At 41.6% G+C, this 140,219-nt stretch overlaps 19 protein-coding genes and 1 pseudogene across 23 annotated transcripts; 13 read left to right on the top strand and 7 right to left on the bottom strand.

Moving 5' to 3' along the window:
• Positions 1–1,109: 1,109 nt before the first annotated feature.
• LOC130490756 (olfactory receptor 2D2-like) lies at positions 1,110–2,051 on the top strand. Its single transcript, XM_056864561.1, has one exon. It carries the CDS (start codon positions 1,110–1,112, stop codon positions 2,049–2,051), a length of 942 nt encoding a protein of 313 aa, XP_056720539.1.
• A 7,447-nt stretch (positions 2,052–9,498) lies between these two features.
• On the top strand, positions 9,499–17,741 carry LOC130490755 (vomeronasal type-2 receptor 26-like). Its single transcript, XM_056864560.1, has 4 exons — positions 9,499–9,789; positions 12,846–13,058; positions 15,646–15,772; positions 16,840–17,741. The coding sequence occupies exons 1-4, from the start codon at positions 9,499–9,501 to the stop codon at positions 17,739–17,741; spliced, it is 1,533 nt and encodes a 510-aa protein (XP_056720538.1).
• A 948-nt stretch (positions 17,742–18,689) lies between these two features.
• Positions 18,690–19,643, bottom strand: LOC130489984 (olfactory receptor 10A7-like). The gene has a single exon (XM_056863774.1). It carries the CDS (start codon positions 19,641–19,643, stop codon positions 18,690–18,692), a length of 954 nt encoding a protein of 317 aa, XP_056719752.1.
• Positions 19,644–27,874: 8,231 nt separating this feature from the next.
• LOC130489983 (olfactory receptor 10A7-like) lies at positions 27,875–28,828 on the bottom strand. Its single transcript, XM_056863773.1, has one exon. The coding sequence runs from the start codon at positions 28,826–28,828 to the stop codon at positions 27,875–27,877; it is 954 nt and encodes a 317-aa protein (XP_056719751.1).
• Positions 28,829–36,361: 7,533 nt separating this feature from the next.
• LOC130489982 (olfactory receptor 10A7-like) lies at positions 36,362–37,315 on the top strand. Its single transcript, XM_056863772.1, has one exon. The coding sequence runs from the start codon at positions 36,362–36,364 to the stop codon at positions 37,313–37,315; it is 954 nt and encodes a 317-aa protein (XP_056719750.1).
• A 4,915-nt stretch (positions 37,316–42,230) lies between these two features.
• Positions 42,231–43,187, top strand: LOC130490754 (olfactory receptor 10A7-like). Its single transcript, XM_056864559.1, has one exon. The coding sequence runs from the start codon at positions 42,312–42,314 to the stop codon at positions 43,185–43,187; it is 876 nt and encodes a 291-aa protein (XP_056720537.1). The 5' UTR covers positions 42,231–42,311.
• A 9,212-nt stretch (positions 43,188–52,399) lies between these two features.
• Positions 52,400–53,335, top strand: LOC130490752 (olfactory receptor 10C1-like). The gene has a single exon (XM_056864558.1). It carries the CDS (start codon positions 52,403–52,405, stop codon positions 53,333–53,335), a length of 933 nt encoding a protein of 310 aa, XP_056720536.1. The 5' UTR covers positions 52,400–52,402.
• A 3,857-nt stretch (positions 53,336–57,192) lies between these two features.
• On the bottom strand, positions 57,193–58,134 carry LOC130490751 (olfactory receptor 10C1-like). The gene has a single exon (XM_056864557.1). The coding sequence runs from the start codon at positions 58,132–58,134 to the stop codon at positions 57,193–57,195; it is 942 nt and encodes a 313-aa protein (XP_056720535.1).
• Positions 58,135–66,630: 8,496 nt separating this feature from the next.
• On the top strand, positions 66,631–67,566 carry LOC130490750 (olfactory receptor 10A2-like). The gene has a single exon (XM_056864556.1). The coding sequence runs from the start codon at positions 66,631–66,633 to the stop codon at positions 67,564–67,566; it is 936 nt and encodes a 311-aa protein (XP_056720534.1).
• Positions 67,567–72,716: 5,150 nt separating this feature from the next.
• Positions 72,717–73,653, top strand: LOC130490749 (olfactory receptor 10A2-like; annotated as a pseudogene).
• A 4,826-nt stretch (positions 73,654–78,479) lies between these two features.
• LOC130490748 (vomeronasal type-2 receptor 26-like) lies at positions 78,480–84,366 on the top strand. Its single transcript, XM_056864555.1, has 4 exons — positions 78,480–79,274; positions 80,270–80,497; positions 82,034–82,163; positions 83,465–84,366. The coding sequence occupies exons 1-4, from the start codon at positions 78,480–78,482 to the stop codon at positions 84,364–84,366; spliced, it is 2,055 nt and encodes a 684-aa protein (XP_056720533.1).
• A 2,600-nt stretch (positions 84,367–86,966) lies between these two features.
• LOC130489989 (olfactory receptor 10C1-like) lies at positions 86,967–87,902 on the top strand. The gene has a single exon (XM_056863778.1). It carries the CDS (start codon positions 86,970–86,972, stop codon positions 87,900–87,902), a length of 933 nt encoding a protein of 310 aa, XP_056719756.1. The 5' UTR covers positions 86,967–86,969.
• A 5,524-nt stretch (positions 87,903–93,426) lies between these two features.
• LOC130490747 (olfactory receptor 6M1-like) lies at positions 93,427–94,389 on the top strand. Its single transcript, XM_056864554.1, has one exon. The coding sequence runs from the start codon at positions 93,517–93,519 to the stop codon at positions 94,387–94,389; it is 873 nt and encodes a 290-aa protein (XP_056720532.1). The 5' UTR covers positions 93,427–93,516.
• Positions 94,390–98,454: 4,065 nt separating this feature from the next.
• On the bottom strand, positions 98,455–102,761 carry LOC130489981 (olfactory receptor 10A4-like). 5 transcript variants are annotated; one of them, XM_056863771.1, is made up of 2 exons: positions 102,739–102,761; positions 98,455–99,376 (listed from the first exon to the last, which is right to left on the bottom strand). In XM_056863771.1, exons 1-2 carry the CDS (start codon positions 102,759–102,761, stop codon positions 98,455–98,457), a joined length of 945 nt encoding a protein of 314 aa, XP_056719749.1. The 5 variants fall into 5 exon arrangements, with proteins under 5 accessions (XP_056719749.1, XP_056719748.1, XP_056719746.1 ...); XM_056863770.1 differs by lacking the exon at positions 102,739–102,761 and adding an exon at positions 102,256–102,267 and having other exon boundaries at positions 98,455–99,387; XM_056863768.1 differs by lacking the exon at positions 102,739–102,761 and adding an exon at positions 100,482–100,493 and having other exon boundaries at positions 98,455–99,387.
• Positions 102,762–106,360: 3,599 nt separating this feature from the next.
• LOC130490746 (olfactory receptor 10A2-like) lies at positions 106,361–107,332 on the bottom strand. The gene has a single exon (XM_056864553.1). It carries the CDS (start codon positions 107,330–107,332, stop codon positions 106,361–106,363), a length of 972 nt encoding a protein of 323 aa, XP_056720531.1.
• A 3,934-nt stretch (positions 107,333–111,266) lies between these two features.
• On the bottom strand, positions 111,267–112,199 carry LOC130489597 (olfactory receptor 10A5-like). Its single transcript, XM_056863358.1, has one exon. The coding sequence runs from the start codon at positions 112,197–112,199 to the stop codon at positions 111,267–111,269; it is 933 nt and encodes a 310-aa protein (XP_056719336.1).
• A 6,251-nt stretch (positions 112,200–118,450) lies between these two features.
• Positions 118,451–119,371, bottom strand: LOC130489558 (olfactory receptor 5A2-like). The gene has a single exon (XM_056863312.1). It carries the CDS (start codon positions 119,366–119,368, stop codon positions 118,451–118,453), a length of 918 nt encoding a protein of 305 aa, XP_056719290.1. The 5' UTR covers positions 119,369–119,371.
• A 5,800-nt stretch (positions 119,372–125,171) lies between these two features.
• LOC130489425 (olfactory receptor 5V1-like) lies at positions 125,172–126,104 on the top strand. Its single transcript, XM_056863146.1, has one exon. It carries the CDS (start codon positions 125,175–125,177, stop codon positions 126,102–126,104), a length of 930 nt encoding a protein of 309 aa, XP_056719124.1. The 5' UTR covers positions 125,172–125,174.
• A 3,633-nt stretch (positions 126,105–129,737) lies between these two features.
• LOC130490745 (olfactory receptor 6Y1-like) lies at positions 129,738–130,691 on the top strand. The gene has a single exon (XM_056864551.1). The coding sequence runs from the start codon at positions 129,738–129,740 to the stop codon at positions 130,689–130,691; it is 954 nt and encodes a 317-aa protein (XP_056720529.1).
• A 6,057-nt stretch (positions 130,692–136,748) lies between these two features.
• Positions 136,749–137,717, top strand: LOC130490744 (olfactory receptor 6B1-like). Its single transcript, XM_056864550.1, has one exon. It carries the CDS (start codon positions 136,818–136,820, stop codon positions 137,715–137,717), a length of 900 nt encoding a protein of 299 aa, XP_056720528.1. The 5' UTR covers positions 136,749–136,817.
• Positions 137,718–140,219: the final 2,502 nt, after the last annotated feature.

Raw genomic sequence — 140,219 nt, 5'->3', positions numbered from 1 at the left:
AGTTTTAAAAGCCATTTCTGTTTGCCCTTCAAAGAACCCAAATAATAATTACTAACTGTATGAGCACATGACTTAGAACATGCCAAGTGTAGTTGTTTGGATTTCAACTGATATCTTCTATTGCTTTGACAGAATTGAATTTTGCTTGGTTTTCCGATTATCTCCTTATATTATATTAGGAAATCTGGGTTATGATGATTGGCAATGAGAATCATGAAAGGGAGAGTGGAATTGTAGACTTCTTTCAGTAGCAACAGTTCAAGAAGTGACATTCCCCTCTTTCTATAAGATAAAATGGAATAATTACAAGGAAAATTTATATTGGTAAGAGCTGATCCTATGAGTCCCTATTCTAAAAAGCCAGTAATTAGAACCATGGGAAGCCAGCGGTATTCTAATGTGATGGGTGTTGATGCAACCATGTTTGTGCAGGAGTTGACCATGGTCAGTGGACTGCTGCATACACATGCATCATCTCTGATATGTTGACAGATGCCACTATTGTAAGATTCAAGGCACCAGTGATATATGACACTGTTGTACCCACTGACTTCGAGCCATACAACCCAACACAGTGTGGGTCAACACATATATGAGATAGCATCTTCCGATAACGCCAGTTGGTAATCAATACTAATAGTGTTTCTCTGTTCGAGTGGGTTATGTGTTAACATAGCAATTAGATTAGTGATTATAGGTATGGGTGGGATGAGATGATCAAAGGAGTTGGTCAGCAAAAGATGGCTCTGCTTTGGATTAATGTCATAAATCACAGGTCTGTTCCCATTGATGCATTTTCAATTGCAGCAAATGAATTGGACTATCTACAAATACTTCAATGACTCACCAGTGGCAACTCCCATGATTGGAGCTACAGAAAAATCACACCACCCTGACAGAGACAATTGGCCCCTGGAACCTGTAGGATAACAGCTCTGGGAAAGCTTGGTTCCCATTAAATGGGTCTCCATGGGTGACATTAAGAGTGTTTCACATGGAACTTTTCTCATGTTGTGTGATCTAGTCCATTATACGTGAAACAGTATCTGTATTGATCTTTGTTGTTGTTGTTTCCCCCCCCCCCCATCCGTAGAGTACTAGTAGAAATCATGGGAGAAGACAACGAGACTCTTCCCCCCGGGGAATTTATCTTGACAAGACTCTCAGACAATCCTGAGAAACGTGTCATACTTTTTGTGGTGTTTCTGATGGTCTATATGACAGCCGTGTTAGGTAATTTGCTCATTTTGTCATTGTTCCTAGCAGCCTCTCACCTTCACACCCCCATGTATTTCTTCCTCTTCAATTTCTCCATCCTAGAAGTCAGCTACACCTCATGTGTCGTGCCCCAGATGTTGGCACACCTCCTTGTCGAGAGGACCACTATTTCATTCAACAGATGTGCTGCACAGCTGTACCTCTTTCTGTCTTTTGGAATCACAGAATGTTTGCTGCTCACTGTCATGTCATATGATCGCTATGTGGCCATTTGCAATCCGCTCCATTACAACCTCACCATGACCAAGCAGGTGTGTACAACCATGGCCGTTGCTTCCTGGGTTGGAGGCTTCCTCTTTTCTAGTATGAATTCAGTGGCTACCTTGATGTTGTCTTTTTGTGGCCACAGAGAGATAGATCATTTCTTCTGTGAAATGCCAGCCATGGTGAGGATAGCTTGTGCAGGGATGCACCAAGCACAAATTGTGGTATCCATCAGCTGTGTACTTACTCTGGTCTTCCCTCTGCTTCTCATATTTTTTTCTTACGCACGGATTCTCCACACTGTACTTGGCAGTCATAGCAGCGTGGGAAGACACAAGGCCTTCTCCACATGCTCTTCGCACTTGGCCGTGGTCGCACTGTTCTTTGGAACAGTCCTTTCCATGTACCTAAGACCCCATTCCAGCTCCTCAATGGGGCAAAACAAAATTACGTCTGTGTTTTACATTGTTATCACACCGGCACTGAACCCCATGATATACACTCTGAGGAATAAGGAAGTAATACGTGCCTTAAAGAAAGTTAGGTGTAGGGGCAGAGAAGTGAGCTAGATGTTCAATGGTAACTTAGATTCTGCTCCAGAGTTGCTGGTCATAAATGTTGAACATTAATCAAACCATGAATGAATTGTTCTGTAGTTGCCTTTCTGAAGGAGCCCTGTGGCTCAGAGTGATAAGCTGCAGTACCATAGTCAAAAGCTTTGCTCACAACCTGAGTTCGATCCCAAAAGAAGTCGGTTTCATGTAGTAGGCTCAAAGTTGACTCAGCCTTCCATCCTTCCTAGGTTGATAAAATGAGTACCCAGCTTGCTGAGAATAAAGCGTAGATGACTGGGGAAGGCAAAGGCAAACCACTCTGTAAACATAGTCTGCCTAGTAAATGTCAGAATGTGACGTCACCCGATGGGTCAGTAATAACTTGGTGCTTGCACCAGGGAAAACCTTCACCTTTATTTGCCTTTCTACTGACAGGACTTTCTCTGTTCAAGATGCAAAGGGAAATGTAATGGGAGTACAATTTATTACATTATAAAACAAAGAAATATGCATCACATACATATTTTGAGACAGGTATTTGCTGTTTAAATGATTTGTAATGTAATGCTATGAACTACACCTACTCTAAAAATTCAGCATAAGAATAAAAATAATCCTGAACCATCTAGCACCTCAAATGAGCCCCATGAAACCATTCTCAGAATAGAAGCAGGCTGCAAAAATGAGTTTAAAAGATCATCCCCTTAATTAAAATGTGGGTAGAAATAAATATTTAACCTCAACTGGAAGGGCATTCCACTAGTGAGGTACCACCACTGACAAATTCCTGACTTTGGTCACCACTCCCTCATCTCTGATAATGGGGGGGGGTAAGGAAGCAGAGCTTGAGGAGAAGATCTGAATGACTGAATGTACTGTTTCTGCAGTCCAGTACTCTACTCAAAACCTTCATGATTCGTTTTTTAATTGTCATCACTCTAGCAGTAAACCCTTTCTTATAGTGAGAAAAGTTATTTCTGGAAAATAAAATGTCTTTTGTATATAATTTCTTAAAGTCCCTGCCCTGCTCACTGATAGCTTCTGCCTCTTTAGTCCTGCCATACATTTCTCCTCCTTCTAAAGAATATTGGCCTGGCCACTGTCTTCATTATCATAGCTTACTGCCTTTTCTGTCCCTTGGCACTGTATGAGTTTGTCATGACCTATCTTCATTTTAGGTAGCAAACACAAATAAAACTCTTCTCTGAGGACTGGTTCCAGCATTGTGTGTACTGCTTAACTATACCTGTTGGCTAGAAGAAACCAGAAAGTTTCCCAACAATAACATAAATTAAGATAGAAATTATGGTTAAAAATTATGATATGGCTGACACATATTGCTCAGTTCTCCTCCTTACCACAGCCTCCATCTCAAATAGCTTTTGTCCATAAAGGTCTCATAACCCCCTTTATTTGAAATCCAAAGAGGATTACTTGTTCCTTTTTCACCAGCAGAAAAGCTGGTGGTATCCCATAGTTTGCTCCCATAGTTCTGTATTATTGTGGGAAGGGTGGACAATTCACTTGAGCAAAAAAGGGGATAAGAGGGATGTGTGATCTGAAAGCATCAAACTTGGCTGCCATACTTGTGCCTTCTGTCCAGGTGCCCACCTATTACAGAAGGGCTGCCCCCTATACAACCATCTTGCAAGGGATTCTCCTTGCATTCCGCATAAAAGTGTAATTTTGTCAGAACATTAAGCTTGTACGCTCAGTCTACATATTGACTAAGTGGTGGTACATGACCCAACCTTTTACATACAACCTTCCTTAGAAACAATTTTGGTGGGATCTTGCAAAAATAGCTTTTGTAGTTACACAAACAAAGTATAGCATCAAGCAGTTGTGGAAATTAAATGGAAATTGGTGGTTTCAGCTGTAGTGCACTACTTTTGGCCACTGATACCTAGCCTTAAAGGAGCTTTAGGCTGATGAAATAAGCCAAAAATGTACATTCTAAAAAAATGAAATGGGTTTGACTGTATTTGAAAATTTGAAAGGTCACACTCATTGTTGGATCTGAAAAGTTTGCTTAACTCTCCCAACTCTCTGCTAGCTGTGGTGAAAAGTGCCATCAAGTCATAGCTGATTTATGGCAACCGTGAAGGGTTTTCAAGACAAGAGGCTGTTGGAGATGATTTGCCATTGAGAGAGTTCTTTGAGAACTGTGACTGGTTCAAGGTCCCCCAGCAGGCTTCATGTGGAGAAGTGGGGAATCAAACCCAGTTCTCCAGATTGGAGTCCACCGCTCTTAACCACTACACCACACTGGCTCTGCTAGCTGTATCCTGACCTAATTAGAGGATCAGTCCTTTCCCAAGGCTGGTTGAGTTCTCTCACTCCTTTGCGAATGAGAACTTTAACTGATCCTCATGACAATGACACTTCTTGAAAGTCCTGATCTCCTCCTAATGTTCTGCAAGAAACTGGACATCCCTCCTCTTGACCTCCATCCTGCAATCAAAAGAAGAAAAGGTCATGCCATACTCTGATACTGTGGTCAAGTGGGAAATTAATTCCTCACACAGTCCACATGACAATGTCTCTTTTGTTCAGTACTTGGAAGGTGGAATGGGAACAAACTTTCCCCCTTGTTGCCTTAACTGTGGAGCAGAGATTAGACTTAGATCAGTGTGGTTTTTTCCCCAAGTTGTAGAGACCGAGAAGATAAAACATCAGGGAAATGGTTTTCTGCTCTGCAATTAACAAAATTATTGTCATTATTTTTTTCCCTGTGTAGGGAAAATAACCCCCTGGCTAAAGTCTACACTAATTTCTACGTTGATAGTACAAAAGCTGAGGTTTGTTTCATAGAAGAGCTGGGTTCAGTCAGGCAATCCCTTGAATAGTCTTTTAGGTGGGATATCCTCATTCACAGATTCTTTTGTGTCATTCCTTGCTGAAGTGTGCTACATTCTGGCAAGGTACCTGCTGTGGGGGTACTTCTACCTGGAAGCCTAGGTCACAATTCAGATGGGCAGCTATGGTCTGGGTAGGCATGTGTTTGCACCCAGGGGGCTGTTCATCCTACTGCTGTTGCTGCTGCTGTTCTTTCCTCTTGTATGTCAGGAAATGAGCTACAATTGTAGCATGGTGGTGGGCAAACCAAACAACATATATAGATTAGGAGATGTGATACTTGGTGGAGTCCTGTCTTTAATACATCCTAAATTTGAATGGTTGGAATTTAAACAACGTCCAAATTGGTTTCATGTCCACTTTGGGTAAGTTGCTATTTCTTATTTGGAAGCAGTACAGTCATTTGCTAGAAGATGGTTTGGGGAAGGCAGAATATTTGGTTAAGATTGGTTAAGATGTGGTTAAGATTTCCTTAGTAGATCAAATTAAGATCTTGGGCTTTCTTTAGGACTCAACCATGCCAAGAGATTTTTCAATTACTTCAAGCTCATGTTGGCCTATTAATTAGACTATGCCTGCCAACCTAGTTATTCTTAACTTCACTACTGTGACATGCTGATTGGACTATTGTAATGCCTTCTATGTGAGACGGCCTTTGAAGACATCTCAGAAGCTTCAATGAATTCAAAATATAGCTGTAATGAGTGTTAAGGGCTCATGAACCCCACTAGTATACGAACTGACAACTAATCATAGACCTGATCTTATTAATCATAGTGAAAATCTGGAATACACAATTTAAAATCTGTAAAAAATTCAGAAACGTTTGGCTCTATATTTGTAAAATGGGTACACAGAATGTCCCACAGAAGGTGGGATATAAATTTTGTTTATGTGTGTGTGTGTGTGTGTTTTAGAGGGTTTTTTTGTCCAGCCCATTATGTATCATTCTGTTTTGGATTCCCTCACTGATTTGATACCACATTTGGCTGTTTTACTTACATTTTGTGTATCCTGCGTGGTGCAGAGAGTCAGCATGGTGTAGTGGTTAAAAGCAGTGATTTGGAGCATTAGACTCTCATCTGGAGAACTGGGTTTGATTCCCCACTCCTCCACATGACTGGAGGACTCTAATCTGGTAAACCGGGTTGGTTTCCCCACTCCTAGACATGAAGCCAGCTGGGTGACCTTAGTCTAATCACAGCTCTTAGATCTCTCTCATTGCCACCTACCTCACAGGGTGTCTGTTGTGAAGAAAGGAAGGGAAGGTGATTGTAAATGGTAGAGAAAGTCAGCATATAAAAACCAACTCTTCTTCTTCTATCCTTTCCTAGGGAATATAAATCATTCATTTTTAATATGAAGTGTTGAATGCAAAATATTTAATGTTTGGTTGTTCAAGGTAAAAAATTGATATTTCTTGCATTAAAGTTACATGTCTGTATTAAACACACAAAGCTGGCTTATACTGAGTAGATGACTGGTCTGTTAAGGTCAATATAGTCTACACTGGTAAGCAACACCTTTCCAGTGTCTCAGGTAGAGGTCTTGGTCGTCACATGTTTCTTGACCCTTTTAGCTGGAGATGCTAGGCATTGAACTTAGTGGCATCCTCATGCAAAGCACTTGCTCTACCCCTGAGCCAAGGACTCTCCCTCCTTTCCAAAATATGAAAGGTGCACAATTGCCACAAAAAAATGATAGAAGGGGGAAAAGGCTTTGGGAAGAAAGATGGACAGGACAAAATTCAGACAAGGGGCAAAGAGATCTTAGAATAAATGTAATCTATGGACAGTGAATCAGTTTTCAATGGTTATTATCATAGAAAGAGAAGAATCATTGGAATAGGTTGTACAAACTTGTTCATGGCCTTTCCAGGTGCCTGTTCCTCCAAATTCAGGTCATCTGGTCAAATGTTCTTTTGTAATGTGATTGAAAGAAGGTCATTAGAAAAAAACATCAACAGGGTTTTATCCTACCACTCTACTCACCTAGATGTGGAAATGTTCTGTTGTGTAAGGTACCATCTTTTCACTCCACATTGCCCCATTTCTCTGCGTACTATAGTCCCCATCCCACAGAGCTTTTGTCTATAACAGTGCAATATAACTTTTTGGCATGACCAAGGGGACCACTCTTCCCTTTCTCTCCATCAGAAAAGCTGAAAGGATCCAAATTATTTTGAATCATGTGGCTTAGTTGGTTGCTGGGGACTCCCTTCGGACTACCTGGAGATGGGGACTTTTTGCCTGCTCCTTGTTGTTCATTAGGCTAGTGTTTGTCTGCTAAGGCCATAACTGGGGTTGGCAGGAATCATGCAGGTTGCCACATTTTCTGATATGTTATGTGGTGAGCTTCTTGAGACCTCTGCAGATGAAGTATTGGCTTGTGCAGTCAGGTTTGTTGGGAACTGGGCAGAATCAACTGAGCCCTTTGTTGCTTGGACAGCATATGTGGGTTAGTAGATGGGGCTTGATGCCTCTTGGCACAGTTTGGAGATGCAGTCTGAGGTAAGCCAATAGTTATGACGTCCAGGTTTGGGCCAGGGTAGATCTGGACACAACACTGGTGTTTATCAAAGGTTACTTGTTACAGCACCAACAGTTAACGTGCATGTGTAAAGTGCTGTCAAGTCACAGCCGACTTATGGCAACCCTGGTATTTCTTGGTGATCTTCCATCGAAATAATAACCCTGCTTAGCTTCCAAGATTTGATGAAATCAGGCTATATCATGCTGCCTTCCCTCCCAACACTTAAAGTAGCTGATGCTTTCTTAACAATTTAATGCAGGGATGGGCAACCTCAGGCCCGGGGGCCGTATGCAGCCCCCGAGGACATTTTTTGTGGCCCTTGGGAGCTCCGGGGCCCTGCCGCGGAGGCGGGGTGCAGGGCAGCCCTCCCCGAGGGCGTTCCTGGGGCTGCGGCTTACAGGGGCGCTGCGGCGCCCGTTGGACCTCCTCTTGCCGACTGTCGGCTGTTGGTCGGCAAGAGGAGAGGGGGAGGGATGCTTCCCCCAAGGCTGCCCCCTACAGCCACAGTGTGCAGGAACACCACAGCACATTGTAAGCCCCTCTCGCTGCCTGTTGGCTGTTGAGCAGCGAGGGGGGGGGGGGAAGAGGCCAGCGGCTCCCGGCAGCAGAGCATTCATGCGGGAGCCGATCGAGCTTTTTTTGGGGGGGGCTTTTGTGGACTCTGGGGGAAGAGGGTATGGAGACTGGGGTCCGGTCGCACGGGGCTCTGTGTGCCGCCGTGTGTGTGTTGGGGCAGGGAGGCTGGGGCCTGGTCGCACGGGGCCAGCGTGTGCAGGTGTGTGTGTGTGTGTGTGTGTGAAGGCTTTTCTCTCTTTTCTTCCTCTTTTTCTGTCACTCTTTCTCCTTTCTCGCCCTCTTTTTCTCTTTCTTTGTCTCCCTCCGTCCTTTTTCTTTCTTTCCCTCCATCATTTTCTTTCTTTCTCCCCCGCTCTCCATTTCTTTCTCCCTTTCTCTCTCCCTCCCTTTTCCTCTTTCTCTGTTTTCCTTCCTCCCTTGCCGATCAACTGTGGGCTGCGCCCCCCTTGCACCTCGTTTGCTCGGGCCCACCACTGGCTGCCCTCCTGCCTGGGAGGGGAGAGTGGGGGCACCCTGCAGGCCTTCTCTGTGTGGCCTCCCCTGGGGTTGCCAACCTCCAGGTGGTGGCTGGAGACCTGGCAACCCTAGCCTCTCCCCCCACCAATAGATCTACACCTGGTATGGCACCTGAATGATTTCATAAATGTGCAAATGGCCCTTGGCAGGAAAAAGGTTCCTCACCCCTGATTTAATGGCATAGATCAGCCAAGTATAAACACTTCATTTAATCCTTACATTAATGTTTGCTCCCTCCATTTAAGGGGCAAGAGTAAATTCTCATTCAGACAGTATTACATACGTACATCAGTGCTGTCAAAGTGCAACTGACTTGTAGCGACCCCAGCAAGGGCCTTTTGAGGACAGTGAGAAGCAGAGGTGGTTTATCATTGCCTTCCTCTGCAGCGTCTTCCTTGGTGGTCTCCCATTCAAGTTCTGACCCTGCACATCTTCTGCGATCTGACAAGATTGGGCTATCATGCTGCCTCCCTGCCCACATCAAGTATTATTTATATATAAATCTTATGGATATCTACTGCAATGATCTTCCATGGATATCTGCGAGACTTGTACTTGCTTAACTTTTCCTGGGATATGGATTATAGTTTTCATATTCAATCCCACTTCTCATACACAGGTACAATCCCTATACCCTGTTCTGAGTCATACTACTCTTTCCTATTGTAAATGTCACTTTCTTATTTTTGTAGGAATGATTGGTTGAGAATCCTTAGAACTGGTGTTGCTAGATATAATACAGAAATATTAGATGGTACCCAGCAAGCTTTTCTGATGGTAAAAAAGGAAGTAGGAGTCCCCTTTGACCAAAAAAGAGAGGCTCTGCTGAGGTTCATAGCACCTGCAAGCATAAAAGCCCTGTGACATGGTCACTGTAATAAGGAAGGGAATTTTGTGAAAAACAATGAAAAAGCCATCTGGATGCAGCCCATTATCTTTGGCAAAGGTTTTTAAGTCTCTGTATCTACTTTATTGCAGCATGGCACCTAAAAATTACCAGCAAGCACTGGTCTTGATATTTGCCATTGATGAGATTAATAAAAATCCTAGACTCTTGCCCAATGTCACCTTGGGATTCAACATCTATGACAACCAATTTAATGCAAGGAACACTTATGAGACCATTCTGGATATGTTGTTCATGCACCAACAGGGATCACTCAATTTCAAATGTCACAGGAATACAGATGTGTTGTCAGTCATTGGGGGGTACAGTGTTCAGACCATTGTCCAGATGGCCACTATCCTTAGCATCTACAAGATTCCACAGGTATGTTCATATGTATTCAGAGATGAATGGATTATTCTTGCCGTTTAGGTGTTGAATAACGTGATCAAATACACATAACTTGAATAATGAAGCAGAGAGTGCAGGAAAGCCTCACATTCCTGTTAACATACTGAGAAATGTATCTCAAGATGATGGTTGAGTGAATGGGATGAATTCTGCCAAACACTTCTACAAATGGATGGGAGGATGAGTTTCTCTGGTTCCCTTTCCTGTTGCAGACCTCTGATTCACCCCTCATGTTGGTCCTGGTGTCTGCTGGGATAAAGGTTTTGGAAAGGTCAGAGGGGCAGCAGTGCGAGGATACTAGGAGAGAAACTCCATTCCAATCCTGTAAGATCTCAGAAGCTAAGCAGGGTCAACCCTGGTTAATATTGGATGGGAGCCCACCAAAGAAGTCTAGGACTGCTATGCAGTGGCAGGCAATAGCAAACTACCTCTGTTTGATTCCTGCCATAAAAACCCTATGGGGTCACCATCAGTTGGCTGTGATTTGGGGGCACAAAAGAAATTGGAAATGCCTTCTGGTCGCAAATGCAATCAGTCAGGTGCAGACCACTGTGCACACCTTTGACTAATGTGAGGGTGGTTTGGGAGTGGGGGAGAATGAAGCTATATCAACATGGAAAGTTGAGATCTGTTCTACCTCTCCCCGAAAGTCGAGATCTGTTCTACCTCTCCCAATGTAAAGTTGACAAACTATGTATTGGAGCAGCAGAGCTCTACAGAATATAAATAACTGGGAGATTGTGTATATGTTTTTGTATATGGGAAACAGTTACAGAGAATTAAAAAAATGGCAGTGATCTACAGGAAAATAAAATGGCAGTGGTGGTAAATGGGATAATCCCTTTCAATAAGCTTGGTGCCATTTTGATTTTTGATTTTTTATTTTTAAAGCATTTTTTCTATTGTCGAAAGAGTAATTAAAATAATATAGGTTTCCTGAATATTTTTACAAAGCACTCAATCATCTCGCCTCACATGAAATGTTTTGTTTCTTGGATGTCACGGTTACAGATTTTCAGAATGATTAAATTCGGATAAATAAACCAGGTCAGCTAGATTCTACAGCAGACCAGCTTGGCTACCCTCCTGAAATGGGTAGCCATGTTGGTCTGCTGTAGAATCTATATTATATAGAATCTGTATGTATATTTAGAATCTGAAATTATATAGACTTCAGCATACTCCCCTGAATTTATATAGATTGAGAAGGATGGCATATATAGAATGATGAGTATTGTTGTCCTGGATGGGAGTGGGGGGGGGGCTCTTCCAAATCAATCAATTAAACACTTTGTATGTACAAAGTATGGAAGCTCAGTGAAACATTGTGTGTGCTATTAAACAAAAGAGTATAGTCTTACCTATTTCTGTAAGCTGAAGTCCTCGATCAATCGTAGTCATTGTGGTTAGAAAGTAACTGGAAATGGAAATCCTGTGTTCAGAATGTTTTGAAATATAATCCAAAATCAAAGGTTGGGGACACTGTATTTCTAGAGAATGGCATTCCGGAAAGCTGCAGTTCTTTTTCCACTCTCCAATAAGCTACATTCTCCCCATTAGATCACTTCTAGTATATATGAGACTACACAAAGTAAGAAAATGGAATACCCTTTCTTGTACCGGATGGCACCCAAGGAGGCTTTGCTGCACATGGGAATTGTGCATCTGCTCCTGCATTTCAGATGGACATGGGTCGGCTTCATTGCCTCTGATGATGATGATGGAGAAAGTTTTGTTCAGACCTTGACAGAACTGCTTGCCGAGAATAGAATTTGTGTGGCATTTTTACAGAGAACCGCAGCAGTAGACTTAACATCTCTCTCTACTTACAAGAAAAATATTCAAATGCTTTTTTCAGCTTTCTCTTCAACTTTAGCCAATGTGATTATTGTCAGTGGGGACTCTCGGACTCTACTACCTTTAGTTGTTGTATTAGAAATATTTGAATTTTCCTATAAATACCACATAGGGAAAGTTTGGATCATAACACCACAGTGGGATTTCATTAACACGATCGGCAGGGAGGGCTTCTGTACCAAAACCTTCAATGGCACCTTGGCTTTCTCAGTCCACTCAAATACAGTGCCAGGGTTCTCAGACTTCCTCAAGACAATAAACTCTGATAAGTCACTGATGAATTTTCTTTGTTTATTCTGGAAAATTGTATTTAAGTGCTGTGTGGTTGATGGAAATACAAAAAACTGTCAAAGCTGTACAGGACAGGAGGAGCTGGAGAGCCTGCCTAGATATACATTTGAGATTGATACGAGCAGTCAGAGCTATAGTATCTACAATGCTGTTTATGCTATAGCGTATATATTACACAAATACTTCTCCAGACACAGAAGCATGCTGGATAGAGGCCTAAATCAGTTGATTGTTCAGCCATGGCAGGTAAATCAGCACCGTAATGAAATTCTTGATGTGTCTGGAACTGTGTCAGAAAGCTGAAAACATATTACAGATTTGGAAGGGGCTGTTGCTCAGTGGAAGTGCCTTTGCTTTGCATGCAGAATGCTCCAGGTTCAATTCCCAGCATCTCCAGTTAAAAGAACCCAGTAGTAGGTGATGTGAAAGACCTCTGCCCAAGACCCTGGAAAGCCTCCGCCAGTCTGAGCAAAGAATATGAACCAATGGTCTGACTCATTATAATAGAATAATCATAGAGTTGGAAGGGACCACCAGGGTCATCTAGTCCAACCCCCTGTACAATGCAGGAAATTCACAACTACCTCCCCCCCACACCCCCAGTGACCCCTACTCCATCCCCAGAAGATGGCCAAGATGCTGTCCTTCTAAGGCAGCTTCCTGTGGATTGGTCACACATGGAAACGCTTTGAAATCTTAAAAGCATCACCAAACAAACATATTGGACCCAGGTGCACACATATGCTCTATGGTAATAAACAAATAGGAAGATGGGGGAATCTCTTATTCATGTGCACTTCAGGTCTGTAGAAATGTTTGTAGAAGACACTGAGAGAACAGGGTCCATTCTATAAACTTTGTTGCAATCTTTTCCAATGTAGCTCCACTCCTATCTAAAAAACACCCATTTTAACAACAGTGCTGCGGAAGAAGTCCTATTTGAAAACGGGGAGTTGTTGACTGGGTACCATATTGTTAACTGGATCACCTTCCCCAATCAATCCTTCCTTCAAGTCCATGTTGGAAAGATGTCTCCAAGCCAAGAGTTCACTATCAATGACGATTCCATTGTGTGGAATGACAGATTTCAGCAGGTAGGAATAAAATGCCTATCTTGTAAGTCACAACTGAAGGACATTTGCAACTGTCCAGACACTGTAGCACAACTTCAGGGGAAATTCAGAATCCATAAGTGAGGTGCCACAAAAGAAAATGACCTTTGTGTCTCTTGAACTCACCAGCATGGGGAACCTGGAAGACAAATGGGGGCTCACAACACAATGGTGCTGATTGTTTTGGTCTTGCTACTAACATATCCCAGAAATTCACCCATCTGTGACACTAGGGTTTATGATAACCAGAAACAAGAGGTGAGATGCTTACACAGGTAAGCAGGTGAATCTTACTCCTTTCCTGTGATCGGAAAGGGTCTATCTCTCTGTTGCACTCTACTCCACCTTAATTCTAAGTGCACACATTGATATTGGTAAAGTATTGGAGAAGAACAATGTTGATGCGATTACTACGTGGCCAGCGTTGCCTTGGAAAACACTGGGATATTTTGAGGGTGGTTCCTGGGAAGGGTTGTGCTTGGGGAGGGTGTGACATCCCTTCTGAATGATGCCCTAGGAATCTCCCCTACTCACTATGATAAAGACCATAGAGGCATGTAGAAATTCCTAGAGCATCACTATGGAGACCATTTTCCAGCCATTGTTTCTCCCACTCCTCAATATCTGAGAGGAAGGGGATTGGGTCCAAGGATGGGGGTTTGCCCACTGTGGGCAGGCAAATGGTAAGCCTAGTGAGGTGGTATAGAGTTGTTCTGTGCAATGTTTTATTGGTGTACACATGTTATAATGAGTTCATTGGGCTACAAAAGGAGTCTTCCCTCAATGTTCACTAGAGAATGTTTCCTTCTGTTGGATGAAGTTTCCTCACTACACAAAGGAGTCAGTTGCTCGAATCCTTTGTAAATATAACTTTTTGAGATGATTATATACTCATCATGAAAGCCAGATTGGTTTAGCTGTTAATAGTGTCAGACTAGGATCTGGGAGACCCAGTTTCAAATCCCCCCTCTGCCATGGAAGCTTGCTGGTTTACCTTAGGCTAGTCAGACACTCTTAGCCTAACACACAGGGTTGTTGAGAGGATTAAACAGAAGAGGGGAGAATGATGCAAGCTGCTTTGGATGCCCATTATTTCAAAGTTTGCACATTTTATTTGTTTCTTTTTAATTTTGAAATTTTTCATTCTGTATATCTGAACCTCTGCTTACAAATCTGCGGTAATGAGGTCTCAACTGTGGACTGGGCTAATTTGCTAGATTTTAAGACAACTTCAGACTCCCTGGTTTTATTTTGCTTCTTTGTTGTCTAAATCAAGACAACGAGCCTTACTATCATCCCATTTTGTTTACTTATTTTATCCCTATTCATTACATGCTTTCCAATCAGTGGAGTCCTAAGGTGAATTACATCCTTCTAAGTCCATTGATGTCAATGGATTTCAGAGGTGTAACACTAGTTAGGATTGAGCTAAATGATATAATGTTGAAAAAATCAATATTAAAAATATTTATATATATTTGAATATATATAAATGCAATATACATTGAATGTAAAAATTGTGCAGCATTGTGTATACAGTGTGTTGGACCTATCCAACCAATTATTTCAGTTTTCCCCAGTTCTGTTTTTGTCAGTTAAGGGGGCAATCCTAAGCAAGTCTACTGAAACATAAGTATCATGTTATTCAGTGGGGTTTTCTCCTAGCAAAGTATTCTTAAGATTGCAATCTATGTCACACCCTTCTGAATACCTGGGCAGTCCCCCAACTAGAGACATGGCCTTGCCTGTACATGGCCTTGATTTACTGTATTTGCCCCGTGGCACAGAGCGGTATGCTGCAGTACTGCAATCAAAGCTCTGCTCACAACCTGAGTTTGATCCCAATGGAAGTCGGCTTTAGGTAGCTAGCTCAAAGCTGACACAGCCTTCCATCCTTCCATAATCGGTAAAATGAGAACCCAGCTTGCTGGGGGTAAAGTGTGGACAACTGAGAAAGGAAATGGCAAACCACCCCATAAACATAGTCTGCCTAGTAAAGGTCATTATGTGAAGTTACCTCATGGGTCAGTAATGACCCAGTGCTTGCACAGAGGACTACCTGTACCTTTACCTTTTTACACACTTCCTGCTTTCTCAGAGCTCTTTCTGAGCAGACTCTTGTAGAAGGGATTTTAAAATGATACTTTGGTTTCTCCCCCCATTCCATTCCATTAAAAGATTTCCTTTCTGTGAAATGCTTTTAAATGCTTTAAACACAGCACTTGGGTTTCCATGGGGGGGGGGGGGTGAGCTGGACATTTTTTCACAGTAAGCACTACAGCCAGTTACTAAGCAGAGTTTTCAAGGGGCAGGGACAGGCCAGGAGCTGGTGATTGTTCTGGTGCATACCTTTTTTAGCATTCACTACAGAAAAGTGTGGGGTGAGCAACCTTCAAGCCCAGGTAAAACTCCCATTCATAAACAGCCTACACAAAACCTTAATATTTCATGAATGAAAGGATGGGGGGAGGAAATGAGAGTGGGAAACATTTTTGGGGTATGCCAGCTAATCTTTCAGATAGTTTTGAGTAATCCCCGGCTACAAACCTTTCAATTTCATTGTGATTAGGTGCTGCCCCGTTCTGTATGTGTTGAAAGCTGCCATCTTGGCTACAGCAAGACAGTTCTTCAGGGAAAAGAGGTTTGTTGCTATGGTTGTGATCGATGCCCAGAAGATATGATTTCTTTTCAGATGGGTGAGTCATGGTACATATTTTGCTTTGGATATATGCTCAAACTCACACTTTAATAGTGCAATCCTAAACAGACTTCAAAGGACTTAGAAGGATGTAAGCGTGCTTAGGACTACATGGCAGATCTCTCATTAGATGGTGCTCTATCCTCTGAAGAATGAAAGCTATAATGGGCAGCAATCATTAATTGATGAAAATCACAAGAGAAGTTTAGGGCTCTCCTCAATTCTGTAGAAATGAGACCAGCCACTGAAGGGCTGTCCCACATATCCTGATATGCTAAAATAATACGCTAAAATTTTATCTGCTCTCTCAACCACCTTCACAATACAATTGGCGCAAACAAGTTAAAGCATATTCTGCTTTCACTGATAATATATTATTTAGTTTTTATATAGCGTTCTGCAGTTCCCAATAAAGATTTGGTGTGGGAGATATCACATATTTGCTTAACTGATTTTTCAGCCTATCTTTTAAAGTTACTTCTTCCATTTCTCAAGTTTCTTCTTAGAAGCATATGCAATGATTGTTCCTCATGTAAAAGTTTTACAAGCATCTCATTCAATAGCAGAAGAACAAGATGTTCCTCGATTACTATTAACATCACCCATTATTTGATATTTAAAATCTAATCAATAAGAAGAGAAACAATAAACACCATAAACCAGGTGGTCTAAAAGATGTATATGCCAATCTCTATGTTAGCTTGTGGTCATTACCTCTTAAGTAAGGTTGCCAACCTTCTGGTACTAGCTGGAGATCCCCTGCTATTACAACTGATTTCCAGTTTATAGAGATCATTTCACCAGGAAAAAATGGCCGCTTTGACAATTGGCCTCTAGGGCACTGAAGTCCCTCCCCTCCCCAAACCCCGCCTTCCTCAGGCTCTGCCCCGAAAATCTCCTTATATTTCCCACCCTGGAGCTGGCAACCATACTCTTAAGTCATTATTTGTGTTCAGCAAAAGTAATTCTATATTTTCTAGCATGAAACCTGCAGTTTATCATGTCCACATGAAGTAGACTGCATGCTATGAAATGAATTACTGACCCTGTATTTGTTTCTTTCAGATGAAGATCATTGTGACAAGTGTCCAGAAGATCAGTATTCAAATATGAACCGAGATCAATGTATCTCAAAGATCCATATCTTCCTAACCTATGCAGAACCTATAGGGCTCGTTTTGGTCTCCCTTGCTATTTTCTTTGTTGTAATCACAGGACTGGTCATATATACCTTTCTAAGGAACTGGCATACTCCTCTTGTCAGAGCCAACAACCGGAACCTCACCTGTATTCTTCTCAGCTCCATCTTGCTTTGCTACCTTTCTTCCCTGCTATTCATTGGGAAGCCTAGAAAGATGACCTGCCTTCTCCGGCAAATCTCTTTTGGCATTATTTTCAGTGTTTCAGTGTCTTGTATGTTGGCGAAAACAATCATGGTGGTCTTGGCCTTCATAGCTACAAAGCCAGGTGACAGGATGAGGAAATGGCTGGGGATGAAAGTAGCACAATCCATTGTTTTCTCTTGTTCCCTTGTCCAAGTGGGGATCTGTACTGCATGGCTTTTGACCTCTCCTCCTTTCCCAGATGTTGACATGCACTCACAGGCTAGGCAAATCATAATAGGATGCAACGAAGGGTCTATCTCCCTATTCTACTGTACACTGGGCTACACTGGCTTTCTGGCCATCATTAGTTTTACTGTAGCGTTCTTAGCCAGAAAACTGCCTGACACTTTCAATGAAGCTAAGTTCATTACCTTCAGCATGCTGGTGTTTTGCAGTGTTTGGATCTCCTTTATTCCTGCTTACCTGAGCACCAAGGGAAAAAACGCGGTGGCGATGGAAGTCTTTGCCATCTTGGCCTCCAACACTGGAATACTGGCTTGCATCTTTCTCCCCAAATGCTACATTCTGATTCTAAGACCTGACTTGAATTCCAGGAAGCATCTCACAGAGAACAGGAATTAATCTTGTTTCTAAGAGTTTTTTTTCTAAGACAGTCAGCATGGTGTAGTGGTTAAGAGTGGCAGACGTCTGCTGGGGGATCTTGGGCTAGTCACAGTTCTCTCTGAACTCTCTCAGCACCACCTAACTCACAATTTCCAAGTTCTGAAAAAAACTAAACATGTGTTAACACAAGAATTTGTTAAAAACTGTAGATGGGGTCCAGCCAGCTTTTCTGCTAAATCTCACTCAATTATTCTCCTTCCTAATGCCCACATTTTATAATGCATTTGTCCATGTTTGGACCATAATCCTGAGTGTAGGCTTTTTGGATGTCTAAAGGGGATTCTTCCTGCCTTTTTTATCATTGCAAAATGTGTTTGGCTCTCACCCTGTTAACATCAGTTAAATCATGCTAAGTATAACAGGAATTAAACCTAGGTAACTGTATACCACAGTGGGGGACCACTGGTCTATTGCTACAAAAAACTAAGGCAGAGAAAGGGTTCTTTGGGGTATAGGGTTGGATCCAGCCAATGCTTTCACTCTTTCTCATCTAACACCCCTCTTTTCTACATCCCCTGTCCTACATGAATTTTATGCATGCAGATCCAATAATCTACAGCATAACCTTTCTTGGTGGTCCTCCCGGATTCACCAGTGGAAAATCTGGTTGGATCCAACCCAAAGTCTGCTGCAACAATCCTAAACACACAACATATGACCTACGTATTCATCATTCAGAAGAAACATTCCTTTATTTTTCTTTTTGTAAAGTAGCATAATCCCACTAATCTACTTTAGACATTATTTATGTTTCAGAAAAATGCAGCATACAAAATAATTAGGTTTGAAATTATTATAAGATCTATTTCTTTTGGTGAAAGAACAGTACATATCCTTTAGTGATAAGTAGGTGCAAATGTCACCTTACCTATTTTGATTCTCACACTGTATGCTCAAGTTCTTTAATCATCCAAAAGCTTTTTTCTCCCAAATTCTTTTAAAGGCACCTTTAACTTCTGTATTCCGCAAACTGTATATGATAGGATTCAGTATTGGGCTAAAGATTGTGTAGAAAAGAGACAGATATTTATCAGTGTTAGGTGAATAAGTTGAATTGGGTTTCAAGTACATAATGCATCCAGAACCATAGAATAAGATCACCACAATGAGGTGTGAGGAGCAAGTAGAGAAGGTCTTTTTCCGGCCCTCAGCAGAAGAAATTCCTAAAATGGTGGCAATGATACCAGCATAAGACATTAAGATCAAGAGGAATGGAAAAGTTATAAATATCATAGCTACTACAAACACAGCAATTTCAGTCCTGGAAGTATCTCCACAAGCCAATTTCAGCAATGGGGGAATGTCACAAAAGAAGTGGTTAATCTCATTGGAGCCACAAAAGGACATAGTAAACACCATACTGGTGTGACCAAAGGACATTAAAAAGCCACTTAACCAAGATGCCGCAGCTAGACCCATGCACACCTTCCTGTTCATGAAGACATGGTAGTGCAGAGGCTTACAAATGGCAACATAGCGATCGTAGGCCATTGAGGCTAAGAGGAAACACTCTGAGCCCCCAAGAAAGAATGTAAAATAGGTCTGAACAGCACATCCTAGGAAGGAGATGGCCTTGTTCCCAGACAGAAGGTTCTTGAGCATCTTGGGGACATTGACTGAAGTGTAACAGATCTCCAAGAAAGACAGGCTTCTTAGGAAGAAATACATGGGAGTGTGAAGGGCAGGATCAACCAGCGTGAGGAGAATGATGAGAAGATTTCCTGCTAGAATGATGATATAGATCACTAGAAAAATAGAAAATAATATGCATTGCAAAGTGGGCTCATCAGAAAGACCAAGGAGGATGAATTCAAACAGTGCTGTACTATTCCACAGAAGATTTTCTTTCTTAGCAAACATCCTGGAAAATAAAAGGAAGTACACATAAATCTATGAATGAAAGAGACAACAATAGTATGTAAAGGGTTGGATCACACAATGGTATGAATTCTACCACTGAAACTAAGTGGCTGTATAGCTATAAGCATCCTGGATAAGATAAGAAGCCATCTAAGAAGTATACCTATACCCAATTTTTTAAAAAAAGGAATATATAACACATGCACATCTATAATCTATGCTGATATCCATGAGGACAACCATCCATACATCCATCTGTACATGCAGATACACATGCATACATACAGGACTGGATTGGACTATGGTGCTTACTTCTGCCTTGTAGTACAGATAACTATTTCAGTGAAAAGAGGTGGAAAAACAAAATAAAACCCCTAAGAACAAACAAGCTTGTGTACCAGTGAACCAAGTGATCTAAGGCCTGCAATATTAGGTTAGAGGTCATGATTCTTTTCTGGTACATGGAATTTTCCATATATACCCTAAAATACTATATGAAGCTAACTGTAGGATCTAGCACTTTTTCATGTGCTGTTAAATCCAATTGATTCCTAGGGCAGATATTAGCACCTGCTTAAAACTGAATCCAATGCACCTCTCAGACTTGGATCTTTGGTATTCAAGTATTGTCATTAAAATGCAACAACCTTGCCAAATAATCCTGCTCTGAAATGGCTTAGTTAGCATTAGTAATAACTTCTAGAAATTTGCTTAGTCTACTCCTTCAGAATACTAACCAACTTTTTTTCAAATGAGATAACTTTGTACTTACTGGAACCTCTAATATTCACACACAGTCAGCCTGTTCTGCCTCTGATTCATCAGCAGCACAAGTGGTTTCTTAGTCACATTCCTACAGAAGGCAGTGATCTTGATTCTGAGTCCTTTCTGTTCACCAGGCACAACTGACCTGATTTATGCTCCTGGACGATCTCCTCTGGGAACTTCTGCTACAAGCAGATCACAAAGTTAAATTGGCTGAGTGAACAGATGCTTTACTATCATTTTCCTCAGGGTTTTATTTTTTGGGGGGGGCACTGTGACCTACAGAGGGAGGAATGGAGAGAGCCCTCTTATGATCCTCTGGATCCAACCTATTTTTAAAATATAGGCAATTAAAAAAAACTCTTTAGTTGGGCCATTATAGGAGAAGCATTTCCTCTTCTTATGCACAGGAAGTATTGTCTCTTCTGGTGATTCCATTGCTGAATTGATGGATTAACCATCTAGAATCCATGTGATTAACCTGTCAATTTCTCATTGAGGGAACACCTGTAGACTGACCAGGAAAAATCTGGCAATCACTGATCAGGACCATTTAGGGAGGATAAGGGGGCAATTCAAGCTACATGTATCTTTGGGATCATCTCTGATAATTATGAGATTTACCAGTATTCACAATGTGTGTGTGTTAAGTGCCGTCAAGTTGCTTCCGACTCATGGCGACCCAATGAATGAAAGTCCTCCAAAAAGTCCTAACTTTGACAGCCTTGCTCAGATCTTGCAAATTGAAGGCTGTGGGTTCCTTTATTGAGTCAGTCCATCTCTTGTTGGTTCTTCCTCTTTTCCTGCTGCCCTCAGCTTTTCCTACCATGACTGTCTTTTCCAGTGACTCTTGTCGTCTCATGTGTGTGTGTGTGTGTGTGTGTGTTAAGTGCCGTCAAGTCGCTTCCGACTCATGGCGACCCTATGAATGAAAGTCCTCCAAAATGTCCTATCTTTGACAGCCTTGCTCAGATCTTGCAAATTGAAGGCTGTGGTTTCCTTTATTGAGTCAATCCATATCTTGTTGGGTCTTCCTCTTTTCCTGCTGCCCTCAACTTTTCCTATCATGATGGTCTTTTCCAGTGACTCTTGTCGTCTCATGAAGTGACCAAAATACGACAGCCTCAGTTTAGTCATTTTAGCTTCTAGGGTCAGTTCAGGCTTGATTTGATCTATAACCCACTGATTTGTTTTTTTGGCAGTCCACAGAATCCATAACACTCTCCTCCAACACCACATTTCAAAGGAATCTATTTTCTTCCTATCAGCTTTCTTCACTGTCCAGCTTTCACACCCATACATAGTAACAGGGAATATGATGGCATGAATTAATCTAGTCTTGGTGGCCAGAGTCACATCCTTACACTTCAAAATCTTTTCTAGCTCCTTCATGGCTGCCCTTCCCAGTCTCAATCTCCTTCTAATTTCTTGGCTGCAGTCTCCCTTTTGGTTGATGGTGGAGCCAAGGAATAGAAAGTCTTGAACAATTTCAATTTCCTCATTGTCAACCTTAAAGTTGTGTAATTCTCCTGTAGTCATTACTTTTGTTTTCTTGATGTTCAGCTGTAGTCCTGCTTTGGCACTTTCTCTTTTAACTTTCATCAATAGTTGTTTCAAATCTTCATTATTTTCTGCCAATAATGTAGTGTCATCAGCATATCTCAAATTATTAATGTTCCTCCCTCCAATTTTCACTCCACCTTCATCGTCTCATGACGTGACCAAAATACGATAGCCTCAGTTCAGTCATTTTAGCTTCTAGGGTCAGTTCCGGCTTGATTTGATCTATAACCCACTGATTTGTTTTTTTGGCAGTCCACGGAATCCGTAACACTCTCCTCCAACACCACATTTCAAAAGAATCTATTTTCTTCCTATCAGCTTTCTTCACCTTCCAGCTTTCACACCCATGCATAGTAATAGGGAATACAATGGCATGAATTAATCTAGTCTTGGTGGCCAGTGACACATCCTTACACTTCAAAATATTTTCTAGCTCCTTCATGGCCACCCTTCCCAGTCTCAATCTTCTTCTGATTTCTTGGCTGTAGTCTCCCTTTTGGTTGATGGTGGAGCCAAGGAATAGAAAGTCTTCAACAATTTCAATTTCCTCATTGTCAACCTTAAAGTTGTGTAATTCTCCTGTAGTCATTACTTTTGTTTTCTTGATGTTCAGCTGTAGTCCTGCTTTGGCACTTTCTCTTTTAACTTTCAGCAGTAGTCGTTTCAAATCTTCACTATTTTCTGCCAATAATGTAGTGTCATCAGCATATCTCAAATTATTAATGTTCCTCCCTCCAATTTTCACTCCACCTTCATCTAAATCTAATCCTGCTTTCCTAAGTATATGTTCTGCATATAGATTGAAGAGATAGGGAGATAAAATACATCCTTATCTGACACCTTTGCCAATTGGAAACCATTCCGTTTCTCCATATTCTGTTCTAACTGTGGCCTCTTGTCCAGAGTACAGGTTGCGCATCAAAACGATCAGATGTAGTGGCACACCCATTTCCTTTAAAACCAGCCATAGCTTTTCATGATCCACACAGTCAAAAGCTTTGCTGTAATCTATGAAACACAAGCTGATTTTCTTCTGAAATCCTCTCGTATGTTCGTAACCAGCGAATATTGGCAATATATCTAGTGCCTCTTCCTTTTCTGAAACCAGCTTGAACATCAGGCATTTCTCGTTCCATATATGGTAACAACCTTTGCTGTAAGATTTTGAGCATCACTTTACTTGTGTGAGAAAATTAATGTGATGGTCCGATAGTTGCTGCAATCTTTGATGTCTCCTTTCTTGGGAATTGGAATGTAAATGGATTGTTTCCAGTCTGTGGGCCATTGTTTTTTTTTCCATATCTGTTGGCATATTCTTGTCAAGATTTTGATGGACTCCGTTTCTGTGGCTTGGAATAGCTCTATTGATATCCCATCTGCTCCTGGTGATTTGTTTCTCCCGATTGCTCTCAATGCAGTTTTCACTTCACTTTCTAAAATTGTAGGTTCTTCTTCAAAAGATTCTTCTTGGAAATAATCTTTTATCCTTTCATCTCTTCTGTATAGTTCTTCAATGTATTGTTCCCACCTTTTCTTTATTTTGTCCTGTTCAGTTAATGTATTTCCATGCTGATCTTTCAGCATGCCTAACTGTGCTTTAAATTTCCCTTTGATTTCTTGGATCTTGTGGAACAGATCTCCTGTTCTTCCTTTTTTGTTGTTCTCTTCTATTTCTTTATACTGGTTATTATAATAGGTCTCTGTCTCTACATGCGAGTCGCTGGAACGTTGCACTTAGACTTTTGATTCTATTTCTGTCACCTTCTACTTTTGCTTCTTGTCTATCTCTGGCAATTTTAAGCATTTCCTCAGACATCCATTGAGGTTTTTCTTTTCTTTTAGCTACATGAATAGTCTTTGCACATTCTTCCTTGATATCTCTAGTTTCCACCCATAGTTCTTCAGGTTTACATTCACTTGAAGTCAGTAATGCAAATCTGTTCCTTACATGGTCTTTAAACTCTTCCAGAATATTGCTTAGATTGTATTTTGGTGCTATGAAAGTTTTGGTGTTTTTCTTAAGCTTTATCTTGATTTTCGATATTAACAATTCATGATCTCTACCGCAGTCAGCTCCTGGTCTTGTTTTGGCTGAGAGAATAGAGCTTCTCCATTTTCTGCTTCCAATTATATAATCTATTTGATTTCTGTACTGGCTGTCTGGTGATGTCCATGTATACAATCGTCTATTTGGTTGCCTGAAATATGTGTTTGCAATTAACATATTGTTGTCTTCACAGAATTCTACGAGGCATTCTCCTGCTTCATTCCATGCTCCTAGCCCAAATCTGCCAACAACATTTGATTCTGCTTTGTTTCCTACTTTTGCATTCCAATCACGTATGATTATCAGCATATCTTGTTTAGGTGTGTGATCAATTTATTCCTGAACACTGACATAAAAACTTTCAATTTCTTCCTCATCCACATCTGTAGTTGGGGCATAAACTTGAATGATGCTTATGTTGATAGGCTTTCCCTGAATTCTGATTGATATTATTCCGTCAGACTTTGCATTACCAGCTCCTGACTGCCTTTGCTACAACTTGCCTCACTATTAAAGCAACTCCGTTTCTTCTCTTTTTGTCATTCCATGAATAAAACACTTTGTAATTTTCTGATTGAAAATGTCCTAATCCAGTCCACTTTAATTCACTTACTCCCAGGACTGAAATGTCCATTCGTTCCATTTCTTGTTTAACAATTTCAAGCTTACCCTGATTCATGCTTCTCACATTCCATGTTCCTATTATATGCGTCGAACAGCTTCGGACTTTTGCATCTATTCAGGTCAACCACTGAACGTCCTTTCGGCTTTAGTCCAATCGCATCATTAAGAACAGCGCTACTCGTACTTGTTTTTTGCTCTACCCCAGTAGCAAATTGAGTGCCATCCGACCTGGGGGTCCCATCTTCCAGCATTATATATTTTTTTCATTTTGGATTTTCTCATCATAGGGTTTTCAAGGTAAAGGTGGGTCAGAAGTGTTTTACCAGTGCCTTCTTCTGCACAGTACTAACCAGGGTTAGCCGTAGTGGCACTGCCGTTGTATACGAAAGATTCTCTGCTAGTGTCACCTTCCACTACTGCTGCTGCCCAGTAGCTAACCTTCAGGGATTCCTCTGCCCCCATCCCCATTGGAACTGCCTGTTCTCTTCTGCGGATGTGGCCACTGATCCCTTAAGGGGGTGGATGCATCTTCGTCTGGTGTCTCAGCTGTGACCATTCCATCTTGAGTGACTCTGCTAGGAGTTTAGTCTCTTGATAGAGTTTAGACCCCTTACGGTATTGCTCTCTGCTTCCCTGACACACACAAACCCCCTCACCACGTTAAGGTGTGCATCCAGAAGGGGAGTATTCACAATACACATTCTTAAATTAACCTTCTATTAGTTTTTATCATCCCATATTTATGTAATCTGTCAGGGTTGTTGTCACTATGAGCTCCCTGGAGGACTTGAGCTCTGAGCATGGAACCCAGAGCTTATTTCTGACCGCTGGGATCAACTCCACTGGGTACCCTGAATTCTAGTACTTTCCCCCTTTCCCAAAAATACTAGAATCTGGGGACACCCATTTCCGTTGATGGGGAATAGATTCAGGATAGATAATAGGAAATCTTTCTTTATTCAGCAAGTGGTTAAGATGAGGAATTTGCTACCGGGGGATATAGTGATGGCCATAGGAATACATGGCCTTAAAAGGAGATTAGATAGATTCATGGAAGATAGGTCTATCAGCAGCTGCTAGCCATGGTGCCTAAAGACAACCTCCATACAAAGGAAGCAAAATTCTGAATACCAGTACCAAGAAACAACTTCAGGGGAAGGCCTCAGTCTCTATGCCATGTAACTGTCCCTACTAACTGGTTGGCCATGGTGTGAGAAAGGATGCTGACTAGATGGACTAGATGGTGTACTTAGGGTTGCCAGTTCTGGATTGGGAAATACCTGGCAATTTTGGGGGTAGAGCCTGAGGAGGGAGGGTTTTGTAGAGGGGAGGGACTTCAATGCTCTAGAGTCCAATTGCCAAAATGGCCATTTTCTCCAGGGGAATTGATCCTTGTCTCCTGGAGTTCTCCTGTAACAGTGAGTGATCTCCAGCCACCACCTGGAGGCTGGCAACCCTAGGTGTGCTCTAGCAGGGCTTATGTATATATTTACCTGGGGCAGACCTGGAGAGAACATGAGGACAACGTAATGCACGCTAAGGCTCTTAAGAAGCTATGGCCATCTGGGCAATCATAGTGAGGTGGTAAAGATTGGAAGTGAGGGGTAGGGTTGACATTGAATTTGTCCAGTTCAGATGCCTCACCTTCCGTTGAGCCTCCTGCAGAATTCAGGCCCAGTCAAACCAGCCTCACTGTGCTGCAACTCATCCTTGATGCCATTCTCTTCCCTTTACCCACCTACATTACCTTGGGTGAGGTGGAGACAAAGAGGGTTTGCAGCAAACCATGCTTTATTCTCCTTCACCAACTCCATGAGAATCTTCTTTTCAATGTAAATGATTGGCCAGGCAAATCTTACAATAACTTGGCCTAATATACATTGGAAAATGTCCTGTTTACAATTAAGTATTGACAAAGTATTAGCCAAGAGATCCCCGGAAGTGACGCAAGTGTTTCCTTTGGTATATGCTGATATAGAAATATGAATAATGAGTTGAACAAATTATCTGGATGCTCATTATTGGAAAGGATTCTGAATACAAAACTGGACCCATGTTTTACCGTCAACTCACCAGCTACCCTCCAATCAAGATGTTCGCTGCTTCTTGGTTAGTCTTCAAGGTACCCAAGAGTTTCTTTGATATTTTGGCTGCAGCAGACTAACACAGGTAGCTTTCTGGAATTAGTCTAAACAGATTCTCCCCATAACCACTGAGCTGTGATTGAAAGACATATCCTTTGCAAAAATATGAGGATCATCTATTTACTGTAGCACAATTAATCATCATAAATGAGCGGGTCTACACAGTGCTGCTGTCTTCCTAGAAGTTCCTTTTTAGAAGCAAACAAAACAGTTTAAATGGGTACATTGGTGTGAAGAGCAGGTAAAGAAGGTCTTTTTCTGGTCCTCAGCTGGGGGGGGGAATCCCCAGAATAGTGGGAGTTAAGATCTACCTCCCCTATTGGTTGTATGCATCCTCTCAGAATGGTCAGATTCACACTTTGATCTCTGTGGGTGGGTTCCAGCCAGCTTTCCCACTTAATCTCATCCAGGGTTCCCCATCAAACATGACGTTTGTCCATGCAGAACACATAAACCCCAGCATAGCCTTTGGGAGTGGTTAAAGGGGATCACTCCTGTATTTTTCACCTGCAGAAAAGTTACTTGGATCTCACTTTAATTCAGCAAATGCTTGTGTACATTAAACTCTTGTTAATTCAATAGGAATAGAACCCAGATAAGAGTGTGCCACAATGTGGTATATTGGCATAGTGTTATTAAAAACTGCTGCAGAGAAAGGAACACAACCCAGGACACAAATTCTGAACACACAAAACCTGACCTATCTATTTGAAGCTTGAAAGAAACATTCTTTAAATGTGTCTTGTTTCAAAGCATATTCATGCTAATAAATTTACTCTTTTCTAGACATTCTTTATGTTTCAGAGTAATACAGATACAAAAGAAAAGAAAAAGAAAAGAGGAGGAGGAGGAGGAAGAAGAAGAAGAAGAGTTGGGTTTTACATGCTGGTTTTCTCTACCTTTTAAGGAGAATCAAACTGGCTTACCATCTCCTTGCTTTCCTCTCCCCACAACAGACACCTTGTGAGGCAGGCGAGAAAGGGATGTTAGATCTATCTCACTTGGTGAAATGAATTTGTCCATTAGCAAAAGTAGGCACAAATTTGCCTTTCCTATTCTGGATATTACCATTTGACCATGCTCTTCAATCATCCAAAAGCTTTTCTCTCCCAAATTCTCCTAAGAGCTCCTTTGACATCTTTATTCCGAAAGCTGTATATGATAGGATTCAGTACGGGACCAACAATTGTGTAGAAGAGAGACAGATACTTGTCACTATTGGGTGAGTAAGTGGAATTGGGCTTCAAGTAGATAATACAAGCTGAACCATAGAATAAAGTAACCACAATGAGGTGCGAAGAGCAGGTGGAGAAAGTCTTTTTCCGGCCTTCAGCAGAAGAAATCCCCAGAATGGTGACAATAATACCAACATAAGACATTAAGATCAGGAGAAAAGGAAGAGTCACAAAAACCATAGCCACCACAAACACAGCAATTTCAGTCCTGGACGTGTCCCCACAAGCCAATTTTAGTAATGGGGGGATGTCACAAAAGAAGTGGTTAATCTCATTGGAGCCACAAAAGGACATGGTAAATACCATACTGGTGTGGCCAAAGGACATAAAAAAGCCACTTAACCAAGATGCCACAGCTAGACCCATGCACGCCTTCCTGTTCATGAGAACATGGTAGTGTAGAGGCTTGCAAATGGCAACATAGCGATCGTAGGCCATTGAGGCCAGGAGGAAACACTCTGAGCCACCAAGAAAGAATGCAAAATAAGTCTGTAGAGCACATCCTAGGAAAGAGATGGATTTATCCCCAAACAGAAGATCCTCAAGCATCTTGGGTATATTGACTGAGGTGTAACAGATCTCCAAGAAGGACAGGTTTCTCAGGAAGAAATACATGGGTGTGTGTAGGGCAGGATCAACCAATGTGAGGAGAATGATGAGAAAGTTTCCTGTCAGAATGATGATATAGATCACTAGAAAAATAGAAAATAATATGCTTTGCAAGTTGGGCTCATCAGAAAGACCAAGGAGGATGAATTCAACCGGTGCTGTGCTATTCTGTAGAATATTTTCTTCCTTAGTTAACATCCTGGAAAATAAAAGGAAATACATTATGAATCTAAGCAGTAAGAAGTTAACAACAGTATGTAAAGCGCTGGATCAAACCAACCTTCCTGAGGATAAAAAAGGAGCCCTTTGACATGTGAGATTGGGGATGTAGTTAGGAGAACTGGGTAAGTTAAAGTGAAAATATTGACTGGCTCCAAACCTTAAGATGATAAATAGACTGTTTTGTACTACTTGGATTCCAGGCCCAAACAATGGTCTGGAGGCATAAGATGCAGTTCTACTGCGGAAGGCATTTGTTGTTCAAACAAACTAAAGTTTGGTACAATCTTACCAACTGGCCTAAGGCCTCAAATATTAGCCCAAGACTATCTTCTGGTACATGAGAATTTTCATATACACCCCAAAGCACTATATGAATGCTAAATATAGGATCTAGTACTTCTTACTGTGCAGTTGTCCCAGTGAGTCCTAGGGTAGGTATTAGGACTGGTTAAACTCTTAAACTGAATCTGATGCACCTTTCAAATATGGAACTTTGGTATTCTAGTATTGTCATTAAAATGCAACAACCTTGCCAAATAATCCTGCTCTAAAAAATGGCTTACCATGCAATCCTATGCAGATTTTCTCCAGTCTATGCTAATTGAAATGAATGGGCTTAGACTGGTGTAACTATCTTTAGGATTGCACTGTTGGTTATCATTGGTAATAATTCTCTTAGTCTGCTCCTTCAGGAGGAAGGAAGGTAGCATTGTATAGCCTGATCTCATCAGATCTTGGAAGTTAAGCAGGGTAGGTACTTGGAAGGGCGACCTCCAAGCAAGACTCTGCAGAGGAAGGCTATGGCAAACCATCTCTGCTTAATCACTTGTCATGAACACCCCTTGCTGGGGTCGCCATAAGTCGGCTTCAACTTGACTTTACACATGCACACTTTTTCAGAATACTAATCAAAGATTTCAAATAAGACACATTTGTACTTACTGGAGCCTCTAATGTTCACACAGTCTGCCCCCTCTGCTACTGATTCATCAGCTGCACTAATGGTTTCTTAGTCACATTCATATAGAAGGAAGTGATCTTTATTCTAAGTCCTGTCTGTTCACTAGGAACAACTGACATGGTTTATGCTCCTGAGTGATCTCCTCTGGGAACTTCTGCTGCAAGCAGATCACAAAGTTGAACTGGCTGAGTGAACAGATACTTTACCATCATTTCCCACATTGTTTTGAGGGGCGCTGTGGCCTGCAGAGGGAGGAATGGAGGTAGCCCTCTGGTACTTTGGATCCAACCCATTTTTAAAAATACAGTTAATTATAAAAACTCCAGTCATCAAGGGCCATCACAGGAGAAGCATTTCTTCTTATACACAATATGGTCTCTTTTGGTGATTCCATTGATTAATTGATTGATAAACCATCTCAAATCCATGTGATTAACCGATTAATTTATCTAACAATACCATTAATCATTGGGGGAACATATACATAAAGGTAGACCTGACCAGGAAAAAAGCAGGGTACCACTGGTCAGGACCACTTAGGGTGGATAAGAGGGCAATCATATTTCTTCCTGCCCTTCAAGATATATGTGTTTAATCTTTGAGATCATCTCTGATTATTATGAGATATAAAGGTAACCACAAGATAAGTTTTTAAAACAACCTGATTTTTTATCATCCCATACTTCTGTAATCTGTCAGGGTTGCTGTCACTTTGGGATCCTCGGAGGAAGGGCAAGAAAAACAACAACCATTTACTAGATACCTCGACCATATCTAGTATCTGCACATGCTCTGTTCTTTTAAGTGGGTCTCCATATCAAATAAATTTGGTCTTGGGTGTTACCATACCAAAACGTGTGAGAGGTGGGGGAGCCCCACTCCCTTACCAAAATAATGGTGAAGATAATGGAGAAAGACTCATAACCTTTTGAAGGGACTGGAAATAAAAGGAAGAAACTTACTGCCTTTGAGGTCTCTCTGAGACTTAGCCCAGAAATGTTGACTCTCCTTCTTGCAAAGGAGATGACCACAAATCTTAATCTTTCTCTTTCAGCTCACCTCTTTCAACCTTAGTCTGTAGAAAAACATGCAGAGACTTGCACCCATGTGAGACCATGGGTCTTGCCATTCCAGGTCTACCACCAGCATGCAGTCTGAGGAAGGGTTTCATCAGTCTGCAAGGGGTCGCCCAATACTTGGATCTGTGACCTATGCCACACCAGCGCTCCAGCTGCTGTAATCAATAAAGCTGTGGCTTGTTATGTCTCAACTTGGTTGTTGTATGCATGCCTCCTTGCAGTGGGAGAAAAATGGGGGGATGGGCCATGATCACTGGTGCTGACACTCATGATATCACTGCAGCAATGGTGTAGCATAGAGTTTTGCCTGAGTGCTGTTTCTACTGATGTAATGACATAACTTCCAGTTGCACCAGAAGTTATGTTATTCTTTTCCCTGCCTCTCATTTACCTTCCCAGGGTGGGGATTTACCCACCCCAAAACCCATGTCCAGCTGCTGAGGAATTAAGGATTAAGAATAAAAATGGCCTCTATATAGCAATGCTCTAGGAATTTTCCCTAGTCTGTATGGTAAAGGCCATGGAGACTGGGGAAAGCAGTCTAGAGTGTCACCTGGAAGTGACATCACATTTTCCTCATAAACCAACCCCCAGAATCTTCCACCATTTGCTGAGGCAGTGTGGATGGCAAAGAGATTTCAGACAGTGGTAGTGGGCAATATACAAACCAATGGCAAAATACCCATTCTTGGATTTACTCCCAATGAGACAAGAGCAACAAAAACACATTATTTTAAGGGTTTATTATGATTATGTTTGCATCCCATAATAATGCAAAATGTTCCAGAAGATTAATCACATACACCTTAAAGCATGGAAGACAGTATGAATGGCCTTTTATTTTTCCCCAAAGGCCATGAGTATTGGTGCTCTGGTTCCTTCTAGGGCTGTCAAAAAAAAAAAAAATTCGGTACAGTTCGGATTCGGCCGAATTTGGCCCTTGTGGGTTCGGTACGTGCCGAAGTCCGAACTCCCCCACTTCGGATCCGTTCAATTCGGCGGGAATTCAAAGTTCGGAAAAAAAATTCGGCCGAATAAAGCCATTAAAAACACAACCGCGCCTTTCCGCGGCTCTGGGGGCGGCATTTTTGGGCTTAGAGGTCCCAAACTTTCAGCAGAGCTTCAAAGGACGTATATTGAAAGACTCCCCGAGTTTTGTAAAGATTGGGTCGGGGGGGGCTGAGATATGGGCCCTGAAAGGGGTCCCCCCCACCCTTAATGTGTATCTCTCAGCAGAGCTTGCCGCCCATGCACAAAGCTCCCAGCCCCGACAAACAGCTGATGAGAGCAAGGGCGGGGCAGGTGTTAAGAACTTTGCAAAGCAACACAACTGAAAAGCAACACCTTTGCAAACATGCAAAGGGCGGGGCAGGTGTGAAGAATTTTGCAAAACAATACAACTGCAAAGCAACACAAGCACTCAATGCAATACCTTTGCAACAGTGCAAAGCAACACCTGACACCTGGGAGTTTGCAAACCATGGAAAGGGACAGAGGCAGCTAGCTATGCATAATGAGCAGGAGGGGGTGGAATTTCTCCTTTTGCATTGGACTTGGGACCAGGCAGATGCATTCTTTAAGTCACCATTTGAAAACCAGTTTTGAGCAAGCATCAAAATAACCTAACTGATCTTATGAATGAGGAAAAACCTGAAGAATAAAAATGAAGCCCCCTCTCAAACCAGGGAGAGAGAGACTGGAGGGGGAACACACACCCCAGGCAGAACCGGCAAAAGCCCCCTTTGGCTCCCCCCCCCACCCACAGAAACTGCTCCCTCCCCACACACACACACAGACTCTGCTTTCCCCCCCCACACACACAGAAAAGTAAAATTATAGATTAAAGCCCCCAAAGGGGTCTTACTGTGGCTGTCTTCTGTTCCAGCAGGAGGGGCTGGGAGGCTGGGTAATCCAATATGATTCCATTTGTATCCAATATAAGATCCATATGTATTCATCTCTCCAGGGTGATCCATTCATCCCAATAGGGAAAAGGGGAAAGCCCATATCTCGGGGGGCCCTGACCCAATGTTTACAAAACTTGGGTGGTCTCTTAAAAAGCCTTGACTGAAGCTCCGCTGAAAGTCTGGGGTCGGCACACCCAAAAATGCGCCCCCTGCAGCCACAGAAAGAGAAAAGGGGGGGAGCCGATATTTCAGCCCCCACTGAACCCATCTTTACAAAACTTGGGTGGTCTCTTAAGAGGGATTCTCTGAAGCTATGAGAAAAGTTTGGGGGCTGCACCCCCAAAAAAGCGCCCCCTGCAGCCACGAAAATGGAAAAGGGGGGAGAGGAAAAAGGGGTGGAGCCCATATCTCGGAACCCCCTGACCCAATGTTTACAAAACTTGGGGGGTATCTTAAGAAGCCTTGTCTGATGCTCCGCTGAAAGTTTGGGGTCGGCACACCCAAAAATGCGCCCTCTGCAGCCATGGAAAGAAAAAGGGGGGGAGCCCATATCTCGGGACCCCCTGACCCAATGTTTACAAAACTTGGGTGGTCTCTTAAGAAAACCTGTCTGAATATCCCCTGAAAGTTTGGGGTCTATACCCCAAAAAATGTGCCCCCTGCAGCCACGGAAAGGAGCGAATGTGCACAAGCACCCCCTCACACACACATGAGGATTTCCCTCTCTCTCTCTCTTTCCCCGGCCGGCCGCACATCAGCTGATTCCTCCAGTACTCAATCCTGACTGATTGGCCAGAAGAAGACCCAGCTTGGCCACCGATTGGCCGGGGGAGGAGAATGCTGCTTACTGAAGGTTATGCTGCTTACTGACGGCCCCGAATTGGCCGAATTTATTCGCGAACTCCCGAACTCGCTGAATTCGGCCCCCCCGGTTGCCCGCCAGTTTTGAGTTCGGTTCCTCCCGAACTAAAAACCGCCGAATCAAGGGAAATTCGGCTGATTTTCAGTTCGGGCCGAACCGAATTGACAGCCCTAGTTCCTTCCTGGTCAGACCTACCGTTGTGTGGATGTTTAGTCTACTGTTTAATGTCATTGCTGGAGAACTTAACAGGTTACTCATATGAATTCTAGCTGGTTAATAAATTAAATAGGCAATTAAATTTGTATCTGAGGAAAAATATTAGTTTCTGTGCAAAAATCATTCTTTTTTATGATTCTATGAATGTGGCAGGCATCAGAAGAGGTGTTCTTTCTCATGGAAGAGAAGGAGGCATATCTATCCCATGATGGTGCTTGTCATCTGCATTTTTATAACTACCAGTATTTTTTTTTCTAAAAAAAAAAAAAAAAAGGTTTAGACCCAAAGTACCACAAACAATGCTCCCTTCATGAAACTGAATGCTTCTGTTTGGGATAATGAAAGTTCTCTTAGAGCTCTCTCAGCCACATCTACCTCACACGGTGTCTGTTGTGGGGAGGGGAAGGGTATTGTAGGCTGCTTTGATTCTTCCTTAAGAAGTAGAGAAAGTCAGCATATAAAAACCAAACACTTCTTCTTCTTCCGTCCCCCTGCAGGCCACCATCAAATGATGGTAGAGTATCTGTTCACTCAGCCAGCAGAACTTTTGGATTTGCTTGCTCATGGACCTCCCAGAGGAGATAGCACAAGGAGGATAAAACATTGTCCATTGTAGCTGGTGAACAGACAGGAATCGGAATCAAGATCACACTATTTCAAGCAAGTGGCTTCGAAACCAACCGTGCAGCTGACGAGCCAATGACAGAAAAGGCTACGTGTGAACATAAATTTCAGTAAGTACAATATTACCCTATTTGAAAACTATGTTTGAGATTCTAAAGGAGTATATTGTCTACATTTCTGGAAGTGACCACTGATAGTAAATCATTTGGTAGGCCAGGATTATTTTGCAGGGTCAGTGCATTTTAATAATAATGCTTGAACTTAGATTTCCTTTGCTAGTTTTGAGTTTATCAAAAATACACAGCACACAGCTCAGAGAAATACTGCACACATATATTAACAAACATATTATCAAACATCCCAGTATACAATGCAATAAATGCAATATTCGAAACTGAACTGCTTTCCCGCTTGTATTGGTCTGTGTCTCAGCCAGACCCCTCAGCTTGCTGTGGAGAGTGCCAGCCCCTCAAGCCAGACTCATCTTCACAGCATGGTGATATTTGAGAAGCATTTATTTACGTGTCACTGAGGAGTCTACCCTTTGGGTTATCAAAGACTTTGACAGTTCAGTTTTGAATATTGACCCACGGACATTTCAAAGGTTTGTGGTCTTTTGTATCGTTTATTGCGTTGTATACTGGGATGTTTGATTATGTTTGTTAATATATGTGTGTAGTATTTCTCTGAGCTGCGTGCTATGTATTTTTGCTGAGTCGTTCTCATACAGCATAGGATTTTTGTTTTGTGTTTAGTTTTGAGTTTATGTCAGTTTCTGTAATTGCAATGAATGGAATTTAACTTTCAAAGTTGCTGGAATTCACTTCAGCACTTACTTCAGAGTATACAACATTTTGGAGGACTTTCATTCATAGGGTTGCCATGAGTTGGAATCGACTTGACAGCACTTAACACACACAATGCATGATGAATCTCATTTAGCAGAAGAGAGTCTTTGAACCCAGCTTAATAGATAAGTAAGCTTAGTAACTATCATTATCGAGCCTTACTGCACTTAAAAACTTGTTTAGTGGAGGTTAAAAAACTGAGCACACTAACACTCTTAGCAAGATTACTAGCTGTACCACAAGGCAGTAGTATGCACCTCATTATAGTACGCTGTGTATACATGAATGGATAGATTCTCCCGTTCATTACAATAGAGCTTTTTCCAGCTCTGCAATATCCTTTCGGAGCTACAGCAACTAAAACTGTGCCAGATATTCCAAATGAGACCACACCATAGAGATCTACAGGAGCATTACCATAATGACCAATTCATTTTCAATTACTAATAGTAATGGTAATAACTACTAAACATTATTTAAAAATAATTGTTTGATTTATTTAATAATAATAGCAATATTATGGAATGACTCTGGCGGCATAGTGGTTAAGAGAGGTGGACTCTAATCTGGAGGACCAGGTTTGATTCTCCACTCCTCCACATGAAGCCTGCGGGGTGACATTGGGCTAGTCACAGTTCTCTTAGAATTCTCTCAGCCCCACCTACCTCACAAGGTGTCTGTTGTGGGGAGGGGAAGGGAAGGCAGTTTTAAATTGGTTTGATTCTCTTTAAAGTTAGAGAAAAGTGGGATATGAAAACCAACTCTTCTGCTCCTCCTCCTCCTCCCAGTCTTGTTGAATTCCTTTACTTACTAATTCCTTTTGTCCTTGTAGCTTCCATGATCCTAAGTGTAGCCTTTTTTTTGGTGGTTGACTGAACCTCTCCTTCCTTTTCTTCTTCCTTTCTTATTAGGAGATAAACTGGTGGATTGAACCCTGTGCATAGACAAAGTTTTTTTTTTTTTTGTATCTTTAATTCTTAGATTTATGTGTATTTCCTTTTATTTTTTCAGGATGTTGACCAAGAAAGAAAGTATCCTACAGAATAGAACAGCACTGGATGAATTCATCCTGCTTGGTCTTTCGAATGAACCCAACTGGCAAAGTACATTATTCTCTACATTTTTGGCTATCTATATCATCACCCTGGCAGGTAATCTCATCATCATTCTGCTCACATTGGTTGATCCTGCCCTTCACACACCCATGTATTTCTTCCTGAGAAATCTGTCCTTCTTGGAGATCTGTTACACTTCAGTCAATGTCCCCAAGATGCTTGAGAACCTTCTGTCTGGGAACAAGGCCATCTCCTTCCTAGGATGTGCTGTACAGACCTATTTTACATTCTTTCTTGGTGGCTCAGAGTGTTTCCTCTTGGCCTCAATGGCCTATGATCGCTATGTTGCCATTTGTAAGCCTCTGCACTACCATGTATTCATGAACAGAAAAGTGTGCATGGGTCTAGCTACGGCATCTTGGTTAAGTGGCTTTTTTATGTCCTTTGGTCACACCAGTATGGTGTTTACCATGCCCTTTTGTGGCTCCAATGAGATTAACCACTTCTTTTGCGATATCCCTCCGTTATTAAAATTGGCTTGTGGGGACACATCCAGGACCGAAATTGCTGTGTTTGTGGTGGCTATGATATTTGTGACTCTTCCTTTTCTCCTGATCTTAATGTCTTATGCTGGTATTATTGTCACCATTCTGGGAATTTCTTCTTCTGAGGGCCGAAAAAAGACCTTCTCCACTTGCTCCTCACACCTCATTGTGGTGACCTTATTCTATGGTTCTGCTTGTATCATGTACTTGAAACCCAATTCCACTTACTCACCCAATAGTGACAAATATTTATCTCTTTTCTACACAGTAGTCAGCCCCATATTGAACCCTATCATATACAGCTTTCGGAATAAAGAAGTTAAAGGAGCTCTTAGGAGAATTTGGGAGAGAAAAGTGTTTGGATGATCAAAGACCATGGACATAGATTTTGATATCCAAAATAAGTGTTAGACAAATTTATTTATTCAAACGGAACAATCCTTCCAGCAAGCCTATGTTGTATTGCACATTGCTCTGAAATGTAACAAATTTGTAGAATAGAGAAAATTGTTTAGTAGAATTGCATTGTGCATCAATTCACATTAAATGAATGTTTCTTCACTGTTCAGATCTTCTGTGTTCGACCCAGGCAAAGCTCCCCAGGCCACTTTCTTTGCAGAAGTGTTTGTTAATGAAAGAAAAATGGACCACATTGTGGCACATTTCTAAAGGGGTTCAATTACTTTGACAATTCATGTAAATTGAACTATTTGCTGAATTAAAGTGAGATACAAACATTTTCCATTGAACAAAAAGGCAGTACGGGCCCCATTTAAGCTATGGAAAAAGCAATGCTGATGGTAATGGGATATGTATAGACAAATGTAATGTGTGATGGGGGACTTTAGAAGGAGAACTGGCCATCATTGAGTTAATCAGCTTACTGAAACCCACTCCATATTTGGAGATGCACATATGTTCCTCTGTATCCATTCCAATTGAGATAAAGTGAGTGTGAGCATTGGAGTCAATCAGATTTTCTGCTGGTGAAAAATAAGATGTTGTTCCTTTTGAATACCCAAATTTCTATGCTGGGGATCATGTGATCCTCAAGGACAAAAAGCCATGTAGAAGTGGGGACCATAGTAAGGCAGGAGATGGGGCATAAGTGGAAAAAAAACTGGATGGATTTAAATCTATCACTTACTAAAACCTATCATAAATCCTTGGGATTAGAGAGCTATCACTACTGCTTTAGATGTAATGCTGCAATGTGTAATAGTTAGAGCATTAGATCACGATCTGAGGGACTGAGGTTCAAGTCCCCACTCTCCCATGGAAGCTTGCTGGGTGATCTTGAGTCACCCCCCTCCCATCATCATCATCATCTGCTTCCCGGATTAGTTGTGAGGATAAAATGGAGCAAATGAGAACAACATTGTATTCTGCTTTGGGTCCCTGCTGAGGAGAAATGCAGGGTATATATTTCTAAATAAATAAATAAAAATAATTGTCCATTGTTCGCTATCAGTGGGAAACTGGCTGTTTTCTTTTCTTTTTTTAATCTCAAACTGCATGCAACGTCTGTATGTCCTTTTCGAATCTCAGAGATTAGTCAGTAATGAAGAATGGGACCTAACATGTGAGTCTTGGATCCAAGACACAACAGGAGTTCAGCAGGGAAGGTACCCTAGCAGATTTAGGGAACAATCCTAAGCAGATCTGCGTGTGTGAAGTGCCATTAAGTCGCAGCCGACTTATGGCGACCCCTTTTGGGGTTTTCATGGCAAGAGACTAATAGAGGTAGTTTGCCAATGCCTTCCTCTGCACAGCAACCCTGGTATTCCTACTCAGAAGTAAATCCCATTTTATTCCAAAGGCTTTTCTCCCAGGAAAGAGTTGTTAGTACTGCAGCCTTAGTTCCCATAGTCCTTTTGTAGGATCTAGACTGGATCCTACAAAACCTTTATTCTCAGTGAAGGCACTATCTAGAGCTTCTGAAGCTCCTTACCATGACCCTGTCCCACTCCCAAGGGTGAGTTACAAAAGTAGTCAGCAAAAGCTAATGGAATGATGAGAAGGAGTTCTCTGTAGGGATGTATACACACATAAATTGTATTTTTTTTTTTATTTGGGTATATTAGACACCAAACTTTTCAGCATTCCTGAAAAATACCACATCCCCATACCGGTGGGGGGTTTTCCCCAGAGGTTTTTTGGGGGGAATCTTGGAGGTTTTTGGCTCCATTATATTCTATGGGGAATCTTTCTGGAGACCTGGAGGGTTTTTTTAAAGGTAGAGACACCAAATTTTCAGCATAGTTGCTGGTGACTCCCCAGAAAAATTTCTCATAGGCAGCAGTGGCAGCTATTTATTTGTTTATTTATTTGTTTGTTTAGCATCTGTAGGTGCCCTTTAACAGTAGCCGGTAATCCAGGAAAATCCAAAAAAAGCCAATCATTTCCCCTTTTTTGTATTCTAATTTTTCAGCTACTGTTAAAGGGTTCCATTTTTTTTTGGGCTGGAAAAAGCCAAAAAATGCTGAAACTTCTTTGGGGGTGGGGTGGGGTGGAGGAAGCTATTTCAGTTCAGCAAATCCGAATGCACAACCTTAATTCTCCAGGCCCGTGAAAATGTGATGGTGGTTGAAAACAGATTTTGGGATTAAAGAAATTATGGACTGAAAATAATTCAAGCTTTTTTCATCAAGATCTGTCTGAATTGTATCAGAAGAGGAAATATATCGCCTGAAGGTGCCATAGCAGGGGTCAGCACCCTTTAATAATTAAAGAGCTAAACTTTGTCAACATTCATAATTCCACAAAGCACCAATGTAAGAAAGTCCACTTGCATCACTGAAACTATATAACTTAACATTATTTTAAAAATATTTTTATTAATTTTTCCCCATCGTATTATAAAACATACAACAACATACAACAAAAAACATACAAACCACACAACATAATAATTCTGCCTGTCAATACATCTCTAGGACAAGTTACTGTTTGTGAATAACTAGAATGGGTTTATAATCCTTCTAACCTGGACTAATATAAAACGATTAAATGCTTACACAACATAATATTGATTAGTTAAAACTGCTATATATTTATCTATATATTTTACTTTACTGAAAGATTGCACTTTCATATCACTGAATAGTTAATAGAATTAAACTCAATTTGCTGATATCAAATGTTGGCTTATATGAAATTTAAAGAGCATAACAACATTTTTAATAACGGATATGCTTTCTGCAGTCAAACAGTTTTTATTATGGATCCTTAGGAACTGACACCCACAAGGTCACACCATAAATAATACATACGCACTAGAGCCCCCTGTGCAACTGTTTTAGTGCAGTGGCGTAAATATGTACATGGTTCACAGGTGGAAATTTGAGGGTAGAGTCTGAGGAGGACAAGGTTCGGGGAGGGAACGGATTTCAGTGGGGTATAGAGTTCACCCTCCAAAGAGTTCACCTGCCATAGAGTTCACCCTCCAAAGCAGCCATTGTCTCCCGGGGAACACAGTGGAACTATATCAAGCACATATTAACACCCATTCTCAACAAATTCACTCTAATTTAATAGAAATATTGCAAAAAGTTACATTCTTGTGATACTCGTGATATCAAACATACTAACTAAACAGGAAGGGGAGGCATAAACTTCTATGCTTCCCATAACCTCATTCGACAGATACATATGATTTTGCCTTTAGTTCTCACTGGCATCTCACCATTTGATCCAGTTCTTTTGGACACCATAGTCACCCTGTGGAATACTCTTTTGCAAATTATGGGATTGAATAAAAAGGTGCCCTTCTGCTCATGGAATATTTCCCTCCGCTCAGGGATGGTGCTATTCTGCTCATAGAAGGATGTATTCTTCCCTGCAGAAAGAAAATTATTTCTTCCAACTGTGTGGATTGGATCCAGTTTAGAAGCTCCATAAACCATGATTCGCATCAGAACAGGCATAAGAACTGCATGTATGGGCTTGGATCCACAGCACATGTATATTTAGAAACACAGGGTTGCCAACCTCCAGGTAATAGCTGGAGATCTCCTGCTATTACAACTGATCTCCAGCTGATAGAGATCAGTTCACCTGGAGACAACAGCCACTTGGGCAATTGAACTCTATGGCATTGAAGTCCCCCCTCCCTAAATCCTGCCCTCCTCAGGCTTCACCCCAAAAATCTCCAGGTATTCCCAACCTGAAGCTGGCAACCCTAGGAAACAATGGAATATTTGTCCAAGTGTCATTGTTTAGATTACATTGCTGGAATGGTTGTTGCTTCATATGGTGGGGCTCCACAGTGTACAAGTAATGTTTGAAATGGAGACACAAGGTGGCATAGGCAGATTACCCTGGATACTACCCACCCTATTTAGGATTGCCAGCCCCAGGGTAGGAAATCCCTGGGCATCAACAGTTGCCTACTATAGGCTAATTTTAGATTAACCTCATTTCTGACTAATCATAGTCCACAGGGAAAACCTCCATAGAGTCTCTACATAATGGGTAAAATATTATTGTCTACAAGCATGGAGGCACCCACTCCAAACAGCAGACACCAACACTTGTCCTCATCTCAGAGGTAAGCTTGCCCTTTAAAAAAAAAAATTGAAATGAACTTTACTGAGGTTGTTGCTTCCATGAGTATAATCACACAGAGACAAATGGCATGGAGTGAAAGTTCTCATCCTTATTATATGCATATAGTGTGATCAAAGGGAAAATAGATCACCAAGAAATTCCACAAGTACTGCAGTGGAAGGAGAAGAGAAGGAAGGACATGACAACAAGGGAAAGGGTAAGAGGTAAGATGTTTGTAGATTAAACTGATACATTTTGGGTGGGATCCAGCCAGCTTTTTCACCCGGTCTTGCTAATTTCCCCTCCTTATTACAGCCCCAGTCCCACACACCTTTTGTTGATTCAGGTCCCTTGATGCCCAGCATAACCTCTTTGTAAGGACAAAAGGACTCCTCCTCATTTTGTTACCTTTCCTTTCCTTTCTCCCTTAGAAGCTCTTTGATCCATTGATCTTGAGCAGCATAGTTTTAAATCTATTGCTTGGGGGATATAAGGACTGAGATAAATTTTGCCACTGCCAGTGTAGCCTTAGGATCCCTATCACTTAATTAAAAAAGGCATTATATCAGACACAGACGCATTCGATTTATCTGTTAAAAGAGGGGAGAGATATCATAATCTAAGATCCTCATAGAAACGACATTCCAAGAGCCAATAAACGGTTGCATGAATGAATTGCTTCTTTTTTGTTTTCCAGATGACTGCTGTCAGAGAGTTTAAACTGGTAAATCATACCCTGAGACCTGACTTCATTTTTGTCAGATTCTCCAACAATTCTGGAATACAAGTCATATTCTGCATAGGATTCTTCACTATGTATAGCCTCACTCTTTTGGGAAATGGCATCATCATCCTCCTGACTTTGGTTGATACAGCCCTTCATACTCCCATGTATTTTTTCCTAAAGAACCTGTCCTTTCTCGAGATTTGCTACACTACAGTAACCCTCCCCAAAATGCTGGTCAATTTTGTGTCTGAAGTCAAGAGCATCTCCTTTGCTGGCTGTGCTGCCCAGATGTATTTTCTTCTTTCCCTTGGAACGGTGGAGTGCTATCTGCTGGCTGTCATGGCGTACGACCGCTACAGGGCGATCTGTTGCCCATTGCATTATCCAATCCTCATGAACCAAAAAACTTGTGTTCAGATGGCAGTGGCATCTTGGCTCTGTGGAATCTTGATGCCCCTTGGCAATGTGGTCTGGATCTTCACCTTGCCCTACTGTGGCCCAAACAAAATTAATCACTTCTTCTGTGATGTGCCACCGGTGCTGAAGTTGGCTTGCACTGACACCACAAAGAATGAGATGTCAGTCCTTGCTTTAAGCGTTCTCATCACATTGTCCCCCTTTCTATTGGTGTTGGTGTCCTACGTCCGTATCCTCTTTGCTGTACTTAAAATACCATCGGCAGAAGGTCGACGCAAAGCCTTCTCCACTTGCTCATCCCACCTCATCGTGGTCACCTTGTTCTATGGCTCTGCCAGTGCCATGTACCTGCGTCCAAAATCCAGCCACACTGAGAATATAGACCGGCTGGTTGCTCTCTTTTATTCTATCATTACCCCCATGTTGAATCCCATGATTTATAGCCTGAGGAACAAAGAAGTAAAAGATGCTCTGAGGAGGCTGAAGGGGAAGAAAAGATTCCTATGTGAACTAGGCAAATACATTTGTGATAGAAGAGATTTTTAAGGGGGGAAAGTAATATGTTATTTTGTCTCCATGTAGAGGTTTCTCAGAATAAAAGATGACAAGGTTATGGATCCAGCCTTTGCTCTTTCTGTTTATGTGGTTGAAGCCAGCTTGGTGTAGTGGTTAAGAGTGGTGGTTATGAGTGGTGGACTCTAATCTGAGAAAATTGGGTTTGATTCTCCACTCCACATGAGCAGCGGACTCTAATCTGGTGAACCGGGTTGGTTCCTTCACTCCTAGCTGAGTGACCTTGGACTGGTCACAGTTCTCTTAAGAGCCCTCTCAGCCCCACTTACCTCACAGGGTGTCTGTTGTGAGGAGGGGAATGGATGGTAATTGTAAGGTGGTTTGATTCTTCCTTAAGTGGTAGAGAAAGTTGTCATATATAAATCAACACTTCTTCTTTAATGGTGACCAGGTTTGGAGGTTGAAGTCCACAGATAGCCATGTCTATCAGAGGCATGGACATAACATCAACTGTCTTTGAAATATAGTTTGCCTGCCCAACCTCACCTCTTTCTAATTTAAAATTTTGCTCCTCAAAATCTTTTTTTGTTTCCTGCACACACCCATAGGATGGGATCCAGACAGCTGCTCTGCTCTCTCACCCAATTCTCCCTCTTACTATACACCCCTTCCCATGTGGGTTTTGATGATTCAGATCCCCTGATCCATGGCATAGCCTTTTTGGGTGGTCAAAGGTTCCTGGTGTTTGCAAGTTCCAACATCCTCTGGTGACAGTCAATATCAGATGGATGTTTGTGTTGCACAGAGCACCTTTCGAAATGTAGCACAGGTTTCCTAATGGGGTCTCATGGAGGGGTCTCACATATCAATGGACCACTTGACTTTGACATTCATTAAGAATGGAGAATGTGAAAAGATGAAAGATGTATATGATCTGAAGAGAAACCAGAGTATGCCAGATAATAAATATCTCAGTTTTTTCAAGTGTACCAGCCAACGCTCTTTATATTCTGTGTGCCGATTTGATTATTTTGTTTGTTGCAACAATCTGATATAGTCCATTTGCTGCAAGATCTTCACAGCAAATAACATATAAGCTTTAACTTTTATTTATATGTTACTGTATTGCATTTCCCAAATTTTATTGTTGTCAATTCTAGTGTGGTATTATTGGTTTGTATTTAATATTTTTTAATTAAAAAAAAAGAATGCAGATCCTTGTGTCTGGATTGGGACCAGAGTAGAAAGGTCTTCCAAAATGTTTCTACAGAGAACTGCCTTGTGCTTGGGAATAAAGAAGACATTTTTGGAAGTGTTCAAATGCACAAACTCAATAGCACATGCAATCTGCAGGTGAGTAGTATGGACTTGCCTGTGGACTACCTTTCACATTTAACGCACACTAACAATCCAAAGATCTGAACAGGTAGTTCTAGGAGCCCGATGGGGCCATTGGTATATGGAGCACCTGATATACATGGCAAGCTGCTTTTGCAAAGTGTTTTCTCACTCTGATACCACATGGCTTTGGTAAACTTGGTTGTGTCGCCCTGACTGACCAGTGCTTTCGGACGTCCTAAGCTTTCATCACAGTTAAAACTATTTTTGAGGGGTGACTGTACATTAGTCCAAATGGGTGTTGGAATCCTGGCTTATAGGACTTCCATGAATAAAGACAAGGAAAACAGATTAATGGGTTGTTTCCCATTAGGGATTTATTTGAAATCTTTATAAATATCTCACCTCCTGTGATGAACCTTTGAGCAACTTTGTGCGCTTGCTGGAGTCTATATCTTAGTGGCATGTATCCTGGTATTCTGCTCAGCTAAGTTTGAAGCCTTCCTCTGGCCAAAAGAGACTTCCTCCAACTTAAGTGGTTCTTCCTTCAGTAGAATGTTTCAGTTGTTTTGAGTGGAGTGGTAGGATAGACTAGAGCCAGCTATTTCTAGTATGCTTGGTATTTTTAGTGGTTAAGAACGGTGTAGTGGTGTAGTGGTTAAGAACGGTGGTTTGGAGTGGTGGAGTCTGATCTGGAGAACCGGGTTTGATTCCCCACTCCTCCACATGAGCTGCAGAGGCTAATCTGGTGAACTGGGTTGGTTTCCCCACTCCTACACATGAAGCCAGCTGGGTGACCTTGGGCAAGTCGTTCTCTCTCAGCCTCACCTACCTCACAGGGTGTCTGTTGTGGGGTGGAGAAGGGAAAATGATTGTAAGCCGGTTTGATTCTCCCTTAAGTGGCAGAGAAAATCAGCATATAAAAACCAACTCTACTTCCTTCTTCTTCTTCTTCTTCTTGTAGTTTCACTGTTTTACCTCTGTCTTCTCTAACTCGTTAATCACACTATAGATTATCATTCCTGCATAAGTGTATCAAATCAAATCTTTAATAATACAGTCAATAACCAGCAAATATACATACATAGCATAGTAACATGTACCTATTTTCATATTACAGGCCTACCTGCATTAACAGTAATTTTTCTTATTAGAATATGTCGGAATGCTTTTGTTATTATAGTCATTAACATTTTTATTGACAGTCTAGCATGTTTTTGCATTATTGTCATTATGGCTAGAGCATCCCGCGCAATGCTGGCACTTCTCAGGTAAACCCAGACGTAGCAGTATCATGTCAGGAGCACTTGTGCACATGGAATTCACTCCCCCACCAGCACCACCCAAAAGAAACTCCTGCCAAAGGTAACAGGGGACTAAACAACCCTAGCCCTGTGGTGTGTGTGACTCAGCCCATGCAAAGTGAGGCAGGCAGCAGTGCTTGGCTCAACTGAGCCCCACCTGAGGCAGGTAGAAGTGATATCAAGCTCAGCTGAACCCTGTACAAGGCAAGGCAAGTGGTGACACTAGGGTTGTGCGTATTAATATACCTGAACCAAAAATAAACCCGAAATTCACAATTTCTGCAATATTCAGGTTTTGGTTGACCAAATACCAAAATCGGGGAATTTGCCCGAAGCCGAATAAGCTATTCGCCTTTGTTCAGATGCACAGCTCTGTGCTTTCTTCCATTTTTCTATATTTTTTTGACCAGTTTTGTTCGGGCACAACAGTTGGGGCCTTTTGAGGTTAGGGTCATGTAATCAGAGCCTACTTGGTCTGACCAACCATAACTTTTCAGCAGGTTAATTTGGATCAAGCATAAGGGTTATTTAAAAGATGGGGCTCCCCAAATTCCATCCAGAGGAATATTCCCTCCAACTAAAACGAACTGGCTTCAACAGCTGGCCACATCACCAGGCATCTGAAGGAGACTTCCTCACCTACCCAGATGAGCAATCTCCTTCACAAGAGCTGCCAATGCGGTGTAGTGGTTAAGAGCAGTAGACTCTTATATGGAGAACCAGAATTGTTTCCTCACTCCTACACATGAAGTCAGCTGGGTGACCTTGGGCTAGTACAGTTCTTTCTGAACTCTCTCAGCCCCACCTACCTCACAAGGTGTCTGTTGTGGGGAGAGTAAGGGAAGGATTGTAAACTGGTTTGATTCTCCTTAAAAGGTAGAGACAATTGGGATATAAAAAACAACTCCTCTTCTTACTCTAGCTGTTTCTTGAATATGTTTCTGATTTGTAGCAATTATCAGAAGATGTTTTTAGCTCCATGCCATGAAAAACTTCAACTGTCCTTTCCCACAACTTAACTTTCTGTTAAAGGGATAGGGCCTTTCCCCCCTCCTGGCTAGCAGCCACCATGCAAAATGATGGTGAGGCTGATATTCACTTAAAACTATCAGAGCCAATATGGCATTTAATCTATTCTCATTGTGCACACATTAACTATTTGTCCCTAGATATTTGCATGGCATGGTTTCTACAACTAAAAGTGAAGATCAGCTCAAATTATTTGCCCAGGACTGACAAAAGATTGTCTGAGATAAAATGCATGTATAGTAGCAAGACAGGAATTCAAGAGATCAGAATGTTGGCAGTGTTCCTTTGCTCAAAGATGCACTTTGAGTGTTAGAACTATCACCTGCCTTAAGCGAGCCTAATTAGCTCTATGGAAATTAATAGAAGAGTGCTAGTTTACACCAATGAGAATATGGCTCTGAAAGTTTACTTTCACACACTGGGAATCCCTCAGGATCTCATTTAATGTTACGTTGAAAACACATTTTTGTTAGTTTAACTTAAACTCCACTGAGAAAGACATCAGGGTCTATTATGTCTCCAGTTACCTCATGCAATGGGCTAGATCCTGACTAGAGTGGATTTGGTGGAAGTGAGACCAGTAGTTACTGATCTACTTTTAACAAGCCCCTCTGCTTAGGCCCTTTGCAAAAGACTGCCTTTTTACATAAAGCCCCAAGAGACCTATTAAAATCACCTGCTTGGTGCAGTTCTGAATGAATCAGGGATTGCCAATTAACAATACTCAAAAAAATATTTTCCAACATTGCATTTCCTCTTTTAATGGTAAGGTGGGGCTCTTTCCTGATTCCTGACAGCCTGGTAATACTCAATCAAATGGAACACAGATTCTCTCAGCAACTCATGGAGTTTTAATTGGAACACTTCCTGTAAACCCTTGAAAGGAATGCTTAAGGGAACACAGCACATCCTAGGCAGGTCTTCTCTGTGGGAAGTTCCATTTTATTCAGTGTTAGTTTACTCCAAGGAAAATGTTCTTAGAAATGCATCCAAGGAGACTGCCAACCCATTATCTGAACACAGCAGAGGCATTTTTCCCTATATTGTAATGCAATCTGATGGCCTCACACACCTGTATTTCCAATAAAAACTATAATTTATGGATTTATGTATGTCAGGCTGCTATTAAAGGAATGTGAGGAAGGTCAGGGGGAAATGGTAACTTCATGTGCAACAGGAAAAATACAGAGGGCTGTTGTGTGTGATGCAGTATTATTATTATTCACCCAGTTTCTTCCTGAAATCCAGCAATCCATTCATTTTGCTCTTTTTTTTAGGAATTTGGAGTCTGTTTCAAATCAATTCCCTTCTTGATCAAAGAGAAATTTGAAAAGAGGAAGGGCAAAAAGGGAGGTTATGCAAAATATCATAATTTTACTTTGTAGACGCTCAGAGGCAGGTGACATTTCCCCAGATCTCCTTATCCTCCTGCTAGAACACATGTACTCTAAAACAACTGCAAGCGCTGAAGTTAAGAAAGGGTGCATTGATTTCTCTTCAAAGAGAAATCCTTCTTTTAAAAGAGGGGGGTGGAGAAAAAGGTGGGCAATAAATGTAATAAATAAACACAAAGAAGTAAGCTGACATTAGGTTGGACTGATTCTAGGGTTGTCGATTCGGTTCATCACGAACTGAAAAACAGTCGAATTTCCCCCGATTTGGCGGTTTTCAGTTCGAATGGAACCAAATTCAAAAAAAGGCGGGAAAACGACGAGCCGAATTCGGCGAGTTCGGGGCGCACTGAATAAATTTGGCAAATTTGGGGGCTCAGAATCAGCAGCATAACCGTCAGTTAGTAAGCAGCATTCTCCCGTGGCCAATGGTGGCCAAGCTGGGTCGTCTCCTGGCCAATCAGAGCAGGGATTCTAACTTTTGAAATGGCCAGGAGAAGAGTCTAAAAACTCCCGTCCCTCCCGTCCCGTCCCGACTGTATTCATTGCCTTCCAATTTGGTGGAGGTGCTGCTGAGAGATCCGATTCCTGACCGGGCCGAGCTGCTGGTGCTTGCAGGAATAGTACTGGATTTACTTCTCCTCTGTGCTCCTGCTGGAAGACATCCACACAGTTTGATTTTGCGGTTTTTTCTCTATACCTTGTCTCCTGTGTGTGTGTGGGGGGGAGCAGAGTCTCTCTGTGTGTGGGGGAGCAGTTTCTGTAGGTGGGGGGAGCCAAAGGTGGCTTTTGCCCATTCTGCCGAGGGGTGTGTGCCCGCTCGCCTCTGCGGAAGTGTGTGTTCTGCTTTTAAAGTTTTAAAGTTCAAAGTTGAGTCTGTGCGGTGGCTAGAGACTCTCTCCGCTCGGCACCCAGGCTGCACCTCCTCCTCCTTGGCTTTTTTCCCATTTGGGGTTGAGCCGAGCCGCACTGGTTTGAATGGGGGCTTCACCCGTTCTGCAGAGAGAGTGTGCCCGCTCGCCTCTGCGGGAGTGTGTGTTCTACTTTTAAAGTTTTGAAGTTTAAAGTTGAGTCTGTGCGGCGGCTAGCAAGTCTCTCTCCGCTCGGCACCCACGCCTTCTCCACCTTGGTTTTTTTTTCCTGTTTGGGGTTGAGCTGAGCCGTACTAGTTTGAGGGGGGGGGCTTTCGCCCATTCTGCCTGGGGGGGGTGCCTGCTCGCCTCTGCGGGAGTGTGTGCTGTGCTCTGCTTTTGTTTTTTGCCCCTAGCCTGGGGTTGAGTGCGACGGAGCTGCTTGCGTGAGTCTCCCTGGCGCCGCTCGGCACCCGGGCCTCCTCCTCCTTGGTTTTTTTTCCCATTTGGGGCCGAGCCATACTGGTTTGAGGGGGGACCTTTATGGCTTTATTCCAATGAGGGAATGGAATAAAGATGCACATTAAGGATGGGGGGACCCCTTCCAGGCCTCATAATTTCAGACCCCATGACTCAATCTTCACAAAACTTGGGAGTTCTTGCACGAAGGGTCCCCTCAAGCTACGCTGAAATTTTGGGACATCTATCTGTAAAAATGTTTTGCCATGGAGCCGTGGAAAGCCGTGACTGTGCTTTATGGCTTTATCCCAATGAGGGAATGGAATAAAGATGCACATTATGGATGGGGGGACCCATTCCGGGCCCCATAATTTCGGACCCCGTGACCCAATCTTCACAAAACTTGGGGGTTCTTGCAAGAAGGGTCCCCTCAAGCTACGCTGAAAGTTTGGGATCTCTACCTCCAAACATGCCCCCCTGAAGCCGTGGAAAGGCACGGATGTGTTTTTAATGGCTTTAATTGGCCAATTTTTTTTTTCCGAACTCCGAATCTCACACCAAATTCCACAGATCCGAATTGGAGGAGTTCGGACTTCGGCATTTCCCAAATCAAAATGGACCAAATTTTGCCGAATTCAAATTTTACCGGACTGTTTTTTTCAACAGCCCTAATCGATTCACCATGTAGATCCCCTTTGACAACCCAAAAAGTGTTACGCTGAGGAATATAAGGCCTGTATTGACAAAAACTGACCAGTAGGGTTCCCAACCTCCAGGTGTTGGCTATTACAACTGATCTCCAGCAGATAGAGATCAGTTCACCTGGAGAAAATGGCTGTTCTGGCAATTGGACTCTATGGCACCACCTCCTGCCAGTGGTGAAGAGGGACCTGGCAACCCTACTGACCAGCCAATCTACCTCTGGCCACCATTGCCTGGGAAAACTATGGCCTAGGTAGGTGGTGGTAGCCAGGCCCAGTTGCATGGTGGGGAACACTGTTTCTCTGTTCCTGGCAACCACCACATCCTCACATTTCCTTGAAAAATAAATGGCTCTCTCTCCTGCCTCACTCCCACCAAGAACCAATAGATCTTGGCCCCCTTTTGTGCACCAAGTGAATTAAAAGAATAAAATGGTTAAAATCCTAATTAAAGCAGAATAAAACAGCTAGCAAAGCACCAGCATAACAAGCTGTAATAAAACTGGGAAACAAGCGTTAGCTTTCTCGCTTGTTAAAACCCTTGCTTCCTAAAAGGAGAAGTGATTAGAAATAAGATAAACAAGATAAATATAGAGACATTGAAGCTAAAACTAAAATAATGTAAATAGAACTAAAAACAAAACTCCCTCTCAGAGGAGCACTGCCTACAAATGTCTAATCTCGCTCAACTGAAACTGGAACCATAAATTTTAACCAAGGCCTTTGCTACAACTCCTTGATGACGACCTGCTGGAGTTGCCAGCCTCCAGGTAGTGGCTGGAGATCCCCTGCTATTACAACTGATCTCCATCTGACAGAGATCAGTTCCCCTGGAGAAAATGGCCGCTTTGGCAATTGGACTCTATGGCATTGAAGTCCCTCCCCTCCCCAAACCCCGCCTTCCTCAGGCTCCGCCCCAAAAACCTCACACCGATGGCGAAGAGGGACGTGGCAACCCTACCCTGATGACATTCCCTCAAAGAGCCAGAGGAAGGTTAACTCTCCCAAGAGTTTTGCATAAAATTGTCCCTAGAGTTCAATAACTCTAGATGGCAGAAAAAAGAAAAGAAAGAAATTATTTCTTATTTGATAATTATAAGGGGACTGTGTCTCCAAGGAAACAATGAAGCATTAAATACTCTTCATCTAGATTAGCACGGCTACAGATCACAAAAAGGTTTTTTGGGGCGATACAATCTTTATTTTAAGCTCTTTCCCCCCCCCCATCCTTTTCTGTCCTGTTGTCTGAAAATATTCAAGATGCATGATTCTGAAGTTCTGTTCTTGCTGCTTTAATGTACCCGCTGGTTTTGGTATGGTTCCATCTTCTTTGCCTCATCTCTCTATATTCCTCAAATGTGCACATATTACTGGATGTGCATGTCTTATTTGTGCACAGGCATAGCCTGTATAAAGGTGAAAATTTAAAGATGACACTCTGCAAGTACTCCATGTGTTATGCAAGAGATGAACAATGGTAAAACAAAAACAAAAACTTTAATGTTGTGATCCCAGTTACTAGTATTTAATATTTTCATCTAATTTCAGCAAAGATGGCTGTTGTGATACAGATGTACACTTATACAGATAAAGAATTTCACAGTTAAAAAAAAGAGAGAGAAAAAAATCTCACACAAAAATGGGGAGCGGACCTTAATGGTTATAGGGAACATCAGTTTTTGATACTGTAAGGAAGGTGCCTAAAGAGCCAGTGTCCCTGGTGTAGGGTTCAAGGGGGGCATCCTCTGATTAGAACAGTAAGATCAGTGAATGATTTTGGCAGCCAAAAGCCAAACAGAGATGATGGTATTGAGGTGCAGTTTCAGAAGACCCAGATGAGGTTTGCATTAGTTGAGGTAACATGAGATGAGGTTGCGTTTTTGCTGAAGAAAATTAAAGGAAGGGCAATTATCTAGGAATCTAAACCCAAACACAACAATCAAAATCAATTTGTAATTTTGTGTGTATGTGCCTATATGTATCCTCAGGCATTTGATGTCCTTTTAGGTATTTCTTGATATGTCTGTTGGATTATTGTCATCAATAGATAATACAGTCTTTTCCTTCTCAGACTCCTTCTCAGTAAAGCAAGATAATTGATGTCTCCAAAGAGATAACTGGTACACAATTACACTTCTGTGTAGAGGAAAGAAGGAAACCTCTTTGGAACGGGAAATGATTATTGAGAATAGCACTGACATGACCAGCTTCATACTCCTAGGTTTTTCTGATGTTCCCAGACTCCATCCGCTACTCTTTACGATACTGTTTTTGGTCTATATTACCACTCTTTTGTCCAATGGCCTTATTGTTGCAATTATCAATACCAACACCAGTCTTCACACCCCTATGTATTTCTTTCTGGTACATTTGTCTTGCTTGGAGATTTGTTATACCTCAGTCACCACCCCAAGGATGCTTGAGAACTTGCTGGTGAAGCAAACAACAATTTCATTTATGGGATGCGCTGCCCAGATGTTCTTCTTCCTATTTTTTGGGGTGTCAGAGTGTTTTCTGTTGGCATCAATGTCCTTTGACAGGTACGTGGCCATATGTAGACCTTTGACCTACCACAACATTATGAACAAGACATTTTGTCTACAGTTGGTGATTGTGTCATGGGCCTGTGGGAGTGCAGTAGCACTAGGGCATACTACTTTGATGTTCAGCCTTCCATTCTGTGAGATTACCATCAACCACTTCTTTTGTGAGATTCAACCACTCTTTGAATTGGTTTGTGGAGATACCTTTCTCAATGAGATTCAGGTTATTGCTGTGGCCGTGCTGGCAATTATGATGCCTTTCTGGATGATCATCTTCTCGTACAGTTGCATCCTCGTCACCATTTTCAAGATGCCGTTATCGCACAACAGACAGAAAGCGTTCTCCACTTGTTCCTCACACCTCTTGGTAGTGACCCTTTTCTATGGCACAGCAGGCTTCATGTATTTAAGGCCAAAATCAAGCTACATGCCTTCGATTGACAAATTGTTGTCTCTGTTCTATGCTATTGTGACTCCATTGCTAAACCCTATTATTTACAGCCTCAGAAACAAGGAGTTCACAGAAGCCATGTGTAAACTCTGGAAAAAATATTCATCTCATTGAAGAGGAAAAATAACTAGGATGGCTAAACTGTTATCACACAAAGAGGGAAGTCCTAAAATTGTTTGTGGATATTTTGGTATGTTCACTTTTCAACACATTAAATCATGAGTTTCCAATTCCACAGAGTATTCCTTGGAAAACTAATAAGATTATGCAGTTTTTATTTAGAAGTCATAAGTTCAAATGTCACCCTACCTCACATGAGGGTGGAACACTCTATATTTTAATTTTTTTCCTTTCCATTTTGCCTTTGTGCTATGGGCTTTTTAGAAGCACCTGACTTCCCAGTTTTGTAAACAGCATGCTGAACTGCATGGGCCCTATGGACTGTTTTGGAAATATGCAACCATTGTTCAGCAATATGATATCCAATGTCTAATTTTGCTTATTATTGATATACAGTGTGAAGCAATCTTATGATCATGATGTTTATTAGACACTGGATTTCTCAATGTTAAAAAATAATGGCTTTATGTATTTAGTATATTTCCCCAGGGTTCATGTTGGATGCTTAGGGGTGTGTGGACTTGTTAGAGATTACATTCCAGTACTTTTGGAACATCTTTTTTGTGTGTCTGCATACAAGAGCAACATGAGAAGTTGCATTAAATCAGTCTTACATTTTTATGGAGTTTTTGTCATTTATTTTAAAGGATTTGTTACTTGTTCTGTTCTTCTAGGCACCATGGGGGTTTCCATGTGCCTGCTAGGGCTATCCAGGTCAGGGCACATGTGTCATAGCACCCATACATCTAAAAGATACCCATATGACCCAATGTGCAAACTATGGGATTCCGACTGCCACCTAATGGCTGTTCCCCTCTTAAGATACCCTGCCTGACATCCGACAGAGCCCATGCCTTCTCCTCTGTAGCTCCTACTTTGTAGAATGAGCTCCCTGAAGAGGTGAGGAGGGGGTACAGTCTTTTTAGAATATATTACAAGTCCATTTGGTTTGCCGGGGCTTTTAATGGGGTAAAATTTGCCAGTATCTCTTTGGGAAAGGGGATTATTTGGAGGTTTGTTTTATTGGTTTTGAGTTATGATGTTTGAATTATGATTAGTAAGCTGCCTTGAGCTATGAGGAAAGATGGAATATAAATATTTAAATCAATCAATCAATGAAAGCTCCTTTATCTATGTGGATGGTGGGAGAGGAGCATAAAAGGAACATAAAAAAAAGACTGAATTAGTTGGAACCAGGTGAGCTTCATGGAGAAGGGAGTGCCAGAATCTTGGAGCTATGATGGAATCCAAAACGGATAGATTTCTACATTAATGATGCACTTGCCCCATAGTAAAATGGAGCAGGCGAATGATATCTTAGGGGGAAAAAAGAGTTGAATATTTCAAAGTGAAATGTAACTAGTCTTTATTATTTTCGTTAATAAATGCAACTCATATGTTATGCAAGAACATTAAAGTTAACCGACTCTAGCAGCCAAGACTTTCTGTGTGAATTTTGATGACCCCCCCCCCCCACATGGAATATCCACACAAACTGAATGATTTGAGGGGAAAAACCCTCTGGGGTTTTGCAGTAATAGTGACAAATTAAATTTGCAAAAATTTATGGCAGACGTTTGCAAAGCTACATAAGTGCTGTCAAGTTTCACCTGTCTTATGGCGACCCTTGCAAAGGGCTTTCAAGGCCGGTGAGAAGCAGAGGTGATTTGCCATTGCCTTCCTCTGCAGAGTCTTCCTTGGTGGTCTCCCATCCAAGTACCAACCCTGCTTAGCTCTGAGACATGACAAGAGCAGGCTACACTTTGCCACATTCCCTCCATGAAGAAGCTTAAACAATAAAACTGGTCCTTGTTCATAGACTTCTGTAACAGTAATAAACACACAGTCAGTGTGTGTAGTCAGAACGTTTCTAACCAAGATCCACCCCAAACGATTCTATTTTATCAATACAGTGAATGGGTTGATTCTGAACTGGAGTGTTCTGTTATGAAATATTCTGGTGCCTGTTGTGTGAGTTCAGTTCCTAGAACAGTGGGAGGTAGAAGGGCAGTGGCAGGGATGGGGGGAGACACACACACAAACACTCAGCAGATACATGCTTGACAGAAACATTGACCAAAACTCCAAATGCCAGAGGCATACTTTCTCCTAGCCAGGCTACAATACAGGAAACATCCAGAATGGGAGGAAATGGCTCAGAGAGAGAGAGAGAGAGAGAGAAATTTCAGATAAGGCATACAATGTGACAGCATTAGCTCCTTTCACTCATGTTCTTCATTTCTGGAGAGAACCCCCCACCTCTAACAAATAGACCACCCGACCTGGATAGCCCCAGACTAGCCTGATCTCATCAGATTTCAGAAGATAAGCTGGGTTGGCCCCAGTTAGTAGTTGGATGGGTAACCTCCAAGGAATACCAGGGTTGTGATGCAGATGCGGGCAATGGCAAATCACCTCCGAATATCTCTTGCCTTGAAAACCCTATGGGGTCACCATAAGCTAGCTGTGACTTGACGGCTTGCACACTACACACGCACACACCAAACAGACCCTACTTTAGGTTTCTGGAAAGGAAGGGACACAATGCATGTTATCCTGTATCTGTTCTGCCAGTAAGAACATAAGAAAGGCCCTGCTGGATCAGACCAAGGCCCATCAAGTCCAGCAGTCTGTTCACACAGTGGCCAACCAGGTGCCTCTAGGAAGCCACTAACAAGAGAAAGTAAGAATTACAGTTATCTGTAGAACAGGGATTAACACACCTGAGATTTGGGAGGAAGGGTCCCTTGGGAGAGGGAAGTGCTGTACAGACATGCATGCTTTCATTGCCTTTAATTTTCATTAACAGTAGACACTTTCATCCGGAATATTTTCTTCAGTAACCTGCCCCCTTTCGAAGTATACAAATCAAATCCATCATAGTTGGAAATATCAATGGAAAATTATATAAATCTCTTTCTTAAGATTAAAAAGAAGAGATCAAAAGTCTATGGAAGAAATTCTGGGCTGGGTCTGAGCAGATGTGGTGGCCCTTTGGGACACCGAGACTATGTTTACCTAATGAAAAGACCGTTTGCCTAATGAAGAAGAGCCACAAGAGTGTTTGAATTTCCTATGCACAACAGCTAGTAATTGTCTATACAACAGCCTGCCTATTTACTATCATGGTAAGAATAGTTATGTACATGCATCCCATTACATAGCCCACAATTACACCCATTCTACCCATTTCACCCATATATTCTTGCCTGGGAATTAAAATCACAGGGAGAGGCCCTCTTGACTGTCCCATCAACCAATGAAGCTTGTCTGGTGGGTACACAAGAGAGAGCGTTATAAGTGGCAGCTCCACAATTATGGAAGAATCTCCCCAGGAAGGTGCACCTGAACCCCTCAATCTCAATTTTTAGAAGGCTGAAGACAGTTTTATTCAAGATAGCATTCGATTAGGTTTTTCCCCTTCTCCTCTACCTATTGGTTTTAAATTGTAATTTTAATTCAATGCCTTTCAAGGGTTTTATATATATTTTAATGCTCTCTGTTCTATTTACATGGTAACCAGCTCCATAAGGTAGAAAGGTGGCTAAGAAACATTTTAAATAAATAAATCCCTAAAACACACGGAAAATCTTCAGAACATAAAGGTTCTCTGGGCAAAAGTGACCCTCCTTATAACTTTAGATCAGTGGTGCCCAAAGTGGGCAGTACCACCCCTTGGGGGCGGTCGGATTACCTAGGGGGGCACTAAGAGGCAAGGGGGCAGCAGGGGGGTGCTAGAGGTGGGCCCGTTCAACTGTGTTGTTGGATAGGGTGCAGGTGTTGGGGTTGAGTTTGTGAAACCAAGGGGGCGGTGGCCCAAAAAGTTTGGGAACCACTGCTTTAGATCAAAGCTATGAACCTTTTACCATAAGAAAGATTTTAGTACCCAGTTTCCACATTGCTCCTTTTACCTCTTTATTCCTGAGACTATATATGATGGGGTTCAATATTGGCGTGATGACAGAATAGAACAGAGACAGCCACTTGTCAGTGTCCAAAGAGTAACTAGACTTAGGCCGCGCGTACATGAAGAGGGCTGAGCCATAAAACAGGGTTACTACAATGAGGTGAGAGGAACAAGTGGAAAAGGTCTTGCACCGGCTTTTGGCTGATCTCATTTTCAAGATAGTAGTGATGATCTGGATGTAAGACACCAGGATAAGAATGAAGGGAAGCATGAGTACCCCACCGGCCACCACAATGACTTGGACTTCGTTCCAGTAGGTGTTTCCACAAATAAGCACCAGCAGTGGCTGAATCTCACAGAAGAAATGATTAATGACATTGGGCCCGCAAAAAGGGAGGTTAAAAATGAAGGAGGTGTGTCCTGCTGCCACCAAGAATCCAGCAAGCCAAGATGCCACAGACAGCTGGAGACAAGTTCTCTTGTCCATCGTGACCATGTATCGCAGTGGGTTGCAGATGGCCACATAGCGGTCATATGACATAACAGAAAGGAGAAAGCACTCCGTAACACCGAACAGTAAGAAGAAATAGAGCTGTGTGGCACACCCGACAAAAGAGATTTTGCTTTCTGCCAAGCGGAGATTTACAAGCATGTTGGGTATGGTGACTGAGGTGAAACATACTTCCAAGAAAGATAAGTTCCTGAGGAAAAAATACATGGGAGTCTGTAGGGCAATATCAAAACTGATGGTGACAACAATGATGATGTTACCAAGTATTGTAAAGAAGTACAGGCATAAAAACACCACAAACAGTAAGAACTTCATTTCTGGGAGTTTTGAGAAGCCCAGTATAATGAATTCAGTCACAGACGTGTCATTTTCCATGGCTTATCCTTTATTGTAGTTCCCCTGAAAACTGAACAGTGAAATGGTTGCTGTTACTGCATCTTAAAAGCACAAACAAACCCACTTCCATTTTTTTACATTGTAATTCATCTATTTTTATGTAGCAAAGCCTGATGGATAGAAAAGCAAACCTGCTACATATACATCTTGTCAGACACCACAGTGGAATGTACAGATATGGCTTTTTTTCCTACCTGTTGTGGAGGAAGCTCACCATGTTATTTTATTTTCACAGCAACCTTGTGAGCCAGAATGGTCTAAGACAGGGGTGTGGAACTCAGTTGTTACAAGGGCCGGATATGACATAACTGTCACTTGGTTGGTCCTGGCCATGCTTCACCAGCCCAGATTGAGGTGTTGTTGTTTTGTTTGCCTCAGCTTGCTCGTGGGCTGGATAAGAGCTCTCAAGGGGTTGGATCCATCCCTCAGGCCTTATGTTTGACACCCCTGGTCTAAGATATGTTACTTGTCCCAGACCACTAGAGGGATCATCCTGCCACTTGCACAGAATTTTCTGTCCTAAGAACACAAGAACATAAGAAAAGCCATGGCCCATTAAGTCCAGCAGTCTATTCACACATTGTCCAACCAGGTGCCTCCAGGAAGTCCACAAACAAGACAAGTGCAGCAGCATCCCGCCTCTGTTCCACAGTGCCTAATACTCCTCTAATACTGTAGAGAATAGGTCTGCATCATGACTAGTATTCATTTTGACTAGAAGTCATAGATAACCCTATCCTCCATGAACATGTCGACTCCCCGCTTAAAGCCTTCCAAGTTGATAGCCATCACCACATCCTGGGGCAGGGAGTTCTACAGTTTAACTACCGGTATGTGTTGTGTGAAGAAATACTTCCTTTTATCTGTTTTGAATCTTTCACCCTCCAGCTTCAGCAGATGACTCCACATTCTGGTATTATGAGAAAGGGATTGTCATCACAAAATTTTGCTTGATGTCAAATTCATTGTGGATTTGAACATTCATTCCAAGATGAAATATGAATTTCCAGGAAAACCACAACAGCTTAAAGATTCACCTCATTTCTCTAGTATAGGATATGTGTGTGTTTATGTGCACATATGCAGGTTCTACACAGTCTTGGATTTCATATTATATGCAAAGTGAAATTTGAGACCCACAATGAAATAGTTGGATTTTGAGTCAAATCAATAGAGTTTGGGTAGGATTACAGCAATTCCTCTAGGTCTGCACATCTTCCAAAACACCACCAACTGTTGCAATGTAATTAAATGTAAGTTATAGTGTTCCAACAACAAAGGTTCTAGAAAGAAAATCAGCTCCATTTTAGTCAACAATACAAGCTTCACATGTTTCTGGAAAAGAGAAAAACAGCTCTAAAGCTAGTGGCTGAGCCTTATTTTGGTTCATGGAGACTTCCTTGTGTACAAGGTTCCTTTAGATTCAACCCAGAACCAGTGTGGTATAGTGGTTAGGAGTGGTGGAGTCTAATCTGGTGAACCGGGTTGGCTTCCCCAATCCTACACATGAAGCCAGCTGGGTGAACTTGGGTTAGTCACAGTTCTCTTCGAGTCCTCTCAGCCTCACCTACCTCACAAGGTGTCTGTTGTGGGAAGGGGAAAGGAAGGTGATTGTAAGTCGGTTTGATTATCCTTTTAAAAAGGTAAAGAAAATCGGCATATAAAACCCAACTCTTCTTTTTCTTCTAGGCAATCTGCAATGCCATGTTAAGCAGTTCTACACCCTTCTAATTACATTGGTTTCAACAGAATTAGAATGGTGTAACTCTGGTTAAAATGGCACTGTATTGCATCTAGGGATATGAACTATTATGTCTCAATTAAAATCTTCCTATGAATCTTTCAGAAGTATGCAGAAACATTCCTTGATAGCTTTCAAAGATGTGCTCCAACTAATCACAGAAATCTGGCTACTAGATCTTGGCAGCATTAAATTCCTGGAATTTGCTTCTGATTTTTGTTTTCTGTGTGTTGCTCACTAGCAATGCAAGCCTCATAACCTTCCAAGCCCATGGACTCTACTTAGGATTTCATTGGACATCTCCTTTATTCAGACTTCTCAATGTCTAGTATTAACTTCACACTCATACCAAACTTGGGAATTTGTTGACTAGAAAAACACAGTTATATCTTTCACTACACTGAAAAGTAAAATCCTGTCCAGTCACACAGACACTTAACCACAAATGAAGCAAATTAACAATATTGACCATGAGTTATAAATACTTACCTTAGTATGCTGGGTTTTTTTTTTCCATCACTTGAAGCATACACTAACCCAATTATAACATTGTGAGGTGTAGGGACAAAGAAACTCATGTAGCTGCGATGAAAATGTTAGGTGATCATTCCAAAGGATGATGATTTTTATGTTACAGATTCAGCCCCCAGGCTCTACAGATGTTATATGTTGTTTATGACATTCTTCAGAATGTTAACGTTGATATCAATTCCTCTTCTTCAAGAAAATCTAGCAGTCCAAAAAATGAGAATACAATACCAAGCAAATAAGAGAACAATATGATTTGGTCATGCTATTGCCACACAAACACATATCCTCTTGGTTTTATAAGCATAGCTGCAGCTGAAGTACTGTGTGATGTAATTCTTAGCCTTAGCTCAAAGGAATTCATGATTAGGATTAATGAAGTAATTAACGTGCAACACATGGCCCAATAGAATAAGCATGAGAGCCAGTGGGTGTAGTCGTTAAGAGTGGCAGACTCTAATCCGGAGAACCAGGTTCGATTCCCCACTTCTCTACATGAAGCCTGCTGGATGACCTTGGACCAGTCCTAGTACTCTCTCAGCCCACATGGAGGCAGACAATGATAAACCACCTTTGAACATCACTTGCCTTGAAAACCCTTTGGGGTCGCCAACAGTCAACTGTGACTTGAATGCACTTTACACACAAAATGTAATAAGCAACAAATCATGATGTTTCTTCATGTTTGCTAAATTGTAGCATTGCTAAGAGAATCCCTGAAACCCAACAATTTTTCCCCCTTTCCTCTTTTCAGTAATTTGGAGTCTATTTCAAATCACAAAAGATTTCGAACCCCTACCCATCAACTGAAAGCAGTAGGGGAGTTGGGGGGGAGAGAGAGAAGCAAAAATGGGAGGTGGGTAGTTGCCCTAAGGATGTGGCCCCACCTGGAACCTCTAGGCAGAACTCTCCATGCCTACAAGCAGCCAGGCTCCCATGCGGGATGCCCCAGGGGGCTTCTTGGGGCAGTGAACCATGGTACAGACACCAGTAGTGAACAACCCCCCTTGCAGAAGCAGAGCCCCAGAGGATAGATGAGGATCATGGGCACACAGATGTCCAAGGCCCGTCCTCTGAGGTATGATTAAGCACTGCTCCCAGATCTCCACCCCCATGTGCTGCCCCCACACATGGGTATTTTGTAATAATGGATATTATGTCCTTGGAACTAACGGCAGACAAGGCAGTAATGTATGTCTCAGGAGTGAAGTGCACTGCCCTTGTAGAGCCAAATAACCTTTATGACAGGCCACCTGTCCATGTGCCTGAGAAAAAGTAATAAAGTATTAAAACTATGATCGTGTAATAGCTCTGAATCATACACTTAGTTGACCTTTGTCTTTCTGTATTTCTGACAGAGCGGTTACTCAGTAGAACAGGCTTCCTTGGGAGGTGGTGGGGTCTCCTTCTTTGGAGGTTTTTAAGCAGAGGCTAGATGGACATCTGTCAGATATGCTGATTCTGTGAAACAGCCTTGGTAGGCCTGATGGATGACATGCACTTAGAAATGGACAGGGGGAGTTAGTTTTCTTGTGAACTGCCCTGAGCCCGGACTCTGGCCGAGGAGCGAAAGCAAGGTACAAAGCCAACCGACCGACCAACCAACTAAACAAACAAACAAGTTATCCTGGACCTCTCAGTGGTTTTTGGTGCCATCAATCATGGTATTCTTCTGGGTCTCCTTTCAGGACTTGGACTGGAAGGCACTGTTCTGCAGTGGTTCTGGTCCTACCTCAAGTGTAGGTTTCAGAGTGTGGTGCTGGGAGACTGCTGCTTTGCCCCTTGGTTCCATCTTGGTTTCCCCTATGCTTTTCAACATCTATGTAAAGCCACCGGCACAGGTCATCCAGAGATTTGGGCTGAGTTGCCACCAAAATGCAGATGACACTCAGCTCTATCTTGCACTTGAAATTCCAGGAGGCAGTGGAATAGGTGCCTGGAGGCAGTTTTGAAATGAATGAAGGCTAACAATAGGGTTGCCAGGTCCCTCCTCTCCTTCGGTGGGAGGCTTTTGGGGCAGAGCTGAGGGGATTGTGCATGTGTGGCTGCACCGCCGTGCATGCACATCACTTCTGGTTTACACCCAGAAGTGACGCATCAGAAGGGGCCTTAGGCCCCTCGCGATTCGGCGCTTCCGGATGTAAACCGGAAGTGAAGTGCAGCTATGTGTAGGTGCGTGTGCACGTTTGTTCAGCTGGTCGGCAGGCAGGGGGGTGGATTGGTGGGGGCTTGCCCGCCACCACAGGGCACCTGGCAACAGCAACCCTTGCTAACAAACTGAAACTGAATCCCAACAAAGCAGAGGTGCTACTGGAGAGGGGGAAGATCTGACACAGGGAATGGGTTATCCCCTTTTCTGGGAGATGTTGCACTCTCTCGAAAGGAGCAAGTTCGTAGCTTGGGGTGCTCCTGGACCTGGGACTCCTGTTGGATAAACAGGTGACAGCAGTTTTAATTGGACTAATGCAATTACTGTGATTTAAACTGTATTTTAATTGTTTAATTGTTTAAATGTTATTTTATTGTTCACTACCTTGTGAACCCTGATTGGGTGGAAAGGCAGCATAAAAAGGCAGCATAAAAACATTTTAAATAAATGTTAATATATCCCTGATAAGGTTGCCTGCAAGAAACTACTTGTGCCCAGGTACAGATAGAATCCATCTCAAAGTAGAAATGACACAACTGCTTAATGTATGAGGAAGAAGATATGCCAACTTTCTCTACCTTTTAAGGAGAATCAAATTGGCTTAAAATCTCCTTCCTTTCCTCTCCCCGCAACAGACCCCTTGGTGGGGTGTGAGAGAGTTCAGAGAGACCTGTGACTAGCCTAAGGTCACCCAGCTCACTTCATGTATAGGAGTGGGGAACCCAACTAGGCCCACCAAATTAAAGTCCACTGCTCTTGTGAAGGAGCAGGAAACCAAACCCAGTTCTCCAGATTAGAGTCCACCACTCTTATCCACTACACCACGTTGGCTCTATGGTGAACTATTGTGAAGATGCCTTTATGTGGCTTTATACGACTGACATCAATGATTTATCTACTAAGCAGATTCAGCTTGCGGTGTGTGAGTTATCCTCAAGAGTGACTTCTTATGTGGAGGCCCAGTTCATGTGTCCCTTACTTTTGTGACTGGAAAGATAATGAGAACTGAGCTCTTATAATGGACTCATACTCCAACAGAGAGCCCAATTAATAACTGGGCTGTGAACCCGAGGGAGTAGAGATGACTGAGGTGCTTGTCCCTATCATACAGTTCTCACTCTGCAGTACTAATGTGGCATGAATGGGGAATTGTTGCTGAGCTGACATCAAGTATGTCTGAGTATGCTGAATTCCCACAGGTTAAGACTTGTTGTTCAAGCAAAGCTGAAGCACCAGACTTTAATTGGTCCTTTTGTTCATAAATTGTTCCTCATATAGCCCATTCAGAAGAAACATCTCTAGATTTAGGAATGCTAAATCATTCAAAGCTAAAAGTACTTGAGAACATGTAGGAAAGATTGTGTGTAGATTAGGAGGCAAGTTTTGGTTTCATTCCACCTCTAGAGGAGAGGCACATTTTTAAAAAATGCAGCATTTGAAACCAATATCTTGAGGATTAATATAGTAATTAAAAATGTACTTTAATTTTCTAACTCAACATAGCATTGGAACCTGTTAGGTTTCCAGCTTGTGAAATAGGGAAGCGCCTCTTGACTACCACAAGGGCTATGCTTGGGGTCATGAAACCCATCTGAATTAAAGCCATGCAGGATGGGAGCCTCAGTGTGGTGGGCATTTGGAAAAGTTCAACTACAAGAGCAACCATGATTCAGAAGAGGATTTTGGGTCATCAAGATGCTGATGGAGCTACTAAGGTAAACTCTGCTCCCATCCCTCCATCATGGCGAGTTTACATTCTCGAACCATGAACTCCTGTTTTTCAACTGGTGAGAAAGTGAGGAAGGGATCACATCAAATAGGCCAGAGAGTTTAGGGGATATAGTATTGAAGAAAATTGGGCTGGACTGGGTGAAAAAGCTGGCTGGATTCAACTCATATTTTTCCAGCGTAAGTTGATGTGAAAGACCCCCTCATATTTTTCCAGCGTAAACTCATATTTTTTCCAGCGTAGGTTGATGTGAAAGACCCCCTGCCTGAGACCCTGGAGAGCTGCTGCCGGTCCAAGTAGACAATACTGACCTTGATGGACCAAGGGTCTGATTCAGTATAAGGCAGCTTCATGCATCACAGAACTGCATGAGACTCCTCCGATGCTGCAGCCTCTCTGGGACTTAAATCCTGGAAGAGAATTGCATTTCCGATGTGGAGGGTGCATTTCTGGGGGCAGAGCTGACCTTAGTCAGCTTCCTAAGCCCCTCCAGCCCGGGATCGCCCCCTTGAGAAACAACGTTGCTGTGCCAGCTTTTTGTTGAGGCAGCATCACTGCTTCCAATGCCCTCCCCCATTTTATTTTTAAAAACTTTTAAAAATGATTTTATTCACCTTGCAGCAGCCAAGGAACCAATGCTCAGGAATGGCTCCGATCCTGAAAATACTTTCCTGGGATTAAGCATCATTGAGTAGAGATGGATTTATGTATGAGTGAAGTGGTATAGGATTAATCTCTTAATTTATGCATTTATTAGCTTTTTAAATGTTAATATTTATTTTATATTATGCATGATGCTTTTGCACCATTGGTCTTTGTTTTATTTTTTCTCTCTTGGTGACTTGTGCGGCACTTTTATTTTCTACTTGAACGAAAGCTGCAGCAGTCATTTTATGGCTAGCTCCACCTCCTACAAGAGCTCTTTTGGGGCAGCCGTTTTGTGGCTGTGCCCACCAAACTGTATAAGAATTCCAAAGGGGTCCACAGAGCCAAACAAGTTGGGGAGCACTGCTCTATTGTTTTGGTTTCCCTACCTATGCAAACTAGAAAGAAGCAATGTTAATCTCCTCTTTGTAACTCAGTCTCTGCTCTTCTTCTGGTCAAGCTGCCAGCGTGTATTATCGCAAATTCAGTTCCCCTTCTCCAGTATGAATGTTTCCATACCATTTTTCTATTTATGCCTTTAGATATAATCTGACCAAAGTTTTTAATTGATTGATTAATTAAACAATTTGACAAGATAAGGATAATCAATGTAAAACATAATCTTTTATGTTTTAATCAGCCCAACTATTTTAATCTTTCCCCACAAACATAGAGGTGTACTTTCACCCTCCCCATCAGCTGATGGCATCCTCTCTTTGAAAATCCCAATGCTGAACAGAACCATCAGGAGCTCTAGAATGCATTGTCAGTCAACTATTATGAATCGCTTAATCAGCATTTTCAGCTATACAATTGCAAACCACAATGGGGCATTTAATGGATGGTATTCAGTCAGCTTTTCTGCTGATGAAATAGTGAAGTAGGCTTACCTTTGACTATCCAATAAGACTATACCTGCATGAACAAAAATAAGGGGGGGAAGGGTGATCTTGAATCAAAAAGCAGGCTAGATTCCTATATGTGTCCCTGATGGAAGACATCAAACAGAGGACCTTAATGACATCCCAAGTAACAAAATACAGAAGACAACAAAATAATAATAATAAGAATAGAAAGATGAGATAGAGTGATGATCTAAACATAACAGAAATATAATAGAAATATGATACTCACTGAACTTGGACAAATAAGCAATTTCCCGTATTATAGTTGTACCACTGCAAGAATAAATAAATAAATCACAATTTCTCCTACCTTCTTCCTAATAACTAGGATGAAATATCTCCGTCTCTCTGTCTCTGTCTCTGTCTCTGTCTCTGTCTCTGTCTCTCTCTCTCTCTCTCTCTCTCTCTCTCTTACACTATATTATCATCAAATTCAGTTAAGGTAGGCTGAGATACTGATCGATCATCTAGTTCATGTCTGAGTAGTCCTGGGGTCAAGTGTAAGACTAACCACTTTGCTTCTCTTCTCATATTGTCAACATTGTCTTACAGAATGAAGACTCGAATTGGGAGTAGTAATGGTGACAAATTAATAATTACTATGGGGTGAAACGAGCACAGAAATTCATCAGCAGCATCAATCATTCTTTTGGACACTATTCAAAAGTAATGGAATTATTGGTTAACTATTTTTGATATAATACAAAGCAAAAGAAAATGATTACATCAAATGAATACTAACATAGAGGCATAGAAGAGTTGAATATATTATTCAAATATGAATCATCAAGAAAATGCCACTGCTTGGTCTGGATTCATTCTGGTAGCATTTGCAGAGGCGCACAAATTCTATCCTTTAATCTTTGTCATTTTGCTATGTCTCTACCTAATCACCTTAACAACAAACATGCTGATTATCCTGATTGTAAAATCGGATCCTATCTTTAACTCTCCAATGTACTTCTTTCTTATGAACTTGGCCTGCTTGGAGGCCTGCTACATGACAGTTGTCATCCCCAAGTTATTGGAGAACTTAATCATGAAGCCTACAGTTATTTCCTTTGTAGGATGTGCCATACAAATGTTTTTCTTCCTGTTTTTTGGAGTTGCTGAATGCTTCCTGTTGGCCACAATGGCCATTGACCGGTATATTGCAATATGTCATCCTTTGCGCTACTCTGTTATAATGAACAGGAATGCATGCCTGAAGATGGTGACTGGTCCATATATATGTGGGACTGCAGTGGGACTGGTCCACACCACTGTCATATTTTCTCGGCCATTTTGTGATGTGGTCATCAATCACTTTTTCTGTGAAATACAGCCATTGTTGGAACTACTTTGCGGCGAGACTTCTTTAGCTGAAATCCAAGTAATTGGAGTTGCTATGTTAGCTGTCATGGTACCATTCCTAATGATTCTCCTATCTTATACTGGAATAATTTTGACTGTAGTTGGGATGCCATCCAAGGAAAGTAAATGGAAAGCCTTCTCTACATGTTCCTCTCATTTAATAGTGGTCATTCTGTTCTATGGCACAGTGTGTTCCACATACTTAAAACCAAAGTCTAACTACTCTCCAGTGTTGGATAATATTTTATCATTTTCATATACTGTAGTAACTCCACTGCTAAATCCAATCATCTATAGTATAAGAAACAAAGAGATCAAAGGAGCCCTGAGGAATCTATGGAACAAGAGGATTTCACTGTGACTGTAAAGAATAAATGGATAAAGAAATTATATGTACAAATAAATCTGAAAATACCTCATATTCTTTGTTTAAATCATTGGTTCCTAAAAAAACGAGTGAATTAAGACAACTGATTTCACTGAGCTATTCCTATATAGTACCTAATTATTGACTGAAAGATTGTTGTTTGTTAAAGAACATTTATAAATTTTTTAAAAAAACATCCTAGATACAACTACATTTGGTGTTTGTGTGGTTGGATCACTGTTGAATGCAAATAGTCAGATGGGTGTGTGTGTGTGTGTGTTTGTATGCTTGTGGGATGGTATCACTATTTTGTAATAACAACAAACTGATAATACAAACATTTAATTTGAAACATTTAATACAAAAATTTAATGTGAAGCAAAGGAACAGTAGTATCCCTAAAAGTTTGCCTGAGAAGCAGGCCAGCTATAGAATGATGTTTGAAAGTACATGCCAGGACCTTGTAGAAGAAGGTGTTCCAAAACTCTCTGCTAACACAGAAGGTAAGAAACACAAAGAGGTGTGTCCTTGATAGCATATTCTTGCAAACAGAACAGTCCTGTTGTACCTAAAAGATATTCAAGAAGCAATTCTAAGCCAGACTAACTAGGTCCCTCTTTGCCACTGGGAGGAGCCTGAGGAGGGTGGGGTTTGGGGAGGGGAGGGACTTCAATGCCATAGAGTCCAGTTGCCAAAGTGGCCATTTTCTCCAGGTGAATGGATCTCTATCGGCTGGAGATCAGTTGTAATAGCAGGAGATCTCCAGCTACTACCTGGAGGTTGGCAACCCAACTAACCAGTATTAGTCAAAGGGGTTACTCCCAGGAATATGTTCTTAGAAGTACATAAAATGGAACTTAATTTGAAGTTGACCTGCTTTAGATTCCTCCCTTAAATGTATTTCAATTGCCACAAGGCTTATTCATTCATTCATTCATTCATTCATTCATTCATTCATTCATTTATGTACTAGAAATAAAAACCAATACTAGAATCCATCTCAAAGTAGGAATGATACCACAGTTTAATGTGTGAACTAGGGGGAAGCTGCCTTTATGTGGCTGACATTGATGATTTATCCAATAAGCAGATTCAGCTTGTGGTGTGTATGAGCTCTCTGCGAGAGTGACTTACCGGAATTCTTTGGAGGCCCAGCTCAAGTGTGCACCCTTTACTTTTGGGAGGTAGAAAGATAATGAGAATTAAATTCCCATAATGGACTCATGTTCAGATGTGTGTGTGTGTGTGTTAAGTGCCATCAAGTCGCTTCCGACTCATGGCGACCCTATGAATGAAAGTTCTCCAAAATGTCCAATCTTTGACAGCCTTGCTCAGATCTTGCAAATTGAAGGCTGTGGCTTCCTTTATTGAGACAATCCATCTCTTGTTGGGTCTTCCTCTTTTCCTGCTGCCCTCAACTTTTCCTAGCATAATGGTCTTTTCCAGTGACTCTTGTTGTCTCATGACATGACCAAAATACGATCGTCTCAGTTTAGTCATTTTAGCTTCTAGGGTCATTCAGGCTTGATTTGAGCTATAACCCACTGATCTGGTTTTTTTTTTTTTTTTTTTTTTTTGGCAGTCCACGGAATCCGTGACACTTTCCTCCAACACCACATTTCAAAGGAATCTATTTTCTTCCTATCAGCTTTCTTCACTGTCCAGCTTTCACACCCATACATAGTAATAGGGAATACAATGGCATGAATTAATTTAGTCATGGTGGCCAGTGATACATCCTTACACTTCAAAATATTTTCTAGCTCCTTCATGGCTGCCCTTCCTAGTCTCAATCTCCTTCTAATTTCTTGGCTGCAGTCTCCCTTTTGGTTGATGGTGGAGCCAAGGAATAGAAAGTCTTGAACAATTTCAATGTCCTCATTGTCAACCTTAAAGTTGTGTAATTCTCCTGTAGTCATTACTTTTGTTTTCTTGATGTTCAGATAGAGAGCCCAATTAATAATCGGACAGTGAACCGGAGGGAGTGGAGATAACTGAGGTGCTTGTCCCTATCATACATTTCTCACTCTACAGTTCTAATGTGTCATACATGTGGATTTGTCATTGAGCTGACATCAATTATGTCTGAGTATGTTGATTTCCCACAGGTTGTTACTTGTTCAAGCAAAGCTGAAGCACTGAACTTTAATTGGTCCCTTTGTACATAAATGGTTCCTCATATAGCTAGTTCAGAAGAAACATTTCAAGACTTAGGAATGCTAAATCATTCAAAGCTAAAGGTACTTGAGAACATGTAAGAAAGATTGTGTATGGATTAGGAGGCAAGTCTTGGTTTCATTGAACCTGTAGAGGAGAGGCACAATAACTGATGCAAATAAAGCTGTATGAGAATACATTTTTAAACAAATGCAATATTTGAAACCAATGTATTGAGAATCTATAAGGTAATTACAACTATACTTTAACTTTCTAACTCAACATAGCATTGGATCCTATTAAGTTTCTAGCTTGTGGAATAGGGAGGACCCTCTTGACTACCACAAGGGCTATGCTGCGGGTCGTGAAACCCATCTGAATAAAAGGTATGCAGGATGGGAGCTTCCGTATGGAGGGCATTTGCAAAAGTTCAACTACGAGAGCAACCAGGATTCAGACGACAAAAGAGAAGGATTTTTGGTCATCAAGCTGCTGATGGAGCTATTAAGGTATGCTCTCCTTCCTTACCTCCATCATGGACAGATTGTATGAATAATAAATTCTCTAACCATGTATTCCATTTCATAGGATTGATTGGATAAATGTATGCTCCAGTCAAGCCAAAGAGATAAAATTTTTAGACATCCTAAATGACTGTGCCCTCGAACAGTTGGTCATAGACCCAACCAGAGGGGAGGCAATCCTGGATTTAATACTCTGTTGCTGCCAGTGACTTAGTGCGGGATGTGGATGTAGTTGAGCCAGTTGACAATAGTGATCACAATGGCATCAAATTTAATTTATATGCAAGTGGGAAAGTGACTGGGAAATCTCACACAATTACCTTTGACTTTAAAAGAGGGAACTTCTCTAAAATGAGAAAACTGGTTAAGAGGAAGTTGAAAGGAACAGTTAGGAGGGTTAAATCTCTTGAAAAGCTTGGGGGTTACTCAAGTCCACATTACTAGAGGCTCAGCTAGATTGTATACAGCAGGTCAGGAAAGGTAGTAATAAGTCCAAGAGGTCACCACCATGGCTAACTGGTAAGGTGAAGGAAGCATTTAGAGAAAAAAAGTCTTCCTTCAGAGACTGGAAGATTTGCCCCAAAGAGGTGAACAGAAGCAAACACAAACTTGCTCAAAGGAAATGCAAGCAGATAATTAGAGATGCAAAAAAAAAGATTTTGAGGGGCATATTGCTGAACACATCAAAACAAACAATAAGAAATTCTTTAAGTATATTAGTAGGAAACCAGCTAGGGAAGCTGTTGGACCATTGGATGACAATGGGAGTAAAGGAACTCTAAGGGAGGATAAAGCAATTGCTGAAAAAATAAATGAATTCTTCTCATCTGAAGATACAGGGCAGATTCCTTCTCCTGAACAGAGATTTTGGAGAGGGAAAAATGAGGAACTGAGGCAAATAGTGGTAACAAGGGAGGAAGTCCTAGAACATCTAGACAAACTGCAAATTAACAAGTCACAGGGACCAGACGGTATTCATCCTATAGTTCTTTAAGAACTCAAATGGGAAATTTCTGAACTTCTAACAAAGATATGTAATATGTCCCTTCAATCAGCCTCTGTACCAGACGACTGGAGAATGGCCAATGTAACACCCATTTATAAAAAAGGTTCCAGGGGGGACCCAGGAAATTACAGGCCAGTTAGCTTAACGTCTGTTCTGGGTAAATTAGTGGAAAGCATTATTAAAGATAGAATTGTCAAGCATATAGAAGGGTGAGGTCTGCTGGGCAAAACCCAACATGGCTTCTGTAAGGGTAGGTCCGTCTCACTAACCTATTAGAGTTTTTTGAAAGTGTCAATAAGCATGTGGACAGGAATGAGCCTGTGGATATTGTGTATTTGGATTTCCAAAAAGCTTTTGACAAAGTCCCCCACCAAAGACTGCTAAGCAAACTTTATAGTCACGGGATAAGAGGACAAGTCCTCTGATGGATTGCGAGCTGGCTGAAAAATAGGAAGCAGAGAGTAGGAATCAATGGTCAGTTCTCACAATGGCGGGATGTGAGTAGTGGGGTGCCTCAGGGATCTGTGTTGGGACGAGTGTTTTTCAACCTGTTCATCAATGACCTGGAGTTGGGGTTAAACAGTGAAGTAGCCAAGTTTGCAGATGACACCAAATTATTTTTTCAGCAATACAATTGAAAATCACAACGGGACATTTAGTGGGTGGGATTCAATCAGTTTTTCTGCTGATGAAATACTGATCATCCAATAAAGCTATGCCTTCACGGAAAAAATGGGGGGGGGGTGATCTCGAATGGAAAAGCAGACTGGATCCCATCTGGAATGGCCCCTGATGGAAGACATCAAACAGTGGGCCCTAATGACACCCCATGTCATAAAACACAGAAAATAGAAAGTAAAAATATGGAAAATAAAAGTGGAAAGATCAGATAGAGTGATGATCTAAATATAACAGAAATATGGTAGAAATATGCTACCCATTGAACTTAGATGAATATGCAAGTTCCAGTATAGTATTTGTATAGTTGTATATATCACAATTTCCTCTACCTTCTTCCTAAGAAGTAGGATGAAATCTCTCCCCCCCTCTCTCATTTTTTACACGATACTATCCTCAAATTCAGTTAAGTTAGGCGGAGATACTGATTGATCTTCTAGTACTCTTCAGATCCGTGTAGACCTGGGGTCAAGCATAAGACTACATCACTTTGTTTCTCTTCTCATATTGTCAACATTGTCTTACAGAATGAAGATTTGCATTGGGAGCAGTAATGGTGACATTTTGGATGAAATAAGAGCAGAGAAATTCAAAAATTTCCCAACTTCATCAGCAGCATCAATTGTTCTTCAGGACACTGTTCAAAAATGATGGAAAGATCAGTTAACTATTTTTGATATCATACAAAGCAAAAGAAAATTATTACAATGAATAAATACTAAAGGGCAGAAATCTAGATGCAAGCAGAGGCAAAGAAGTGTTGATTATATTATTCAAATATGAATAGTCAAAAAAATGCCACAGCTTGTTCTGGATTTATTCTGGTAGTATTTGCTGAGGCTCACAAATTACATCATTTAATCTTTGTTGTGTTGTTATGTCTCTACCTAATCACCTTAACAACAAATGTGCTGATTATTCTAATTGTAAAATCTGATCCTGTTTTTAACTCTCCAATGTACTTCTTTCTTATGAACTTGGCGTGCTTGGAAGCCTGCTACATGACAGTTGTCATCCCCAAGTTATTGGAGAACTTAATTGTGAAGCCTACAGCAATTTCTTTTGTAGGGTGTGCCATGCAAATGTTTTTTTTCCCTGTTTTTTGGAGTTGCCGAAAGCTTCCTGCTGGCTTCCATGGCCATTGACCGGTATATTGCAATATGTCATCCTTTGTGCTACTCTGTTATAATGAACAGGAATGCATGCCTGAAGATGGTGACTGGTCCATATATATGTGGGACTGCAGTGGGACTGGTCCACACCACTGTCATATTTTCTCGGCCATTTTGTGATGTGGTCATCAATCACTTTTTCTGTGAAATACAGCCATTGTTGGAACTACTTTGTGGAGACACTTTTGTAACTGAAGTCCAAGTAATTGGAGTTGCTATGTTAGCTGTCATAGTACCATTCCTAATGATCCTACTATCTTATACTGGAATTATCGTCACTATAGTTGGGATGCCATCTAAGGAAAGTAAATGGAAAGCCTTCTCTACGTGTTCCTCTCATTTAATAGTGGTCCTTCTGTTCTATGGCACAGTGTGTTCCACATACTTAAAACCAAAGTCTAACTACTCTCCAGTGTTGGATAATATTTTATCATTTTCATATACTGTAGTAACTCCACTGCTAAATCCAATCATCTATAGTATAAGAAACAAAGAGATCAAAGGAGCCCTGAGGAATCTATGGAACAAGAGGATTTCACTGTGACTGTAAAGCATAAATGGATAAAGAAATTATATATACAAATAAATCTGAAAATACCTCATATTCTTTGTTTAAATCATTGGTTCTTAAAAAAACGAGTGAATTAAGACAACTGATTTCACTGAGCTTTTCCTATGTAGTACCTAATTATTGACTGAAATGTTGTTTGTTAAAGAACATTTATAAGTAAAAAAACCTCCTAGATACAACTACATTTGGTGTTTGCATGGTTGGATCAGTTGGTTGGATATATATGCTTGTGAGATGATATCACTATTTTGTAATGACAAAGAACAGATAATACAAACATTTAATGTGAAGCGAAGGAACAGTAGTATCCCTAAAATTTTGGCGGTGCTGCTCCTGCCTTTTAGCAGGGGCAGCCTTGCTGTTTCCTATGGAGTGAAAGCCCCCAGTAAAACAACAACAAAAAAGCCACGAAACGGCTTTTTTTTTTTTTTTAATGGCGTGTACGATTTGGCTTAGGAAGAAGCGCCACTGTGCCTCTTCCCCGCCGACTCCGCACGCCGCATTTTCAGGAATGGGCTGTAATTTCACTACCAATACTAGAATCCTAGGGTTGCCAACCTCCAGGTAGTAGCCGGGGATCTCCTACTATTACAACTGATCAGTTCCCCTGGAGAAAATAGCTGCTTTGGCAATTGGACTCTATGGCATTGAAGTCCCTCTCCTCCACAAGCCCCGCCCTCCTCAGGCTCTGCCCCAAAAATATCCCACCGGTGGCGAAGAGGGACCAGGCAACCCTATAGAATCCATCTCAAAGTAGGAATGATACCACAGTTTAATGTATGAATTAGGGTGAAGCTGCCTTTATTTAGCAGACAAATGATTTATCCAATGAGCAGATTCAGCTTGTGGTGTGTATGAGCTCTCTGCGAAAGTGACTTATTGTTTGGAAGCCCAGCTCAAGTGTGCGTCCCTTACTTTTGGGAGGTGGAAAGATAATGAGAACTGAGCTCCCATAATGGACTCACGTTCGGATACAGATAAATAAAAAATACCCCAGATACAACTACATTTGGTGTTTGTATGGTTGTGTCAGTGTTGAATGCAAATAGTCAGAAAACTATATACAGTAGATGCTTGTGAGATGGTATCAGTATTTTGTAATGACAGAACATCTGGTTGGCATGCAGAAGGTCCCAGGTTCAATCCCCAACATCTCCAGTTGAAGGGACTATCTCATGTTGAGTCTTCCTCTTTTCCTACTGCCTTTAAGTGACTTGACCTAATAAAAGACTGACTATAAAAGTAGGGGGAAAAAAGAGCTAGGTAGTTTCCATTTAAGGAGGGGCTGTGGCTCAGGGGTGGAGCAACTGGTTGGCATGCAGGTTCAATCCCTGTCATCCCCAGTTAAAGGGACTAGGCAAGTAGGTGATGTGAAAGACCTCTCCCTGAGATCCTGGAGAGCTGCTGCCAATCTGAGTAGACAATATTAATTTGGATGGACCAAGGGTCTGATTCAGTATAAGGCAGCTTCTTGTGTTCATGTGTATTGCAAAATGTCAAATAAGGGTCACTCATCGCTTGTTGACCTACCAAGGAGTATAAAGAGCCTTTGTACACATCAAGTGCTATCCCATTGTTACAAAGCAGTGAAAGTCAAAAGAAAGTCAAACTATGGAGTGGTGATTATCTCCCCTGTTATTATCAAGCAAGATTATGACCGAGTCTTCTACATGGAGAAGCCCTGGGGATTTTTGAAAGCAACCTTCCGAAACACCAAAACAAGCCATTTGCAAAGCGTGGCAAAGACTTGCTGATAAACGATGAAGTCTCATATAAATACTGAAACCTTTACCGAGTCAGGGGTTGGGAGGGATCTGTTAAACCGAAGTTAAATAAAATCAAAGACTTGGGGTGGAATGTGCCTCTCTCCATGGCTTTTTGCAACAGAATGTGTTACATATTTTGAGCTCCCATTGTTGTTGGGCATGAATGAATATTTTCAAATGATAAAATATATTTCATTGAGCAAATATGCTGCTCCTGCTGCTCTTTCTTCTGTTCCTGCCTCAAGCTGTCAGCAAGGACTTGAAGGGACTTTGCAGAGCAACCGCTTACCGATATAAAGATGATTATTTGAAGCCGGGGAATCATATCATTGGTGCCATTTCATCTCTGCGTATTGCTGTCGGTCCAGAAGAGAGATTCAAGTCCTTGCCCCATAGTTTCAATAAATATATATACCAGTAAGTGTGTATGCAGCTTAAATAAAGTACAGGCATCCAGACTGTAAGCTTCTTATGCTACAGAATGAATATCTCCGGGTACGTGGTAACATTATTAACTCTAGCCTGAGCTTTGCCCTCAACAGGCAAACCCTCAAGACAAAGGTCAAGCAACCACATATGTGGTATGGAGTAAGAACAGACTGTTGCACCCATTAAAAAAGGATCAATAGCTTCACCACCTGCACAGTTTGCAACTAAACTTATGTTTAGAATATCGGGTTGGATCCTCACTGTTTTTTTAATTCAATATTATCCCATCTCCTCTTAACGTCAGCCTCCATTCCAAATTATTTTTGTCCATGCAGGTCCCATAATTCCCAGTATAGCCTTTTGGGGTGGTCGAAGGGGATCCTTCATTCCTTCTTTACCAACCAAAAAGCTGGATGGATCCAGCCCTGGCATCAGGTTATCTAATTGACTCTGGTGTTTGATCTTAAGCAGTTTTTCTTTTACTAATTCAGAGCTTTGGAAATTTGGACAGGGGATGAAAAAAGGCCGTAAATATAAAGAGGTCAATGAAATCTTTCCTTCCATTATAGACTGGTGAGAAAGAATTATCAGCATGTCCTCACCTTCATTTTTACTGTTGGTGAGATCAACAAGGATCCAGATCTCTTACCCAATATCACATTGGGCTTCCGCCTCTATGACAGCCTCTTACAAGGAAGATCAGATTATGATATCGCTCTGTCCCTGCTGTCCGCACAAAAAGTAAACATCCCTAATTTCAACTGTGCAAAGCATTACAGGATGTCAGCAGTTGTTGGAGGACTTAGGTCAGAAACTTCCATCCTGATGGCTACCATCTTTGACCTCTACAAAATCCCCCAGGTATAAAATACCAACACAAAAGGACAGTTGATCCCTGATGCATCATACTTGAGCCCAAACAGTCTACATAAGTCTACATTTTGTCATGTTATCCCAGTTTTACAGTGATGTAGTACATGAACTATCACAGCTTAGCATTATCCATTAGGCATGAATGGTGGTGGTTGTATATGCATCCAAATTGCTCGGTCTGAAGATACTGCATTGGAGAAGGTTTGGCACATATAAAGTCAGGAAACTGCAAACTTCATTATTTTTCAGTAACCATGAGCTTTGTGAAATAATTTTGGGGTTGTAAGAAAATATTGCCCTGATCTGTATGGCCCAGGCTATCCTGATCTTGTCAGATCGCAAAAACTAAGCAGGGTAGGTCCTGGCTAGTACTTGGATGGGAGTGAACCAATGAATTCCAGGGCTGCTGTGGCGAAGACGCAATGGCAAACCACCTCTGTTAGTCTCTTGCCATGAAAACCCTATGGGGTCGCCATAAGTGAACTGTGACTTGACGGCACACAAACACAACTATTACACTGACCCATCACTTAGTAATAAAATTGGGTTACCTACTATTACTGACTCTTTTTGGAAAATCACTGCAAGCCTAACAGATTCCCCTAAAGAAGCCTTTTGGCAAAACGCGTAGATAATTTTGATAATTTTAACTGTGTAATAAAATATATTTGACCTTATTTTGCATCATTGGCCTTGGCCTTATTTTTGTATTGCACACATTGCCAGGCCACCAAGCCACCAGGCAATACATACTGCAATTTGCCTGCCTAGGATGTGCTCAGACATCAGTCAACTCAAAGGTAGCAACCCCAAACTCCCTTTATTTAGTTGCCCCATTCAAGACCCCTTGGATTTCATCAGCCCCCAGTTTCAAGAGGTGTGCAAGAGGGGAAAGGAAGGTGATTGTAAGCTGGTTTGATTCTTTCTTGAGTGGTAGAGAAAGTCAGCATATAAAAACAAACTCCTCCTCCTCCTCCTCCTCCTCCTCCTCCTCCTCCTCCTCCTCCTCCTCTTCTTCTTCTTCTTCTTCTTCTTCTTCTTCTTCTTCTTCTTCTTCTTCTTCTTCTTCTTCTTCTTCTTGGCACTCCTGGACACTACACTGAGGATCTCTGGTCTAAACTATGCCTAACATGTCTTTTTTTCTCATGTTCTGCTATTTAGTGGTAACAGAGGGGCTCTACATGATAGAGCAGGAACCACTGTAACAGAGCTTATGAATATGAGTCAAGAAGTTCCGTTCAGTTTAGCTATGAATGATATCCGCTATTACTTAGTTATACTTCCCAATCTGTATTATCAGTATATTAATCCAGAAGAATAGTACATTGTTGTTTAGCATCAGTGGTAGTAGTTATTAGTAGTAGTTCTAACAGCAACAGCAGTAATTCTTCTACTGTTACTCTTAAGAGTAGTAGTAGTAGCAGCAGCAGCAGCAGCGGTGGTGGCAGTGGTGGTGGTACTACTAGTAGTAGTGAATTATCACCACCATCATTCTGATACCAGGAGTTCACTGTAATATTTTTCAATAATGCTTCCAGAATGCCCTGTCTGAAGATACTCCATGTCTTTGGCACATATAAAGTCAGGGAACTAGAGACTCATTTTCAATATGAGTAAGTTTAGGGGAATAATTTTGAGGTTGTAAGACAATATCAAGCTTTTGTTTCCCTACAGCTCCCTTATGCTCACCCATCACTGAGTAATAAAATTCAGTTCCCCTTTTTTTACCAAATGGTTCCAAATGAAACAGTTCAGTTAGAAGGAATCGTGGGACTGATACGCTATTTCAAATGGACATGGATTGGCCTTGTTGTTTCAGATGATGACAACGGAGAAGTGTTTGCTCAAACCATTCCCCTCTTGCTCAGTAGGCATGGAATCTGTGTTGCCTTCACCGAGAAGGCCCCAGTAGTTGTGCTTGAATCCTATTATGAATCTACCAACAAAATATTACTTGTGGGAAACATTTTAGCAACATTATTTGCCACAAAAGCCAATGTGATTGTTGCATATGGAGACACTTATTCCATGCATGGTTTACCAATGATTTTATACACACAGCAAGTAGCGGCAAAGCAACATTTAACGAGGAGGGTTTGGATCACAACAGCCCAGTGGGACTTATCTTCAAGGATTGTTCAGAGAGACTGGAATGCCAGGTTTTTCCATGGCACCTTGTCTATAGCAGACCACAGAAATGATGTACCAGGATTTCACAGCTTCCTCCAGACATTTAAGCTTTACCAACACCCAACTATTTTGCTGCGGCAGTTCTGGCATACTGTATTTCACTGTAGAAGTCCAAATCTTAATAGCTCCATGCTACATTTAAAAAAATGTACAGGAGAGGAAAAGCTGGAGAGTCTTGATGAGGATGTGTTTGAAATGCGCATGTCTGGCCAGAGCTACAGCATTTACAATGCAGTCTATGCCTTTGCACATGCTTTGCATGCTTCTTACTCGTTCAGATGGCAAACAATGAGGAGAAACCTTAAGCTGGAGCTTCACAGAAAGCAGCCATGGGAGGTAATGTTTGACTTTTAATGTTTGAATTTTCCTTCTCAGCACTGTGCCAATGAGATGAATCACAGTACTGTTAACAAACATCAAAAACATACTGAATTTTTGGTATAGTTTACCTCTGTCTGTCTGTGTCTGTTTGTGGTTAGGCACACACTATTGCCCTTGGTCATTTCCCCTAGGATTTTTTTTGAAGTGTGAGTTTTTGTAGATCATTGTGGAGTTTCAGAAAATAAAATGTGTGCTCAATTTATATAATGTTAAGTATGTAGAGGAGAGCATTTGGTCAAAATTAGGGACATCTGTTGATCTGAAGTTCATGAAGAAAGCTTCCATGACAGAATGTGACTTCAAAATTGGGTCACACAGATCCTAGTTCAGCGCTGAATCCACTAAACAATGCTGGCTCACCATTACCAATAAAGCAGTAAATAAATCAGAATATTTCAAGCTCTTGGAATTCTGTGGCATCCATGGTTATATCTTGAGGAATGGCATTGGGTTCACAGGACTTCAGTTCAGCTTAGTCACTTGCTGTTGGGGTAGGCAACAGTAGTTTTATAGGTGTGTGGACACCAACTACAATTGTAGGGAAATTTAAGACTATGGGCATGCACTTCTGTAATCCTTGATTCAGGGATCCCTGGGAAAGCAACATAGATCCTGGGGGTATTTAAAACAATCCCTGGGTACACATTTCTATGACTGAAGCAATTCTGTACGTAAAAAAGCCCTCAGAAGGATTCAGGAAGATCCTCTACAATATCACATCATTATATGACATCAGAAAATTTTAACAGTTAGATTCTCTGGTGTGGTTTTCCATTGATCAGACTAAATTGGGGGCAGCCAGCCACATTTGGTCATTAAATTTGACCTAATGAAATGTGATCATTCTTTAAATTATACCTTTAAAATGTGTGCTGCCACATGACAATCCTTACAGGCTTGCAACTCTTTGCCCTGTTTTGTAGATTCTGAGGTTTTGTCTTCCCATTTAGCTCCACCCATTTTTGCAAAAACTGCATTTCAACAACAGTATTGGGGAGGAGGTGTATTTCAATGAAAACCAGGAATGGTCTACTGGATATGACATTGTAAACTGGGTCAATTTCCCCAATAAGTCCTTCATCCCCGTGAGAGTTGGAATGGTGAATTCTTGGACTTCCTCTGACCACAGGTTTACCATCAAGAGTGAGGCTGTCATATGGGCCAACAGATTCAACCAGGTGGGTCCCCCAGATTTTAACAACTTTGGACTTACTGTTCTCCTTTTCCTCCTCCTCCATCACCACCACCCCCGCCACCACCACCACCATCATCATCAAAGATGATTTCATTATTTATCTTGGGATCTGGTGCCCACTGAGAATGATTAGGGCAGAGGATATCCAGCACGACTAAACTGCAAAATAGACACAAAAACAAACTACTTATTGTGACCGATTGTGCTGTTATCCATTGACAATATCCTCTCACAATATACAGCTAAGACCAATGAAACACACCCCACACTTCTCCATTCCTCACCACAGTGCCGCTGCAGCAACAGAAGAACAGAAAGGAAATGATTTGCATGAAGAAAAATAAAACAAAAACAACACCTCTTGCATTATTGGGAAAGTTTATCATACTGCCCTGGTTTCTATGCTCCTCCAGTGTCTACATTCTGTAAAATATTGAGACATGGTATACAGTGCTTTTTGTGATTGCTCCCTACCTGGGCATCATCAGAAGAAATGGTAAAGAAAAGGAAAATAGGCTTAGGAATCTCAAGACAATGCCATTTTGTATAATGAAACTCCATTTTGTATAATGAAACAGACAAATAAAATACAGAAAGTATGTGTGGAAAGCAGGGGGATATATGACATGTTCTTACCATGAAGTCATGAGAATTATTTCCTAAGAGCCTGGATCCAGCTATTTTTTCCTAGTGAGTTGATCACTATTGTTCCTGAGCTGAGATTTGGGGCCCAGTGGTTAAATCAGTGGATACTTTCTTTTAGTATATGTTAGCAAGTTAGTTGGCTTATCCAGATATGATGTGGGCAACCTGAAGGGCAGGCTCACTGGATGTCTTATATTACCTAAAAAAAAAAAAACCCTCTCTCTAAGAGAGAGGATAGGGTTGAGGATAGGATGTATAAAAATGATTCAACCAATTAATTGTGTATGTATGTGTGATGTGCTGTCATGGTTCTTCTGTCTTATGGCAACTCTATACATTAATGACCTCTAAGGTGTCCTAGCCCTGGCCTGGAAAGCTCGGGTTAGCCCAATCTCGTCAAATCTCAGAAGCTAAGCAGGGTTGGCCCTGGCTAGTATTTGAATGGGAGACCACCAAAGAATACTGGGGTTATGACATGGAGGCAGGCAATGGCAAACCACATCTGAATGTCTCTTGCCTTGAAAACCCTACAGGGTCATCATAGGTCAGCTGTGACTTGTTGGGGGGGGGGGAGAAGTACTATCAGCAGCCTGAATAGCCCTGACTAACTTCCTTTCATCAGGGCTTCAAAGGTAAACAGGGTTGGCCATGATTAGGACTTGGATGGGAAACCACCAAGGAAGTCCTCTGTTGCTACCCAGAAGCAGGCAATGGCAAACCACCTCTGTTTGTCTTTTGCCTTGAAAACCCTATGCTCTTAGCTTCACTGAAATACTCAGATCCCCTCACCATATTGAGGTGTGTATCCAAGAAAGTACAAGAATACCTTGTTCATTACCTTAAATTAAACCAGATTTCTTTGCATTATGACTAGACATTGCCTCGTTCCCTATGCACTGAGCAATGCCATCCTGGATACAGCAAAAAAATTCTTGAGGGAGAAAATTCATCTTGCTGCTATGATTGTTCCCAGTGCCCAGAAGGGACAATTTCAAACCAGACAGGTATGTGGTTTCCAGCTACCCAATATGTTTATATTGATCATAATAAAAGTATGTGTCGTCCATCTGTGGCAGGCATAGCTTCTCAGACAATAAAGTTAAGTGTCTCACAATTGGCCACCGGCTTCAGGATTATTGTGGGAGTTGCAGTGTCCAACTTGAAGGGAATTTGAACATCCTGGCCCATGCAATCTCTAGAAACACTCCCCCCACCCTTTGCTTTTTGTATTGGAAGCTTTGTTTGTCTCCGGCAGACATAACACATTCAAAACTAAACCTAGGAGCTTCAAAATTGTCCACTAGTTTCAGAATGATAACAGGAAGCAGAGCAAGTAAGCACACCTCTAGTAATGAACATTTGGGAAAAAGGAATGATTGAATCCAACTGCTACCTTCCTCTGTGAGAAGTCTCACTCCAACAGAAGGAGATAATGGAGGAGGATTCTGTTATTGGAGAAGACTTCTTCTTTGCAGTAAGAGTTTTTGTTTAGCAAAAGGAAGTCATCAGATCCAACCAGATGAGGCTTCAGTCTATTCTTGTTCATTTCTTTGGGGAACTTAAAAAACCCAAGAAAGTGGCAGGAAAAGTCATCTAAAATAATGTTTGTGTTTGGTTGCCAGAGCAAGTACATCTCAGAAGAAAGAATGTTATTCTGGCAGTATATAATTTCTCCATCATAATAAGGAAACTCCTTACTTAGTAAAAGTGATTCATTTATTTCAGGCTCAGAAGACCATCTAAGAATAATGTTACCTGGGTAAGGGAAATATTTGGCTCTGCAGTGTGAAGAGATGTGACAAAGATCACACCATCAATGCCAGTTTCTAAACTAGAATTTGCTAATTGAAGTGGCCTCAGTTTGCCTTGTGGCCATGCATGGTAGAGCCAGCATGTTTAACCCTTGAACTTTGTTTCAGTATTCAAAACCAGGTTCTTGGCTTTGTTATTATTTCCCTTTAAAATACTGGGAGAGGAGTAGGGCAGTCATTTCTGAACAAGGAAACCAAACTAGGTTGAATGGCCCTCTCCTTTTCACACAAGATCATAAGGCAAATTGAACCGACATCTGCATTTTTTAGATGGGCAGGGAAGCACCGTCATCATCCTGTCTGTGCTCTAATGCAGTAGATCAGCTCAGTAAGTGGCCATGAAGCCCATCACAGCTAGGTTGTGTTTCTTTTTTTTCTTTTTTTTCCCAACCACTCTCTTTTCCAGTCCCAGTTAGGTAGAATATTTATCAAGGATGCATTATTGGCAGAACTCTTTTCAAGCTGTATACATCTGCCATTCTTTTTTCTTTCAGATGCATATCAATGTATCATGTGCCCAGAAGATGAGCATCCAAACAAGAACCAAAACCGATGTATCCCTAAAGTCATAACTTTTCTTGCCTATGATGAACCATTAGGAATCAGTTTGGCTTCTGCTTCTCTCTCCTTTACCCTACTCACCACAGTGGTGCTTGGAACCTTTGTTAAATATGAAAGCACACCCATTGTAAGAGCAAACAACCGGGATCTTACCTACCTCCTCCTAGTTTCCTTCTTGCTTTGCTTCATTTGCACCTTTTTGTTCATCGGACAACCCAACAAGGTGACCTGCCTTCTCCGACAGGCTGCTTTTGGCAACGCATTTTCTTTTGTGCTTTCTTGTGTCTTGGCCAAAACCATCACGGTGGTTCTGGCGTTCATGGCCACAAGCCCAGGAAACACAATAAGGAAATGGTTGGGGAAACGTCTGGCCAATTACATTATCTTTGTTTGCTCTCTTATTCAAGTTGGCATCTGTACTATCTGGCTCAGTACGTCTCCACCATTTCCAGTGCTTGACAAGTTCTCACAGTCAGGACAAATCATAGTGGAATGCAATGAGGGCTCAGTCACCATGTTTTACATAGTCTTAGGTTACATGGGCTTTCAGGCCAGTGTCAGCTTCTTGGTGGCCTTCCTAGCCAGGAAGCTGCCTGATACTTTCAATGAAGCCAAGTTTATCACCTTCAGCATGTTAGTGTTCTGCAGTGTCTGGGTCTCCTTTGTTCCAACCTACCTGAGCACCAAAGGGAAATACATGGTGGCTGTAGAGATCTTCTCTATCTTGGCTTCCAGCGCTGGATTGCTGGGTTGTATATTTGCCCCTAAAATGTACATAATTGTGCTAAGGCCAGACATAAACACAAGAGACCAATTCTTTAAGAAGAAAAGATAACAATAACTTGGGGGCAGTGTTCTATGAGGATGCCCATTAACCATACTGAAGGCAGCAGTATGACATATCCCAGTTACGATATCCCATATTTGTGCAACTCTACAATTTCCACTGCTGCCAATGCGTATATCTTGGTACACTGTATGCAAAATAAGATATGTCATCATGTCATAGGTGCAGCCTTTCTGGGCAAAACAAAAAGATCTTGTCTCTGTGGTGCATGCTCTGGTAGCATCTAGATTAGTTTACTACAGTGCACTGTATGTGGGGCTGTCATTAGAATATCTGAAAGTTATACTTACAGTACTACAAGTGGGGAACCTGCAAGAACTTGAATGAGGAATCTCATTTCTCCCTCTCCCACTATTTTCTCTTTCCTTTTCCTGAAGGCCCCCATAGAATCTCCCTTTTCCCTGCTTTCTTAGGGTTGCCAGCTCCAGGTTCAGAAATTCCTAGGGATTAGGATGTGGAGCCTTGCAAGGGTGAGGTTTGGGGAGGGAGTGACATCAGCAAGGTATAATGTAATTAGGGTTGCCAGGTCCCTTTTCGCCACCGGCAGGAGGCTTTTGGGGTGGAGCTTGAAAAGGGCGGGGTTTGGAGAGGGGAGGGACTTCAATGCCACAGAGTCCAATTGCCAGAGCGGCCATTTTCTCCAGCGGAACTGATCTCTGTCGGCTGGAGATCAGTTGTAATAGCAGGAGATCGCCAGCTAGTACCTGGAGGTTGGTCACCCTGAATGCAATAGAATCCACCCTCCAAAGCAGCCATTTTCCCCAGGGGAACTGATAGTCTGTAATCTGGGCAACAGTTGCAATTCCAGGTGATCCCCAGCCCTCATGTGGAGGTTGGCAACCCTGGAGGAAATGGCTCTTTTGGAGGGTGGAGTCTATGCTATTATACCCGTCTGAGTTCTCCTGTCCTCAAACCCTACTCTCCCCAGGCCCTATCCCCAAATGTCCAGTTATTTCCTAACATGGAGCTGGCAACCCAAACTCCTTCCCACCCAAAGGCCAACCTACTTTTATCTGCCCCTCTGTCTTCAGCTTTCCCTCTCCCCCACCCTGGCAGCCTCTAGGAAAACTGTGGCCCAGTTGTGTGGTACCAGCCACTGAGCCAGTCCTATTTGCCTGGTAGTGAACCCTCCAGGCTCCAAGGCAGATCCATCAAAGGCACAGCAGTGGCCATTTTCACCACTTTATATTTAATGCAACTTTTGATAGGTGGCGATCAGATGACTGGCAAATTCCAGCAGCCAATAAGAAAGCCCCCCATCCCTGCTTGGCCCCCAACTGACAAGCTAGTCTATTGCCAAGAAAGGGGGTGACTGTGGCAGCTCAAGTCAGAATGTGCTGAGATGAGAGTAGGGCATGCATATAAGTGCATTTTCCTGCAAAGAACGTTGCTATCTGATAGGGCAAATGCTCTGAGTCTTCCTAAACTATCACCCTCAGCATCTTCTTTTTATGGAAGGTAAGTACAAACAACAGCTTCCACACCATGGCATGATAGGACTGAGCTTATGAATGTTTTAACCATCAAAATGAATTAAATGCAAATATACCACAAAGATCATGTCCTAGGTCAAGTGTGTCCTGAATGAATAAAGGGGGGGGGGGGAGTATGAATTTCACAGTGATTTGAAATGGAATATTTATTTATTTTCATAGATATTTACAGCCTACTTTTCTCCCCAATGGAGACCCACCTTGGCTTACAACATCATTTACTTTCCCTCCATTCTATCCTCACAACAACAATTATGTGAAGTAAATAAAGCTGACAATAGAATTGTCAAACTCCAGTTGGAGCTTGGCATTTTTCGATTTCCAGTCACATACTCTCAGCTTAACCTTACAGGGCTCTTGAGAAGATAAAATGGAGGAGAGGAGAATGATATACGTCCCTTTTAGGGAGAAAAGTGGGGCATAAATAATAATAATAATAATAATAATAATAATAATAATAATAATAATAATAATAATAATAATAATAATAATAATAATAATAATAGGTCAATTTCCCTGGAGGAAATGGCAGGCTTGGAAGTGGGCTTTATGGCATTCCATCCATGGTGAGCGCCCTATCTTTCCCAAACTCCACTCTCAGAAGGCACTGCCCCTAAATCTCCAGGAATTTCCCAAGCAACCCTAGCTGAGACAGTGACTAGCCCCAGTTCACCCAGCAAGCTTCCATGTCAGAGTGAGATTTAAATCTGGGTCTCCTAGATCCTAGTCCAAATGAACGCACCTGTATTGCATTAATCTCTTGTTCACACTCACACAATCTTGGATTTTCCTAAGGCTGGTTAAGGGAATGAAGACCTATAGCTCACCAAGGATTCAGTCTCATGGGTAGCTTTGGGAGTTATTAAAATGCCCTGATTCCAGCCCTGGCTCAGACTCCTGTGAAAGAGCCAAAGAAGCCACCAACGTTTATTTCTGAGGTAGGAAAGACTTCAGCATGCATAAATTGATCCCCCGCTTCCTCTAGATTAGATTAAAAACAATATGGACAATTTTCTTTCAATGTTAATTTTCAAATTAATAGTCACACGTTTCCATCTCTTTCGAATCGACTGCTCAAAGCATGCCCAAGAAGAAACCATGGAAAACAACACCTCCGTGAAGACTTTTATTTTATTGGGCTTCTCTGAAACCCCGCATTTGCAAATCCTCTTCTTTGTCATCTTCCTGTGCATTTACGTTGCCACAATCCTTGGCAACCTCGTCATTATTGTCATCATTAATGTTGACTCAGCCCTCTCCACTCCCATGTACTTTTTCCTCAGAAACTTGTCTTTCTTAGAGATCTGCTACACCTCTGTCACTATCCCCAAGCTGCTGGATAATATCCTCGCTCTGGACAAAAGCATCTCCTTGCGTGCCTGTGCCACTCAAATGTATTTCTTCCTCTTCTTTGGTGCCACCGAGTGCTGCCTCCTAGCCTTTATGGCCTACGACCGTTATGTCGCTATATGCAATCCACTGCGTTACCCGGTCATCATGAGAAAGAGAGTGTGCATTCAGCTGGCCGCCCTCTCGTGGGTCTGTGGCAGTTTAGTGGCTGCAGGCCATACCACCTTCATTTTCACCCTTCCCTTCTGCGATTCCAATGTCATCAACCATTTCTTCTGTGAAATCCAACCTGTGTTAAAGCTGGTGTGTGGGGACACGTATTGGAACGAGATCCAAATAATTACGGCAGCTGCCTTTGTTATCCTCATGCCCTTCATGCTGATCCTATTGTCCTATTCCCACATCATAGCTACCATTTTAAGGATGAAATCAGCCAAAAGCCGACAGAAGGCTTTCTCCACTTGCTCCTCACACCTTGTTGTGGTCTCATTATTCTATGGCACAGCCATTTTCATATACATACGCCCCAAATCCAGTTACTCTCTGAATGTGGACAAACTCCTCTCTCTTTTCTATTCAGTTATTACGCCAATATTGAACCCCATTATCTACAGTCTGAGGAACAAGGACGTAAAGGGAGCTCTTGGGAAAACAGTGTTAAAGTTAATGTCTTTAAAATGATAAATATTTAAGAAAGAGGAACCTCTGTGAAATCCATCCAGTTAAACTCAACAGAAGTGACTGTAAAATAATGGTTATATTTTATCAGAGTAAATGCTGAAGCTGATTTTTTTCTGTTTCATTTTTCATTGTGAGTTTCTTGATGAAGGGGGGGGGAGTCAGGTAACAATTGGCCAAGGAATGGTCTTGAGGCACATGACACACTTTTTTTGGTGAAGTTAATCCAATTTTTCTTTGTATAGTGCCAGTCTGAGACCATCTGGGTGCCACAGGGAAGTTATCATGAACTGTTCAGAAAAAGAGTAGTGTGGAAATGTAATCCATATGTCAATAAACATTGTATATTTCTGCCCACTAGCAGTACCATAAAATGTTGCTTTCCCATTCCTGACAACACTTTATATATCCAAAATATTGTACAATTTAATTTTATTCCTATAATCTCATGCACCCTTTCATTATTATGTTAGCCTTGGCAAACTGAGGGATACATTTCCAAGGAATTCTTAAAAACAAAAGCTCTGTCATTTAAACAAATATGTTTGATATTTTTGGACATGATCTCCCCCTCCCCTTAAACCTTTCAACAATATCAAATATGAATGTGTATCTGCGTATGCATTATCATGCTGTTGAAGGAAAGCTGTGGCGAACTCAAATGAGCAGACATGGGGTGATACGTAAAACTGGAACCAAGACCTTGCAACTGCTTGTTGAGGTGACTAGTACTCAAAAGGGACTGTTGTAAGGTCAGCTGCAATGGGATTCTTTTATAGGCAATCATAGAATTGGGTGCTTAATAATGAATATATGAAGCTGCCCTATACAGAGACAGACCACTGGTTCATTTAGCCCAGTACAGACTGCTCTGACCAGGTCTAACTGAGATCCTTCCAACTGGAAGTACCAGGTGAGGCCTTCGACATGTGAAATATGTGGTCTACAACTATCATGCCAAATCTATTCATTCTTTGAATGGGGAAAAAAAGGATAATTGTAAAAGTTTCAGTGTTTGTGCTGCTTAATTTCCACTCTCTCTTGTTTTATCATTCAGCCTTTTATTTGATCTCCATCTTTGAAGATGATTGCTCACTATTTCCTGTACCCCTGTATTCCTTCAGAACCTGTTGGGATCACTGTTAAAAATATATATACAGAAGAATCTCACTTATACTTTCCACGTTTGAACTGCTTTCCCCCATACACCGGAGATCTGCTGTTTCCCCGCACCATGAATATATAGACCAATGTTGATTTTTTTAAAAAATGTTTCTTTTCTGTTTTTCATGTTGCTTGCAAGTTGTTCATTATGTGTTGTTTTCAGAATGTATGCGCTGGCTTTGTTTTCAGATTTAATGTGATATAATGAGTGAAATGGGTGAGAACCAGCCACTTTTCCCTGATAAAAAAATCAGGAGGGCACACCCAAAAGGGTTATGCTAGTGGCTAGTCTGATCTCATCAGATCTCAGAAGCTAAGCAGGGTCAGTCCTGGTTAGCACTTTGATGGGAGACCACCAAGGAATACCAGGCTCACCATGCAGAAGAAGGCAATAGCAAACCACCTCTGTTAGTCTCTTGTCTTGAAAACCCGATGGGGTCACCATAAGTTGTCTGTGACTTTACACACACACACAGTAATCATGGGGCTGGTGCTCCACAAAACCCAGGTGGAATGGGAGATCCAGTAGGGAGAACTAGATGAGATTAAGAGGAAAAGCTGGCAGGATCCCATTTAATATGATTAAATATGATGCCACTCTTAACTACTATACCACGTTCTCTCTCTCTCTCTCTCTCTCTCTCTCTCTCTCTCTCTCTCTCTCTCTCTCTCTCTCTTACACACACACACACACACACACACACACCTAATAATTTTGGCTCACAGTATTAAAATAGAGCAATAAAAAGACACCAGTGTCACTTAGTAATAACATTAGACAGTCCTTATTTTTTCCGCATATGTGATTCATCACAGTAATCACCTGTCAGAATTATTTTTGCCCTATTGGAGGTGAGGAACCAAGGTTGAAAAGGAGGGGCTTGTCTAAGACTGCTTAGTATGTTTGTGGATGAGATCTGAACTTACAATCTCATGGGATCACTGTTTATTCGATTAGTCCCTGTGCTATCCCGATGATAATCGCTGAGTCCATCACCTGGAATATTTGAAGGGATAAAGCACCCCTTAGCCTGAAAGAAAGAGGAATTATCAAGGGAACATTTTCTTTCTGAACCTCCTGGATGCCATGTGCATACTGTGAGAAGCTGCCCTTAAGAGATTGCTTCTTTGCTGTCCTGGGAGCCCTGGCAAATAGTCAACTTCATCTCACCCTAGTGCCGGCCCTGCTTCATACAGCAGCACACTCTCCTCTGGGATTACACACCCAATTTGCTCTATTGAGCAATTTATTTTCCTCAACTTTTTCCATGTCAATGTGTACACTCACTTGAGGCTAATTCCATCAAAACCCAAGAGACACACAGTCATCTCAGAGATTCTGCTACTCCTTTCAAATGGCGTTGGAGCCCTTGCTTACTTTCTTGAAGAAACTGGAGGATGTGGAACAAAACAAAGATTTAAAGACCAACCAACCCTGTCCTCTATTTTATAATATTGTGTCTTATGAAATAAAGAAGAGGTTTTTTATTAATTGTGTAACTTTTTTTAACAAACGTAATTTTATTTTAACCCCCTTATTGTCATTACTGGTGTTTTTACAACATATGCAAAGGATAAAAATAAAACCAGATACCCTCCAAGTGCCATTTTGATTTCGGCCCATAAGGTAAGCCTGTTCAATTTTACTATGTAGAGAATAAAACACGGTGTTGACATTTTGCTGTCATGGTCCTTTTTCTTTTTTAATGCACTTCAAGAAATGAAAGCTAATCTTAACCATATTGAGTATGACCCAGTCAACTTTTTGGAGCAATGTTGCCTCTTTATCCTCTTTATTTCAGCCCCCGTCACACATTGCATTGGCCCATGTAGGTCCCAGGATCCCTGTCATAGTCTTTTGGATGGTCAAAGGGAAGCCCTCATCTCTTTTTCAATAGCAGAGAAACTGGTTGGATTTCATCTTGTAAATAGTTTGGATTAGAGTACCCCCCTCCCCATTCATCACCCCTTATTACCTTCCTTGCTGCATCCCCCATCCATGCAGACCTAACTAGCCTTGATAGCCTGGGACATACAGGAATGGCCCTATTATGTAGTACATGGTATAAAAACCTATATGTGTAGATGTATCTGTGTAGCAGTAGTTCTCAAATGTAGTAGTCTTCAGGCAGGGATATTACAAAAGTCCTGCTTATTATGGTGGAAGGTATCTCGGAAAGAAGTGGGAAATCAAATTTTACTCCACAATTGCATATCTAGATATAGGAAGCTTTCTGGAAAAGGGAATGGGTCTTATAATTTTTAGTAAAATATTTCACTAGAGGAAAAACTTCCATGTTTAGTTAATATTTCACACAAGGTGATTTTTTTTTATCAAAACAGGGATCCTCAGGTCATGTCAATCCCCACCAAGCAGGCTGCCAGAGTGATGTAGTGGTTAACAGCGGTGGACTCTAATCTAGAGAACCGGGTTGGTTTCCTCACTCCTCCACATGAAGCCAGCTGGGTGACCTTGGGCTAATCACAGTTCTCTTGGAGTTCTCTCAGCCACACCTACCTCACCGGGTGTCTGTTGTGGGGAGAGGAAGGGAAGGAGATTGTAAGCTGGTTTGATTCTTCTTTAAAAGGTAGAGAAAATTGGCATCTAAAAACCAGCTCTTCTTCAAGAGAAATTTCACTAAGGACTAAACTACAGGTTTCATTTTTGGGCGAGTTTGTTTGGGGTTCCCTGGACCTGACATTCTTTCCCTTCAGTCATGCTTCAGCTGTGGAGAAAGACATTTTTAAAGGCCGCAGGAGCTCTATTCAGCTCGGTACTCCAGCGTGAGGGGAGGATAGGCATTTTCCCAAGCTAAAACAGCCCCAGCAGGAAGTCGTTTGCATACTCTATATTGAGTTCTAAAGTGATATAAGGAAAGAAGGTGGGGTCTGGAGAACCCACAACCCACCTTGCCAAAATGTAGCATGTAGTTTAGCCCTAATATTTTTGGAACTGATCTTATCACTGCCTTCTACTAAGTTAGAAGGAGGAAGGAGTCTTTTTTTTTTTTTTTGAGAAAGGGGCCTGTTTAATACCAAAAGATAGCATTAATGTTTGGATCCAGTGAACTTTTCCATTAGAGAAAAAGTGAGGAGGAAGTCCTCTTTGAAGAAGTAGAAGAAGAAGAACAGCAGCAGCAACAACAACAAGAAGAGTTCATTTTTATATGCCAACTTTCTCTACCACTTAAGGGAGACTCAAGCTGGCTTTCAATAACCTTCCCTTCCCCTCCCTGCAACAGACACCCTGTGAGGTAGGTGGGCCTGAGAGAGCTCTAACAGAGCTGTAACTTGCCCAAGGTCACCCAGCTGGCTTCGTGTGTAGGCGTGGGGACACAAATCCAGTTCACCAGATTAGCCTCCGCCACTCATGTGGAGGAGTGGGGAATCCAACCCGGTTCTCCAGATGAGACTCCACTGCTCTTAACCACTACACCACGTTGCCACATAAGACGATATGCTGGGGATCGAAGGACCTGCCTGGACAAAAGCCACGTGTGACGGGACTGTGATGAGGAGGGTAATTGGGTGAGACTGAGCAGAAAAGCTGGTTGGATCCAAGCCTAACATTCACCAAATAAACAAATACATTAACACAAGGGGGTGTCATATGATCCAACCCTCTGTTTACCATTCTACATTTTGTAGCTCTTTCCACTGTGGAGAACCATTCAAATTTGACTTAAATTTCATTCACAATTTTAGGGGAATTTGAACTGTGTGTGAGTGTAAAGTGCCGTCAAGTCGCAGCTGACTTATGGCGACCACATTTTTGGGGTTTTCATAGCAAGAGACTATCAGAGGTCGTTTGCCAGTGCCTTCCTCTGCCCAGCAACCCTGGTATTCATTGGTGGTCTCCCATCCAAATACTAACCAGGGCTGACCCTGCTTAGCTTCTGAGATCTGACGAGATCAGGCTAGCCTGGGCCATCCAGGTCAGGGCTGAATTTGAACTACTCTGGGGTAAATAGTTCTTTTATGCTTTTTGCTTTATTTTTATACTTCAGACCTCTACAACTGGGTCCAAGGGTTCTTTCCACTGAGAAAATTTGTTAGGGTCCCTCTCTTGGAGGAAAGAGCCTTTCCTCCCATGACAGAAGCCTTTTACCAGTAGAATTTTCTATACGAAGCAAACAAGAATAACTGAATCCATATTTCTGTTTTTTTCCCCTTGCTGTGCATGGAATTTGTTCTTTGATAGGAGAAGGGGGGGGCAAGAGAAAAGTGCTAATTTAATTGCATTTTCATATACTTATTTACTGAGGATTGGACTAGATGGCTTGTATGGCTCCTCCCAAAAAACAGTTACTAAAATGCTGTATCCTACCTCTTATAGATGCTGGAAAAGTTGCTTGAAGAACAGAGGAACCGTACCACAGTGACAAAGTTTATTATTCTGGGCTTCCCTAATACTAGGAAAGTAGAAATCTCTCTCTTTGGTCTCTTCCTGGCTATGTACCTTCTTACAGTGATAGGCAACATAATCATAATCATCACAGTTAAGACTGACAGCCACCTTCAAACTCCCATGTACTTCTTTTTAGGGAATCTATCACTGCTGGATATGGGTTATGTATCTTCCACTGTCCCCAAACTGTTGTCCATCCTGTTAACAAATGTGCACACCATTAGCTTTGCTGGGTGCATGTTGCAATCTTACTGCTTCTTCTTCCTGGGGTCAGCTGAATGCTTCCTGCTTGCAGTCATGGCTTACGACCGGTATTTTGCCATATGTTACCCTCTGAGATATTCGACGATCATGAATAAAAGAGTGTGCGTGCTTCTTGTGATTGGTTGCTGGGCAGGGGGCTGCCTGTCCCCTTTCGTAGCTGCCATTGTGGTGGTGAACTTACCCTTTTGTGGACCCAATGTAATCAACCATTTCTTTTGTGACATCCCCCCTCTATTACGTTTGGCTTGCATAGACACATCTCTTACCCAGAAGATTGTATTCCTGCTTTCTGCTTTGGTGATTCTGAGCACATTCCTGTCCACTGTGGTCTCCTACATCTACATCACCATAACCATCCTGAAAATACCATCCTCTCATGGACGTCAAAAAGCTTTCTCCACCTGCGCCTCCCATCTGACAGTTGTCTCTCTATACTATGGGACAGTGATTTTTATGTATGTAAGTCCAACCACCCGCTCTTCCTTTAACATGAACAAAATCATAGCTGTGGTATACAGTGTTGTCACACCGATGCTCAACCCAATGATCTACAGTTTAAGGAACCAGGATATGAAAACCGCCTTGAAAAAAATAATTCTGAAATTGAATGTTACTAGAAAGGAACTTGAGATGTCAAAGAAATTCTATCTGTGATAACATTCAGTCTCAGGTTTTCTATAGATGTGTCATTCAGCCACGGTTCTTCGTAATCTGTGTATTCCTCCAGAATGGAATCAGGTTTGTCAGTGAGAAAATGAGTTTCCCTGAATACAATGAGTCTACCACAACTGATTTTCTATGTAATGTAAAACTGCAAGGAAATGTAAGACATGTCCTAGAGAGAGTGCCCTGTAACCTACTCCTCTGCTAAGAGAAGTCTAAGGCCTTCCTCCAGCCTAAGGAGACTTACTCCACCTTAGACATGATGGGTAGTAGTGTTTGTCTGTCTGTAACATTAGAAAAGAGCAAGAGTCCAGTAGTACTTTAAATGATTTGATTTTGATTGTGCGAATCTGTACGAGATGTCTTTTGAACTATGCCTATTAAAGGTTAATGAGTATGAGCATCTTAAAGACTAACAAAATTTCTGGCAGGGTATGAGCTTTTGTGAGTCACAGCTCACTTTTTCTCGGTATCTGAAGAAGTGAGCAGTGACTCATGAAATCTCATACCCTGCCAGAAATGTTGTTAGCCTTTAAGGTGCTACTGGACTCTTGCACTTTTCTATTACTCCACCTTAAAGGCTCTTCTTCTGATGGGAGAGCTGCTTAAGTTGTAGAAAAGGTCCATGGGCTGGAGGATGGTCCTCTAACTTAAAGAAGGATACAGACAAACAATCTTAGCTCTTAGAGAGTAATGATAAAGGTTTGCCTTGACCTGGATAGTCCAGGCTAGTCTTCTCTTGTCAGATTTTGGGAAATAAGCAAGTTCAACCCTGGTTAGTACTTGGATGAGATACCATAAATACAGCTAACTATATATAAAGACCTTTCATAATGGGTCACATCCCCTCCCCTCCCCAATTTGTGTGGTAGATGCAAACATTATATGGGGCAGTTTGAGATCGGGCAATTAAGGGTACCTTTGTTTTCTTTGTAGTTTTATAGGTAGATTAAAAAATGGACAAAAAGCTAATTGTTACTTCAATGTGAATATTTTGAAACTGAGCCAGCATTTGCAATATGACACTCAGCTTTAGAGCTGCCAAAAATTTTAGCCACTGCTTTGAAAGGGTCGAATGTTGGTGGGGGGGGATTCTCAGTTTCTATCGTAAGGAGCAAGTTTATACATGGATTTTATTTCCTGCTATTAGCCGTGCTCTTATCATTAACAGTTGCAAATGGTAGATTCAAGTGACACACATGTTAAAAAATGAAATGCACTGCAAAGAGCAGCATAATTAATAACACTATACTTTTTATGTACCACTGTAGTGTGGAAGACTGGGAGGGAAAGTGGCACCTCAGGAGCTAAGCAGGGTCACTACTTGGAAGGAAGACAGCCAAGGATGACTCTGCCAAGGAAGGCAATGGCAAACCATCTTTGCTTCTCACTTGCCTGGAAAGCCCCTTGCCGGGGTCGCCATAAATTAGCTGCGACTTGTGGCACTTTACATACACACACACTTCGGAAGACCCAGTTCAATCCAGCTTAACTGTCCCTCCGCCAGATCCTCATAATATATTAGTGAGCAGATCGAATCTTTAAGAAATGAAGGGCTGGATGCAACAAGCATTTCCACAGGTGAGAAAGGGAAGGGGGTTTCCCTTTGACCACCCCAAAAAAGCCAGGGATTGTGAGACCTCCATAGACAAAAACTATGAAGGATGGGGAGTGTAGTAAAGGGAATTGAGTGGGGTTGACTCAAAAAGATGACTGCGTCACATTATACATATGTACATTCAGTTCAGGTACCTTTATTGGTATAACAAACATTTTGCTAAATACAATAAAACACATAGAAAAGCTGCTATAAGGCAGAACGGATTGCAGTCATACCAACAAGAAAGTTAGCCACGGTTTCAATAAGATTAGGGTCCTGATTGTTAAGAAGAGTGAGAATAATTAAATAGTTGGAAAATTTCTCAATCTGAGTCAAGATAGGATTTAAAAATTTAAAACGTAACGTTTGCTAGAAGGGGCACCAGAAGAAAACATGCTGGATAGTTTCAACCTCTTCATTGGAGCAAGGGCACAATCTGTCAGAAAGGGGAACACCAAGATAACGACCAGTTAATAGAGCTGACAGTAATACATTAAATCTGGCTAAGGAAAAAGCCCTGTGTAAAGCTGGAGTATAGAGTTGATGTAAATACAGGGCAATTTCACCAGACTTCGGAAAAATTTCATGATAAAGAGGTGAACAAGTCTTAGTGGCAGCCTCATAAAATAGGTGCATCTCAAAACGAAGTAGATTAGCTCTTATAGTTGAAAAGGGCTCCGATTCAGAAGCCAGAAGAAGGGAGTCTTTGGTAATTACATATGTACATATACATCATGAATCTTACTTAGGATTGTACATGTGGTGGAAGGGAAGAAGCACTGAGCACTGATCTAAATGCAATTTGGTGATCCTGGCCCAGGTTGCCTCCAGACGTCCCCCACCCCCCCACACACACACACATACACGCACACACACACACACACACACACCTGGGTCTATTTGCCATGGAAGCTAAAGTTGTCTGTGGCAGGTATAACTCATCAAAAAAAAAAAAAAAAAAAAAAGCAGGCATTTCAAAACTGGTCACTAGCTTCAGGATAACCATGGCCAGAACACTCCTGCCTCCACAGGGTATTTGCAATGGAAGCTAAGTCTCAGCCATGACTACCAGCTTCAGGATGATGATGGGACTTGCAGTGCTACAAATGAGGGGAACTAGAACATCCTGCCCTATGTTCTTTGGAACACAGGCAGGACAATGCTGCCGCAGTTGTCTTGTTTGTGGGCTTCCTAGAGGCACCTGGTGTGAACAGACTGCTTGACTTGATGGACCTTGGTCTGATCCAGCATGGCATTTCTTATGTTCTTATGTAGCATCAAGCCCCTGACCCATCCCCATGCTATGTGCAATGGAAGCTTTGCAATGGAAACTAAGTCTCAGCCATGTCTGAAATGATTTATCCATTGTTGGTGAGATTCCCAGGCCGGCACTCAGCAGATAGGGTCACAAAATTGTTAAGCGGCGCGAACCCTCAGGTTACAACTCAGGTTGCCAAATTCTGTGCTGTCTCTATGAAGCTTCGTAGACTCCTTCTAGAATGATGCTATTGGTACTGGTTGCACTTTTTTCTACCTCATCCAATTTTATGTAAAGTGTTCTTAAAATTTATATAAATATGGCTCATTTTTTAAAATGCTCTTTTATATTGTTCATGCAAGGTTTATTGTTGTGTAGTTTTTACTGGTCTGATTGTCTGTACCAATGAATATTATTATGTCTCAGCCATGGTTACCAGCTTCAGGATGAGGATGGGACTCTCAGTGCTACAAATGAAGGGAAATAGAACATCCTGCCCCATTTAACATCAAGCCCCTGACCCATCCCCATGCTATTTGCAGTGGAAGCTTGGGTTCTTCATTTGTGGCATACATAACTCATCATAAAATGAAGCTAGGAGTCCTAAAATTGGCTTTAGGATGATGATGGGTCTTGCAGTGCCAAAAATGAAGGGAACTAGGACCTCTTGGCACTGTCTAGCCCCCCAACATCCCTCTGCTATTTTTAGTGGAAGCAAAGGTTTACTCATGCAAAACTAACAAGGGTAATTGTACCTGAACTGGACCCAGAGGAGGGGAAATTAGCTTGTTACAGGGTCTCCAGCCAGATAAGCAACAGATCTTTGGTCAGGGTACACGGAGGTTTTATTCCCGGGCAATGTTCCCAAGAGAAAGAGTAATAGAGACCCACAGATTCAAGCTAAATGAAATATTTATTTACTAGCACTCAGACACACAACTAGAGGCAGACCAAAACCACAAGCTTTTAAAACCACAACTAAAATACAACCACAAGTACAACCAAGAATAAAACCACCTTTTCCCTCCCAATAAACCCACACAGAGACACCTCCACTTTTTTCATTTGCAGCCATTAAGTGATAAGCATCTATTTACTTAACTCTGGACCTAAAGTGGGTAACAGCACAATATAACAGAATCCTCAAACAACATCAACAACCCAGAATTCATGCAGCCACTACTACCACAAAACAAAATTATTTTTGGTGCATAAATATTCTCCTGCCCAGAGTTCTCTTCAATGCACCTTTGACCTCCTTGTTTCTCAAGCTGTAGATTATGGGATTTAACATGGGGGTGATGACCGTGTAGGAGAGAGAGAGGATCTTCTTTGTGTCTGGAGAGTAGGTTGATTTGGGTCTGAAGTAGGTCGAAGTGGCTGTGCCATAAAACAGAGTAACCACAACGAGGTGAGATGAACAAGTGGAGAAAGCTTTGTGCCTGCCCTCTGCTGATGGCATTCTCAGGATGGTAGAGATGATGCGGACATAAGTGAGCAGAATCAAGAGGAAAGGAAGCATGATGAAGAGTACTGTGGCCGTCAGAGCTTCAATTTCAAACATGTGGGTATCAGCGCAGGCCAGTTCTAGTACTGGAGGGCTGTCACAAAAGAAGTGATTGACTATGTTGGGCCCGCAAAACGGCAAGCTGAATATCCACGTGGTCTGGACCGTAGACACAGGGAAACCTGAGAACCATGAAGCACCGGCCAGTTGGAAGCAAGCTCTTCTGCTCATGATGTCAGGGTAGCGTAACGGGTTGCAGATGGCAACGTATCGGTCATATGCCATCGCAGCGAGAAGGCAGCACTCAGCAGCGCCAAAGAAGAAGAAGAAATACATTTGCGTAGCACAACCAGCGTAGGAGATGGCCTTATTCTCTGTCAGGAAGTTCACCAACATCTTTGGGACAATGACCAAATTGAAGCAGATTTCCAAGGAAGACAGGTTCCGGAGGAAGAAGTACATGGGGCTCTGAAGGGCAGAGTCCACTGTTGTGATGAGAATGATGAGGACATTTCCAGTTAGAGTTATGGTGTACACCAGAAGGAAGATGACGAAGAGGGGGGCTTGCAGTTCAGGATGATTGGAAAACCCAACAAGAATGAATTGTGTAACACTGGTCTGATTCTCTTCGGTTTTTTCTGTCCTTCTCATAGTGTCTGGAGGGGTGATAAATGGCTTATTGTACTGGCAATTTTCTGAAGATGTATGTATTTCATCTTGTTTCTACTCTGCCCTCCCCAGCAAAAGCCGGGCTCAGAAGCAACTTGGTTCTACCTTTCTTTATCTGTTCACCTACCATAATTCTGTTAATGCAGGTTACAGTAACCAACCAAGAATAATTTTAGGCATGGACAATGTGGGGAGATGGGAAATATTTAAACATGAATTTTGAGACTTCACTCTTAAACACTTGAGTTTTTTATTGCTTGCCTTTCTCTTCATTGATCAATACTAGAATATTTATCTTTTTCTCATTACTTTTCTCCTTTTACACGAATGAGACAGCAATCCCTTGCAATCCCATACTACACATAAACACAATTAAAATAAAATGTTATGTTAGAGGGGGAGATGGAGATGTTCACTCCCTTGCTAAGAACCTAACTGAAAGGTATTACCTTTTTAAACTTACTGAAGGACAATCCATTCAAATCATAGAATCATAAAATCATAGAGTTGGAAGAGGCCACACAGGCCATCTAGTCCAACCTCTTGCTCAATGCAGGATGAGCCTAAAGCATCCCTGAGAAGAGTTTCTCTATCTGCTACTTGAAGACTGCCAGTGAGAAGGAGCTTATCACCTCCCTAGGCAGCCAATTCCACTGCTGAACAACCCTTACTGTTTAATCCCCCCCCCCCAATAAAGAGAGAGCATGGTATAGTGGTTAACAGCGGTGGTTTGGAGTGGTGAAGTCTGATCTGGAAAACCGGGTTTGATTCCCCAGTCCTCCACATGAGCGGCAGAGGCTAATCTGGTGAACTGGATTTGTTTCCCCACTCCTACACACGAACAGCTGGGTAACCTTGTGCCAGTCATGCTTTCTCAGCCTCACCAACTCACAGGGTGTCTGTTGTGGGGAGGGGAAGGGAAGGCGATTGTAAGCCTGTTTGATTCTGCCTTAAGTGGTAGAGAAAGTCAGCATATAAAAACCAACTTTTCTTCTTCTTCTTCTCCTCCTCCTCCTCCTCCTCCTCCTTCTTTTATATCCAGCCGGTACCTTTCTGCCCATAATTTAAAGCCATGATTGTGAGTCCTATCCTCTACTTCCAACAGGAACAGCTCCCCCTATTATTTTTTGCCATGAAGTCACAGCTGGCTTATGGTGACTCAGTAGAATTTTCAAGGCAAGAGACACACAGAGGTGGTTTGCCATTGTCTGCCTCTGCATCACACCCCTGGAGTTCCATGGAGGTTTCCTATCCAAATACTTTCCAGGATCGAGACTGAGAATGTGTGACGGGCCCAAGGTTATCCAGCAAGTTTCCATGACAGAGTGGGGATTCGAACCTTGGTTTCCAAGATCCTAGTCTGATACCTTAACCACTATGCCAGGCTGGTTCTCTTAATAGCTCCCTACCCTCCTCTAAGTGACAGCCTTTAAAATACTTAGAGAGAGCAATCATGTCCCTCCCTCTACATCCTCTTCTCCAGACATTATGTGTCTTGGTTACATCTTAGGTGGGTACGTTAAATGTGAGTCAATAAAGGATTCATATAACAGAAATGCTCCACTTCTAAATGTATCTTAGAGAGCAAACGTGGTATAATGGTGAAGAGAAGTGGACTCTAATCTGGAGAACTGGGTTTGATTCCCCACTCCTCCACATGAAGCCTGCTGGGTGACCTTGGGCTAGTCACAGTTCTCTCCAAACTCTCTCAGTCCCACCTACCTCACAAGGTGTCTGTTGTGGGGAGAGGAAAGGAAGGCAATTGTAAGCTGCTTTGAGACTCCTTAATGGTAGAGAAAATCGGGGTATAAAAACCAACTCCTCTTCTTCACCTTCTCCTTCATGTCACAATAGATGTTCATCACTATCTGCTTTGGCAACACATGTCTGTTGCCAGCACCTTTCCCAGACTCACTTTGCTAGCACTTCTGCAGTCATGTGGCTTTTCTCAGCTTCCAAAGAATGTCAAGCAAGTATACCAGGCTGTACTAGTTCAGATTGCCGGTTGGGAGTACTCCTTGCTATTTTTTTTTTTTTTAAGAACTAGTACATCAGGGAGAGAGATTAATAGCCTACCTGGCTCAGTGTGGTCCTTGTTTTCTATGTGTGGCATTAAGGGGAGTGATTGCTTTCTTGTTAAACAACAAATGAGACTTCCCACCTGCCAACGTAGGTAGTATTGCCCATTCTTCCCTCCCCTAGAACTGTACCAGATTCCTATATAATTCTGCTGCATGCGCTAACTAGACCATAATCATTTGCTGATATTACATCACATGAACACATGAAGCTGCCTTATACTGAATCAGAGCCTTGGTCCATCCAAGTCAATATTGTCTTCTCAGACCGGCAGCAGCTCTCCAGGGTCTCAGGCAGAGGTATTTCACATCACCTATTTGCCTAGTCCCTTTAACTGGAGATGCCAGGGATTGAACCTGGGACCTTTGGCTTGCCAAGCAGATGCTCAGCCACTGAATCATAGGCCCTCCCCATCTTTTCCTCATTCTTCTTTGTCCACACTAGTATAGATTTCAAGGCTTCCAGAGCCCACACTATGCCTATATACTAAGCCACAGAATGAACATTGTGGTACAGGTAACTTTCCCCCTCAATCTCAATTCCATTTCTGTCCAACATGGCATTTGTCCAAGCAGATTCTCTCATTTCCAGCATAGACTTTTTGGGTGGTCAGAGGAAACCATCTTTCCTTTTTCAGCAGCAGATAAAACTGGTTATAGCCAACCCTTTGTGTTTCTAAATGAATGTTATGTCATATTAATCCAAATGATAACCCCACCCATTTTTAAACTGGTGATCACAAACAGAAGGAAACATACTCATAGAAGAAGAGTTGGTTTTTATATGCTGATTTCCTCTACCTTTTAAGGAAGATCAAACCAGACTACAATCTCCTTCCCTTCCTCTCCCCACAACAGACACCTTGTGAGGTAGCTGAGGCTGAGAACTCTGTGATTAGCCCAAGGTTACCCAGCTGGCTTCATGTGGAGGAGTGGGGAAGCCAATCTTGTTCACCAGATTGGAGTCCACTGCTCATGTGGAGGAGTGGGGAATCAAACCCAGTTCTCCAGATTAGAGTCCACTGCTTGTAACCGCTACACCACGCTGGCTCTTCTACATCATGCTGGCTCATACTGTAGATATCAGAAACTGAGGAGCAATGGCATAGCCTATGCAATCTATATCTCTCCCATTTCATTCTCAGCGTTAAATGGCAGGAGTTTGGTAAAAAAAACAAAAAAAGACCAATAAACGATTCACCAACCTCTGAACACACCGAGGAGCCACTTTGACTGGGAAAGACTTTGCATTGGTGACTCGGTTTAATTATATGATTTACCTTTAGTCACTTTTGGGATTTGACTGTCCTTGCTCACCAATTCCCTGGAGCCATTAACAATCATAGTGAAATAGCTCATTAAGCCTTTTTTTTTCTTCCAGAAAGAACTGAATCAATAATTACATGGCCATCTTGAGATTCAGAGAATTAATGGAAAACTGAAAACACTTCCCTGGGAGGATGCCCCATTGACAAACATGGGTCTTACTTCTTGGTAGACCTGCTTGGGCTTGCTCCATACTTTAGGATATTGAAGCAATGTGGCTATTTTTCCTGTTTTGGTGTTCCATCCATGAGACAAGATTGATGATTCTCTATCATGAAATAAAACATAATTGTTAAGGATTACACTTCTGTAAAGCTCATGTGGCTACTACATCCATTGATTTTTCTAAGACTATTGCTGTGGGGACAATTAAGACATTGGCCTGTTCCTGCCTTTGTATTTCTTTTGCAAAAATGGACATATCATAGAAATCCATAAGTGAATGAGAAATAGCCCCTCTACAAGTTCTCATGGACTTGAGCAGGCTTATTTCTCCTCCTCCACTTTCTCCTTCATTCTAACTTTTCAAGGAAGTATATTTTCCCATTGATCTATGCTACTGCTTCATTCATGTCACATACATCTTTCCCAGCTCCCCTCTTTACTACAGCCCCCAGCTCCCAGTGTTTGTGTCCATAAAGCTCCCAACAAGGCTAGACTACTACAGTGCACTCTATGTAGGTCTCCCCTCAAAGTCAACTCAGAGATTCCAGTTGGCACAGAATGCTACAGCTCGTTTACTATCAGGAACTAGGTGAAGCATGCATATTACTCCCATTTTGCAGTAACTCCACGGGCTGCCTATCAGTTGTGTGTATGTGTGTGTTAAGTGCTGTCAAGCTGCTTCCAACTCATGGTGGCCCTATGATCAATGTCCTCCAAAAGGTCCTCCTATCAGTTACCAGGTTCAATTCAAGGTGTTGGCTCTCACATACAAAGCACTTCATGGCCTTGGACTCTCATATCTGCAGGACTGCCTCTCCCTTTATGCTTTGCCACTACATCTTTGCTCATCTGAGCAGGGCCTTCTGCTGGTGCCACCCTGCAAACGGGCAACATCAACCACTGCCTGTACATGTGCTTTCTCTGCAGTGGCCTCCACCTTATGGAATGGCCTGGCTGATGGGATCAAGAAGACTCCCACTCTCCTGGCATTTCTCAAACAATGCAAAACTGAATTATTCAGATGGGAATTGTTACCCAGGTAATAGGGCTACAGTATTAATGGAATGGTTAAGAAAGTTGCTTTAATAAAGGGATAGGGACTGCAGACTATACTACTGCATACAGCATGTACTGTTGATATGGATATTGCCCTACTTTTTTCTGCATTGTTTAATATTCATGTTAATATGTAGGCTTTGTTTCAGCTCTATTTTAGATTTGTACTTGATTTCAGATTTCTGCAATCCTAATCTGATTACATTGTTTCTTGGATGTCCCATCCTTCTGATTGTATTGATTTTTACTGTGTAATCTTTAATCTGCCTTGGATCTCATTGAGAAAGGCAGTCTATGAATGGCTGGCTGGCTGGCTGGCTGGCTGGCTGGCTGGCTGGCTGGCTGAATGGATGGATGGATGGATGGATGGATGGATGGATGGATACCCACCATAGCCTTTGTGAGTGGTGGAGATAATTAAAGTGTTCTGAAAACTGCTGTTCCAGGATAGTTACAGTCTAATCTTTCTGCTGGATTAAAGAGAGTAGATTTTATTATCCCCTAAATGATATAGAGCTGTAAGTAGAAATTATATATTCAGAAAATGTGCAGCAAACCAATCCTATCAAAACAGTGTGGTATAGTGGTTAAGAGCTGCAGACTCTAATCTGGAGAACTGGGGTTGATTTCCCACTCCTCTACATGAGCAGCAGACTTTAATCTGGAGAACCAGATTAGATTCTCCACATGCAGCCTACTGGGTGACCTTGGCCTAGTCATAGTTCTCTCAGAACTCTCTCAGCCATGCCTACTTTACAAAGTGCCTGTTGTGGGGGGGGGGGTGATTGTAAGCCTTTTTGAAACTCCTTTCGCTAGAGAAAAGCAGTGTATAAAAACCAACTCTTCTTGTTCTTCTTACCTGTTGCAGAAATGAGAAGATTATGTCACAGTGATTGGAAAGAATATGGATGAATATATTTATCTGAGCTTCCTCCACTTAGGATAAATTATAGAAGTCCCATCAGGGAATGTTAGTAAAGTGTTTAAACTACTCTATAATGTATTTCAGCTGGGTAGTATCACATCTGGAAATGTGGTGGAATCTTTGTTATGGAATACCTGAAGATAGAGAGATGTCATTCTTGTTCTTGAGAGATGTCATTCATTTAACTTTTTCAAAATCAAACACACAATATAGAGTTGTTATTCTCAAATTTTGGAGAGGGGTTTGAAAAATATGGAACGAGTCATTGTAGTCCAATGTAGTCCAATGCCATTATTTGGTAAATAAAGCTGCTATTTTGAACAACAATCAAACTGGGTTTTTTTAATTAAACATCCAAAAGGATGCTTCAGCATCAAACTGCAGGTTGAAGTTTTAGACTCTTCAAAATATAACCTAAAAGCAGTGCAACACATTTGAAATATCACAGCAAGTAAAGACTGGTATCTTAAGTCTTCCTCTTAAGAGAATGCCACAAGCATTAGAAGTAGATTGGCCAGGCTCCGCCTCCTCACTTTCAATGTTTAGCAACTAGCATTCCTGTTTCCTTTTTCATAAGAAATTTTCTGTTCTGTATTCTTCCTTTCAAAAACCAAAAGCAATGAACATAACAATCGAAGCAGTACTATTATTTTACTGCTTACAGCAGAAAGCCCAAAGAGATCTCCTCCTGTGTGCTGATCCATTAACCTCTCTCCTGAAGTACTGTCAAACTATCTGGGTGAGATCTATACAGAGTTTTAGCTTCTTCTTGCCCAATTATCCTTTTTAACTATCACTCCAGATTCAAGGTCTTTCTTTGGAACACTTCCAGCAGATGTTTGCAAAAACCATGTGACATTCAGGATCATGTACAAAAACATTTATTTTTAAGGATATTTCTCAATTGCTTATTATGTTACTTGATTTTCTGTTGTAATTGGGTGTTGGTAGAGCAATCACTGTATTATTATGCAGTGATTCCAGGAATTTGTATAAGGACAAATATTTATAACATTATGGGAAATATAAATAAGCAGCTGGATGGACATTATTGCTTGTTTGCATGAGTTGTAAGCTATCATATGCCACTCACTACTAAAGGAGAACTTGAGTATATTGTATTCAGTGGGTCAATGCCATAGATAGTGAAATGCTATAAAACATTTTAAATTAAAAAAGAATGTGGTTGGAGCCAGTCAGTTATTTCACTCAATCTTGCCCATTGCCGCTCTTTAGCACAGTTTCCCTCCCATGTTCCTTTTACCGATGTACTCTCCATGATCTCCAGAATATATATTTTTTTAGATCAAAGGAGACCACCCATCTCTTTCATTCACCAGTGGAAAACCTAGTTGGATCAAACTCTCTTCCTTTAATTTTAGGGCTTTGAGATTTGAAAGCTCTTGGACCCCCCAATCCATTTTCTTTTCTTACTCAGCAGCCGATTCAAGGCACCCCTCACCTCCTTGTTACGCAAGCTATAGATAAGAGGGTTCAGCATGGGTGTGAAAACAGTGTAGGAGAGGGAGAGCAGCTGTCTGGTTCCTGGGGAATAGCTTGATTTAGGCTGAAAGTGAGTCAGACTGGTTGAGCCATAGAACAGAGTTGCTACAATGATATGTGAAGAGCAAGTGGAAAAGGCTTTCCATCTTCCATCAGCAGAAGGCATTCTGAATATGGTATTGATAATATGAGTATAAGACACCAGAAGTAGCAAGAAAGGACACAGTATAATTATTATCGTGCCTATAAGAGAATATAGTTCAAAGTTGGAAGTGTCTCCACAGACCAGGTGTAGAATTGGTGGAGCATCACAGAAGAAATGGGGGACTGTATGGGACCCACAGAATGGGAAACTAAACAGCCACGTAACCTGCAATGTTCCGACAGGGAATCCTGAGGTCCACACTGCTATCACCAGAAGCAAACAGAATTTCCTGTTCATTATGACAGCGTACCTTAGTGGATTACATATGGCTACAAAGCGGTCATAAGCCATGACTATGAATAGGAAACACTCCATGGTAACAAAGTAGACAACACCAAAAATCTGTGCCCTGCATCCTGACCAAGAGATGGTCTTTTTCTCTGCAAGAAGGTTCACAAGCATCTTTGGAACAATCAGTGTTATGAAGCCAACTTCGGCAAAGGCTAGATTTTGGAGAAAGAAGTACATAGGGCTGTGTAAGGTAGAGTCCATTCTAGTTATTAAGATGATGAAGGTGTTTCCCATCAGAGTCACCATGTAGATAAGAAGGAACACAACAAAGAGGAGAATCTGGAGCCGGCCTAGGTTCGAAAACCCCAAAAGGCTGAATTCATTTATCCCAGTCTGATTTGACCAGACCATTGTTTATGTCCAGATTAACAATGGCTTTTGTTTATTTAGAAAATGTCTATTCCACCTCTCCAGAGGACCTGCTTGGGGCAGATTTTATCAATCTTCCCTTTGGTGAAAGAGGCAGGGGCCCCCTTCTTTGACCACCTAAAGGACTGTGCCAGGAATTGTGGGATCTGTAAGGACAAAAGCCATTTGTGATGGGGGACACTGTGAAGACGGAAGGAGCAGTGAAGAGAGCAGAATCCAAGCCCAACTTTACAGAATCCAAGCCCAACTTTACAATCATGGCCAACACCAGTAACAATTTCCTTTTCTCATCATTGTGTGTCTCCCTTAAGTTAGTCCAGGGGACATTCTTGGTATTCGCCAAAACAGCACTTCATTGTTGATTTCTGAGCAAAAATTAGTACAAAAGCATTATCCTTCATTACTGCTTCAAAATTTTCTTTTATCTCAGTTCATGATGTCATCATTGAATATTCATAGGATCATCAAAAAAGTCCTGGAAAAAAACACATAGCTGGTCAAAATTCATCCAGGTGACATTTCAGAAGAAAATCAGCAATCTTCGTATAACATATTTGAGAGTTCTGCTGTATTTAATAGTATTTCTCAGCACTTCAGGAGTAGGCATCTGCCTTCTACAAATCCACATAGAAACATTTTTTGTCAGGATCATTGAGATGCCAGGCATATAAGCAGAGTTTGTCTACTGGTGGTCAAACACCCCCACTTTCAGGATCATATTACAAATGCAACTGGCACTGAGGTTTGGGGGCATATCTCCTTGTTATTATTATTTTAATTGTTCATCATGGCTAAAAATAATATACAAATTGAGTCAGGGAGCAGAGCTTTGTTAGGCAGTGATATTGTATAGCTGTGTTTTGCCTCTGAAGCCCTAAAGTTTCCTGGGATTTCCAAAGAGCAGTTTCAAGCAGTGTGTATAGTTATCTTTGAACTTGTATAGCTGTATGTGGTTGATAATCTGGATTATCCAGAGATAATCTGAAATCAGGAGAGCAATTGCAATCAATATGAACATTACAGTCCAGGGAAGTTTTTATTTCAAACCAAGTAATAATGAATCATGTCAGCACTAATTTCCCCCATTCTATTCTTGCTGTGCTGTTCGCCAGAATTCTGCTTGATCTGCTTGATCTGTAATTTCAAAAATCAGCTTCAGAATGTATGCATATGCAGTTTACCTTAGCTTTAAATTCCTGTAGTTAATTTACATTTTTCCATTGTAGTCATGATGCACAGTAATGTTCATAAACAGTGATAAAATGCAATGAAAATAATCAATACTTGGTGGGGTTTTTGCAAAGGCAAAACTCAGAATACTTGGTGGAAATAGATTTCAAAAGTATGACATGTTTAAAATGGATCAGTTGCACTTTAGGAAAAAAAATAGGCTGTCTGAATTTCAAAACCCATGGGAAATTTTGGATGCAGGGGATTTTAAAGCTTCCTTAAAGAAGATTTGAGCAATACAGTACAGCCGCTCATTTATAGTAAATGATATTAAATGATCCTCCTACAAATATCTCCCACTATTGTGTTTAGACAAAAATATGATGCCAAATGGGTGAGATATAAAATCGTTGCTTCAGTTTTACAAAGCAAATCATAAAACTACTAATCACTAGTTGAAGTCATTAATATTCTTTTTCTCACAAATACAAAGCTACTTCCAGGTTGCAGAATGATGTTTGTACCTTATCTCAATCTTCTGCTTTGGAAACTCTTATCTCCTAAATCATATTTCTTCTATAAAGTCAAACAGCTTTGGATTTGTTACCTGGCTTGATCATGGGCAATGGCTCCACAGCGATGTCCAATGACAGCTACTTTTGGAATACTATCTGTGACTCTCTATTTATTACTTCTCTTCACCCATGAAAATCTGAAAGAACATCTCCCTGGGATCTTAACTACTGGAAGCTAATTGCTATGAGAAAAACAAGGACGGCATATCAGAAGAGCATTATCAGCAGTTGATAGGCAGAGGTCAGAACATCCCAGATAGTTAATAATTCCCAGTGCAGACCTCCCTGGCTTCCTTGACTGTTGGAGCAGATGCTTATTTGCCATATAATGAATGAAGCTTAATATAGTAGGCAGTTTCGCAATATTACTTTTTGGTGTGAAGCACAGCGTATGGCTCATTTGTAATGTATGTCCTGTATGATATTGTATTAGCTCCATTGTAGATTACTCAGGTATAAAAAATTGGGTCTGTATAATGGATGAGCAACTTGATTATGACCAATCTTGTTTTGCAAAGGCTTAAAACCTAGCAGAAGACATATGAACCTATAAGTGATTAAAAGCGTAGGTGACTATAAATACAACCCACAGTTGTTGTGGACTACAGCTTAAAGTTTCTATGTTTCTATATGAATTTTTTTCTGCATGCAGGATGCATGATCCACAACATAGCCTTTTTAGGATGGTCATAATACTGTTGAATTTACCTCTCTGTCTTACTCATAAGGAACTTTACCTTTCCTTTTCACCAGCAGAAAATATACCTCTCTATCTTGCTTCATGTTAATGGCCTGATTTTACTGGCAGAACAGAGTGGGCTCTGTAACTCCTGAAAAAGTGTTCTACATTGTATTTTCAGGAGAAATTAATTAATTCTCAATCACACAAAGACAAAGATAATGGCATTTGTCCATAACCCTCCCCAATATTAAATGGTGTGCATGGCTACCCAGTTGTCTAAGTGGTTTCCTTGGAACCACTAGGGGATGTGAAGCAGTTAGTCAATAGCTCTCTAGATCATCGGAAGGGCACAAATAAGGTAAGTCATCCCCACAAAAATTTGTTGGAGTGAAAGCAGGTGACATGGGCACTAGGCAGAGCCTGTAAAAGATGACGTAGATGGAGTACTAGGAGCGCTGGCCCTCGTTTTCATGTTCGTTTTCCCAAGGGAACACTCTAATAGACCAGCTGGTGGCATGATAGATATCCAGAGAGAACCCCTCCAGGAGTTGGGAGGGTAGATATCCAGAGAATGACCCCTCCAGGAGTTTGGTGTAATCAAGATAACAGTACACCACCAGTCAGGGATGTGGGACAGCCACTTGGTGTCTCAGCATCTCAGAGGGCTAAAGTGGAATGGTGCTCGCAGGTCATTGGGGTGTTCTGCAACAACAAGTATAAAACATCAGACAATATGTTTCAAGAATGGATTCATCAAAGATTAAGCTGATGTTTCAGGTCCTTTAGGAGACATCTACAAGCAGCAGAAAAAACCCAAATCTTGAACACCGCAGTTAAGTCCACATAACCCATGTGTGAGAAGGCAATAAGTCCTGATTTTTCACATCACTTTCAAAAGTATGATGTACATCTATTTTGGTGGTGGAAAGTGACAACAACTCACAGCTGATTTATGACAACCCCAAAGGATCCTCAAGGCTAGAGACAAAAAGAGGTTGTTTGCCATTGCCTCTGTGTAACAAACCTGGACTCCCTTGGTGGTCTGCCATCCAGGGCTGACCCTGTTTAGTTTCCAACAAGATCAGGTTATCTCAGGCCTCCTGCTTGGGCCACAGCTAATCTTATACTATAATATAACTAACTACCACTTCCTTCTTTAGGAATTTTCAGCTCAACATTCCCCACCTATGCAAAGTGGTGAACATAACAGTCGAAGAAACACCACTCACCTAAAGACCCAAAGAGGAAAGCTCGTGTCCTATTCTCTTCCCTTGGGAAAACGAACATGAAAACGACCATTACCGCATTCATTGCAGGACACTTGTGTTTTTTAAAAAATACCTCTCATATTATCTTCTACAGAAATGTTTGTAATTTCTCCAGTGGCCACAAAAGAACATTTGTTGTAATATTTAGTTGTTTCTTGTAGTACCATTCCTTTTTTATTCAACCTTTTTTTTAAAATCTGAATAAACCCGTATATCCCCCATCAATTCATTTTTCTGCTCAGCAGCCGACTGAGTGCACCTTTCATCTCTTTGTTCCGTAAGCTATAGATAACTGGGTTTAACATGGGAGTGAAAACAGTATAGGAGAGAGAAAGCAGTTGTTTGATCTCTGGAGTATAATTCGACCTGGGTCGAAAGTAAATCGAACTAGCTGTGCCATAAAACAGGGTGACGACCATGATGTGTGAAGAGCATGTGGAGAAGGCTTTCTGCCGCCCTTCAGTAGAAGGCATCCTTAAAATTGTGCTGATAATACGGACATAAGAGATCAGAATCAATGTGAAGGGTGCCAATATTATGGTAAAGGTGCCTATGATAGAAAATTGCTCAAATTTAGAAGTGTCCCCACAGGCTAACTCTAGAAGTGGTGGAGTATCGCAGAAGAAATGGAGAATGACATTGGACCCACAGAATGGAAAACTAAAAAGCCATGCGCTCTGTATTGTCCCAACTGGAAAACCGGAGGCACATGCAGCCAACACCATCATCCTGCAAAAGTTCTTGTTCATTACAGCGGGATACCTCAGAGGGTTGCATATGGCAACAAAGCGGTCATACGCCATGGCTATTAAAAGGAAGCATTCGATAGTCCCAAAGAAGAAGAAAAAGTAGGTTTGTGCTCTGCATCCCAACAAAGAGATGGTCTTTTTCTCCGAAAGGAGGTCCACAAGCATCTTTGGGACAGTAGACGATATGAAGCCAACTTCTGCAAAGGACAGGTTTCGGAGGAAGAAGTACATAGGGCTGTGCAGAGCAGGGTCCATTTTCGTTAACAAGATGATGAGGGTGTTCCCTGTCAGAGTTGCCAGGTAGGCAACAAGAAATACACCAAAAAGGAGAAGCTGGAGTTGTCCTAGATTTGAGAAGCCCAAAAGAATAAACTCACTGACCACAGTCTGATTAGATCCAGCCATTCTTTATATCTAGGACTAAGTATTTAAAATACAGTCTTGGAAATAACACACAAACCACCACCATCAGTAATTACAGATTATGTTCAAGTGCAAAATTCTTTCCCCGTAGATGTTGGTTTTTGTTTTTTAATTGGGTGCAGAAAAAAAATTGTAGTTATCTGCTTAGCTGTGTTGGTAGTTTGAGGGAAAACACATAGACATCTTTCTTTCTTTATTGCTACTCTAAAATATTCCTTTTATTCTGTTTTTCATGTTGTCAGGCAAAAACCTCTAGACCACAAGTAAATTCGACAACAACAAATGAATTTTGGGTCAATCTGAAAGAGAAAAGAAATCGCTGTTAACAAACCTTCAAACTACCCATTTTACAAGTATAGTCCTGTTGGTTTTAAAGTTATCCTTTCAAAAAACACAACACCTCAATTGTTTACAGTCCTAGTACAGGGAAACTAGCATCTGCTACTCAAATGTATCAAAATTTGTTATTTTGTATTGCCTTTTTTCTTGAAATGGTTCACAAAAATAATTCTTGAAGTGATTCACAAAAATAGAATACAAGAATACTTGCTGCACTTGGTATAGCTTTGCAGCATGTGAATCTGGGTTATCTTCATAATCCACACATTTGATAACAGCCCCATAAAATCTTGTGGCTCAAATTGACCTGGACCAACATTAATTTATTAAAACCATTCAGAGCCCACCTTTCTTCAGAAGAACTCAAGGCAGCTTACAAGAACAAACTTTACAGAATCCACAAAACAGTAAAAAAAAAAAAAAAAGGAAAAGGAAAACACATCCACATACCCAATAATAACCATTAACAATCCTAGGAAATACAACAGATCCACACCCTTTCTTGTGTATGCGCAAGAATTGAGTTCTTACCTCCTCTGTCAGATTGTTCCACAGTGAAGGTGCCATAACAGAAGAGGCATGGGCTCTGACAGAAAGAGTGGACAACTTGGAAGGAGAAACAGAGAGTAGAAGTCAGGCAGATGAGCCCAGCTGGTGTACAGGTTCTTAGAGAAAGACTGAAAGCCTTCAGACATGTGGCTCTCAGGTTGAGAAGGTAAGGATGAGCACCATATATTGACCTCAGAAACAAATAGCAATGAATTCGTCTTTTTATCAACACAAGTGTCTGTGTCTTGACACCTTCAACAACAAAGGGACAACTGCAGTGTTACTGAAGCTTCCAATTTACATTTAAGGGCAGTTCCACATATAGTTAGAAGAATGAGGAGTTCCAGACATTTTTTTAAAATGTATTGATAAATGTGTAAACTGATGAGGTCATTGTAATAAGCAAGTCATTGGCAGACTACATTGTTGTTCTCTTATGCTCTTATGAGCAGCACTGAACAGGTAGCTCTTTTGAGGAAAGATATCTGAATTGGAAGCTCTAATTACTAAGCATACCTATTATATAAAATGTAAGAGCTTCAGAGGGTTTTTTTTTTTGGGGGGGGGCTGGCTCAGAAATTGGCAGTGACTCCAAGAAGATGCCTGTTGCAAGCTACCTTTGAAGCAACTATTGTATCTTCATATCTCCCATGGGAAAACTGACAGAGCAGCATCCTTGAATTTTAATGACTCCGTCTGGAAGTTAATTAGCCAGGTTATAACAAACAAAACAAAACATTAGATGCAAAGAACAGCACTACTAACATCTGATTAGTTTAATGATCATTTGGTCCCACAAAATACATCTTATCTACTAGCACCTGGTTAGTAGTGACCAGAGAACACCTCTGTCCTACGAATTATTCCTGCTGTGATCCAAACATGGGATCCTCCTTTATTTTTTAAATTTAAGAATCTGAGTACCAAGATTGCTGGGGGTAAAGTGTAGATGACTGGGGAAGGCAATGGCAAACCATCCCGTAAACACAGTCTGCCTAGTAAGCCTTGGGATGTGACGTTACTCCATGGGTCAGTAATGACCCGGTGCGTGCGCAGGGGACTATCTTTACCTTTATGGAAAAGACATGGTAAACCAAGGGCGAAAACGCATGGTTGCTTTATCCTCCTTTAATCCCTGGTTTAGCCAGGATCGAACGCACATTAGGTGAAACACATGTGTTCGATCCTGGCTGAAACAGGGATTAAAGGAGGATAAAGCGACCATGCGTATTCGCCCCAAGACAGCTGTGGAGTATTATAGCTGTGCTTTCCCCTGGAACATATTACTCTGTCTTGTGCATTTTATTGCTGTACACATGATGTGTAACAATGTTCACTGAGGATCACTGACACAGAATGTGTTTGGGTTGTCTAGAATATAACTTGGTAATGGCCTAGCTTTCTTGAGGAAGGCCTTAAGACTTGCATGGCTACAAACAGTGACCAACAACTACTCAGTAGCTGTATGAGTATCCTTTAATAGTTGTGGAACCACAAGCTGACATTTTTTAACCCTCAAACATATTTCAGCTCAGATTTCCATCCAAATGGCAACTATGATTGACTGGTTCTGTGCTATCAAATGTTACCCTCTTTCCCCCATGAACTCTAGGTGGCACATAAGACCCCCTTTTCTATGCCAACAACAGCCCTGAAAGTTTGGCTGAAAGATAATGGCTAGCCCAAGACTATTTTGCAAGTTTTGTGAGTAGGTTTAGATTTGAACCTAGGTCTCCTTGGTTCTGGTTTGATACTCTACTTTCTATGCCACATTATGTTGTGAATAAGACTCAATTTTGATTAGGATTTGGGGACCATAACAAAGATCTTCTGGTTGAGTCCTTCCACATTCCTTAGATAAGCGAAGAGTCAGCATGGTGTAGTTGTTAAGAGCGGTGGACTCTATTCTGGAGAACCAGGTTTGATTCCTCACTCCTCCACATGAGCGGCAGACTCTAATCGGGTGAACTGGGTTGGTTTCCCCACTCCTACACATGAAGTCAGCTGGGCGACCTTGGGCTAGTCACAGTTCTCTTCAAGGTCTCTCTGCCTCATGTACCTTACAAGGTGTCTGTTGTGGAAAGTGAAGGCAATTGTAAGCCAGTTTGATTCTCCTTAAAAGGTAACGAAAATTGGCATATAAAAGCCAACTCTTCTTCTCAAAACTGACAGCATTCATGGTATTACCAGGTGGATCTAGCCAACTTTTCCCTTTTTCTTTATGGTGGTCATTGCAAAAGTGTTTGGGAATAATACTCTAAATAATCACTGAAAGAAGAGAACCCACAGGTTTTGTATACTCATGATATCTATGAGAAAGATGAGAATTGGAATTTCTCAAAAGCTCAGTGTTTCAATTATCTTTGGCCCTTGTCCCCAGCACCTCCACAAATGAAGACAGGTAATATTATGTTAGGGATTAACTAGTTTATGTAAAAGGCTGATCTATTTCATAAAATGATGAATGGATTTTAGGGTGGAATGCACTAGGCGGCCTAGCAGCTAACATCATTTGGGCACTTTGCCCTGGGTTCAAACTTGGACAACAATTTTATTGGTGATGTTTATCCTTGTCTGCACATAAAGTGGGTTGAGCGAAGACAAATTCATCTTTCTCCCCAAAGTACCAAACTGACACCTAAGGTTTTGGTTGAGCTTGCTCAGCACCAAGGACATTTGCTCCCCCCACCCCCATCAAAAAAAACAAATAATAGGCTGCTGCAGTAACAGTAGGGTTGCCAGCTCCAGGTTGGGGATAACCTGGAGATTTTGGTGGTGGAGCCTGAGGAGTGTGGGGTGTGGGGAGGGGAGTGACTTTAATGCCGTAGAGACCAATTGCCAAAGCGGCCATTTTCTTCAGGTGAACTGATCTCTATCGGCTGGAGATCAGTTGTAATAGCAGGAGATCTCCAACTCGCACCTGGAGGTTGGCAACCTTACCCATCAGCAAGACACTGGGGCACCTCCCAAGACTGCCACTTGATGTGGCAGACCCTGACACCTATGGTGGAGTGGCAGGTGGTGGGGGCAACAGGGATGGTTAGGGACCTTCCCCCTTTGGCACCTTATGTTGGTGCAGGGCACTCACCGTACCCAGACTTGCTTAGGTTTAGCAAGACTGAGGTAGTGGGTACCCTCTAACCATACTGTGGGACAGAAGCTTGCACTCCATTGTCATGATAGATTAAAGAAAGAGATAATGTAGACGTTGAAAGCAGGCAACTCTCAACCCTGTTTGCTCTACTAAGAAACAAAGGTATTCCCTAATGGTACAGGGGCCACTTGGGATTAATGCAACAAAACTCTGTTCTTTAAAACACCACAGACAAAGTTCTAATTGAAAATTAGAACGAGAGTGCAGGCTCACACAGTATGGCTTTTGCTTAGTTCCTGCTGAACGTAGCAGTCAAGCTACCAACAAGCTAAACACAGAAGTTTAGATGGAAGCAAGAAATTAATTTTCCTCAATCAAACAACAGTTCAATGCTTATGACACATTTCAGTAATATCTTGTTTTGGTTTTGATGCCCCACTCCTCCACATGAGCGGCAAATTCTAATCTTGAGAACTGGGTTGGTTTCCCCACTCCTACACATGAAGACAGCTGGGTGACCTTGGGCTAGTCACAGTTCTCTCTGAACTCTCTCAGCCCTACCTGCCTCAGCCCTACCTGTTGTGGGGAGAGGAAGGGAGGGAGATTTGATTCTCCCTAAAAAGGGAGAGAAAGTCGGCATATAAAAACCAACTCCTTTTCTTCTCCTCCTTCTCCTGCCCCTTATGTCTGTAAGGCTTTTTCCTGAGAGATGCTGGTTGTTTCTCTGCTCGTCTTCAGCTCTGCTATCATTGGGATGGCACCATACTCCAAGATAGCTAATTATTGCCCTCAATGTCCTCTTCTTGTGTCCACCCCCTCTTCTCTTTTATTTCTTAGGCTCTTGTGTGTTTGGGGTGTGTGATTCTGTTTCTGTATGTGTGTCTGTTTGAATCTGATCCTTCAATAAATTCTCTTAAAATTACAAAACGTTTCCTCATTATTAAGGGAATTTGGCTGGTGTGCTCATTCCTATAAAAATTGGATAAAAGATCTCGTACTCCTCCCTCTTGCTAAGCGTAGTCTCTAAACTAATCTCCCCCCCCCTCCATTTTAAGGCTGGGGTAACAGGGCAGTCTTCAAACAAGGGGAGATTACAACAGGAGATTGCTGAAGTTGAGCTTTAAAAAAAAACAAATTCAAACAAATGGACTGAACATGGAAACAGGAGTTATCTCAGTAAAGATGCTAATTTTATGCCTATAAGCATTTCTCCCCTTCCCTCATCAAGCTGATTAGATTCTGCATTGTACCTTTTCATCCTGTTTCCTTTCTTTGCCACATTGTACCTTTTTCATCCTGGTTCTTTCCTTTGGAGAGGGGCAGTGGCTCAGTGGCAGAGCATCTGCTTGGCATGCAGAAGGTCCCAGGCTCAATCCCCAGCATCTCCAGTTAATGAGACTAGGCAAGTAGGTGATGTGAAAGACCTCTACCTGAGACCCTGGAGAGCCGCTGCCAGTCTCAGTAGATAATACTGACTTTGATGGACCAAGGGTCTGATTCAGTATAAGGCAGCTTCATCATGTGTTCAACACCCCTCCCACCTTCTGACTGGGAAATAAGGACTCAGGAATGTCAATTCCTAATTGTATCTGATGAAGGGAGCTTTGACACTCATAATCTTATACCTATAATGTGCTACTGGATTTAAATCTAGCCCTGGAGGAAATGGCAGCTTTGGAGGCCAAAATAGTACCACCTATCTTCCGCTTTAAACTAGTTGAATGAGACAGTGCTAGTAAGAAATAGCCATTACTTTAGCACCTGCCAATTGCTAAATGCTGTTTTTTTTGTGACGGTATCTACAAGGTTCTCTCTAAGCAGAGGCAAACCATCATTAATAATGTTAAATGAAAAACTGTGAAGCACATTGCTCTTAAGGAGCCCTGTGGCCCACAGTGGTAAGCTGCAGTTCTGTGTTCCAAGCTCTGCTCACGACCTCCGTTTGATCCTGGCTTGCTGGGGGTAAAGTGTAGATGACTGGGGAAGGCAGTGGCAAACCACCCAGTAAACATAGTCTGCCTAGTACTGCCTAGTAAACATTGTGATGCGACATCAACCCATGGGTCAGTAATGACCCGGTGCCTGCATAGAGGACTACCTTTACCTTTACCTTTACATCGTTATTGCAAAATACCAAATCAACTGCAAATAAATACCTCCAGGATAAAAGTATGTACAAATTTGCTTGTGCTATGCTAGCTTTTGTTGAGCTGCTTTCAAATTCCAGATCATTGGCCCACTGTGAATGAAATCATCTTCTAAATAGTTTCCTTAGCGCTGTCTTCACCTCTTTGTTTTTCAGGCTATATATGATGGGGTTTAACATAGGGGTTAGGATGCTATACTGAATGGACACCAGCTTGTCCAGAGTGTCTGAGTACCCTGAGGCAGGTCGCATGTACCTAATGAAAGCTGTCCCGCAAAAAAGAAGGACCACCGTGAGGTGGGAAGCACAAGTCGAGAAGGCCTTTTGCCTCCCTTCTGAAGAGCTGATCTTGAGAATGGCTCCAATGATGTGAACATAGGAAGCTACAATGAGGAGGAGGGAGGCAAACCCCAATGTCATGCTGAAGGTGAGAATCACCATTTCGTTGGCGAAGGTGCTAGTGCAAGACAGCTGCAGGAGCAAAGGCAACTCGCAGCTGAAATGGTTAATGTTGCTGGGACCGCAGAAATGCAAGTCAGTTAAAAAGAGAGTGTTGACCAGAGAATCCAAGAAACCAGATACCCAGGCTCCCACTACCATCTGGACACACACACGGGGGCTGATGACAGTGCTGTACCTCAATGGGTTGCATATGGCAGCATAACGGTCATACGCCATTGCCGAGAGTAGGAAAATCTCTGTTCCAACCATGAAAATAAAAAAGAAGATCTGAGCAATGCAGCCACTGAGAGAAATGGTCTTCTTTGTTGCCAGGAGGCTCTCAAGCATCTTGGGAACCGTGACAGAGGAATAGCAAATGTCGATGAAGGATAAGTTACTAAGGAAGAAATACATTGGGGTGTGTAGTTGAGGATCGGTCTTTATCACCAGCATGATAAGCACGTTCCCTAGCAGGGTTATGAGGTAAATAGGCAAGAATATCAGGAAGAGGAACACTTGGACTGTTGCGTCATCAGAAATCCCCAAAAGAACAAATTCGTCTACAGTGGTCTGGTTTTCCATTGTATTATTTTTCATAGCAGGCCTATAGTTGGGAAAGAAATGTAACAAAAATCATACACTGAATTAAGGGAAACAGTGCTAAACAAATAAACTACACATTGGCTATAACAGTCCAAGGTACATGAATAAAAGTTCACAGGCTTTCAGAGCTGGCCTGAACAGCAGTATGTTGTTGAGCTCCACAAATTACTTGCCACAGTTCATGTCCTCTTAATCGGATGCTATCTCTTGGTAATAATTAAAAAGACACTGATCTATAAGCAAATTGTACAAGTCCATGAGTTGCAGACAGGGTAAACCTGTAACAAATACTAGGCTGGAGCCAAACTAAATGTTTCATTAATAGAAAGCTGTCAATAGATAGGTGTCCATCCTGCCAATGGAACAGAACTTTTCTTCCTTCCCCCTCCCAGAATATGATGTAACTAGTTTGCTCTACCCCCTCCCCTCCATGAAAAAATCAGCAAAAGCATACACAAGATAAACCTCATCTTGAGGAGCCTCTCTTTTTGGAATTCAGCTGCAACTCTAGACCAATCCCAGAGAAGCAAAAAGCAGGGAATAAATTTACAAATATACTCGTTATACACAATATTGGCTACACAAAGCAATACAATCACTTATAATGGAGGATCTCACCCTCTTGGGCAATCTTCATATATAAACATAGCTAACAGGCAAAAATTCCCCTTACCTACACGAAGTCTGCCTCTGCCTCCTTTTTTGGTATCAGCATAACTGTTGTGTTGTGTTGTTCATCATATTGATGAGCTTTTCCTTGTTTTTCAACAATGTGATTCTTCCTGAGAATGAATAAACCTGTAGTATAAGGATGAGTTCTGACTCTCACATGTCCATGTCCAGAGTTACACAAGATGTGTTCTTACCAGTGAGAGTGCTGAGGCAATAAGGAATCCTCAAAAAAAACATGTTTTTAAAATGAGCTAGATCATATAAGAAAGATTATGTAATCTCGAAATGGGGATTCACATCCCCGAGGGTTACTTATAGGAACAAATAAAAAGCCAAGCATTTGGGGAATATCTTAATGATTTTGAGATGCCATACTTGGTGATATAGAGTATAGAATTTCCCAGAGAAGCCAACTTGCCCCACTGTTCCGAAGGGGACAACATAGCAACCATGGTGATATGACCCATTCTAAAGATGTTCTTTTCTTCCTATATCTCAGAGCCCATGAAGGTAATGATGTTGCTATTTCATGCTAATTAACACCAAAGTCTGATACAAGAACTAGAATATTTATTAAGGGTCATTGTCAGGATCAGGCGTCTGGCCCTAGCATCCCATAAGTAAACTCATCCAGACAGGTAGCTCTGAAGCAGTAACACTTTATTAGGAGCAAATAGACAGATTAAAGAGACTGACTGCTAGAAGCAGATAAGGCTACGAATGGCGGATCTCAGGCAGGTTACATGTTTAAAAGCATTACAGGCTGAGAAAGAAAGCATAACTCACAACTCTGAGATAGGAAGCTTCCCAGGAAGGGAAGACATAACATGGCAGCAGCTGTGAATAAAACTGTACACAGTGATAGAGGAATGGGAAACCAGAACTTGGTGAAGACCACTTGGTGTGTGACCAAACACTGGCCTACACAGAGCAAAATCCTGTACTCATGTCAAGAGCATACAGCCCCTGTCAGACTTGACAGCAAGTCCTGACAGTCATCATGGGAAAGCTCTCAAAAGCAGCCTCCATATTGTGAATCTCCTTTTCTTAACTCAGGTGATGGAGAGTGCCCTCAGGTTGCAGCTGACTTATGGTGACCCAGTAGAGTTTTCAAGGCAAGAGAGAAACAGAGGTGGCTTGCCATTGCCTGCGTAGCAACCCTGGACTTCCTTGGTAGTCACCCCCATCCAAGTAGTTACCAGGTTTGACTCTGTTTAGCTTTAGAGATCTGAAAAGATAGGGCCATTCTGGGCCATCCAAGTCAGGGCTTCTTAACTTAAAGAGGTACTCATATTCACCACATGAATTATGACCATACATTGAGACCCTCCACACCCCATTGTTTTCATTGTTGGCATCCAAACTAAACAGCCCTAAGTGTTTTAACTGCTCCTCATTCTGTCAATTTTTTTTATCCCTATCAATTTCACTCTCAGAATCCCCTTTTTGATTTTGCTCAAGTAATTATTTCAGCTGGAATTAAAATGCTTCCTTTCTCGACTCAGATTGGATCACAAATATGCAGAAACAATAGGTTGGCTCTGACCAGTTTTTCTATTGGAAAAAAAGGAAGTAGGGCCCCTTTGACCACCGGAAAGGCTATTCTGGGAATTTTGGTACCCACATGAGTAGAAGCCATGTAAGATGCTGTCTGCAGTGAGGATGAGAGTTAGGTGATTTTGAGGGGCAATGCTAACCCAAAGAACATCTGTCTTGCACTGAATTGGGCATCTGGAAGACCTTTTGTTCAATAGGACCTTGAAAGTACCTAATGGTGCATTATTACTGTTGCTTGGATTGGCAGGCAATTGCTCAGCAATCCATCAACCGGATCGGAGCAAGGACTGCACATGCACGCAGCCATATGTGATAGGATTACGTCACTTCCGAGTGTACCCTGGAAGTGCCGCATTGCGATGGGATGCTTTAGCACTGAAACCCCCCAAATGCTAGTGGTTTGAGCGCTAAAGCATCCCATCGCAACGCGGCACTTCCAGGGTACACTCGGAAGTGATGTAATCCGGTCGCATGTGGCCCCGCACACAGGATCGTTGCCCCAGCCCTACCCCAAAAACCTCCCACCGAAAGAGAGGGTGGATGTGGCAAACCTATGCATTATTGGCCAAGGGCCTTTACATTTTGAAGGGTGAAATTCAGCCAGCTTTTCTGCAGGTGATAAGGGGGGAGGGGTCCCCTTTATCCACCTATAAAGGCTATCATTGGGCCGGCATCTACAAAAACTATAAAGGGCAGGATCTGTAGTATGGAAGTGGATTGGGTGAGAGACCAAAAATATTGGCTGCATGCCAAAGTGTGTTCTTAATTTAGTTAGTAATCGATAGATATTTCCATCCTTTCCATCATTTATTTCAATCATTTATTTTCATTTCTGTTCCTATCTGAATAAGAGCTTTTCCAGTATAATGTTTCATCACTTCTAGAATGAAAGAGGAAAAGAAAAGAAGAAGAAGAAGAAATCAGTTTCAAGCACTGGTAGATAACCATGGGCATAAAACAGTTACTCTTGCTATTTATTCATTTTCCACAAACCATTTAGATAAGCAAAAATGATCCCTCCCAGCTGTTGATGCATATAGTTTGCAGACTAACAATCCATGAATTCCATCTATGCATCATTATCGTTTCAAAACAGATGTTGGGAACTCATGTAACTTAGCAAGCAAACACAGCTGAGTTCCATATACTGATTCTCTGTCTAATCACTGATGTATACTAGCAGAATCCTTGGAAAGCTACAGCCTGGGATTATTATTATGTCTGGCTTTGATGCAGCAAAAACTAATTAGGAACTAATAGTGCAATCCTAAACACAGTTGTTACACCCACCTAAAGCCACTGAAGTCAAGAGGTGTGTAAGAGGGCAACTCTATTTAGGATTGTACTGTAAATCTCACGTGGTCTCTGGAACATGAATAAGTGACTGTTCTGAGACATCCTGGAGAAACTGTTCCATGCTAACCAACAATTTACCACCCACTCTGTTGAGGAGTTACAAGTTTACTGTGCTGGTCTAAAACAATTTCGTTTGGCTGTTTGGATGATTTTTGATTGAGGTAACAGGTAAGCCTGAATCCATCAATCTGTCATTACCTAGGATAGGTATGCCTACACAGTGGTAAAGGATTTTCTTTAGATATTATACCATGTTTCTCCGGATGCTCTTGGTCCATTGTAGAAGTGGTCTTCCACTGTGGGGCATGTTCTGCTGGTGCCAGGCATGTTTTGACTCCTTGAATGACATTGGTCATGGGTGTGTAAAAATGCCTAGAACTAGAAGAAAGCAGAATGCTGTCTTCAGAAGGGGAGATAGGATAGAGGTCTATAATTTTATGCATGCTATGGAGAGAATGGACAGAGAGAAGCTTTTCTCCCTCTCTCATAATACCAGAATGTGGGGTCATCTGCTGAAGCTGGAAGGTGAGAGATTCAATCAAAACAGATAAAAGAAAGTATTTCTTCACAGAACCCATAGTTAAGTTGTGGAACTCCCTGCCCCAGGATATGATGATGGCTGCCAACTTGGAAGGCTTTAAGAGGGGAGTGGACATGTTCATGGAAGATAGAGCTAGCCATGGCTATTTGTCAAAATGAATACTAGTCATTATATATTCTATACAGTATCAGAGGTGCATGATTATTTTATTAGGTGCTGTGGAACACAGGCTGAAAGCTGCTGCAGTTGTCTTACTTGTGGGCTTTCTAGAGGCATCTGGTTGTCCACTGTGTGAACAGACTGCTGGACTTGATGAGCCTTGGTCTGATCCAGCATGGATTTTCTTATGTTCTTATGCTCTTAAAATGCAAAAGGAGGAAAGCAAGTGAAAACAAGGTATAGGATCAAGGGCACTGGCCCTTTTTAATACCACCGAAGTATGATGATTTACTGAATAGATATGGAGTTGATTATAAATTAAACTAGAGGAGACCTGAGCCTTGTATGTTGCATGCTTGCTTCTTCGGATGTTCGACTTCTATAGGGGTAGCTTTATTATTTGGCTGCAGCAAAAACAACCAGGGGGTCTAGTGGCACTTTAAAGATTAACCAAATTATATTCCAGCATAATCTTTTGCATGCAAAATCCCGCAAATATCTGCCTAGTAAGAACCAACTGGTTAGCATCTGACAAAATAGACTTTTGTCAATGAAAGGTTATGCTTTCTTCTAACTGACTTTGAGCCTGGAACCTCGGACACAGTCACAAGAATCTGTGCAGCAGCCGGAGTTTACAGAGGTACAGTGCTGCCTTAGTTTTAGAATTTTTTATACTTTTATAAGAGAGCCAGTATGGTGCAGTTTTTAAGAGTGGTGGACTCTAAGCTGGAGAACTGGGTTTGATTCCCCACTCCTCTGCATGAAGTCAGCTGGGTGACCTTGGGCTACTCACAGTTCTCTTCGAGCTTTCACAGCCCCACCTACCTCACAAGGTGTCTGTTACTGGGATAGGAAGGGAAGGAGATTGTGAGCCAGTCTGATTCTCCTTTCAAAACGGTAGACAAAATTGGCATATAAAAACCAACTCTTCTTCTTTGACTGTATTTTTATTGTACCTTTTATTGTATATCTACTTCTAGAATTGTTTTGCTGGATTGTCTAATTTTGCTGGTCCTTGACCATAATAAATTATTTTGTTCTGTGATGCTGGAATGCATTCCTGTCTGTCTTTAGGGCACCAGTACATTCCAGTTTATTCAGGGCTTTATATGCCCTTAACATGGTTTTGTATCAGAAAGGCTGCAATTTTTGCTCAGCTAAATACATCCATACATGCTAATATTTTTGTATAGTGACTTGATGTTAATACTGATTGAAGGTATAATTTCTAAACATCTATATTTCCCAGTGCAGAGAAACAGCTACTGTCATTACTGGGATCACAGATGAACTATGTCTAATGTTCATGATATAAGGAATCACTGCAAGTGACTCTGGTCAGTGCATATTTCACATTATCTTTTTCTGTTTGCATACATGCACACACACAGGCAGAGAGAGAGAGCAGAGAGACAGAGAGAGCTTCGTTTGTGGCACTGTAATATTTTGTCAATTTTTTTTCTCCTTTTCTAGATGGAAGAGTGGAAGTCCTCCAAAATAATGGGCAATGAAACAGCTCTGACTGAATTCCTTATCTTAGGGTTCTCCAGTCTACAGGACCTTCAGCTGCTGCTTTTCTTTATTTTTCTCCTCACTTACATCTGTACTCTGGTGGGGAACATCTCTATTATTACCATCGCTTGCCTGGACCCTCAGCTTCACACCCCCATGTACTTCTTCCTGGGAAACCTCTCCTTTCTGGATATCTGTTACACCACCACTAATGTCCCCCAGATGCTGGGACACCTACTATCTGAGAGGAAGAGCATCACCTATGCTGGGTGTGTAATTCAGCTCTACTTCTTCATCTCTTTCGTGGGTACTGAGTGCATCCTTCTGGCTGCCATGGCCTATGACCGCTTTGTAGCTATCTGTCACCCTTTGTATTATGCAGTCATGATGAGAAAAGAACTTTGCCTCCAGTTGGCTGGTGCCTCCTGGGCAAGTGGTTTTCTCAACTCGGCTGTGCACACCTATTTCACGTTCCGCCTGCCTTTCTGTGGGGCCAATGAACTCAACTACTTCTTTTGCGATATCCCTCCCCTCCTGAACCTTTCCTGTGGCGACACCACCCTCAATGAGATCATTCTTCTTGTGGTTGGGGTCTTCATAGGATGGACCCCATTTATCTGCATAGTTCTTTCATACGTCTACATCATTTCTACTATCTTGAAGATAAGCTCCTCGGAAGGGAGGCTCAAAGCATTCTCCACTTGCTCCTCACACCTGACAATCGTCCTCATGTATTATGGGAGCGCCATCTTCACCTATGTCCGGCCATTATCGACATATTCAGATAAAGACAGATTTATTTCTATCCTTTACAGCATCATCACACCCATGTTAAACCCCTTGATCTATACCCTGAGAAACAAGGATATTAAATGCGCTTTAAATAGAACCTTTATGGGGAAAACACATTCAAATTGAAAGTACAGGCGTGTTGATCTTGTTCGTTTATATAAAGTGTATAGTTATAGTCTACTCCAAAGGAACTGTATTATATCCTTATATGCAGCATGGCCCTTAATTAATTGTGGACTGCCTTTCGAAAGAATGTATGGTCTCTGCATTGTTTGTTCAAGAACAGTGCGGGAGCAATTCAATGTCTTGAGTTTGTTGCAATCATTTCTGTAAAACTGGAGAAATAAATTAGAAAGGATTGATTCAACTGCCTTCATTGCAGATATAAGTTTCTTGGTGACAGGATAATAATAAATAAGAATTCCAAATATCGCATCAGTAATATTACAGTTTCAGGTGGATTGTCATGTTAGTCTGCAGTAGAACAGCAAGATTTGAGTCCAGTAGCACCTTAAAGACCAACAATATCAAAAGCTTTAAAGGGTAGAAGCTTCAGAGAGTCAAAAAGCCTATTCCTGAGAGTTGCGGCTGCCGCAGCACCTCCAAAGAGGTTCCGCAATTACAGTGGGAGGGGGAAATGGCTTATTTTAAATTAAAATTAGGAAAAGGGGGGAAGCTACACTGAAAACAGAGATGCTGTGCCAACAAATAGGTGGCACAGCACCGTCATTGCTTAAGGGGGCATTCCCTAGCTGAAAGGGTTTAGGAAACTGCCTAATGGCTGCTCTACCCCCCTGAAAAGCCCCGAGAACGCCTCCTGGGACGCCGGCACAGGGACTTGCACTAGAAGGATGCCAGTGGGATGCCAAGCCAGCATCTGAGGGTCAGCATTGGTTTGTTTGTCATCATTTTTAAATATATTTACATTTTTAATTTATCCCATCCTTGATGTGCATAATTGTTAAATGAGAAAACCACTTTGATGTTTGCCATTGGAATCTTATTAAACTTCTGTTGAATGGGGGTGGGGGAACAACGATTTCTTTGTTAGTGTGTGTGTGCCAGGGAGAGAAAGAATGGTCACAGAAATACAGATGGAATATTCCAATCAGTTTTTCTACTCTGTAATTGTCATTCTTCCCTGACCTGGATGGCCCAGGCTAGCCTGATGTCATCAGATCTCAGAAACTAAGCAGGGTCAGCCCTGGTTAGTATTTAGATTGGAAACCACCAAGGAATACCAGGGTTTCTGTGCAGAGGAAGGCACTGGCAAACCACCTCTGTTAGTCTCTTGCCATGAAAACCCCCAAAAGGGGTTGCCATAAGTCGGCTGCGACTTGACTGCACTTTACACACACAATTGCCATTCATACTAAGTTGGGATAAACCAGAAATTATTTACTTCAATTAGATTTTAAAATTATACCGATTTGTTTTTCAGATTGTTGCCTACGAAAAGACCTTTAATTCATTTTGGACTCCATTTTAAAGAATGTATAGTGCTGTATTTTTGTTTAAGCACAGTTCAGTTTCCCACATTTGTTGTCACCAGCTGCAAGATTGGAGAAATCTAGTTGGAACGCCTTGACTTCAATCAACTGCCTTCACAGTAGTCATAAGGTTCTTAGTAGCAGTGCAACTAAGAAACCACTGTAAGAAAGCATAGTAATATATATTACAGTAATTCCCAACAATAGTACTGTTGAATTATTTTTGGTTGCTTTTGGACTTTTTAATTTCACTTAATAGTTTAAAAAAAAAAAAAAAAAAAACCTCTCCCGGTGTAATTAATCATTGATTGGATTGAAAGTCCTAAGTCCTTGTGAAAGTTTGCTCTGGTGCTATTTTAGTTTAGTTTATTTGGCAGAGGGATGCATCAGATCAAGAAAGGTTGTAGAGACAGAAAGACTACTGCCTGTGAAACAGAGATGCTGTTTGTGGGGGAAGGGAGGGAAAGCAAGGGAGGGTTATATTCTTCATGAACTTCTTGTAGGCTTCTAGGGGAATGGACAGATGAACCCTTGAAGCTGCTGTCCAGGGTCTCAGGCAAAGGTCTTTCACATCACCTACTAACTGATCCTTGTAAGTGGAGATACCAGTGATTAGACCTGGGGCTTTCTGCATGCCAAGCAAATGCTCTACCACTGAGCTATCCAGTTTGCTGGACTGGAAAACTGGATGCTGCAACTGGTGGTTTAATGGAGCCGGGCTCTTCATACATTCTTATAAGAGTTTACAGAAAGTTTTGTTTTGTTTTGTTTAATTATAAAAACCACAAAGCACAAAAACATATACTCACACAAACCAAACATACAGTATATCCATCCTTCCAAGAAGTGCCATATGTTAACTGTGTTCTACATCAGCTAGGATTTTTTAAAAAAAGTTGTCATACTAGAAGGCCCCATTATAAAAAGTTCTAAATCTCTTAATTAATTATCTAATCAAAACATGATAAATAACCTAAGAGTTTATAAGCTAAGTCCTACTTATTTCGCTAATCTTTAGCCTATAAACTGGGAGTTTACAGAATGTTGACTGCTTCTTCGTCCCAACGTCCAAATTGTTTAATTTTCTTTCAATGTACACTTCAAATTCCCTTCAGTAGCAACATCCAAGGGGATTTCCCCCAACTTCTTGAGGAATCAAGGGAGACACGCAAGCTTTGAGTCCATGACATCCCAAAGGAATTTGATCTTAAAGCATTATAATCTCTTTTTCCATCCCAAGAACACCTTGACAACAGAATGAGGCAGAATGATGACAGAATGAGGCATAGCATATAATAAACATTTTCCCACATTTATCAATTTTTGTGAACTATAGCAAGATTCATCATCTGGTTTCATTTAACCAGAGGACAGAAGACCTCGTAGTAAATGGATCTTACTATCAGTAACATATTGCAAAGCCAACATTCATGGCAGGGATACAATGACAGAGATCCAACCTCGTACTGCATAGCGCTGCTCATCCTCAGTGTGCTTAGCCTGCCTGGATCCCATTATCACCAGGAACATCATCCAGGAAAAGGGTCTAAAGATCAAGGAAATTAATTTATTTCAGTGAATCAAACCTTGCTGATCAAAGGTAAGAACATGTGTTTCAAGAATCCATAGATATTTTTGCTTAATTCAGGCTAAGGTTTTCAGCATCACAAATAAGCAAATTGTTCTTGTAGATTCTGCTTGGAATACCATTACAATGTTCTGAGCATCTACAAGACCAGGTGTTGGAGGAGTATAAAATTATTGGCTACTCTCAATTAAGGAGGGGGAGGAAGGAACCAATATTTATGACATTTCCAGTTATTATATGTAGAGTACAATATAGTCCTTAGAAATATTTATTAAATGTTTCTTGCATTTATTAAATATTTATTAAATAATTAGGACAAAACTGCATTTTTAAAAAATCATCAGTTTACCAGCTACAAAATCCAAAAGATTAATTGTATTTTTTTTTAAGGTACATGCTTGTCTTTTGTGATTTCAAATATGGCAGTTTCTAGTGCTGACATGTTAGTAAAAGTTTTTAAATTCCATTTTTAATGAATTAGTGTACCAAGTTACAAGATTCATATTATTTTAAAAATCTGTTTCACAATTTTAATTTTGAAGATTTTTTGCATTTTTTTTTTGCAGTGTTGATGTAGCCAACATCATGTAAAAGTCATCAAAGTCATCTTTGATTTTAATGAATCGGAATTGATTTCAACACCACCCTGTAGCATTCTAATTTATCCCCATGTTACTTTGAATGGCAATTTCAGAGTGGAAAAACAGAACAATCATCACGGAATTCATCCTTCTAGGATTTGAAACATCCCCTCCGTTTCAGATTCTTCTCTTCCTGGTGTTTCTTTCCACCTACATTATTACTATGGCTGGGAACATCTTATTAGTTGTACTAGTTGTGGCTGATCAGCACCTTCACAAACCCATGTACTACTTCCTAGGGAATCTGTCTTTCTTGGAGATTTTCTACAGTTCAACCATCTCACTTAGGATGTTGGCCAGCCTCATAACTGGAGACAAAAGACTTTATTTTAATGGCTGTATTGCACAGTTTTACTTCATTGCTTCTCTGGTATCTACTGAATGCTATTTGTTATCTGTAATGTCTTATGATCGCTACATAGCCATATGCAAGCCTCTCAACTATGCTATCGTTATGCAGGATAGTGTTTGCTGCCAGCTGGCAAGTTTGTGTTGGCTAAGCGGATTCCTAGCCATTGCTATCGTCATTATCTTCATGATGCAAATAACTTTCTGTGGACCCAATGAAATCGATAGCTTTTTCTGTGATTTTGAACCACTGCTGAATCTCTCCTGTAGTGACATAGTTCTGCTGAAGGTTGTGGCTTTCTTATGCTCCTTCACATTTTCATTGATTCCATTTCTCTTGACCCTGATTTCCTACGTTTATATCGTTACCACCATCCTAAAAATCCCATCCACCATGGGAAAGCAAAAGGCCTTTTCTACTTGCTCTTCGCACCTTATTGTTGTGACCCTATATTATGGTACCCTAATCGTTGTGTATATGATACCAGATACCCCATCACTAAAAGATACAAACAAAGTTTTCTCTTTGTTTTACACTGTCCTTACTCCTCTAATCAACCCCCTCATATACAGCTTTCGAAACAAGGAGGTAAAGGAATCCACACAGAGACTTTTCAGGAAATGTTTGTCTCTTGTGGGCATATAGCAAGCCATAAGCTAATCATTTTAATTATAAAATGAAGGAATCTTCATGTGCTGAATTGAATGATTCCTTCCATTTTCTGTTTCGTCAAGAGAAGGAGTCCTTCATCTAATAATAAGTTTCTTTGTTGTTGTTGTTGTTATTAGTAGAAGTAGTAATAGTAGTAGTATAGAATCATAGAGTTGGAAGGGACTACCAGGGTCATCTAGTTCAACCCATTGCACAATGCCGGAAATTCACAACTACTTCCCCCCACACCCCAGTGTCCCCTACTCCATACCCTGAGATAGCAAAAAAACCCTCCAGGATCCCTGGCCAGTCTGGCCTGGAGGAAAATAGTAGTAGTAAAGGTGGTGGTGGTGGTGGTGGTAGTAGTTGTAGTAGTAGCAGCAGTAGTAATAAAAACGAACCCGAGCTTCAAAAAGTTAGGTGGAAATATGGAAATACAAAATCCCTCTGCGAAAAACCATAAGTATTTTCAAACTTTTTTTTTTTGCTTTCCTTTAACAAATTAGGCACATCACTTGAAAAGGGATCTCCAAATTAGCTTTCATCATAAACCAGAGAAAACCTAGGGTGATGTAGAATTCCCTTGAGAAATTTCATGGAGTGATTTCAAAACTTTATTGGCATACTCAGAATTTTTTTTAATTTTTTTCCTGAGAAGAAACCCCAAAATTTGGTTCAAATTTTATTTAGGGGAAGTTTTCATCTGACATGCTGTTATGGTCTTTATTTTCAAATGTGTTATGTATAGTATAGTAGCAAAAATGTGTGTTTAGCAGATTACTTGTGTACCTTCCAAACATACAACATAGGTTCTTATTCCATGGGGTGCATATGATAGATTAAATCCAACCAGAATTTTTGCTGGTACAAAAGAGTGGAGGGTACCTTTTTTCCACCCAAAAAGATGATGGTAACTACATGGCTAGAAGCCATATAGGATGAGAACTGTATAAGGAGGAGCTGGGTTAGACTGAATCAACAGTCTGGCTGGATCCAAACATGTATTTGGATATATGCAACCATACTAGATTTTGTTGTTGCAAGAATGGTACATTTTGCCTTTGCATGTGCTGTATTTTTATTTCATTTATTTATTATATCAGTTCAAACCCTACCTTTTTCCAGAAGCCTCATAGTGTGCATGATACAATTCTTACAAGGCTATAGGTAAAGAAATCTCAAGTTTAAGAGCATTTTAAATGTAAAAACAAACACCAAATTCTCCCTGCGCATGGGAAACTGTTGTGCTGCAAGTTCTTCTCTTGCTCAGGATGAATCTTCTGATGCAAAAATAAATGCATTGTGACAAAAAGCCACCATAAATGCCTAATTGGGGGAAACAATCCATTGAATGATCTTAGGTATCACAATAATCAAAGAAAAGCTGCAATGTTTGGGTTGTGTGTTGTTAAGTGCTGTCAAGTCACTCCCCACTCATGGCTACCCTATGAATCAATGTCCTCCAAAATGTCCTTTCTTTGACAGCCTTGCTCAGATCTTGCAAATTGAGGGCTGTGGCTTCCTTTATTGAGCCATTCCATTTCTTGTTGGGTCTTCCTCTTTTCCTGCTGCCCTCAACATTTCCTAGCATGACTGTCTTTTCAAGTGACTCTTGTCTTCTCATAATGTGACCAAAATGCAATAGCCTCAGTTTAGTCAAAACCCTATGATGTTTGGGTTAAGCAACCACATTTGAAAAAGACATAGTGAATGACTAGTCCAAATCAAACATAAGTCAGTTTCTCCCCTCAAGCAACCAGCCTCAGAAATAGCATAAGAAGAAGAGTTTGGTTGGCTCTCCCACATGTTTTTTTTTTCTTTTCCTTGACTCTTATTTCATTTCTCACTCTTCACTGCAGAGCCACAGTGCATATTCTTCATTCATTCTTCTCTTAGTATTCAGTACCGAACCATGCTAACTTAGAAGAGCTCTTGTGAATTCCCATAAAATTCTGCCATTGCCATCCGGGTTACCTTAGCAACCTCATTTGGTAGAGAGGTGTTTGCTTCATGATCTGATGTAGTTAGGGTTGCCCACTTCCAGGTGATGGCTCGAGATCTCCCACTATTACCATTGATCTCCATGCGATAGAGATCAATTCACCTGGAGAAAACGTCTGCTTTGGAAGGTGGACTCTATGGCATTATACCCCACTGAAGTCCCTCCCTCAACCCCACCCTCCTCAAACGCCACCCCCAGAATCTCTAGGTATTTTCCTACAGGGACTTGGCATCCCCAGATGTAGTGTTGTGAAAATTATTCCAATACCTGTTGGACAATGAGAGTATCCTAGGAATATAGAGCTTTTTAACACATTAAAATCACATTAAAATTGTGACAGTATAAGTTTGGATCCTACCAGCTTTTCAATTCACTTTGATCAATATTTTTATTGTTTGGTTCAATGACCTCTTCCAGAAATAAATTACAGTATATCAGATAGCCAAGCAAGAACCAACATTTTAAACTGAAGGCTCCACCCCTGCCTGCTATGCTCAACAACCCCATGGCTTACTGGTCTCATTATAGTTGCATACTGAATGAGCAGATTGCACACTGAAAGTGTAGTTCGTATATTGAAAGAGCAGTCCTGCCTCCTGCTAAAAGAGCTGCAGCTATACCCAAGGAAGCAACAGCAAGAGCCATCCTCTTTTGTTGGCAAGCTGTGGCCAAAATTAGATTGATTTTTTTAAAAAAAATACATTGTCTCCCCCACAGTGGTGACTCAAAGTGGCTTACATTGTTCTCCTGTCCTCCATTTCCTCCTCACAAAAACCTCCCAATGAGGTAGGTAATGGTGAGAAAGTGTGAATGGCCCAAGGTCACTCAGTTCACTGCAGCTCATCATAATCATCCTGAAGCTAGCAGCATCCTTAGGGTTGCCAGGTCCCTCTTCACCACAGGCATGAGGTTTTGGGGATGAAGCCTGAGGCAGGCGGGGTTTGGGGAGGGGAGGTACAAAGCAGCCATTTTCTCCAGGGGAACTGATCCCTATTGGCTGGAGATCACTTGTAATAGCAGGAGATTTCCTGCTAGTACCTGGAGGTAGGCAGTCCAAGGCATCCTGAAGCTAGTGACTAAAGCCATTCAACGATGCAAGGGGTCTTTATGAGATGTTAACGGGGGGGGGGGTTCCTTCCTGCTTCAAAAGAGGAATAAAGTACACCCTATGATTAAAAAAACCTATTTTTCTTGGTCCAAACAACACTATTTCTGTAGAAAAGAGAGTAAAATAGAAAGAGAGTAAAAATCTCTTCATTCCTAGAAGACTAAGTAGCAGCATCACAGATTTCAAATCAATAGTATCTATGGGTCTCTCTAACAGCTGATGCAAGTGAGCTTTAGCTATGCCTAAAGTATGCCAAAGTGGAATAAAACTAGGGTGGCCAACCCCCAGGTGGTGGCTGGAGATCCCTGGGATTACAACTGATCTTCATCCGATAAGAGATCGGTTCCCCTGGAGAAAACAACCTTTCCATTTAATGTATTAGGGAGAACTGTAATTTGCTATCTGAACGGAACCTAACGCAGGTAATTCTATCTCCTTGAAAAAAGCAGCCACCAGTAAACCACTTCTGTTCATCTCTTGCCTTGAAAACCCCATGGGTGTGTCATAACTTGGGTGTGCCATAAGTCACCTGTGATTTTAACAGCACTTTCCACCAAGAACCTCAACATAAACATTATGAATTGGCTCCCATTAGAATATAACCTTGGGGGTTGGATCCTCATTTCCATGATACACAACAACACAATCAACTTCCTTGGAGATGTTATCTCAGATGCCTCCACAAATACAAAGGGGAATATAAGAACATCTTCATTGGCACCTGTAAAGGAAATGAAGAAAAGGAACAACAGCTGCCCCTGTAGCAAAGGCAGAAGGGGAACAATACTTTGCATTACAGGTAAGCAAAAAGATTACAAGCAGAAAAGACAGAGAAGAGCGCAAGAATAACCAGATTTTCACTTTACAACTGACACTCAATAGAATGAGATATCCCTAAAACATTCCATGGATAAGCAATGTTTCTTAGCCAAATGAAATGCTACTTTTGATTTACCAATAATATCAGCAAATTCTTTCCACTTAATGCATTAGGGAGAACTGTAATTTGCTATCTGAAGGGAACGCAACTCTGATGATTCCTTCTTCTTGAAAGAGTTTCTTGGCTTCTCCAAGGCTGTATGTAACCAGTGACCAGGCAAAACAGAGGAGTTAAATTTATATTCCCCTCTATGCCATTGTCTCAATAGCTCCTCCTATTGCCTTCCCACTCTTGTTTTCTTTACCAACCCTCAATGTTCCTTTCAACTCAGAAGAGAAAAACTACTGCTTAATTGCACGCAGTAAGGGGCCTCTTCTCTGGCTAAGCCACCCATATAATTCCTTGGGATGGTATAATGGAGGGGGTGCCAATTCACTGCAGAGGCTTCACTTATTATTTGCAGGGTGGGATTTGGGATACCCTGCCTCCTGGTTCCACATACCATTTACAGAAAGGCATAAGCCAAGCCTTTGTGGCAATAACACTGGTGCATGGCTCACACCTGGCTATTAATCAAAATGAATACAAGTCATGATGCATACCGCTTCTCTCCAGTATCAGAGGAGTACACCTATTATATTAAGTGCTTTGGAACACAGACAATACGTTGCTGCAGTTGTCTTGTTTGTGGGCTTCCTAGAGGCACCTTGTTGGCCCCTGTGAGAACAGACCTCTGGTCTCTGGATTTGATGGGACTTGGTCTGATCCAGCACTGCCTTTCTTATATTTTTATGGAGGATGGTGCTGTCCATGGCTACTAGTCAAAATGGCTACTAGTCATGATACATCCGTATTCTCTCCAGTATCAGAGGAGCATGCTTATTGTACTAGGTGCTGTGGAACACAGGCAGGATAATGCCACTGCAGTGGTCTTGTTTGTGGGCTTCCTAGAGGCACCTGGTTGTCCCTGTGTGAACAGACTGCTGGACTCAATGGGCCAATCCAGCATGGTTTTTCTTATGATTTTATAGCATTCTCACTCAAGATAGCCTTGGTCAACTCTCTGAGATACTTTGGGCTGACAGATTAACTACCCCAAGACTGGTGAGCTTCCTGGCAGAGTAGATCTTTGAACCTTTCTTCCTTGAATGGAGCCAGTGAAGCAATAGCTGAAACTTCCCTTAAGTGCACAGTGTGGCAATGATGTACTATGTTGTACTAGATGGAGCAGCCAAGGATTCATAAATGCATGTTTTGAAGATACTGAAAAATCATGTTTCTGCTCAACAGCAGTGTAATAAAACAGGAGAGTAAAAAAAAATGTCCTTTACTGATTCAAAAATATATTTCCCACCCCCATCACTTTTTATACCACCAATTGAAGTCAAGTATTTGAGTGGCTAAGGAGCCCCATGGTGCAGAGTGGTAAGCTGCAGTATTGCTCACGATCTGGGTTTGATTGTGACAGAAGTCAGTTTCAGGTAGTCAGCTTAAGATTGACTCGGACTTCCATCCTTTCTGAGATTCGTAAAATGAGTACCCAGCTTGATGGGGATGAAGTGTAGATGACTGGAGAAGGCAATAGCAAGCCACCCCATAAACAAATTTTGCCTAGTAAAAGTCGTGACGTGATGTCACCCCATGGGTCAGTAATAACCTGGTGCTTCTTCAAGGGACTTCCTTTATTGTTATTTTTAGGGATCTTCTGGGTTCAGATCTATTAAAAGGGATTTTCTGGGTTCAAATCTATACAAAGAGAGTAGGATTTGGATGACCTTTATCTTTAGTTGAGTGGCTAAAAATTTGGCAAAGGTGTTTTCCAGAGACAAACATAGTCCTGTAGATGTAATGATCTCGGCCTTGTGAAGCAGACAGCAGTGGAATGACATTTACTGTCTCCTAAACCATACATCTAAAGACAGGCCAAAAGAAAGAACATAGATTAACATTAGCAGTGTTACCGTTGTATGAAATTAACAACCACGCTTACAGTTGTTCAAAAATGCACTGAATTATTTTATATTTCTTTTCTCTAGAAAAAAAATAAAGATGGCTATTGGAGTCAGGGATAATCAAACCATCGTTACAGAATTAATTCTTCTAGGATTTGGTGATTTCCAGCATCTGGACATGGTCCTCTTTCTGCTGTTTCTAGTGATTTATATCTTTAGCATGGTTGGGAACATTCTCATCATAGCTCTTGTTGTGTTAAACCATAACCTTCACACCCCCATGTATTTTTTCCTTGGGAATCTGTCCTGCTTGGAGACTTTCTACACGTCGACCATCTTGCCCAAAGTTCTCGTCAGCTTACTGACTGGAGAGAAAGCCATTTCCATTCCGGGCTGCATTGCCCAATTCTATTTCTTTGCTGCACTGGTAGGTACAGAATGTGGCCTCCTAGCCGTGATGTCTTATGACAGGTACACAGCAATATGCAAACCATTACATTATGCGACACTGATGAATATGAAGGCCTGCCTGTACATGGCATCTGGGTCATGGATTAATGGATTTCTGGCCATGTCTGTAATGATGTATCTGATGACAAGGTTGACATTCTGCGGCCCAAATGAAATTGACCATTTCTTTTGCGACCTTACCCCTGTAGCAAGAATCTCCTGCAGTGAAACACAAAGATTTGAACTGATGGGGTGCATATTCTCAACCATCTTCACCCTGCCTCCCTTTTTATTGACGCTAACATCATACACATTCATCATCATTGCCATTCTGAAGATCCCATCGGCCACTGGCAGGAAAAAGGCCTTCTCCACATGTTCTTCTCACCTTCTTGTAGTTACAATCTATTATGGGACTTTATTCACTGTCTATGTGCTCCCAAATACTGAAAATACAAGGAAGCTCAACAAAGTGTTTTCTGTTTTTTACACCATTCTAACACCCTTGGTCAATCCCCTCATATACAGTCTGAGGAACAGAGAGGTGAAAGAGGCCCTTAGGAAATCTATTGGTAAACTGATGCATGGCATAAGACCACAGGAATTCAAGGCCTTTTCTTTAGAGTAGTGGACAAGAAGAAGAAGAAGAGTTGGTTTTTATATGCTGATTTTCTCTACCTTTTAAGGAGACCAGAAGAAGAAGAGTTGGTTTTTATATGCCGATTTTCTCTACCTTTTAAGGAGAATGAAACCAGTTTACAATCTCCTTCCCTTTTCCTCACCATAACAGACACCTTGTAAGGTAGGTGGGGCTGAAAGATCTTGAAGAGAACTGTTGCTATCCCTAGGTCACCCAGCTGGCTTCATGTGTAGGAGTGAGGAAACCCACCTGGTTCACCAGATTAGAGTCCGCCACTCTTAACCACTGCACCATGCTGGCTCTCTGAAATCTCTGTTTTTAATCACTTTATTTATTTATGTCATGCATTTATAGCCCACCCTCATTCCCACCAATATTTCATTTATTTATTATATCAGTTCAAATCCCACCTTTTCCCAGAAGTCTCAAAGTGTATATGATACAATTCTTACAAGGCTCTGGTAAAGAATCTGGTAAAGAAATAGGGTTGCTAACTTCCAAGTAGTAGCTGGAGATCTCCCGGGATTACAACTGATCTCCAGCCGATAGAGATCAGTTCACCTGGAGAAAATGGCCACTTTGGAAGGTTTACAGTATGGCATTATTCCCCATTGAAGTCCCTTCCCTCCCCAAACCACTCCCTCCTCAGGCTCCACCCCAAACATCTCCAGATATTTCACAACGAGGAGCTGGCAACCCTAAATTTAAGAGCATTTTTAATGTAAAAACAAACAAAAAATAGTCCCAGAGTATGGGAAACTGTTATGTAGCATGTTCTTTTCTTACGCAGGATGACTCTCCTGATGCTAAAATAAATGCATTGTGACACAAAGCCACCATAATTGGTGTATTTGGGGAAATAATCAAATAAAGCCACTCTGAGCCCAGACTTGGCCAGGATAGAGAGTTGGGTAAAAGAGTTCAACAAACACATAAATAAAAACATATCTTAGGGCTTGCAAAAGGATTTAAGTGCCTCTGTTTTATGAATTTTAAAAATACGATTTTTTAATTGGAGGTATTTTTTGTGTGTGTTTGGGGTGATTTTTGAGCAATGGGTCATAGAAACCAATCATCAAAGAACCACTGTAATGTTTGGGTAAAGCAACCACATTTGAAAAAGACATGGCAAATGACTAGTCCAAATCAAACATAGGTCAGTTTCTCCCATCAAGCAACTCAACCAGCCACTGGAAATGGCATAAGAAGAAGAGTTTACTTGGCTCTCCTACATGCTTCTTCATCCATTCTTCTCTCAGTATTCTGTACCAAGCCATGCTAGCTTACTAGATCTCTGAGAATTCCCATAAGATTCCCTCATTGTCGCTTGGGTTACTTTAGTAACTTAATTGGTACAGAGGTGTTTGCCTAATGATCTGGTGTAGTTAGGGTTGTTCAGAATGAATTTTTTTGGATATATTCTTCACTAGGGCTGTTGAATTTAAAAAAATGCGAAATAGTTCGGATTCGGCCGAATTCGGCCCGTTTAGATTCGGGATATGCCGAAGTCCGAACTCCCCCACTTTGGAGCTGTTCAATTCGGCGGGAATTCAAAGTTCGGAAAAAAATTCGGCCGAATAAAGCCATTAAAAACACAATCGCGCCTTTCCGCGGCTCTGGGGGGGCATTTTTGGGGTTAGAGGTCCCAAACTTTCAGCAGAGCTTCAAAGGACGTTTATTGAAAGACTCCCCAAGTTTTGTAAAGATTGGGTCAGGGGGGGCTGAGATATGGGCCCTGAAAGGGGTCCCCCCACCCTTAATGTGCATCTCTCAGCAGAGCTTGCCGCCCACGCACAAAGCTCCCAGCCCCGACAACAGTTTGCAAAGCAACACACCTTGTAAAACAACACCTTTGCAACAGGGAAAACCAGAAGACACACAACTGAAACCTCCCCCCTCAAACCAGGGAGCGAGAGACTCGAGGGGGAACACACACCCCAGGCAGAACCGACGAAAGCCCCCTTTGGCTTCCCCCCCACCCACAGAAACTGCTCCCTCCCCATACACACACAGACTCTGCTTTCCCCCCACACACACACACACATACACAGGAGAAAAATTATAGATTAAAGACCCCAAAGGGGTCTTACTGTGGCTGTCTTCTGTTCCATCAGGAGGGGAGGACTTGTAATCCAAGATGATTCCAATTAGGCACGGGACGTTTTGCTCTGGAGAAGATGCACACAGGATCGTCTGATCCATTCATCCCAATAAGGGAAAGGGGAAAGGGGAAAGCCCATATCTTGGGACCCCCTGACCCAATGTTCACAAAACTTGGGGGGTATCTTAAGAAGCTTCATCTGAAGCTCCACTGAAAGTTTTGTGTCTGTACCCCAAAAAATACGCCCCCTGCAGCCCCAGAAAGGAGCAAATGTGCACAAGCACCCCCCCCACACACACACGAGGATTTCGCTCGCTCTCTCTCTCTCCCTGGCCGGGCCGCACATCAGCTGATTCCTCCAGTACTCAATCCTGACTGATTGACCAGAA

The sequence above is a fragment of the Euleptes europaea genome, chromosome 18 (genome assembly GCF_029931775.1).
Source record: "Euleptes europaea isolate rEulEur1 chromosome 18, rEulEur1.hap1, whole genome shotgun sequence".
Lineage (NCBI taxonomy): Eukaryota > Metazoa > Chordata > Lepidosauria > Squamata > Sphaerodactylidae > Euleptes > Euleptes europaea.
This window is presented reverse-complemented; position numbering and strand designations above follow the sequence as displayed.

Coding starts and splice junctions, on each gene's coding strand:
- LOC130490750 (XM_056864556.1), top strand. CDS start 66,631: ATGAATCATCAAGAAAATGCCACTGCTTGGTCTGGATTCATTCTGGTA.
- LOC130490754 (XM_056864559.1), top strand. CDS start 42,312: ATGTATAGCCTCACTCTTTTGGGAAATGGCATCATCATCCTCCTGACT.
- LOC130489981 (XM_056863767.1), bottom strand. CDS start 99,414: ATGAGAAGGACAGAAAAAACCGAAGAGAATCAGACCAGTGTTACACAA.
- LOC130490746 (XM_056864553.1), bottom strand. CDS start 107,332: ATGGTCTGGTCAAATCAGACTGGGATAAATGAATTCAGCCTTTTGGGG.
- LOC130489558 (XM_056863312.1), bottom strand. CDS start 119,368: ATGGAAAACCAGACCACTGTAGACGAATTTGTTCTTTTGGGGATTTCT.
- LOC130489983 (XM_056863773.1), bottom strand. CDS start 28,828: ATGTTAACTAAGGAAGAAAATATTCTACAGAATAGCACAGCACCGGTT.
- LOC130490745 (XM_056864551.1), top strand. CDS start 129,738: ATGGCAATTTCAGAGTGGAAAAACAGAACAATCATCACGGAATTCATC.
- LOC130489984 (XM_056863774.1), bottom strand. CDS start 19,643: ATGTTTGCTAAGAAAGAAAATCTTCTGTGGAATAGTACAGCACTGTTT.
- LOC130489989 (XM_056863778.1), top strand. CDS start 86,970: ATGGAAAACAACACCTCCGTGAAGACTTTTATTTTATTGGGCTTCTCT.
- LOC130490744 (XM_056864550.1), top strand. CDS start 136,818: ATGGTCCTCTTTCTGCTGTTTCTAGTGATTTATATCTTTAGCATGGTT.
- LOC130490747 (XM_056864554.1), top strand. CDS start 93,517: ATGTACCTTCTTACAGTGATAGGCAACATAATCATAATCATCACAGTT.
- LOC130490756 (XM_056864561.1), top strand. CDS start 1,110: ATGGGAGAAGACAACGAGACTCTTCCCCCCGGGGAATTTATCTTGACA.
- LOC130489597 (XM_056863358.1), bottom strand. CDS start 112,199: ATGGCTGGATCTAATCAGACTGTGGTCAGTGAGTTTATTCTTTTGGGC.
- LOC130490752 (XM_056864558.1), top strand. CDS start 52,403: ATGATTATTGAGAATAGCACTGACATGACCAGCTTCATACTCCTAGGT.
- LOC130490755 (XM_056864560.1), top strand. CDS start 9,499: ATGGCACCTAAAAATTACCAGCAAGCACTGGTCTTGATATTTGCCATT. Junction 9,790..12,845: donor GCATCTACAAGATTCCACAG/GTATGTTCATAT, acceptor TTTCCAATGTAG/CTCCACTCCTATCTAAAAAA. Junction 13,059..15,645: donor GGAATGACAGATTTCAGCAG/GTAGGAATAAAA, acceptor CATTGTGATTAG/GTGCTGCCCCGTTCTGTATG.
- LOC130489982 (XM_056863772.1), top strand. CDS start 36,362: ATGTTGACCAAGAAAGAAAGTATCCTACAGAATAGAACAGCACTGGAT.
- LOC130490751 (XM_056864557.1), bottom strand. CDS start 58,134: ATGGAAAATGACACGTCTGTGACTGAATTCATTATACTGGGCTTCTCA.
- LOC130489425 (XM_056863146.1), top strand. CDS start 125,175: ATGGGCAATGAAACAGCTCTGACTGAATTCCTTATCTTAGGGTTCTCC.
- LOC130490748 (XM_056864555.1), top strand. CDS start 78,480: ATGGTTCCAAATGAAACAGTTCAGTTAGAAGGAATCGTGGGACTGATA. Junction 79,275..80,269: donor ACAGAAAGCAGCCATGGGAG/GTAATGTTTGAC, acceptor CTTCCCATTTAG/CTCCACCCATTTTTGCAAAA. Junction 82,164..83,464: donor GACAATTTCAAACCAGACAG/GTATGTGGTTTC, acceptor TTTTTCTTTCAG/ATGCATATCAATGTATCATG.